Genomic DNA, 139,334 nt, shown 5'->3' on the forward strand with positions numbered 1-139,334 from the left:
CACTGAGTGCGTTCTAGAACCAGGAGTCCGACTTCCTGCCTTTACAGATGGGAAACTGGGCTCAGAGAGGTGGAGTGACCATCCCCCGAGAGTTAGCTAGGAGTCACAGCAGGGCCAGGGCTGTGACTAGGCCTGAGCTCTCGTCCACCCTTAGAACCCTAGAACGTGGGAGTCTAGGCCCCTGCTCAGCCCCTTCCTTCCGCCGCCCACGTTTTAACCCCAGGTCTGCCAGGGCTGTGATGTCCTGGGCGAGGGTGCCCAACTCCAGGGGCTGGGCTGATGAGGCAGGAATGCCGGCTATAATTATTACATGCTTGTTACCACTATCATGGCTGTTAGGGCTTAACTGGGCCAGTATTAAGACTGGCTGGGAAGGGGGTGTGAGGGAGGAGAGATGGACCAACCCCACCAATACTCACAAGGGATCCTTATGATATCTGGATCTGACCTACAGCCTCTGCATGCACCCCTCCAGCTCCCCACTTATGTCTGGATGGAGCCCACACCCTCCTTTCCCTGACCTCCTTCCCCTCACTCTCTCTGATCCTTGGCCTCCCAGTTGCAAGACTAATCGTACCTCTGGGCCTTTGCACGTGCTATGTTCTCTGCCTGGTACTCCCTTCCCCTAGTGCAAAGATGTGTCTTCAGGAAGTGCCCCACCCTCAGACTTTATTCCTTTATTGTAGCCTCTGAATCTGCCAGAATGATGGAATGGACCATAGTCCCTGAAGGTCAGGGACATTGCCTATGCTGAGCCTGCTGACAGGGCCTAGTATAGAATGGATGCTCAGTATTAAAGGTGAATGCGGGGCTGGGTGTGGTGGCTCATGCCTGTAATCCCAGCACTTTGGGAGGCCGAGGCAGGCAGATCACTTGAGGTCAGGAGTTCAAGACCAGCCTGGCCGAAATGGTGAAACCCCACCTTTACCAAAAATACAAAAAATAGCCGGGTGTGGTGGTGTGCACCTGTAATCCCAGCTACTCGGGAGGCTGAGGCAGAAGAATGGCGTGAACCTGGGAGGCAGAGCTTGCAGTGAGCCGAGATCGTGCCACTGCACTCCAGCCTGGGCAACAGAGTGAGACTCCGTCTCAAAAAAAAAAGAAAGAAAAAGAAAAAAATAATAGGCTGGGCGAAGTGGCTCACACCTGTAATCAGCACTTTGGGAGGCTGAGGCGGGCAAATATCTGAGGTCAGGAGTTCGAGACCAGCCTGGCCAATATGGCAAAACCCTGTCTCTACTAAAAATACAAAAATTAGCCAGGCATGGGGATTGCACCTGTAATCCCAGCTGCTCTGGAGAAAGTCAGGAGAATCACTTGAACCCAGGAGATGGAGGTTGCAGTGAGCTGAAATCATGCCACTGCACTCCAGCCTGGGCAACAGAGCAAGACTCCATCTTAAAAATAATAATAATAATAAAGACCTGGCCAGGTGCGGTGTGAGTGCCTATAATCCCAGCACTTTGGGAGGCCGAAGCGGGTGGATCGCGAGGTCGGGAGATCAAGACCATCCTGGCCAACATGGTGAAACCCATCTCTACTAAAAATACAAAAATTAGCTGGGCATGGTGGCGGCCACCTGGGAGGCTCAGGCAGGAGAATTGCTTGAGCCCGGGAGGCAGAGGCTGCAGTGAGCCAAGATTGCGCTACTGCACTCCAGCCTGGGCAACAGAGTAAGAATCCGTCTCAAAAATAATAATAATAATAGGCTGGGCACAGTGGCTCATGCCTGTAATCCCAGCACTTTGGGAGGCTGAGGCGGGCAGATCACCTGAGGTCAAGAGTTCCAGACCAGCTTGGCCAGCATGGTGAAACCCCGTCTCCACTAAAAATACAAAAATTAGCCGGGCATGGTGGCGCATGCCTGTAATCGCAGCTACTTGGGAAGCTGAGGCAGAAGAATCCCTTGAACCCAGGAGGCAGAGGTTGCGGTGAGCCAAGATCACGCCATTGCACTCCAGCCTGGACAACAGAACGAGACTCCGTCTCAAAAAAAAAAAAAAAAACCCATCTCTACTAAAAATACAAAATTAGCCAGGCATGGTAGCGCATGCCTGTAATCCCAGCTACTTGGGAGGCTGAGGCAGGAGAATCGGTTGAACCAAGGAATTGGAGGTTGCAGCGAGCTGACATTGCGCCATTGCACTCCAGTCTGGGCAACGAGCGAAACTCTGCCTAAAAATAATAATAATAATAAAGACCTGGCCTGGTAGGTCTGGGATCCGAATTGCCAGGGCAGGGAACTGGGGGTGTGGGTTTGTTTTGTCTCTAGATAGATTAGGAAGGTGTCTTTCTGCCTATTGGAGTGTGTGTCTGTGTGTGCACCTGTGTCTATATTTGTGTTGTATAGACAGACGCAGGTACACACACACAGATACATACTCAGATCCGTGGGTCTCTGTGCTCTCTAGCCCAGGTTCTACCCTGGACAAAGAGATCCCTAGTGGGACAAGATCCAGCCCCCAGACGTGTAGCCAGCCCTGCCCTGGGAACCCGTCTCTGGGCCCCGTGCAGTAGGGCCAGAGTGGAGGAGAGGGGGTCATGCCCCTCCCTGAGGCAGGAGGTGAGTGGGCGGCCTACAGAGGCCCTGCCCTGAACTTGGGCCTCAGCCTTCGCAGCTGGGGAGATGGTCTGGTGAACTGTAGGCTGAGAGCCTGAGCTGAGTGGAGCACTTCCCTGGAGGCAGGCAGGTGAGATACAGAGGCCTGTGACCTCTCTGAGCCTCAGTTTTTCCTTCATGAAAATTGAGCAAATAAACCTACCTACTTCGTGGAGTATCGCGAATTTTTTTTTTTTTTGAAATGAAAGCCCTCACATATTTATTACTGAACCCAGCCAACCCACGCGTTCATAACAGATTCAGAGAGTAAAACACGTGAAACTCTCCAGATAGTGGTGACACTTTCAGCTTGATATGGTAACGTGATCGTGACCTTCAGACAGCATAAATATGTGTGCCATCTCGTGCAATTCCTTATGGACCCAGCTTGGTTCTTCTCCAATGTCCTTTTGGAGTTGTACCTAATTTTATTTCCAGTTTTCATCCAAATCCACTGGGGAATGGGACGATTTTGCTTTTGTTTCTTGGCCAGGAATCGCTTAATCCTGAAAGTCTTGTGAGAAGACATGGCAAGAAGCGGAGTCAAGAACACACCACGATGGCGGAGAAAGAAAAAGCATTGTGATTTTTATTGGATTTGAAGAAATAGTAAGGGGTCAGGCTGGGTGCGGTGGCTCACGCCTGTAATCTCAGCACTTTGGGAGGCTGAGGCAGGTGGATCACAAGGTCAGGAGTTCAAGACCAGCCTGGCCAACATAGTGAATGAAACCTTGTCTCTACTAAAAATACAAAAATTAGCCGGGCGTGGTGGTGCACGCCTGTAGTCCCAGCTACTCGGGAGGCTGAGGCAGGAGAATCACTTGAACCCAGGAGGAGGAGGTTGCAGTGAGCCGAGATCGCGCCACTGCACTCCAGCCTGGACAACAGAGTGAGACTCCATCTCAAAAAAAAAAAAAAAAGAAAGAAAGAGAAAAGAAATAGTAAGGGGTCAATAAATGCTTTCTATGATTGTATTATTTGGCCAAACGTAACTGCAGTTCTTTGGTTTTGAGTTCTCTCAGCTTGGAATACCCTTACACTCTTGGCAAACTCCTACACATCCTTCAAAACCCACCACCTTCTCCAAGAAACCCTTCCTGACCACGTCCCCTAGGACTGCCATCAATCCTCTCCACCTGGCTAAGACCTGTTTGTCCCCTATCTGTGTTTTGTTCTGTCTGCTCCATAGAAGGGGAGGAGAGGTCTTCAGGGCTGGATGGGGACGGCCTTTCCTGGCCCCTAAGTGTGGGAAACTGCCTTTGCCACCCCCAAGGGCTCCTTTTTTCTTTTCTTTTCTTTTTTTTTTTTTTTTTGAGATGGAGTCTCGCTCTGTCGCCCAGGCTGGAATGCAGTGGCTTGATCTTGGCTCACTGCAACCTTCCCCTCCCGGGTTCAAGCGATTCTTCTGCCTCAGCCTCCCTAAGTAGCTGGGATTACAGGCACGTGCCAACATGCCCGGCTAATTTTTTTGTATTTTTAGTAGAGACGGGGTTTCACGATGTTGGTCAGGCTGGTCTTGAACACCTGACCTCATGATCTGCCCACCTCAGCCTCCCAAAGTGCTGGGATTACAGGCTTGAGCCACTGCGCCCGGCCTCCCGTTTTCTTTCTCTTTGCATTTTCTGTTGCTCTGCCTCAATGCCCTTTCCTAACCTCTCCTTCCTCCTCCCAGCTAGAGAGCCCTCTGCGACACCCCATTCCTGTCCTTCCATTTGTCCCAGCCCTGACCCCACAGCAGCTGTTGGTCCAGCTCTGTCCTCCCAGAATGGGGATTCCTCAGGGGCAGATCTGAAGCCACTTTGGACATATGGGCGGAGGGTGTCTCTAACGCCATCAGCTAGTCCCACGCAATGAACTAGAGAGAACTTTCATTCATTCAATCCACATACACTGATTGAGCACCTACTGTAAGCCAGGGGAAAGGGCACACATGAACAAGACCAACATCTGCACTTTGGTAGGCTCCCATACCAAGGGAGAGCCAGACCAGCACAGTTTTCAGGAGAATCAATGGTGTCCCCGCCATAGATGGTAATGGAGGGAGCTGATATTTTAGAGCTGGTTAATCTGGGAGGGGTGGCCCAGGATGTAACACCAAATGACAGATAAGCTGGACCTAATTGCCAAATATTGGGGGATCAGAGTGTTCCAGTAATAGGAACAGCCAGTTCAAAGGCCCCGGGGCAGGAACCAGTTGGACACATTTCTAGAAGGTGGGCAGGCAGGTGGGACTGGATTGGGAAGCCAGTGAGTGCCAAAGGAAGAGAAGGGGAATGCCAGTGCCTCCACCTCTGCTCAGGAGGGATTTGCCCCCAAGGCAGTGAAAGTTGCAGATGAGGTTGGGGCAACACTAGGGCTTGGTCCGGGACTCTGCATTTTCACCTTTATCCCAGCAGCTCCACGAGTGGCGAAGGACGTTATCCCACTTCTCAGGGCAGTGTCTGGAGGGGGCGCGACATGCCCAAAGTCGTACAGGCCAGGCCAGAGAGAACCCTGCCCTCCAAACAGAAGCCGAACCTGACGCCCCGCTGCCGCCAGGGTTTGAATCGCTGTGGCTGTTGCCCTTCCCCAGCGCAAAGCGATTTCTTGTTTGAAGCAAACTGCAGGCCGGGCACAGTGGCTCACGCCAGTAATCCCAGCACATTGGGAGGCCAAAGAGGGAGGGTCGCTTGAGCCCAGGAGTTTGAGACCAGCCTGAGCAGTCTAGTGAGACCTCTTCTCTACAAAAATTAAAAAGCTGGGCATGGTGGTACATGCCTGTGGTCCCAGCTACTTGGGAGGGTGAGGTGGTAGGATCGCTTGGGCCCGGGTAAGTTGAGGCTGCAGTTTAATTTTTAGTCTTTATTTGAACACCCAGAAACCGAAAATAACCTTGATAAATCGGAAAGCCCCAAAGAAAAACGAGTTAAGCAGGCAGCCCAAGGGGTGAGGTGGAGCCAGGCACTCACGACCCCACAGCGGGGAGGTGGGGCTTGTGAGGAACCTAACCCGGCGATTAGGACCCTTAGGCTGGCAGGGGCGGGGCTTGCAGGGAAAGTGCCCCGACGGCCAGACCCCCGCAGGGCGGTCGGGAGCTGGGCGCCAGACTCGGGCTGGGGGCGCTGTCTGGCCCGCACATTCCTGAGGATCAAGTTACCCAAGAAGGCTGAGGCCTCTCTGTTCCCCTCCTGCCAGGCCTCCGCCCCCTCCAGGAGCAGGAACCGCAGTCTGTCCCCAGTCCAGCGCAGGTGTCTGCCCAGCCTCTCGGAGGGGACCCAGGCCCTGCCCTCTGGACTGGCACCGGATCCATCCTGCCTCATAAAACCATTTTACAGATGAGGAAACTGAGGCACAGTCAGCCCCCCTTCAGCATTGATGGAACCAGATTGAACCTGGCTCTGCCAGCTTTATGACCATTTTTACTAACTGGGCAGGCCTAGAAGAATGGTTCAGTCAAGTGTTTGTTGACTGACCATCTAGAATCAGTCTCCAAAGCCTCTTATTATAGCACAAGGAAAAAAGAACTTCTCATACCACTTACCCTCCTACCCCACCCTAGGACAGGCAGGACCCCTGCACTTATCCAGCATGCATTTAATGTGCACTTCCTGTATGCCCAGGCCTGGGTTAGGCCGTTTCACAGGTAGATATCGGAGAACCAGAGGGTTTGGGGATCAGAGGGTAGTGAATTTGCTTTCTTTAGACCAACTCCAGAAACTGGTTTGGGCCAGGCAAAGTGGCTCACCCCTGTAATCCTAGCACTTTGGGAGGCCGAGGCAGGAGGATTGCTTGAGGCCAAGCATTCAAGACCCACCTGGCCAACATAACAATATCCGTCTCTAAAAAAAAAAAAAAAAAAAAAAAAAAAGAGGCTGGGCGCCCTAGCTCATGCCTGTAATCCCAGCACTTTGGGTGGCTGAGGCAGGCGGATCGCGAGGTCAGAAGATCGAGACCATCCTGGCTAACACGGTGAAAACCCGTCTCTACTAAAAATACAAAAAAAAATTAGCCAGGCGTGGTGGTGGGTGCCTGTAGCCCCAGCTACTGGGGAGGCTGAGGCAGGAGAATGGCGCGAACCTGGTAGGCGGAGCTTGCAGTGAGCCGAGATTGCACCACTGCACTCCAGCCTGGGCGACAGAGCGAAACTCCATCTCAAAAAAAAAAAAAGATAAATTGGTTTGTAGTCTAAGCAGGGTGGCTCATGCTTGTAATCTCAGTTCTTTTGAGAGGCAGAGACAGGAGTATCTCCTGAGCCCAGAAGTTCAAGAGCAGCCTGAGCAACATAGCAAGAACCCATCTCTACAAAAAGATAGAAAAATTAGCTGGTTGGGAGGCTGAGGCGGGCGGATCACAAGATGAGGAGATCGAGACCAGCCTGGCCAACATGGTGAAACCCCGTCTCTACTAAAAATACAAAAATTAGCTGGGCGTGGTGGTGCATGCCTGTAATCCCAGCTACTCGGGAGGCTGAGACAGGAGAATCACTTGAACCTCGGAGGCGGAGTCTGCAGTGAGCTGAGATCGTGCCACTGCACTCCAGCCTGGGCAACAGAGTGAGACCCTGTCTCAAAAAAAAAAGCTGGTTTGGTTTTTTGTTTCTTGGTTGTTTTGGGCCAAACTCACATACCATCATTCATCGATTCAACCATGCTTTTTTTTTTTTTTTTTTTTGGAGACAGAGTATCATTCTGTCTCCGAGGCTGGTGTGCAGAGGCATGTTCTCAGCTCACTGCAACCTCTGCCTCCCAGGTTCAAGCGATTCTCGTGCCTCAGCCACCAGAGTAGCTGGGATTACAGGCGCATGACACCACACCAACTGATTTTTGTATTTTTAGTACGGACGGGGTTTCTCCATGTTGGCCAGGCTGGTCTTGAATTCCTCACCTCAAGTGATCCGCCTGCCTCGACCTCCGAAACTTCTGGGCATGAGCCACTGCGCCCGGCGACCATGCTCTATTGAGTGCCCGCTGTGTGCTGGGCAGGTGGGTTCTCACCGCCCGGAGGCGATGTTCTGGGGGACTGGAACTGGAAGCAAGGTCATTTTAGAGAAGCATGCTGTAGGTTGGTCTCACGATTTTCCTTTAAGTTGTCCCCCTTTTCTGTTTTTACTTCAGTAAATATATTTCAAAAGGGAACCTTCATGTCACCACCAAGAATGGAAAACCAGTTTCTCTTGCTATAAATGGAAGGAAACCAAAAAACTATGAAATGAGAGCAAAGTCAGGAATTCTTGCCTCAGGAACACTCAGGGCTGGGGCTGGACTTCGAATGTCAGAGTCTTATCAAAGGCAGGGAAGCCCCAAGCAGAAGGGCAGGAGGGGCCACAGGGACCCACTTGGCCGATGCTCCAGTCCCGTGGGTCCCAGGACACAGTAGGCACTTGATGAATGTGTGTTGATTTGTTAACATGGAACCCATTATTGTGGGTGCCCCCCCACCATGATGTGTGGGTTTCGCCTGCATCCGACCACATACTCGTGGCTTTTCCAGGTACTGAGCCATTTCCCCGCTGACAGACTGAGGGCAGGGTGGTGCCTGAATGGGGAGGGGTGGGGGAGGTGGCAGGCAGCTGCCTTTTGGGCAGGGGACCCCACAGGGGCCTCTCTGGGGAGGCTTCGGTTTGGTTTGGTGACATGCCAGGATGCACCTCGGGGCAAACGTTTATTTGCAGCCTTGGGGCTGTCCCCACCCACGGTTCTGTGGGCCCCTGACGTCTGTCCACACTGAGATGTGGGCCCCTGTGGCCCGCCGCCCTCCCTGGCTGTCTGTGGTGTGTGAATCAATGAATGAGTGAATGAGTAAAGGAATGAATGCAATAAGTAGCATAATGGATGAGTTCGTGGAATAATGAATGAATGAGTGAAGTAATAAATGAGTGGAAGTATTCATGCTGCCAAGATGGGAAACCCATTCTCTAGGTATCTTTTATCCTTTTTTTTTTTTTTTTTTTTTTTTTTTTTTTTAAATACAGAGTCTTGCTCTGTCGCCCCGGCTGGAGTTGCAATGGCACCATCTCGGCTCACTGCAGCCTCCACCTCCTGGGTTCAAGTGATTCTCCTGCCTCAGCCTCCTGAGTAGCTGGGATTACAGGCGTGCGCCACCACGCCCGGCTAATTTTTGTATTTTTGTAGAGACGGGATTTCACCATTTTGGCCAGGCTGGTCTGGAACTCCTGACCTCAAGCAATCCGTCCGCCTCGGCCTCCTAGAGTGCTGGGATTACAGGCGTGAGCCATCTAGATATGCTTTGTTCCCTTTTTTCGGATGGACAAACTGCGGCTGTCAGCCAAGAAAGGCTTCAGTATGTGGAAGGCAGATTCGAAGCCAGTTGGCCCTGCATACCGTGGACTGGGGGTTCCTGGAGCGAGCTTAGGGGTCCGGACTGGTGCAGAGGGGGCGCTGGACCTGGCCCCCAGCCAGCGGAAGGGATCTGGGCCCCAGATGGGGAGTAGATGGAATTGGGGGCAAGGCAGGCGGCAGAGGGGTGGAGAAGAGGCCGCTGCCCCAGGCTGCGGGGATTGGGAGGCACCGGCAGGGTCCGCGTTGATTCAGAAAGGACTCCAAGGAAGGAGCAACTTTGGGGGACCCCAAAGTTGTCTGAGTGGTATCAAAGGCCGTGCCCATGGGGCCCTTAAGCGCTACAGCAGGGGTAATAGTGGGGAGACCCCCGCCTGTTGCACCCGAGGCAGAGTCCCTCAACTCCCACGCCTTCCCGCCTCCCGCTGCCCCCGCATCCCCTTCCTCCCGCCTCCCCCCTGCTCCTCGCCTCTCGCTCTCCCGGGGAGGAAGTGGCGAGAATGCAGGGGTGGGCGCCCTATTCTCACTTCCCCTGGGGAAGGGCGGGGCCTGCGGGGTCCTCTCCGCCGCCGGGAGACTGGGCACCCCCGCGTACAGGGGTGGGGGCGGGGAGCCCCAGGAGCTGGGCCGGCGCTGCTCAGTCCCTGGCCAGGTGACATCCGTAAGTTCCCTGGTCTTCGATGGTTCTCAAATGAAAAATAGGGGGAAAGACATTGAGTTGGAAACAGCGAGTTGTTAGGGAGAGAGGACCCCACCCCGGGCCGGTACTAGCAGCCAGACACAGACACGCCCTGCCCCGGAGGGGTCAGGGCCAGGCCGAAGGGAGGGAAGTCGCAGTAAACACGGGGTTGGGTTGGGGCGGGAGGCGCATTCCACGCGGAGGGACCGGCGCGGGCAGAGGCCTGGAGGCTGGTCAAGGCCTCCTACCTTGCCCAGCTGCGGGGTCCTCAGCGTGTGGCCCCTCCCCTAATGGGAGGGGGAAGCAAGGATCCGCGGGGAGGGGTCTCGGCGCTGCCCGCAGTAGTGGAAGAGTTAATTTCCCGGGGCTGCCGGACCCCGCCGCGAGCTGGCGGGTGGCGTCAGCGCCGACGTCAGGGCGAGGTGGTGCCGCGTAGACGCGGACGCTTCGGACGCCCGGCCCCCACCCCACGCGGCGCTGGAGGCCGCGGGGATGGGGGCGGGGGCGGTCGGCCCTGCAAGCAATTTACTGGGCGCTGTGCAGAGAGGGAAATTGAGGCACGGGAACGGGCGTGGCCTGGCTGGTGCTAAGCCCGCTAGCCCGCGTCCCGCACTGCCGCCCCCTCCCAGCTCCTCCAGGTCGCCGGACGACCTGGAGCTGGTTTGGGCTTGTTTTCCATTGCGCAAATACCGGCGAGTAAACGTTTGCCCCGGGCTGCGACCTGGCACATCAGCACCTCTGCATGGCCTCAGTTTCCTCAACCGGATAATGGGGAGAGTTGACATTTAGTGTGGGCGCTGGGCTCGGCCTTGAAAAGGGGGTGTGGGAGGGGACTCCACCCCAAGAAAGAGGCTGGAGCGGGGACACCTGCGAGGCGGGCTGTGAATCCCAGGCTGGTTCCCCAGCCCCCTCTCTTCCCGTCCCTCACTCCCCTCCTCTCCCTCCCCTTCCTGCTTCAGCTTCCCCTCCCCTCTTCCCCATCCCCTTCTCCCTCCCGTCTCCCCCGATCTCCTCTCCACCCCCTCTCTTCCTTTCCCCCGCCCGTCCAGGGAGGCCGCCCCACTGGACTGCTAATTAAATGCAGAGCTGGGGGGAAGGGACGGCGCGTGGTTAACCCCTTCCTCGCCGGGGCCCTGAACTGGGGATGAGGAAGGGTGTCCCCCACCGGAATTTCCTTCCCCCGCAGGGGCAGGCCTTAAGCTCTAGGACAAGCCCATTTGTTGAGTGGGTATATCGAGGCCAAGGGAACGGCCCCAACGTTCTGGGTGAGGCTATATTAAATCGGGCCTCCTGATTGGAGGGCCAGAGCTTCGAGATAGCGGAAGAGAAAAGCAATATCGTGGTTTGGAAATAAACCAAGAGAAAAAAAAAAATGAGTTGGAAGGAGAGACAGCGGGAGAGGGAGGGTGGAAAAAAATCTAGGAGCAAGACGGAGACAGAGGGACAACCAGGTAAGAGAGGTGGAGCCCCGGCTGTGGCCTGGAGGCACCCAGGCAGGCTCCCGGGAGGAGGCGGCTTCCTGGAGGAACCTATAGTGGAATAACTCCTGGCCCTGGTGTTAGCCTCCAGGCCTGGCTCACCCACTGACTGCTGACTTCTGACAGGGCCTTGTGGCCTGAAAGGAAGGTCATGCCTGCCTTTGGAGCCATCGGTCAACCCAACTCCCCGCCCTGTCCCTGAAACTTCAGAGAGGGGCCCAGCGAAGCGAAGTGTGGGCTATGTGCTGTGAGGTGACTCAGTGGCCCCTCATTCTTGGGACGGGAACAACTGAAAGAAATGAATGATAAGAAGTCAGGTGGTGAGAAAGCAAATGACAGCAGGCAGAGGGAGTGTGGGGTGGGGGGGCCAGAGGATCCATGATACCAGCAGCAGGGCCACCATCAGGATGCCCCAGGGAAGGGTGTTCCTGAAAGCTGGAGTAGCAAGAGCAAAGGCCCTGGGTAGGCATTTGAGGTATTTGTTTGTTTGTTTGTTTGTTTTTTGAGAGGAGTCTCCCTCTGTCGCCCAGGCTGGAGTACAGTGGTGCGATCTCGGCTCACTGCAACCTCCGCCTACCAGGTTCAAGCGATTCTTCTGCCTCAGCCTCCCCAGTAGCTGGGATTACAGGGGCGCGCCACGATGACCAGCTAATTTTGTATTTTTAGTAGACAGGGTTTCACCATATTGGCCAGGCTGGTCTCCACCTCTTGACCTCGTGATTCGTCCGCCTCAGCCTCCTGAAGTGCTGGGATTACAGGCGTAAGCCACTGTGCCCGGGCTGAATTTGAGGTGTGTTAAGGGAACATCCAGGAGGAGGCGTGGCGCGGGGTGAGGAGAGATGGGGATTACAGGGGCCTCCAGATCCTAAGCAGGGAGGGGGGAGGTGACTTGAGTCCTTGGCCAGCCCAGGTGGAGCCTGTGACTGCTCTCCCTGCCTCAGTTTTCCTACCATTATCCATGCTCCAGAAGCAGCAGGGGAGGCTTTGGGGATGTGGAGGTTGCCCAGGGTCACAGGGACCCCTGTTGTGCCCTCTGTCAGTGCCCCTCTGGCCCCCCCCCACACCCTCTGTGGCTCCCTGCTATGGCCAGTCTTCCCCGTCATCGCCCCGGCTCTCTTCTCTCCTGCAGTCCAGCCACTCAACCCTTGTACATGTCCCTCATCTGTTCTCACAATGCCCACCCCAGGTGACAACATTCCACCAAGCCCCCTTCAGGAGATGGTGGGGCTGACACTAACGGGGAGGGGGTGTAGGGAAGGTGAGCACCCTGGCCCCTGAGTGCTGCACACAAACTGTGTAAAAATAGCTGCTCCCCCTGCCCCTGCCCCCTGTGAGGAGGCGGCTGTGACGGTGGTGGCTGCAGTGATGGGGATGTGCCCAGAGAAGCATCCGGCAGGGCCAGTTGCCATGGTGATGCTGACTCAGCAGCAGAGGCAGGTAGCGGCATCTGGTACCCAGCCGGCACGCCCCTGCTTGGCCTACGCTCATAGCACCCTGTCCAGCCCCAACTTTGCAGCCTCCACCCTGGGGGTGTTTTCTGAGGCTGCAGAGGGGTGGGTGAGACCTCGGGAAGGACTGGACAAGTTCCTCCACCAGACACCACTCAGTCATCTGCTGGAAGGTGGGAGACGCTGCTTCTTATGGAGCGGACCTCAGTGTCAGGTCTTCCTCCATCAGCCATCCACCCATCTACCCACTCACCCATCCATCCACTCATCCACCATCCACTCATCCCCCATCCATCCACCATCCACCCATCCATCTACCATCTACCATCCATCCACCCACCCATCCACCCATGCATCCACCATCCACCCATTCACCATCCACCCATCCATTCACCTTTCCATCCATCCACCCGCCCACCCATCCATCCACCAATCCACCTATCCATCCACCCACCCGTCCACCTACCATGCACCCACCCATCCATCCACCATCCACCCATCCATCTACCATCTACCATCCATCCACCCACCCACCCATCTGTCCACCCATCCACCATCCACTCATCCCCCATCCATCCAACATCTACCCATTCATCCATCCATCCATTCCTCCACCCAGCTGCCATCCATCCATGCACCATCTACCCGTCCACCATCTGCCCATCCACCATCCACCTACCCACCATCCACCCATCCACCATCCACCCATCCATCCACCTTTCCATCCATCCACCCGCCCACCCATCCATCCACCAATCCACCTATCCATCCACCCACCCGTCCACCTACCATGCACCCACCCATCCATCCATTCCTGTGTTCATCCATTCACTCAACATTTTTGGAGCACTTACCGTGTACTGACATCCTTCTGGGCACATGGTGGTTGCCATTGTCGATGCAGTCAGGGTATCAGAGAGCAGTCTGGGGTGCAGGGACTTGGGTGAGGACAAGGTCTCCTTGGCTCCTTGGGGCCAGGCCTTGAGATGCTGAGGCCCTATCTCTTCCTTATTCTCCCAGTCTTGCTCCTTCTCTCTTCCTGCATCTCTCAATCTCTCTGTTTTCCCATCTGAGTCCATCTTAGATCCTTCCCCATAGCCCCAGGCCCCCCAGCAGCTGCCGTCTATTCCCCTCTTCCTTTCCCCACTCACTTGTTCCATGCCAGCTTTCCCTTGAGTACATCTATGTATTCCCACCTCGGGGCCTTTGCACATGCTGTTCCCACTGTCTGGGAGACTCACTCACCTGGAATTGATCATATTTAATTCTTGGCTGGCTTTCTTTCTTTCTCTCTCTCTCTCTTTTTTTTTTTTGAGATGGCATCTCACTCTGTTGCCCAGGATGGAGTGCAGTGACGCAGTCACAGCTCACTGCCCCCTCCATCTCCTGGGTTCAAGCGATTCACCTGCCTCAGCGTCCCGAATAGCTGGGATTACAGGCACACGGCACCACACCCTGCTAATTTTTGTATTTTTTTTTGAGACGGAGTCTCGCTCTGTCGCCCAGGTTGGAGTGCAGTGGCGCAATCTCGGCTCACTGCAAGCTCCGCCTCCTGGGTTCACACCATTCTCCTGCCTCAGCCCCTCCGAGTAGCTGGGACTACAGGCGCCCGCTACCACGCCCGGCTAATTTTTTGTATTTTTTAGTAGAGACGGGGTTTCACCGTGGTCTCCATCTCCTGACCTCGTGATCCGCCCGCCTCGGCCTCCCAAAGTGCTGGGATTACAAGCGTGAGCCACCGCGCCCGGCCTAATTTTTGTATTTTTAGTAGAAACTGGGTTTCGCCATGTTGGCCAGGCTGGTCTTGAACTCCTGACCTCAGGTGATCTGCCCACCTTGGCCTCCCAAAGTGCTCTGGGATTACCATATTTAATTCTTGCCTTCCTTAGTGTCTGCCTCTATCCCCATCCCCAGAGTATAAAGGCCAAAGAGCTGACCTGTGGTTCTTTCAGGGACCTGTTTGTGCCTTCATTTCTCCAACTACGAAATGGGTAAATGGGCATGGTGCTAACAGGATGACCTCATAACTGGGGCAGGGGTTGGGAGGAAGCCCTTAGACCTGTGCCCACTGCAGATTAAACACTCAGTAAACTCCTTTCCTTGGAAACAGCCCAAATGTCCATCAGCTGATGAAGGATCAACAAAATGTGGTCCACCCACACAATGGAATATGATGCAGCCACAAAAAGGCATGAAGCAGGCGGGGCACAGTGGCTCATGCCTGTAATCCCAGCACTTTGGGAGGCCAAGGCGGGCGGATCATGAGGTCAGGAGTTCAAGACCAGCCTGGCCAACATAGTGAAACCCTGTCTCTACTAAAAATACAAAAATTAGCTGGGTGTGGTGGCGCACATCTGTAGTCCCAGCTACTTGGAAGGCTGAGGCAGGAGAATTGCTTGACCCGGAAGGCAGAGGTTGCAGTGAGCCGAGATCACGCCATTGCACTCCAGCGTGGGTGACAGGATAAGACTTAAGACTCCATCTCAAAAAAAAAAAAAAAAAAAAAGGCATGAAGCACTGATCTGTGCTACCACATGCACAAAACTTGAAAACATGATGCTGAGTGAGAGAAGCCAGGCATGAAGGGCCACACAGTGTGAGATTCCATTGAGATGAAATGTCCAGGACAGGCAAATCCACAGAGACAGGAGGCAGCTTCCTGGTTGCCAGGGGCTGGGAGAAGGGAATGGGGAGTAACTGCTGATGGGGACCAGGTCTCCTTTGGAAGGGATGAACATGTTCTAGAATTAGACAGAGGCGATGGTTGCACAACAGTGTGGGTGTATTAAATGCCCCTGAATTATGCACTTTAAAGTGGTTCATTTTATGTTATGTGACTCCTGCCTCAATTTATTTTAGTTTTTTGAGACAGGGTTTCACTCTGTTGCCCAGGCTGGAGTGCAGTGGCATGATCTTGGCTCACTGCAACCTCTGCCTCCTGGGATCAAGCAATTCTCCTGCCTCAGCCTCCTAAGTAGCTGGGATTACAGGCGTGCGCCACCACATCCAGCTAATTTTTGTATTTTAGTAGAGACGTGGTTTCACCATGCTGGCCAGGCTGATCTTGAACTCCTGGCCTCAAGCCATACGCCCATATCGGCCTCCCAAAGTCATGGCTCCCATCAGCCACTGCGCCTGTCCTTCAATTTATTTTTTAGAGACAAGGTCTTCCTCTGTCATTTAGACAGAGGTCAAACCATGCAGTGGAGGCCGGGCGCGGTGGCTCACGCTTGTAATCCCAGCACTTTGGGAGGCCGAGGCGGGCGAATCACGAGGTCAGGAGATCGAGACCACGGTGAAACCCCGTCTCTACTAAAAATACAAAAAATTAGCTGGGCGTGGTGGCGGGCGCCTGTAGTCCCAGCTACTCGGAGAGGCTGAGGCAGGAGAATGGCGTGAACCCGGGAGGCGGAGTTTGCAGTGAGCCGAGATCGCGCCACTGCACTCCAGCCTGGGTGAAAGAGCGAGACTCCCTCTCAAAAAAAAAAAAAAAAAAAAAAAAAAACCGTGCAGTGGTTCGATCTTGGTTCACTGCAGCCTGGTCTCCAGGGCTCAACCAATCCTCCCACCTCAGCCTCCGGAGCAGCTGGGACTTACAGGGGCCATGCCACCATGCCAGGCCAATTTTGTTTATTTTTTGTAGAGATGAGGTTTCACTATGTTGCCCAGGCTGCTCTCGAACTCCTGGATTCAAGCGATCCTCCTGCCTCGGCCTCCCAAAGTTCTGGGATTACAGGCGTGAGCCACCACCTTTTTTTTTTTTTTTTGAGACAGATTTCTTTTTTGCCAGCCTGAGTGCAATGGTGGATTCCGTCATGCAACCTCCGCCTCCGGTTCAAGCTTTTTTTTTTGAGACAGAGTTTCACTCTTTTTGCCCAGCCTGGAGTGCAATGGTGCGATCTCTGCTCACTGCAACCTCCACCTCCCGGGTTCAAGCAATTCTTCTTCCTCGGACTCCTGCGTAGCTGAGATTACAGGTATGTGCCACCATGCCCGGCTAATTTTGTATTTTTAATAGAGACGGGGTTTCTCCATGTTGGTCAGGCTGGTCTCGAACTCCTGACTGCAGGTGATCCGCCGGCCTTGGCCTCCCAAAGTGCTGGGATTATAGGCTTGAGCCACCGCACCCAACCATCTCAATTTTTTTGTTAAGTACATTAGGTAAAAACGAAGGAAATCTGAATAAAGTAGGGAATTTAATTATTACAAACAAAACAAAACTGCTTCTTAAGTGGTTCAGGGAGGTTGGCTCTCTGAAGGTGTATCTAGGTTGACTCATCATCTCTAAGGGAGAACAGAGGGCCAGGGAGGCCTTCACATCTACAGTGTGCCAGCCCTTGCCTGGTACCCTCGCCCTTGCTTTTTGTTTTATTTTGAGATGGAGTTTCACCCTGTCACTCAGCCTAGTGTGCAGTGGCATGATCTCGGCTGACTGCAACCTCTGCTTCCTGGGTTCAAGCGATTCTACTGCCTCAGCCTCCCAAGTAGCTTGGACTACAGGCATGCAAGGCCACGCCCGGCTAATTTTTGTATTTTTAGTAGAGACGGGGTTTCGCCATGTTGTGGCCAGGGTGGTCTCGAACTCCTGACCTCAGGTGATCTGCCTGCCTCGGCCTCTCAAAGTGCTGGGATTACAGGCATGAGCCACTGTGCCTGGCTCCCTCGCCCTCACTTTGCTCACCAGCCGACTGCCTTTTCAACACACCCAGCACGTGCCTTCCCCAGTGCCTTGACACCTGCCATTCTCTCTAATTGGAAGCCTCAGGTGATCGAGAAACGCTGGATTCCACCCCGGCAGGCGGAACCGAGGTACAGTTCTGTGTGCTCTCTTTCCCCCACCTTCCTTAGGCCACCAGCAAGGTCAAGGTGCTTGGTGGTTAGGACAAAGTTGACCGCACCTTGGGGCCACAGAGGGCGTTGAGTATGACCAGGGAGGCTGAGAGCCTGAGATGACAGCAGGGTGTGAGGGTATCTTGGAGGGCACAGTGCACATCCCTCTCCCACCCTGGGAGGGAGAGGACCCTATAAGCTAAGTGGGGTCTCGAAGCCAGGGAGAGGGTGAGAAGGTGGAATTCAGTCCAGCTGGGGGCTCTGTCAAAAGGGCCTGCTTCTTTTTTTTTTTTTTTTTTTGAGACGGAGTCTCGCTCTGTCGCCCAGGCTGGAGTGCAGTGGCGCAATCTCGGCTCACTGCAAGCTTCGCCTCCCGGGTTCACGCCATTCTCCTGCCTCAGCCTCTCCGAGTAGCTGGGACTACAGGCGCCCGCCACCACGCCCGGCTAATTTTTTGTATTTTTTAGTAGAGATGGGGTTTCACCATGGTCTCGATCTCCTGACCTCGTGATCCGCCTGCCTCGGCCTCCCAAAGTGCTGGGATTACAAGCGTGAGCCACCGCGCCCGGCAAAAGGGCCTGGTTCTGGCTGCCTCAACAATGCAAACAGCAAGAACTTTTTTTTTTTGGTGAGGGGGGTCTTGCTTTGCCACCCAGGCTGGAGTGCAGTGGCACAATCATGGCTCACTGTAGCCGTGACCTCCCTACTCAAGTGATCCTCCCCCTTCAGCCTTCTCAGCAGCTGGGACTACAGGTGTGTACCGCCATGCTTGGCTAATTTCATTTGTTTTGTAGAGGTAGGGTCTCGCTGTGTTGCCCAGACTGGGATCTTGGGCTCAAGCCATCCGCCCGCCTTGGCATCCCAAAATGCTGGGATTACAGGCCTGAGCTACTGTGCCCGGCCAAGAACCATTTTTAAATTTAATTACTATTTTTTTTTTGAGATGAAGTTTTGCTCTTCTTGCCCAGGCTGGAGTGCAGTGGCGAGATCTCAGCTCACTACAACCTCTGCCTCCCGGGTTAAAGCGATTCTCGTGCCTCAGCCTCCTGAGTAGCTGGGATTACAGGCACCTGCCACCACACCCGGCTAATTTTTGTTTTGTTGTTTTGTTTTGTTTTTTTGAGACAGAGTCTCACTCTGTTGCCAGGGTGGAGTGCAGTGGCGTGATCTCGGCTCATTGCAACCTCCGCCTCCCGGGTTCAAGCAATTCTCCTGCCTCAGCCTCCCGAGTAGCTGGGACTGCAGGTGCGTGCCACCAGGCCCGGCTGATTTTTGTATTTTTAGTAGAGATGGGGTTTCACCGTGTTAGCCAGGATGGTCTCCATCTCTTGACTTCATGATCCACCCACCTCGGCCTCCCAAAGTGCTGGGATTACAGGTGTGAGCCACCACGCCCGGCCAACTTTCGTATTTTTTAGTAGAGACGGGGTTTCACCATGTTGCCCAGGCTGGTCTCAAACTTCTGACTTCAGGTGATCCACTCACCTCAGCCTCCCAAAGTGCTGGGATTACAGGCATAAGCCACTGCGCCTGGCCCATTTTTTTAATTTTTAATTTTTTTTCCCAAGACATAGTCTTGCTTTGTCACCCAGGCTGGAGTGCAGTGGCGTGTTCTCGGCTCACTGCAACCCCCACCTCCCAGGTTAAAGAAATTCTCCTGCCTCAGCCTCCCGAGTAGATGGGATTACTGGTGCTCACCACCATGCCCAGCTAATTTCTGTATTTTTAGTAGAGACGGGGTTTCACCATGTTAGCCAGGCTGGTCTTGAGCTCCTGACCTCGTGATCCACCTGCCTCGGCCTCCCAAAGTGCTGGGATTACAGGCGTGAGCCACCACCCCCAGCCATTTTTTTAATGTTTAAGGAAAACTGCTGGGCAGTGAAGGTCTCCCCAATGTCACTGAGCCCCGGCCTCCCCAACCTGGTAACTGAGATTTCAGGGGGTTTCAGAAGAGGCTGACCTTTCAGAAGGCTCTGGGGCCAGGATGTCTGAGTTACTTGATGCTGGAGGGGTGGGGCATGGAGGGTCTGGCCCTGGTGGTACAGAGGAGGGGAGATGAGGGAGGGGAAGACACTTGAGGACGTAAGGAGTATTTTTAGGTGCTGAATGCAGCCCTGAAATATTTCCACGGCCACTCCCGAGAGCGAGCTGGGTGACTATTTCGGTGCCTGGTTCCAGTGGAGGCGGGGCAGGGGTGAGTCACTGCCCGGTGGCCGCAGAGGCCAGGCCCAGGCTGGGAGGCGGCTCGAAGGGCAGGGTTGCAGGCCTGCAAGGTGAACGGTCACTGGCCTGGGGCCAGGCTTCCTAAGCCAGCCTCCAGGGCACAGAGGACAGTGGCCTTTCTATTCCCCATGGCACGGGCCAATCCAGAGAGGCCACTGCCTGGGTCCCCCAGGACAATGAGCTGCTCACACCAACCCCATAGCTGTAAAGATGGAGGGTCCCCCATGAGGTTTCGGCCACCCTACAGGTGCTAGGCGAGATGCCACTCTCAGATTATTTCAAGCACTTACTGAGCACTTGATGTATACAAGACCAGTCTTGGCCGGGCGCGGTGGCTCACGCTTGTAATCCCAGCACGGATCAGGATCAGGAGATCGAGACCACGGTGAAACTCTCTATAAAAAAAAAAAAAAATACCGGGTTGGTGGGTCCGTATTGCAGTGAGCCGAGATTGCACCACTGCACTCCAGCCTGGGCGACAGAGCGAGACTCCGTCTCAAAAAAAAAAAAAAAAAAAAAAGACCAGTCCTAAAATGATTACTGGCATCCTCCCTTCATGCAATCTGCCCAACAACCCCCATGAGGTAGAGCTGCTGTTATCCCCCCGACCAGGGAGGAAACTGAGGCACGGTAGGATTAAGCCCTCCAGGCACCTAACTTATGTGCCTCAAATCCTGTCCCTCAGCTGATGTTACAATCAGGGGAGTGAGTTTTAAAGCAGCAGCCGATCTTGCTTACCCCCCACACCCTATTCCCAACCAATTTTGGGGTCCTGACTGTGCCTGAGCTGGGAGAAGGTCAATGGATCCTTCAAGTTTAAGGAGGCAGTGGAAAGAGGAGGTCACCATTGCTGTGTGACCTGGGGCAGGTTCCTCACCCTCTCTGTGGCTGAGCAGTGAATGGCGACGCCACGCTATGGGTGAGTTCCGGAGCTGCCTGGCACACATTCATGATAGATAAACAATCGTTGGCTGAGCATAGTGGCTCAGGCCTGTAATCCCAGCACTTTGGGAGGCTAAGGTGGGAGGATCGGTTGAGCCTAGGAGTTTGAGACCAGCCTGGACAACATGGTGAGACCCCTATCTGTAAAAAAAATAAAAAACAATGATCGGCTGTTGCTTGGATCGTGTGCCTGTCCTGAGCCTTCAATTCTCCATCTGTGAGGACCCTCGAAGGTGCTGGGTTGCAAGTGGCTTTGGACACCCATGGGGCTGAGCGGCAAGGCTGAGTGGGAACTCGGGGAATCCTTGCCCTCATTCGAAGTCTCCTTGAGAAGTGGCTGATGCTTGGCTGGGTGAGGTGGCTTACGCCTGTAATCCTAGCACTTTGGGAGGCCCAAGCGGGTGGATCGCCTGAGGTCAGGAGTTCGAGACCAGCCTAGCCAACATGGCGAAATCCCGTCTCTACTAAAAAATGCAAAAATTAGCTGGGCGTGGTGGCGGACGCCTGTAATCCCAGCTATTCAGGAGGCTGAGGCAGGAGAATCACTTGAACCTGAGAGAAACAGGTTGCAGTAAGTGGAGATCGCACCACTGCCCTCCGGCCTGGGCGACAGAGTGACACTTTGTCTCAAAAAAAAAAAAAAAGTGGCTGATGCCAAGCGTCAGGAACAGATCCCTGCAAGTGCTCACCCCAGCTCCTGTAGGGGCTTCTGGCCTGAGCCCTGACCCCACCTCTGCCCCTTCCCCACAGAAGTTCAGAGGCTCCGCGCTTGCAGTTCCTCCACCTGTTCCAGGCTCTGCGTGGCCAGCAGCTTCTTGTCCACTAGAGATTTGGTTTGACTGGACCTCCTCTTAAATTTTTTTAAAAAATTTATTATTATTATCATTTTTTTGAGACAGACTCTCGTTCTGTCGCCCAGGCTGGAGTGCAGTGGCACGATCTTGGCTTACTGCAACCTCTGCCTCCTGGGTTTAAGCAATGCCTCCTGAGTAGCTGGGATTACAGGCACACGCCACCACACCTGGCTAATTTTTGTATTCTTAGTAGAGATAAGGTTTCACCTTGTTGGCCAGGCTGGTCTCATACTCCTGGCCTCAGGTGATCCACCTGCCTCAACCTCCCAAAGTGTTGGAATGACAGGCATGAGCTGCGGCACCCCGCCAGCCTCCTCTTGCTCTGTGGAAAGGAAATGCCACCTCGGGGTCCTTCCTGGGCAAGGCCAGCTGGTCAGCCTAGGCCCTGGCAGCCTCCTCCTCCCTGCCCTGAACCCCCAGCACTGCCCCCTTCCTGCCCTCCCAGCTTCCACCCCTGCTTCTGACTGTTCCAGAACCCTCTGTGGCTGCTTCTCGTGTCGCTCAGGGCCCACATCCTCCCCATTTCCTGCCCCTCTCTTTGCTCCTGTGTCCCCTGGGCACAGGGCCTTTGCACGGGACTGTCCTCCTGACCCCTGCTGGTCCTGAATGTTCTTTCCCAAGATGGCTGGCTCCCTGGTCTCTCAAGCCCTTCCTGAATCTTCAACGTCCTTCTCTCACCTTCCCTGACCACCTCTTCATTCACCTCCTCACGAGCCCGCCCTGTTTCTGGTTTTGGTCTTTTTTTTTTTTTTTTTGAGAAAGTCTCGATCTGTCGCCTGGGCTGGAGTGCAGTGGCAGGATCTCGGCTCACTGCAACGTCCGGCTAATTTTTTATTTTTAATAGAGATGGGGTTTCACCATGATGGCCAGGTTTTGAACTCCTGATCTCAGGTGATCTGCCCACTTCGGCCTCCCAAAGTGCTGGGATTACAGGCATGAGCCACTGCGCCTGGCTTGGTTTCTTCTTTTTACAGCATTTATGCATTTGACATGCATATGCTTGTGGCCGGCTCACTCCTGTGGAAGGGAAGGACTGCCAGGGCTGTGTCACCAGCACCTGGGACAAGACAAGTGGCCCTAGTGCCAGGCTTGTGCCAGGCCCTGGGCTCCAACAGAATAAGGTGGGGAGGGAGGTGACAGGGACACAGGCCATCTGGGGGTGGCTGTCAGAGTAGCTCTGGGAACAGCAGGTGAAGCCCAGAGGAGGAGGGAGAGGAGGAGGAGAGGGAGGAGGGGGATGGGGGATGGAAGAGGGGGATGAGTGGAGGGGGATGGGGGAGGATGGGGAGGAAGATGGGGAGTGAGAGGAGGGGGATGGGAGAGGAGAAGGGGGAGAAGGAGGAGGGGGAGGAGGAGAGAGGGATGGCTTCCCACAGCTGCCTCTCGGGGGGCCACTGCCCAAGGCCAGCCTCTGCCTTTTGTCCCTGAAGCGGGTGTTTGGCTCCAGGATGAGGTGGCGTCAGCGGCCGACCCAGGCCTGTCGCACTCTGGCGGGGGACTGTGGGCTGGCCCTGCAGAGCTCAGCCCCGGGCTGAGTCACAGCACAGCACCAGGCGTGGGCCTCCCTAACAGAAAGCAAACTCCAGGAGAGAAGGTCTGGGGGCGGGTGGGGACCATCTGCGATAAAGGCAGCCCCAGTTGGGTGAGGAGGGCACGGACCCTGGGCCCAACAGACCATTGGAGGGACAGAAAGACCAGGAAGCCTTGGATTTAGGAACTACACTGGTGCTTTTGGTTTCTTTTCTTGTTGACGGGGCTGAGGATGAGGCTTTGTGAAACCAACCAGGAAGAATGAAACACAGAGCTGATCCGACACCCAGCTCGAGGGAGGGGGGCCAGAAGCTTCTGGAAGTCGGCTGCCCCTAAGCAGGGGCCACTCTAGCCCAGGAGGCCAAGTTGGCAGAGGCAGGCGAGGGGACTCTGCAGCTCAAGTCACGGGCCAGGAGGGACTGGGCCTGGAGCCCGCAGCTGCCGGGCTGGAAAGGTCAGAGCCGGCTCTGCGCCAGCAAGAAGCCACAATTACATAGGCAGAAGAGCCCGGGGATTAGCTGCAGCACGTGGTACCCTGAATGGTGAGAAGGCACCTAGGGGGTGTTGGAACACATTCTGAGTTCAGAGTCTGGTCAGGGAGAAAAAAACAAACGGAGATCAGCAGGAAGGGGAAGGGGCCTTCGAGGGCTTTCCCATCCCTACTTCCCAGGACATCTGACCCCAGAGCTCCTGGATTTCATCCACGCCGCATGACACACACGACCCCTGGGAGGAAGAAGCCCAGGCCCCTCGGAGAGCCCCAGAGGCCTCTAAGGGCCAGTGAGTCTAGGACGAGGGGTAGGAGCTGCAAATGGGGCCTCCCTGCTCCCCACCCTTCCTTCCCTCCTTCTCTGAAGATTGCCCCACCCACCTCGCCCTGTGAGCCCAGCCCCCTGCACGGCCCACCCTGTAGGGGCATGGGATGTGCCAAGAGATGCTCCTGTCGACCAGGCACGGTGGCTCATACCTGTAATCCCAGCACTTTGGGAGGCCAGGGCGGGAGGATCACTTGATATCAGGAGTTCAAGACCAGCCTGGCCAACATGGTGGAACTGTGTCTGTACTAAAAATACAAAAATTGGCCGTTTGTGTTGGTGCACACCTGTAATCCCAGCTACTCGGGAGGCTAAGGCAAGAGAATCGCTTGAACCCAGGAGGCAGAGGTTGCAGTGAGCCAAGATCGTGCCACTGCACTCCAGCCTGGGCAACAGAGCAAGACTCCGTCTCAAAAAAAAAAAAAAAAATGCTCTTGTCCAACAGGCAGGTGGTTGCCGTGGGCCAGTGCATCCCAAGGCTTCCAGGCCTGGGCCCCCAACTGCTGCCCCTGCCTGTGTTGAGGGGGCAGGTTTGTAAGGTTCAGGGCAGGCCACAGCCTGGACCCCACATGCCCCATCTCTAACCATCAATCAAGTGCCGCTGTGGCGGAGAGGATTCAGGTGACAGCAGATATCCATTGTTCCCCACCCCACACACAAGGAGAGCATCCCAGGCTAGGACATTGTAAATGCAAAATCTATACGATGGCAAGTAACTCTGAAGACTCAAGAAAAAGAGTTCCCCCATGGACGGGACCTTTTATTCCAATCACCTCTCAAAATAGGTCTCCAAACGGGGACCCTGAAGAGAAGGCTACGCGGGGGAACGGGCCGCGGCCTGGCTCAGGGCTTCCCTGTGGTTGCTTCACGGTCCGCAGATGTTACCTGGAGCCTTTCCCGAAAGCACTGACTCAGTGTCTCAGGTGCGCGCCCAAGGTGTGACAAGCCCGGCCTGGCTCAGGAAGGGGGCAGGAGCCTCGTGAGAATCTTCCATGACAATCTTCCGAGGGGATTCCTGTCCTGTCCTCTGTGTGAACGCCAGTGTGGACAGATGAGGATAGATGATGGAGCCCAGGCCACCCGGGAGGGGGTGATGGGGACCATGCGTGGCCCCTGCCTGGGACTTCCCTCCCCACACACCCCTCAGCATTAACATCTCCACAGAGGGGAGGAGGTTATAGGACAACCTGGTGTGGGGGGCGCCGGGGACTCTCAAGAGCCCTCACTGTCCAGATGCTGGTCTTGCCTTTTGTAAAAGGACATCAGTGCCCCACTGTGCCGCTGATGCCTGGTGAGAACTCTCAAAAGGAAGCTTCCCTTACGGGAACGAGGATTTCCTGAGAGCCCAGCAATGGACAGAGGGCAGGAGACCCGCTAGGTGTGCCCAGAGGCTCAAAAGGAACAGTGGATGTGCAGTGTGTAGTTTTATTTGTTTTTATTTCCATAACACGAGAGGAAGCGAAGGGCCAGGGCCCGAGGCATCCCCTGCATGGGTTAGAAGGCTTTCAACCATCCCGGGTTTGTTTTGAAGGCAATTTTGGGGCCGCGCCCAAGGAAACTCTCTGCAAGCTGTCAGTTCGGCGTGAACAGCTTAAAATAAAAACTCCTGTCTGGTCGCTGCTTGGAGAGCCTCCGAGAAATGCAAAACAAACCCGCCTGGAAAATGCTGCCCTGAGAACCAGAGCGAGGGCTTAAAAGATGCCTTCAACACAGACTCTTCCAGGAATCCCGCCAGCTTTGGGACGGCCGTTTCACAAAACCAAAAACACCAAGTAACATTTCCAACCAGAGAATTGCCGGTTTTAGCAAGAAAAAGGGGCTTCACCTAAAAGGGAGGGTCGCAAAACACAAAGGGGGTTCCCCCTGGTGCCCGCCTCTTCCTTTCTGAGCAGATCCGTCCGAGACTGTGGAGCGGAATCGCCGCCCTGGCAGGAGGGGGTGCAGCGGCTGGTCTGGGTGGGCGCTCACTGTTTGCCTGCCTGTCTGCCAGGCTTCTTCTCTGGCTGGCCTCTGCCTGTGCCCGGGATCCCACCTCGGCCCCGGCCACCAAACACACCTAGAGGACAGAGAGAGGGGGCTGCAGCAGAGCCAGGTGGGTGGGACCTCTGACAGGATCCCAGCGCCCTGAAACTCTAGGCCAGGTCACCTAAGTCCCCAGCCTCAGCTTCCTCATGTGTGAGGTGGGGACTGAGGGTGCTTTGGATCTCCTCCGTGGGGCAGAGCATCTGAGGAAGGCAGGAACTCCAGGGCATCCTCATTATGGGACTAGACCCAGCCCCCAAGGATGCAAAGGGGGACTAGGTGACAGAGGACACTAAGTCACATCGGGGGTTGGGGCAGGCTTCCTAAAGGGCAAAGCCAGAAGGGCTTCCTGGAGGAGGAGGAGGTAGGAGAGGCGTGGAGCAGAGACCAGGGCAGTAGGCCAGGCTGGGGGCTGCCTGAGGTGTGGTCTCCCATGCTCCAGGACCACCCACAGCCCCTCATCTACCTGCCAGGAGGAAAACAGAAAGAGGGATTTCTGTGTATCCAGCCCCAGGGATGGGGAAGGGGAGGGGACTCCCCAGCAGGCCTGAGGCCATAGAGGTAGACCATGAGGACAAATGACATTTTCCATGAAGCCCCTGAGGTGGGAGCATGTGGCCACTGGGTAGGTGACAGGGGGCTCCAGCACCCCCACCCAGGGGGGTCCCGAGAGATGAGGGCCCCAGGGACTGAGTGGACGCTACAGCGGCGCCTACAGTAATCCTGAGCAGGCTGCACGCAGGGCACGCCTGTCCCCACACCCTCTGTGTGCCCGGCGCCCCTTCACGCCACCCCTGCCACAGGCCAGGCTTGGACGCAGCAGGCTGGGCAGGCCGGGACCCAACATTGGTCCCTCCCTCTCCATCTCCCTCGGGGACCCCAGCTCTGTTAGCCCCGTCTAGGGAGCCGTTTCAGAGAACTTTCTAGCTGGATGAATGCTTGAGGAAATCAAAGCTGGAGCTTCAAACAGCAGGAGAGCCAAGTCCAGCAAGAGGAGCTGGCCCTGAGGCCCATGTGCTGGGTGCCAGGGGCCAGAGGCCAGCGCTGCAGGCAGCATAGCTCAGGCCCTCCACAGAGCCCGCTTGGAGGCTCAGCCGTGGGCCAGGGAGGTCTGGGGACAGGAGGACTGACCCCAACAGGAACTGGAATCACCGTGTACTCTGCAGACCTCAACCCCATGAAGGTGGGGTCAGGGGTCCAGATTCAGAGGATCTAAGAGGTCAGGGCTCTCATCAGCCAGGGGCCACCAGTCCCTGTGGGGACAGAGGCCAGAGGCCAACACTGGCCTGGGCCACCAACTTCCCCTCTCACCAGGCAGGACCAGCTGTGCCAGGGTGCACGGCCTGGTGGGGGTTACTTCGAGGCTGCTATCTGCACCCCATGGCCCCGTGGCTTCCTGCAGAGTGGCCAGAGAAATTCCCCACTTCCCTAGGTAGGACCCGACCCACTCTCTCAACAACCTTGACCCCAAGTACTGGGAAGGAGCCAGGCCTGGGACCCCAGAGGCCCCACCCACCCTGAGATCCCCAAAGCTCCCTGCCTGGAGTACTATCCCTGCCCCTCCCTCGGGCTCACTCCTGACCACCTCGTGAGCCTGCACTCAGAATTGGCGCCTGGGGCCTTCCGGGGGCAGCCATGCCGTGCTGCAAGCCCCCAGGCTGGCACCTGAGCCCAGCACACAGGCAGTGCCCACGGATGGAAGAAGCAAAGCCCAGGTCCCCCCGAGAACACAGAGCTGGGGACAGAGGTGAGGAGGGGCAGGGACTACAGATGGCCCCCAGGCCTAACAAATGGAATTTTATGCCAATTCATCATCTCCGGTGGGGGCAGGAGACCTTGGCTCTGGACTGAGCCACAGCAGGGAAAGGGCCCCACGCCAGGTCCCAAGTGGAGGTGCCAGCGGCCTGGACAGATGGGTACCACCAGACCCTCTACGAGGGGAAACTGAGGCTTGGGGAGGTGACTTGATGTGCCCCGAGGACCGCCAGGAGGCGCAGTGAGAGGAGGGCTGAGTCCCAGGTCTCGGGGCTCCTCTGCCTGGGCCTCGGCTCATGGCCAAGGACCAGGAGGGGGGCCCAGGAGGGTCGGGAGGCTCCGAGGCAGTGCTGCGAGGGCACCAGCCAAGAAGGCCAACCCCAAGAAGGAGGGATGCCGCGTGTGGCTGTCTTCCCGCCCCAGGTACATCCACTAGAGAGGGGAGACCCACCTCGGCCGGCGCCACCCATGCCGCGGCCTTTCTGCTGCTTCTGCTGCTGCAGGCCCCCGCGGCCGCGGCCCTTGGCCACCACCTCCTCCTTGACCATGTCGATGATCTCGTCGGGGATGCGCAGGTACTTGATGGTGCTGCCGCGGATGTAGCACTCAGGCATCCGCCAGAACTTGTCCCCGTCCTGCGGAGAAGGGGAGCAGGTTATTAACTTATCACCGGGCCATCTGGCTCAGCCCTGGGAGCGGGGTCTCAGATCTGCGCAAGGCCCTGCAGATCCCGCCCAGCCTGCACCCCGTACCACCCCTGCAAGCTGCACAGTCTCAGTCCTGGGACATACGTGGCAAGGGGTCCACCCTGCAGGCAGGATCTCTCCTGACCCCAGGCAATCCTTCACCCAGGAGCAAGGGTGGGTGTGGTAGGCGCAGCCCCCATCGTGCACCCACAAGGAAGATTGGCTCCTATCCTCTGCCAGTGGGCCTGGCTCAGGAGTGGCTGACTGGGGCTCCCTCCAGCCTGGGATGGGGCTCTCTCTGGTTGGGGTTCTTCACCTGCAGCCCAAAGCCCAGAGCGGGTGGGGGCCTCCCTGTGCACCAGACACAGCCGAAGCCCAGCTACTCCTCCTCCTGCCCCAGCCCCACCTCACTTCTGGAAGCCTCTCTATGTGCCCTGACTCATTCATTCATCCAAGTATCTCCTGACAGGGCCTGAGCTGGGGTGCAGGGACATGTGAGCAAGCTACAGGCCTAGTGTGGTGGGTGAAGAGGGGTGGGGAATGGGGGGATTTGGGTCCTGCCAGGGTGGCTCAAGGGCGGCTCCCAGCAATGCCAGTTTTAGGAGAGCTAACCGAGACTGGAGAAATGGGGGCCTTGCAAAGTCACAGACTCATGCTGCAATGCCTCCCTGAGGCCCCCACTGGGACAGATCGAGGGACTAGCAGATCGAGGGACTAGCAGGGACCAGGGCCATTCCTACCGTATCAGTTTCCCAGCCCCGCCCCACCACCCAGGTTCCTGGACAGATCCATGCACGACGCCTGGATGGCCTTTGCCCCCAACGCCCTTTAAAGTCAGATCACAGTATCTTCCAGCTTGGAACCCACCCAGGGCCCCCTCTGTCCTGGGGGTAAGGTCTAAGAACCTCAGCAGGGCTTTCTAGGGCCGGAGATCCTGCCCCGCCCTGACGATCCTCTCCCAGCCCGACGACACTCCCTCCAGATGGAACTTACTGTTTCCAGAACACACACCATGGGCTTGCCCCCAGAACTTTGCACGTGGTTTTCCCACTTCTCATCTGGCTAACTCTGGCCCCCAAAAGGCCTTACCTACTCGAATCTCCAGGTCCTCCTGTCAGACACTCTCCTCCACACCTGGGTGGGTGTGGCCTGGCCTAGCGCTGGGCGGGGAGGAACAGCCCCTTTGGGTGCTCACTCTCCCAGGAACCCCTCGAGAGCTCGTGGGGCGGACACACTATGGTTCTGTGGGGGCTCAGGGCCTGGGCAGGCGGCTTGGCGCCCAGCTCTCCAAGGCAGGGCCCAGAGGCTTCCTCGTGCAGGAACCTGGGCAGGGCCTGAGCTCACTGCAGGGAGGCCCCTGCCTCCTGCCCACAACGCTCCAGAGGTCTCTCAGCCCAGGGTCTCTGTATCCTGTGGCCTGCCTCTGAGGGAGGGAGGGCCCCACTTAGATGGGGACAATGTGAGTTCCCATCACCTCTCCTCCCAGCCACATGCGACGGCAGCATCGCCGTCCGGCCACAGAGGCAGGCTGCTCAGGGAAAGCCACTCGTCCACTCGAAGCTGGAGGCAGAGGCCAGACCAACCCCTGGAGACCACGAAGCCTCTGAATTAACAGGCTTTTCATGTCTAGGACCTGGAGGTGTCCACAAGACCGCACATGCTCACACACGCAACACACCTGGTGATTCCAATGCTGGAAGCGGACAGAGCCCCGCTGGCCGCAGATGGGAGGCACGCGGTTCTGCACCAAGGTACCATCCGACACAGCCAGACTGGACCCACCCAGACGCCCTCCGACAGGCCATGGCACGAAACCTAGCAAGCAGCTTCTAGAGCTTCTAGCGCTGCTGCACAGCAGCCTCACCATCTGTCCCCACTGTGCTGATGAGAGGCCCAGTCCCGGGTGTGGGTGACGGTCAGGGTAAGATATGGCCACTTCAGGAAGAAGCACCTCCCCCCTCAAGCCCTGTTGTCCTGTCAAGGTGACCCCAGGCAGGCACTCCAAGCTCCCCAGCAGCTTCCTCCCTATACCATGGGAGGCTGTCACCCACAGGGAGACAAGACAGATGGGGTCAGGGAAGGTTGGTGGGAGGAGTCCAAGGGAGCCGCTGCCTTCAGCACCATCCCTGACCACCTCCTCAGTGCTCTGTGGGTCATTCCAGGGGCAGGGAAGGCCCGTGACGCCAGGGGAACCATCTTCCAGTCCCGGCCGACCCAGCAGCGCTCCCAGCCAGGCACTTCCTGGTCTTGGGCTCTGGCTGGTGGCTCCTGGCCCACCGGGCCCTGGCGCTGCTCCTGCCCACTGTGACCTGGGCATCCGGACATCCCAGAGCCACACTACCATGGCCCGCAGAGTCCAGGCAACATCCAGGCTGGACTAAAGGCAGCAGAGTCCGGGAGGCTCGGGCCTCCGCTGGAGGGGGCTGCCCCAACCTGCGCCACAGGGAGTCCCCAGGCCTAGGTCCTTCCAGGTCAGGGGTGGCACCAATGGACACACAGCAGGAAAGTCTCCCACAGGGTCCAAGTCCAGGGCACATTGGGGGACTTGGTGGCCTAGCCCACCCTGCCCTGTCCCTCCCGACTGACCCCTGGCAGGACGAGCAGTCCTAGGTGGCCTCCCCCACTGACTCCTCCCATGAGGCCCAAGGAGGGAGGGAGGATGCTGAGTGTGCACCCCCTGCATCCCACCCCTGTTGGTGGGCGCAGCACCCACCCTGGACGTGCAGATGACTTCTCGCAGGTTAATGTTCATCCAGTTGTCGCAGCTCACCAGGTGTCCATTGTACGTCTCCCCATTTTTCAGCTCCACCAACTAGAAGAGAGACAGGCCAGAGGTTGGCTGTAGCCCTGGAGTCCTGCGCCATGGGTCCCCCAGGAGGTGTAGCTCTGCCCTGAGACGGACCACCACCTCCAGGCCTCAGCCCACAGCTCCTAGACCCCTAAATGGCCTTCCTTACAGGCCCTGCCTCCGCTATACACTTCGCTGGCAGTTAGACAGTCTATCATGACACCAACCTTTGTGCAATTAAAAAATGATACTGGGCCGGGTGTGGTGGCTCATGCCTATAATCCCAGCACTTTGGGAGGCCGAGGCAGGCAGATCACGAGGTCAAAAGATTGAGACCATCCTGACCAACATGGTGAAACCCTATCTCTACTAAAAATATAAAAATTAGCTGGGCATGGTGGTGCGTGCCTGTAGTCCCAGCTACTCAGGAGCCTGAAGCAGGAGAACTGTTTGAACCCAGGAGGCGGAGGTTGCAGTGAGTTGAGATAGGTGGAGGTTGCAGTGAGCTGAGAACGCACCACTGCACTCCAGCCTGAGCAACACAGTGCCACTTGGTCTTAAAAAAAGAAAAAACTAAGAAACACAGAAATGTTTAAAGGAGTAAGTGAGACAATGGTGATGGTGGCCACTGATCCAGGGTGGCTGGGGGCCAGGTGGGCACAGCTGGGCTGGTCCTGGCAGGCACCCACACAACACCAGATACTTGGGCTTTGGTGTTCCACAAATGCTGTTTTTTACTGCAATAATTACTCATCTATTTTGGTATGTTTTGAGAACAAAGATAAGTAGCACATCATTTTAAAGATATGCTGCTGTTAGGAAAAGGCTGAGATTTTTTGGTGTCTTTTATGAGACAGGGTCTTGCTCTGTTGCCCAGCCTGGAGTGAGTGTCATGATCATGGCTCACTGCAGCCTCAACCTCCTGGGCTCAAGCCATCCTCCCACCTCAGTTTCCCTAGTAGCTGAGACTATAAGCGCACACTACCACACGTGGTTAATTTCCTTTCCTTTTATAGAAGTGGGGTCTCACTGTTGCCCAGACTGGTCCCAAACTCCTGGGCTCAAGTGATCCTCCTGTCTTGACCTCCCAGAGTGCTGGGATTATAGGCATTAGCCACCGCACTCAGTCCAAGGCTGAGTTTTTCTTTTGAGATGAAGTCTCTCTCTTGTTGCTCAGACTGGAGTGCAATGGTGTGATCTCCACTCACTGCAACTTCTGCCTCCCAGGTTCAAGCGATTCTCCTGCCTCAACCTCCCAAGTAGCTGGGATTACAGGCGCCTGCCACCACGCCCAGCTAATTTTTTAGTAGAGACAGGGGTTTCACCATGTTGGCCAGGCTGGTCTCAAACTCCTGACCTCAGGTGATCCACTCACCTTGGCCTCCCACCAAGGCTGCGATTTTTAAATGACTCAACTTAGGCATCTGCCCAAGAGAAATGAACACTGGCAACCGTACAAAAATGTGTGCGTGAACATTCACAGTGACACTATTCGCAATAGCCAAAAAGGGGAAAGAGCCCAGGTGCCTATCAGCAGACGAACACATAAACAAAATGTAGGCCGGGCGCGGTGGCTCATGCCTGTAATCCCAGCACTTTGGGAGGCTGAGGTGGGCGGATCACGAGGTCATGAGATCGAGACCATCCTGGCTAACACTGTGAAACCCTGTCTCTACTAAAAAAAATACAAAAAAAATTAGCCAGGCATGGTGGCTGGCACCTGTAGTCCCAGCTACTCAGGAGGCTGAGGCAGGAAAACGGCGTGAACCCGGGAGGCGGAGCTTGCAGTGAGCCCAGATCACTCCAGCCTGGACGACAGAGTAAGACTCCGCCTCAAAAAAAAAAAAGTGGTAAGTATCTGCTCCACGCAGTATCGTCTGGCTATAAGGAATGAGGCACTGACACAGGCCACAGGGTGGATGAACCTCAAAAACACGGTGCTGAGTGACAGCCACCAGGCTCGAAAGGCCTCATGGTCTCCGTTCACATGCATGGGAAATATCCAGAATAGGCAACCCCAAAGAGACAGCAGCTGCCTCGTGCTCATCAGGGGCTAGGGCTGGGAAGTGACTGCTGATGGAGACGGGGTTGCCTTTTGAAGAGATGGAAATGTTCTGGCCTAGGTAGAGGTGGTGGTTACACAACGCTGTGACTGCACCAAATGCCATTAAATTGTGCACTTTAACTGAAGTGTTAGTATGTAATATTATATATATATATTTTTTGAGACGGAGTCTCGCTCTGTCGCCCAGGCTGGAGTGCAGTGGCGCCATCTCAGCTCACTGCAAGCTCTGCCTCCCGGGTTCACGCCATTCTCCTGCCTCAGCCTCCCGAGTAGCTGGGACTACAGGCACCCGCCACCACGCCTGGCTAATTTTTTTGTATTTTTAATAGAGACGGGGTTTCACCATGTTAGCCAGGATGGTCTCGATCTCCTGATCTCGTGATCTGCCCACCTCGGCCTCCCAAAGTGCTGGGATTACAGGCATGAGCCACCACGCCCAGCCAATATTATCATTTTTTGGAGACAGGGTCTCACTCTTACCCAGCGACCTGCAACCTCAAACGCCCCAGGCTCAGGTGATCCTCCTGCCTTAGGCTCCCAAGTAACTGGAACTACAGGCGCACGCCACTACACCCAGCTAATTTTTATATTTTATGGAGAGATGTGGTTTCTCCATGTTGCCCAGGCTGGTCTCCAAACTCCTGGACTCAAGCCATCCTCTAGCCTCAGCCTCCCAAAGTGCTGGGATTATAGGCCTGAGCTACCACGCCCAACCTGAAGTTCTTTTTATTTTTTTAAGTGACAGGGTCTTGCTATATTGCCCAGGTTGGATTTGAACTCCTGGGCTCAAGTGTTTCTTCCACCTCATTAATTTTCTTTTTCTTTTTTTAGAGACAAGGTCTCACTCTGTCGCTCAGACTGGAGCGCAGTGGTATGATCATAGCTCACTGCAGCCTCAAACTCCTGGGATCAGTCAATCCTCTTGCCTCAGTCTCCTGAGTAGCTGTGACTATAGGCATACACCACCTCATCTGGCTAAATTTTTTCTTCTTGCCCAGGCTGATCTTGAACTCCTGAGCTCAAGCGATCCTCCTGTCTCGGCCTCCCAAAGTGCTGGGATTACAGGCGTGAGCCACTGCAACTGGCCCATTAAATTTTTAATAAGTATGTATGTATTACTCTTATAAGCAGCAGAAATGACAGGAGTGTGGACGCTCCTGGGGAGGGAGAAGGGAGCGAGCTGCCATGCTGGTGGACAGGCAGGCCAGGAAGCTGTCTGCTCAGCCACCGCCCCTGTGCTGAGGCTGCCCCCTCTCAAACAGGCTGTCCCGGAACACTGAGTACTCACCATGGGGTGATTCTGAGCCGTCTTCAGCAGTGACAAGGGAAGCTGAAAGGCAAATAAAGCCACATGATTTGTCTGTTTGACCAGCGCCTGGGAGCTCTGGTCTTGAGTTCCACCCACAACTCATAGATGGTGCGGTGTGGTTGAGGGGGCACAGGAGTGCGTGTCAATCACCCCCCACCGGAAATGCCATTTCCTTACTCTGCCCAGCCCCGGAACACACACCTGCCTCTTAGATTAGGAAGAAAAGCCTCACACACCCTCCCTACTCCCGTAGGTGGCCACCACCTGCTCTTGGTGCTAAACACTCTGGTCAATTTTTTTTTTTTTTTTTTTTTGAGACGGAGTCTCGCTCTATCACCCAGGCTGGAGTGCAGTGGCACGATCACGGCCCACTGCCACCTCCACCTCCCGTGTTCAAGCCTCCCAAGCAGCTTGCCTCAATCTCCCAAGCAGCTGGGGACAACAGGCGTGCGTCACCAAACCCAGCTAATTTTTGTATTTTTAGTAAAGGTGGGGTTTCACCATGTTGGCCAGGCTAGTCTCAAACTCCACACCTCAGGTGATCCACCCACCTTGGCTCCCCAAAGTGCTGGGATTACAGGCATGAGCCACCGCGCCTGCCCTAATGCTTGTATTTTAAGCTCAAACTGGTATCTCTGAGATGCATCCATGTTGATGAGGTTACTCTGTGTATGGAGTTGAGGACACTACAGCTTGGAAACCGAGGAACTTGCCCAGTACTACAGAGCTAGGAGGAGACAGAGCTGGCCTGGTCCTGCCTGAAGCATGCACAAGCCCATGCCTTGCAGGGCAGCCCCAAATGGCCCAAGACTGACACCACCAGGCCCCATTGCAGGGGTCCCATCAGAGAAGGCCACATCTGAGCTGGTTTTATTTTTATTTTTTTAGATGAAGTCTTGCTCTAAAAACACAAAACTTTGCTGGGCACGGTGACACGCATCTGTAGTCCCAGCTACTTGGGTGCTGAGGCAGGAGGATTGCTTGAGCCTGGGAAGCAAGCCTATCACCCAGGCTGGAGTGCAGTGGTGTGATCTTGGCTCACTGCAACTTCCAGCTCCTGGGTTCAAGTGATCCTCCCACCTCAGCCTCCCAAGTAGCTGAGATTACAGGGGTGCACCACCATGCCCGGCTAATTTTTGTATTTTTAGTAGAGATGGGGTTTCTCCATGTTGGCCAGGCTGGTCTTGAGCTCCTGACCTCAAATGATCTGCTTGCTTGGTCCTCCCAAAGGGCTGGAGTAACAGCATGAGCCATCACCCCGCCTGAACTGGGTTTTCTTTTTTTGAGACGGAGTCTTGCTCTGTTGCCCTGGCTGGAGTGCAGTGGCGTGATCTTGGTTCACTGCAAGCTCCGCCTCCCGGGTTGATGCCATTCTCCTGCCTCAGCCTATAGCTGGGACTACAGGCGCCCGCCACCACGCCCGGCTAATTTTTTTTTTTTGTATTTTTAGTAGAGACAGGGCTTCACCGTGTTAGCCAGGATGGTCTCGATCTCCTGACCTCATGATCCGCCTGCCTTGGCCTCCCAAAGTGCTGGGATTACAGGCGTGAGCCACCGTGCCCGGCCCTGAACTGGGTTTTCAAAGACAGGAAGTCACCAGGTAAGGTGAACTTTCAAGACTTTTTTTTTTTTTTTGGTGGTGACAGGGTTTTACTATATTGCCCAAGCTGGTTTTGAACTCTTGGCCTCAGGGAATCCTCCCATCTCAAGCTCCCAAGTAGCTGGAATTATAGGTATGCACCACCACGCCTGGTTTCAAGATGTTTTTTTCCATCATTACTGAATTTCTTTATTATGTCAAATATGTAGTATTTCTATTATTGGGGGGAAAATCAACACTTTCATTTTGGAAACAGAAAACTCAACCCGTACACTGGGAGCTGCCTCGGGGTGACGCAGAGCTGTGCCTGGGTGCGGGGTCCTATAACATGCCCGTTCTAGTTATGCCATGAGGAAGGCCCCAGCACCAAGGGGCCCTGACGACAAGACAGAGCCTCACGGGACAGAGGCTTCTCCTAGCCCTGTCCTGGTGACTGGAACTCCAGGTGGCCCTGACCCCAGATGCCTTTGCTGGGAGTCCTGCCCTGGCCACCACCCTGATCCACAGGGTGGCTGCTTTTCCAGGGGGTGTGAACTTGAAGGCCTCTCCCTGTGGAGGCCGGAAATGGCCTTCAACCCTGGCGGGGTGGCTCCCCGATGAAAGGAAGGGGTTGGGGAGGGACTCCTACATCCCACAGCCCCTTCCTGAGAAGAGCTGCCCAGGGGAGGTCGGTGCCAGCAGGAAGCCAGGCCCAAGCCCACTTCCTGCACCGGCTTCCTGGAAGAGCCAGATAAGGGGGAAGAAGGGGACATGTGGCCCTGGGGCAGCTGCTCGGAGAGGCAGGGGAGGAGGGCTGCGGGCGGCTGGGTGTGCGTCTGACTGGGTGCCACCAGCCACAAAGAAAACACAGGAGCCACAGACTAGCACATGGGTCCCATGCTCAGGTCGCCCTTTACTGTGAAGAAGCCATGAGTTTTTCTCAGCAAGCCTGTTTTCTTTCTCCAGTCCGTAACAGGAACGGGACCTCGGACCTCCTCCTGGATCACCAGGGAAGGGGCAGAGATCAGGCTAGCCCTTAAAGGCCCACCTCTCATTCTGCAGAGGCGGCGCCAGTGCCCACAGCAGAAGTGACCTGCCCAGGGACATCCAGCAAGATCCTGGCAAAGCTGCCCAGAGGCAGATGCCCTACTGTCAGCAGGTGGCCTGTAGACACACCTTCCATGCTGGTGACGGACCCTCTCGGGCCACCACCTGGTCTCAGCGACCAATAGCACAGCCTGGGAGGACCCACAGCCTCCTTGCCTGTCACCTGCAGTCCCATCCAAAAAGCAGCAGAAAGAACATCTGAGAAACAAAGAGAGCTGGTGGGATAGCCACGGCGGCTCTCGCCTGTAATCTCGGCACTTTGGGAGGCTGAGGCGGGCAGATCACCTGAGGTCAGGAGTTCCAGACCAGCCTGGCCAACGTGGCAAAACCCTATCTCTACTAAAATACAAAAATTAGCTGGGCGTGGTGGTGGGCGCCTGTAATCCCAGCTACTCAGGAGGCTGAGGCAGGAGAATTGCTTGAAACCAAGAGCAGAGGTTGCAGTGAGCCAAGATTGCGCCACTGCACTCCAGCCTGGGCAACAGAGCGAGACTGTCTCAAAAAAAAAAACAAAAAACAAAAGAAAGACTGGCTAGGCACCATGGCTCATGCCTGTAATCCCAGCACTCTGGGAGGCCAAGGTGGGCGGATCACGAGGTCGGGGTTTGAGACCAGCCTGGCCAATATGGTGAAACCCTATCTCTACTAAAAATACAAAAATTAGCCAAGCATGGTGGCGCACATCTGTAGTCCCAGCTACTTGGGAGGCTGAGGCAGAAGAATCACTTGAACCCAGGAGGCAGAGGCTGCAGTGAGCTGAGATCGTGCCACTGCACTCCAGCCTGGGTGACAGTGACACTTTGTCTCAAAAAAAAAAAAAAAAAAAAACCCCAAATAGGGTTGGTGCAGACCAGCTCACAATGCCCCCGAGGCCGGCTATAGAGCCAGGGCAGAGAGGCTCTGCCACACTGGCCGCCACACCCATTCCTGCCACCTGACCTTTGCTTCTGCTATTGCCTCTGCCTGGGGTGACCTTCCCCAGACCTTCCTGTGGCTGCTAAAACGTCACCTCCTTTGGCCAGGCCCTCTTAATGGCCACCCTCTGCCTCATGGGTGTTTGTTTCCATCATAGGATGCAGCCAGCCTTTAATTACCTTGTTTATTACCTGTGTCCCTCGCTAGACTGGAACACTCAAAGTGGGTGTGGACTTTGTCCAGGGCCAAACACAAGGCCAGGCACATGAGAGGGACTCGGTAAATATTTGCTGAATAAATACACGAGAAAAATGCACACACCACCCAGGGAAGCATGCAGGGAAGGCAGAACACTCGCCCCACCCCACAGGTAAGGGAAGGAGTGGCTGCGGGACAGGGAGCTGCCTGACTCCCAGGCCCTCCAAGGCTGCAATGGCCTGGGGCTGTGACCATATATCTTGATTTCTCCTACATCCTCATCTCCAAACTCTGTTGGAGAAAGAGGTCAGAGGAAGGAGTGGATCCTCAAAATCTTAAAAGAAGATGTATCAAAGGGCCAGGTGAGGCTGGGCACAGTGGCTTGCGCCTGTAATCACAGCACTTTGGGAGGCTGAGGTGGGAGGATCGCTTGAGCCCCGGAGTATGAGACCAGCTTGGGCAACACAGCAAGATTCTGTCTCTACAAAAAATGTAAAAATTAGCCAGGTTTAGTGACGCATGTCTGTGGTCGCAGCTACCTAGGAGGCTGAGGTGAAGTGCGAGGATCACTTGGGCCGGTGAGGTTGAGGCTGCAGTGATTGTGCCACTGCACTCCAGCCTAGATGACAGAGTGAGAGCTCAGCTCCGAAAAACAAAAAAAGTGCAGAGTGCAGTGGCTCACGCCTGTAATCCCAGCACTTTGAGAGGCCGAGGTGGGTGGATCACCTGAGGTCAGGGGTTCAAGGCTAGCCTGGCCAACATGGTAAAACCCGATCTCTACTGAAAATACAAAATTATCCAGGTGTGGTGGTGCGTGCCTGTAATCCCAGCTACTTGGGAGGCTGAGGTAGGAGAATCACTCCGAGAGGTGGAAGTTGCAGTGAGCTGAGATTGCGCCACTGCACTTCAGCCTGGGCGACAGAACAAGACTCTGTCTCAAAAAGATAAATAAAATGAAATAGAAAAAGAAAAAAGTGCCAAGTGTGATGGGAGAGGCCCCACCCTGGTTTAGGGAAGGTCACAAGAAAATTCAGAAAAGAGAATTCCTTTCTCTGGGCTTTCTTGGAGCATCTGGAATCTGGTTCTCAGGTCTAGATCCACAAGGATCTAAACCCAGTGCCTCCTAATTCAGGAAGCTGTCCAGAACTGCCTATCCCCGCTGCTAACCTAGGCCACTCCTTCTGGCCCTGCCCTGATGACAGGGAACTGGAAGTGTGTATCCTGTGATGCCTTGTCCATTCTCGGCCACTCCTCCAGGAAACAGCTGGACAGCCAGGACACTGGATGTTCAGAAGGTGGGAAGGGGCTGAATGAATGAGTTCATACTTTGCCCATGCACCGTTCTACACACTGGGAATCTAGTCGGAAGAAAAATGAAGATCCTGCTTCCACAAAACTTAACACAGGGATGGATCCTTCCAGCTTTGCCCAGTCTTACATGCCAACTCTGCCCTCTAAGTACACGGCAGAGAGGGACAGGCTCTCTGAATCCTTGCACTTGAAATCGCCTTTGCAAAAATTGTAACTGAGGAAATTATGACAGTGAAAAGAGATCAGACCTAACTGACTCCATCGTGCTTCTCACCTTTACGCCGTCCTTGCTTATTCCTGGGCATAGGCCCAACTAACCTTGGGAAGGGATTTAGTTTATAGTTTGACTCTAAAACAAAATTGGTAATAGCCCTTTCCCGAAAAGACCCTCTTCTTGCCTGGGGACCAGTCTGCCTTTATAGGACTAACAAATAAGCTACAAGATTAGAAATTACCATTTAGGGGTCATACGGCCTCTGGCTGCAAGAGTGTGAACCTCCCCAAATTGCTCCTTGGGATAACATCACTATTATAAAATCTAAGATCAGTGCTTGAGACATTTTGCAGACCCTGTACTTGACTGACACTACCCAGACTAGTAATCTGGCTCAACCAGTCCTGCGATCCCACCCAGGAACAGAAGACAGCAAGAAAACCTCACTTCAACCCCCGCCCCGCGCCAATGACTCCATCTCCAACCTCAGGAAGCTCCAACCAATCAGCACTCCCCACTTCCTGAGCCCCTACCCGCCAAATTATCTTTAAAAACTCGGATCCCCTAATGCTCAGGGGAGACTGATTTGAGCAATAATAAAACTCCGGTCTCCTGCATAGCTGGCTCTGTGTGAAATACTCTTTCTCCATTGCAATTCCCCTGTCTTGATAAATCGGCTCTGTCTAGGAAGCAGGCAAGGTTAACCCTTTGGGTGGTTACACACTGACCAGCCGGATTTAGGGAGAGTTCTCACTAATCCACAGTTCTGATGCAGCCACCCCTGGGGGACCCTCCTGGTTACTGAATCTCCTACTGTCTCACAGAGTCTGGAAGTCACATCCCCAACAAGGGCCTTGGTTTCTCTCATTGAAAAAAGAACGGCCAGATGCTGATGGGCCAGGAAACTCCCAGCTCTGAATTCCTTTTCCGATTTGCACACTGGCGGACACGGGAACTTTCTAGCCCAGATCCAGAACTTCCAGAATCATAAACAATGTGGCCCTGCAGAGACCTGGGCCGCAATTTTTCCTTCTTTGTACTGGGGGGATGTACTTTGTCCACCCCTGGCTCAAAACGCCCCCTTCCGCTGGAATGACATGTTATCTGACCCAAGGAGAAACACCACACTCCAGCACCAGGCCTGCTTTTCAGCCAGAAAACAAGAGGCCTAGGAGGCTGTGCTGCTAGCATCTTGCAAGCTCTGAAATTCCTAAAACTAAGTTGCACAACTCAGACTGGCCCCCTACTTCCCAGCACTCTAGTTTTCAATCAGGGAGGTCAGACTGGGCCCGAAGAGTAAGGGACCCCTTCCCTGCCCAAAAACTCTCTGCTGCATTTGGCGGATCCCCACCTTTTTTTTACTTCAGTTTCTCCACCTGCAAACTGGGAAAACTAACTAAGGCGAGGCCACTGTACTGTGGATACAAGTCCGTGCAACCCTAAATCCCAGACACGAACGTGGTAGAGCCACCTGCAGTCTCTGGCCTCAGTTTCCCAGCCTCGTGCCGGGGGGCGGGACTCGAGGCTCGGACCTTACGTTCGCCACGCGCCAACCCGGCCCACAGCGCCCGCCCGCAGGGCTCCCAACGACCGCTGTTCCCGCCTCCCGGTGAGACCCCGCCGTCGCCCTGCCCTCACCATGGTGCCGGCGGGGACCGGGCTCGCCGGCCACTTCCGCCGCCGCCGCTGCACACGCTCCCGGCGGTCGTCGCCGCGCCGCGCGCCACTAAGCTGAAAGAAAGTGGCAGAGGCGCAAGCCAGTCAGCACCGGGCTCGAAGGGCGGTCAACCAATCCACGCGGAGTAGGGCGGGGCCCGCTGGGCGAAAGGGGCGGGGCGGGCCGTGTTCCCGCCGGAGGAACGAGGAAGAGAGCCGTAAAGTGCCGCGGCTTGTAATGCAAAAGGGGGCGGAGCAACGCGCGCAGACGCGGGGTGCATTGTGGGTAAACGCGTGCGCAGGTGAAACCTTCGTCTGTCTCCTGGGCTCCACGCTGTGGGCAAAGCCAGTTAATGCCTTTCGTTTGCAGTCGAGAGAGAGAACTCGAAGCTTCGTGATGATTGGGACGTGCCTGATGTTGCCCTTCGGACTCCTAGTTTTCTGATTCTGTAATTATCCAGGGAACATCATTTAGTAGGTTGGAATCCTGACCACGACCCTCGGGGTCTCAGTTTGCTCCCTGTAAATAGTAGTGCCTGCTCCAAAACGTTGCTCACTATAAGGATGAAACGAATGAAACCATGTAAAAGCACTTAAAACAGCGTCTGGCACATATTAAGTACTTATTACCTACTCTGTGCCTGCTTCTGCTCACAGAAATGAACCAAACACAAAATTCGTGGCCCTCAGGGAGACAGACAGTAAACAAAGTAAATAGGCGAATGCTATTAGTTTCCTGGGGGCTGCTGTAACAAATTCCCACACACTGCGAGGTTTAAAACAACAGAACGTGATTTTCTCACAATTCAGGAGACCAGAATAATGAAATGAGGTTGTCAGCAGGGTTGGCTCCCTCTGGAGGCTCTGAGGACAATCTGTGTGTCCTATGTCTCTCTCCTGGGTTGGTGGCTGGCTGCTGGGAATCCTTGGAGTTCTTGGCTTGTAGATGCAGCCTTCCGCGTTCTGCCTTTGTCGTCACTTGGCCTTCTCTGTGTGTCTCTGAGTCTCAAATGTATCTCTCCTTTTTTTTTTTTTTTTTTTTGTAGTAGAGACAGGGTCTCCCTATGTTGTCCAGGCTGGTCTCGAACTCCTGGGGTCAAGCAATCCTCCCTCCTCTGCCTCCCAAAGTGCTGGGATTACAGGCGTGAGCCACCGAGCCTGACCGCTCCTTTTTCTTATAAGGACACTCCTTTCTCTTATTAAGTCCACCATAAATTTCAGGATAATGTCATCTCAAGATCCTTAATTACATCTGCGAAGACCCTATTCTTTTTTTTTTTTTTTTTTTTTTTTGAGCTGGAGTCTCATTCTATCACCCAGGCTGCAGTGCAGTGGTGCGATCTCAGCTCACTGCAACCCCTCCCTCCTGGGTTCAAGGGATTCTTCTGCCTCAGCCACCCGAGTGGCTAGGATTACAGGCACATGCCACAATGCCTAGCTAGTTTTTCTATTTTCAGTAGAGACGGGGTTTCCCCATGTTGGCCAGGAGCTGGCCTCCAACTCCTGACCTCAGGTGATTCTTCCACCTTGGCCTCCCAAAGTGCTGGGATTACAGGCATGAGTCACCACGCCCAGCCTCATTTTTTAATGACTGATGCTATTTATTGACATTATTCATAATATCAAACGACTGAAAGAAACCCAATGCGACCAAATAATGGAATAATATAGCTATAAAAAGGAATGAAGACAATCTTCATATACTGACATTAAATGGTGTCTGGATATATTAAGTGATAAAAAACCAAGGTAGAGAACCGTTTTTACAATATGTCATCTTTTGTGCGCAAAAAGAGAAATACATGCATGTGCATGTGTATATATATTTGCATGTGTGTATATATATATATTTTTTTGTTTTTACCACACCAAACACGTGAACCAAATTTGCTTATATTTTTAAATAAGAAACATAAAGCCCAGGCTCAGTGGCTCATGCCTGTAATTGCAGCACTTTGGGAGGCCGAGGTGGGCAGATCGCCTGAGGTTTGAGTTTGAGTTTGAGACCAGCCTGGCCAATATGGTGAAACCCCATCTCTACTAAAAATACAAAAAAATTATCTGGGCATGGTGGCAGGCACCTGTAATCCCAGCTGCTCCAGAGGATGAGGCAGGAGAATTGCTTGACCCCAGGAGGTAGAGGTTGCAGTGAGCCGAGATCGTGCTCAGAGCGAGACTCTGTCTCAAAAAAAAAAAAAAGAAACATAAAAAGTATGAACCAGGCCAGGCGCAGTGGCCCATGCCTGTAATCCCAGCACTTTGAGAGGCTGAGGTGGCTGGACCACTTCAGCCCAGGAGTTCAAGACCAGCTTGGGAAATACAGCAGCAAAACCCTGAATCTACAAAAAATGCAAACAAGTAGCCAAGTGTGGTGACTGCACGTGAAGTCTCAGCTACTCAGGAGGCTAAGCAGGGAGAACTGCTTGAGCCTAGGAGGCAGAGGTTTGCAGTGAGCTGTGATCCTGCCTCTGCACTCCAGCCTGGGTGACAGAGCAAGACCCTGTCTCAAAACAAACAAACAAAAGAAGTATAAACCAAAATCTAGGCCAGGCATGGTGGCTCACACCTGTAATCCCAGCATTTTGGGAGGCTGAGGCAGGTAGATCACCTGAGGTCATGAGTTCGAGACTGACCTGGCCAACATGGTGAAACCCCGTCTCTACAAAAATACAAAAATTAGCTGGGCATGGTGGCGCGTGCCTGTAGTCCCAACTACTCAGAAGGCTGAGGCAGGAGAATCACTTGAACCCGGGAGGAGGAGGTTACAGTGCATGCCACTGCACTCCAGCCTGGGTGACAGAGCGAGACTCCATCTCAAAAAAAAAAAAAAAAGTAACAAACCTGGGGGAATAAGGGAACAAGGTGAAATCATAACAATGAAAGCCGGACTTCTTTCAATGTACCTTGTTGTCTAGTTTCAACTTTGAAAGCATAATTAAAAATAAAAGTCAAAAGGAAAAATCAAAAGAAATCCCTAAAAATGGAAACAAACAAATGAACTTCACTGTATATCAAGTTGCAAAGACCCTATTTCAATTACAGTCACATTCACAGCTACCAGCAGGTTAGGATTTGGATATACGTGTGTGCGTCTGTGTGTGTGTGTGTGTGTGTGTAAATTTTTTTATGACTGGGTCCCTCTTGCCCAGATTGGAGTGTAGTGGTGCCATATGGCTTATTGCATCCTCAACTTCCTGGGGTCAAGTGATCCTCCCATCTCAGCCTCCGAGTAGCTGAGACTGCACACAGGTGTCACCACCATGCCCAGCTTATTTATTAATTTAATTTATTTATTTATTCATTTTGTAGAGATGGGGATCTTGCTTGTTGCCCTGCCCTCACCATGCTAGCCTCCAACTCCTGGGCTCAAGAGATCCTCCCACCTTGGCCTCCCAAAGTGCCAGGATTATAGGCATGAGCCACCATGCCCAGCTGGGATATATATTTTTAGGGGCTACTACTCAACCCATTACATCAAGTATCAGCTGTGGTAGCTTTAAACATAGGCATTTATTTGAATAGTTTACTTCTCCACGGTGACATGACTATAGTTTTTTTTTTTTTTTTGAGACAGAGTCTCATTCTGTCACTCAGGCTGGAGTACAGTGGCGCAATCCTGGGTTCAAGCGATTCTCCTGCCTCAGCCTCCCAAGTAGCTGGGATTATAGGTGTGCACCACCATACCCAGCTAATTTTTGTATTTTTAGTAGAGATGGGGTTTCACCATGTTGGCCAGGCTGGTTTCAAACTCCTGACCTCAGGTGATCCACTTGCCTCGGCCTCCCAAAGTGCTGGGATTACAGGCATGAGCCACTGTGCCCGGCCAATGACATGCCTATAGTTACACACACTTGCAAGCAGGACTATAGCCTGAATTCCTAGAAGAGGCTTATCTAGGTGCTGATCAAAGGTTCCATCCCCTGGCCACATGCCTTGACTTTCAGGCCTACAAATGAGCAATAGGGGACCTCGTAAAGTGACTCCTTGTATCCCAGCCTCCTGAGTCTCAGCACTGCCCTGAGAGCCTTTTCTTACCAAGTCCAGGGTGAGGAACTTCTGGCTGAAAGGACCCTATGCCTCTCAGAGCTGAACTGGGGAACTCTTGTTCAACTTCTCAAAGATTTTCCTGCTGGGCATGGCAGAGCACGCCTGTAGTCCCAGCTACTCAGGAGGCCGAGGCAGGATGATCGTTTGAGCCCAGCAGTTCGAAATCCCAATTCCCTGATCCTTCTGACCGGCACCGCATCCAGGTAGAGTGGACTCTGGAGGTCTGAGAAAGCCCGGGGAGCCTTACAAGAGGAAGCCAGGCCAGGCGCAGTGGCTCACACGTATAATCCTAGCACTTTGGGAGGCCGAGGTGGGAGGGGATCACTTGAGCCAGAAGTTCCAGACCAGACTGGGCAACATAATAAGACCTACGTCTCTACTAAAAATTTTAAAATAGGCCAGGTGCAGTGGCTCATGCCTGTAATCCCAGCACTTTGGGAGGCCGAGGAGGGTGGATCACCTGAGGTCAGGAGTTCGGGACCAGCCTGGCCAACATGGTGGAAACCCTGTCTCTACTAAAAAAAAAAAAAAATACAAAAATTAGCTGGGTGTGGTGGTGCGCCTGTAATCCCAGCTACTCGGGAGGCTGAGGTGGGAGAATTGCTTGAACTTGGGAGGCGGAGGCTGCAGTGAGCCCAGATTGCGCCACTGCACTCCAGCCTAGGCAACAGAGTGAGACCCCATCTCAAAAAAAAAAAAAGAAAGAGAAAGAAAAGAAAATATGGCAAAACCCCGTCTCTACTAAAAATACAAAAATTAGGCTGGCGTGGTGACTTACGCCTGTAATCCCAGCACTTTGGGAGGCTGAGGCGGGTGGATCACCTGAGGTCAGGAGTTCAAGACCAGCCTGGCCAACATGGTGAAACCCCATCTGTACTAAAAATACAAAAATTAGCCAGGGGTGGTGGCAGGTGCCTGTAATCCCAGCTACTCAGGAGGCTGAGGCAGGAGAATCGCTTGAACCCAGGAGGCGGAGGTTGCAATGAGCTGAAATTGCGCCACTGTACTCCAGCCTGAGTGACAGAGCAAGACTCTGTCTCCAAAAAAAAAAAAAAAAAAAAAATTAGCCGGGTGCAGTGGCCTGCGGCGTAGTCCCAGCTACTTGGGAAGCTGAGGCACGAGAATCACTTAAGACCGGAAGGCGCAGTTTGTAGTGAACCGAGATGGTGCCACTGCACTCCAGCCTGGGTGACAAAAGTGAGATTCCATCTCAAAAAAAAAAAGGGAAAGAAACAGGGTCTATGAGGTGTCCCAGCATCAACATGGCGATGAAAGTAGCAGCAAACCGCATGCTGGGTCATCCTTTCTGACTTTTCTAGACTTTTCTACGTGCAATCTTTCTTTTTTTGCACAACTTGCAACTCCTATTCATCGTTGAAATCTCTGCTTGGGTGTCCCCTTGTGGCAGTCAGTGGTTACTGCAGTTTTTTGTTTGCCCTTTCAACAGTAAGAGTGGCCAATCAGAGTTCCCCATCCCCCTGGCTACAGGGATTGGTTAAAGGAAGAGCACGGAATTTACCAAGGCCAGTGAGATTCTCCCCTGGTGAGGATACCAAGGGCTGGGAGGGAGAAGAGCGCGTTCCTCGGGAGTTAAAGGGAAAGTCCAGCACCCCTTAGGCTCTGTCCTCTGGAATAAGCTTTCTGCAGAAATAATCCAGCAGACACAAGACAACGGAGGTAGTCGGTGGAAAGGGAAGTATGGTTTGAGCCCCTGGATCCAGCTATAGTTGAAGCCACAGCTATGATGTTGCACTTAAATGAGCCCAAGAAGTTTTTTTAATCGCTTCATCCACTTGGAATTTGCAGTCTGTCCCTGGCAAAAGAGCCAGTACTAATGCATATCTGCTCTGTGAACTCTTCCCTAGCTGCCCTGCTCAAAAGCTAATCATTCCTTCTCTTATACTTTGAACTTTAGTACCCTCCACTGATTTCTATCATTGCCTGGTTTATGCCATGTTGTAATTGCTTGTTTCAGCCCTCTTAACTTTGACTTGTAGGAGCAAGGACCTAAGAGGTTTCCTGGGGCTCTATTTGGGGCTGTTCAGGACAGTTTACCCTCCCCTATCATCATGAATGCATGACCCAGGCTGGGGCAATCAGAAGGCTTCCCTGGCTGGCTGAGCATGGTGGCTCATGCCTGTAATCCCAGCACTTTGGGAGGCCGGCCGGTGGATCACCTGAGCCCAGGAGTTTGAGACCAGCCTGGGGAACATAGCGAGACCTCATCTCTCCAAAAAAAAACTTAAGAAGAATTAGCTGGGCGTGGTGGCACATGCCTGTAATTCCAACTACTTGGGAGGCTGAGATGGGAAGATGGCTTGAGCTTGGGATTTCGAGGCTGCAGTGAGCTGTGATCATGCTACTGCACTCTACCCTGGGTGACAGAGCGAGATCCTATCTAAAAAAAAAAAAAAAAAGGCTTCTTTGGAATGGTTTTGGGATTGCAGAGCTGGAATGATCACAGTCAGGTATAGCCATGGCCATTTCTTCACTGCAGAGTCATGGCCGTGTCTAAGCCTGAGCCCAACTGTATCTGATGCTTCATAAATCTTCATTCTTCCCTATTCCACTAACCAAAATCCTATTCTGGAAACAGCTTAAATTATATTTCTGACCGGGCACAGTGGCTCACGCCTGTAATCCCAGCAATTTGGGAGGCCGAGGCAGGTGGATCACCTGAGGTCAGGAGTTCGAGACCAGCCTGGCCAACATGGCAAAACCCTGTCTTTACTAAAAATACAAAAATTAGCCAGGCGTGATGGTGGGTGCCTGCAATCCCAGCTACTCCGGAGGCCGAGTCAGGAGAATCACTTTAACCCAGGAGGCGGAGGTTGCAGTGAGCCGAGATCACGCCATTGCACTCCAGCCTGGGCAACAAGAGCAAAACTCTGTCTCAAAAAAAAAAAAATTGTATTTCTTCCAGCAGAAACCTAAGAAGTCTAGACCAATGTACCTCTCCAACTAACAAAAATACCCTACCCACTACTAAAAAAAAAAGAAAAGCATAAAAGCCAGTACTGGCAAGGATGTGATGAAACTGGCAAACATATGTTTCATTTTAAATGGGAAAAAAGTTGGTATTATATCTCAAAAGCTATAAAAGTATCACACCCTTCAGATCAGCAATCCATTTCTGAACATTTCTACTAAGGAAGTCTTTCGGGTGAAGGGAACCACCATGCCAGGGCCTCACAGCAATATCACCAATTCTAAAAGAGCAATATTTTGCTGGGCACAGTGCCTCACGCCTGTAATCCCAACACTTTGGGAGGCCAAGGCGGGTGGATCACCTAAGGTCAGGAGTTCAAAACCAGCCTAGCCCAACATGGCAAGACCCTGTCTCTACTAAAGGTACAAAAATTAGCCAGCCATGGTGGCATGTGCCTGTAATCCCAGCTACTTGGGGGGCTGAGGCATGAAAATCGCTTGAACCGGGGAGGTAGAGGTTGCAGTGAGCCGAGGTCACGCCACTGCACTCCAGCCTGGGCAACAGAGTGAGACTCCATCTTAAAAGTAAATAAATAAATAGCAGTTAAAAAAAAAATTAGCTGGGCCAGGCGAGGTGGCTCACGCCTGCAATCCCAGCACTTTGGGAGGCCAAGGCAGGAGGATCACGAGATCAAGAGATCAAGACCATCCTGGTCCACATGGTGAAACCCCATCTCTACTAAAAATACAAAAATTAGCTGGGCATGGTGGTGATCGCTTGAATCCAGGAGGTGGAGGTTGTAAAGAGCTGAGATCACACCACTGCACTCCAGCCTGGGCAACAAGAGTGAAACTCTGTCTCCAAAAAAAAAAAAAAAGAAAAGAAACGCAGACACCCTCCTGGGTTGCACTTCGCTGGTCAAGGCAGTGACCTTCTTCCATCCAGGGAACCAGGAGCCTCACATGGATCAGGCCCTTCCTGATCCATGGCCACCTGAGCTGAAACAAAATATCATTTGTACCTTGCCCAGTACATTCCTGGGGTGCAGGCAACCAAAGAACAGAGGTTCATTTGCCCCTGTCCTTGGCCGCCTTCCTATCCCAGAGTCAGAAGAAGCAGAGATTCCTCAAATGGGTTTTTTTTTGTTTGTTTTGTTTTTGTTTTTGTTTTTTTGAGATGGAGTTTCGCTCTTGTTGCCCAGGCTGGAGTGCAGTGGCGCGATCTCAGCTCACTACAACTTCTGCCTCCTGGGTTCAAGCAATTCTCCTGCCTCAACCTCCCGAGTAGCTGAGATTACAGGCATGTGTCACCACGCCCGGGTAATTTTGTATTTTTAGTAGAGATGGGGTTTCTTTTTTTTTTTTTTGCTGAGGCAGGGGGGGTGTGGCTCTTTTGCAGGCTGGAGCGCAGTGGCGCAATCTCGGCCACGCCATTCTCCTGCCTCAGCCTCTCCGAGTAGCTGGGACTACAGGCGCCCGCCACCACGCCCAGCTAAATTTTTTGTATTTTTAGTAGAGACGGGGTTTCACCGTGGTCTCAATCTCCTGACCTCGTGATCCGCCCCCCTCAGCCTCCCAAAGTGCTGGGATTACAAGCGTGAGCCACCGCGCCCGGCCTGAGATGGGGTTTCTTCTTGTTGGTCAGGCTGGTCTTGACCTCCTGACCTCAGGTGATCCACCTGCCTCAGCCTCCCAAAGTGCTGGGATTACAGGCGTGAGCCACTGCACCCAGCCATGGGGGTCTTTTTTTTTTTTTTTTAAGACAGAATCTCAAAAAGACCCCCTCAAGTGGGGTCTTGAAACTTCCTCCACTGCCCACCTGCGCCCAGTGGCCTGGTAGAAGTTCCTTAGATGGGCATGGAGACTGCTGGATCCAGTCCCCCTTCATCCTGCACATATCTCTGCCCCGGCGCATTAATTGTGCACCTACTGTGTGCTGGCACAGACTAAACGGAAAGAAGACCCAGCCTCAATGTTCAAACTACTCCGGGTGAAAAGAGGGAGAGGCAGGGGTGGGGAGCGGAGCAGTAAATATACCCTCCAAGGGGCGGGCCAGGGCTGGACGTGGGAGCAGGGGCCATGGGCAGTGGCTAACCACCAAAAGCACATCTGTGGGCCTAGTCTTTTTGTTGTTGTTGTTGTTTGAGACAGGGTCTCACTCTGTTGCCCAGGCTGGAGTGCAGTGGCAAGATGGTAGCTCAGGCCAGGTGCGGTGGCTCACGCCTGTAATCCCAGCACTTTGGGAGGCCGAGGTGGGCGGATCACTTGAGGCCAAGAGTTCGAGACTAGCCTAGCCAACATGGTGAAACCCCATCTCTGCTAAAAATACAAAAATTAGCTAAGCGTGGTGGCGCATGCACGTAATCCCTGCTACTCAGGAGGCTGAGGCAGGAGAGTCGCTTGAACCTGGGAGGTGGAGGTTGTAGAGAGCCAAGATCACACGACTGCACTCCAGTGCAGAGCGAGACTCCGTCTCAAAAAATAATAATAATAAAAGGATCATAGCTCACTGCAGCATTGAACTCCTGGACTCAAGTGATCCTCCTGTTTCAGCCTCCTGAGAACCTGGGACCTGATGAGCTCACTACCACCTTCGGGCGATTTTAAAATTTTTTGTAGAGATAGAGTTGCCCAGCCTGGTCTTGAATTCCTGGACTCAACTGATCCTCCTGCCTCCACCTCCCAAGTATGAGCCTTGTCTTCTAGCCTGACTCCCCAAAGGCCTCACTATTTCCAGACACCGCCTGGAGAAAAAGGACATATTCATCCTTTAAGAATGCATGTCTGGGTGGGCCACAGTGGCTCATGCCTGTAATCCCAGCACTTTGGGAGGCCAAGGCAGGTGGATCACCTGAGGTCAGGAGTTTGAAACCAGCCTGGCCAACATGGCAAAACCCCGTCTGTACTGAAAATACAAAAAAGCAACCAGGGGTAGTGGCAGACAACTGTAATCTCAACTACTCGGAAGGCTGAGGCAGGACAATTGTTTCAACCCGGGAGGCAGAGGTTGCAATGAGCCGAGATCGCGCCATTGCACTCCAGCCTGGGTGACAAGAGCAAGACTGTGTTTAAAAAACAACAACAACAACAAAGAATGCATGTCTGCCCAGACATCTCTCTCCCTACCATGGCCATGAGGCCCCCTGCAGTCCTCAAACTGGGCTTGGTTTACTCTGACAGAGCCAAAAGGACAGAGCCCTAACGCGCAGAGCCGTGTGGTCCCCATGAGCTCCAAATCTCCCTCCCTTCCAAGGCCACTCCTATTAGCAACTGGCAAAGCCCAGAGAGGCTTGGAGCCCCCAGGGGCAGGATCTGAGCTCCGGTGCAGAGTCCATGAGTCCTGCCTTCCCCCACCTGATTCCCTAGGGCTTGGGTTCAGGGTGGCCTTAGTCCTCAGAAGCTCCCCAAACTTCCCTGGGTTGTGGACGTGGGAGGCTAGAGAAAAATGTAGCTTCTGCCTAGTGCAGCGATACACATCCGTGGTTCCAACTACTCGGGAGGCTGGGGCGGGAGGATCACATGAGCCCAGGAGTTCTGGGCTGTAGCGCACTGTGCTGATTGGGTGTCCACATTAAGTCTGGCATCAATATGGTGACCTCCCGGGAGCGGGGAACCACCAGGTTGCCCAAGGAGGGGTGAACCAGCCTAGGTTGAAAATGGAGATGGTCAAAACTCCAGTGCTGATCTGTAGCAGGATCATGCCTGTGATCCCGCTACACTGCACTCCAGCCTGGACGACAGAGTGAGACCCTGTCTCTAAAAAAGATAAATTTTAGGCTGGGCACAGTGGCTTATGCCTGTAATCCCAGCACTTTGGGAGGCCGAGGCAGGCGGATCACTTGAGGTCAGGAATTCCAGACCAGTACGGTGAAACTCTGTCTCTACAAAAATACAAAAAAAAAAAAAAAATTAGCCAGGTGGTGAAACTCTGTCTCTAAAAAAAAAAAAAAAAAAAAAAAAAATTAGCCGGGCGTGGTGACCTGCGCCTGTGGCCCCAGCTACTCCGGAGGCTGAGGCACAAGAATTGCTTGTACCTGGGAGGTGGGGTGAGCAAAGATTGCGCCACTGCACTCCAGCCTGGGTGACTGAGCAAGATTCTGTCTAGAAAAAAAGAGATACATTTAAAAAATGCAGCTTCTAGCAGGGCGCGGTGGCTCACGCCTGTAATCCCAACACTTTGGGAGGCCGAGGTGGGTGGATTACAAGGTCAGGAGATCGAGACCACGGTGAAACCCCGTCTCTACTAAAAATACAAAAAATTAGGGCGTAGTGGCGGGCGCCTGTAGTCCCAGCTACTCGGAGAGGCTGAGGCAGGAGAATGGCGTGAACCCGGGAGGCGGAGCTTGCAGTGAGCCGAGATCACGCCACTGCGCTCCAGCCTGGGCGACAGAGCGAGACTCCGTCTCAAAAAAAAAAAAAGAAAAGAAAAAATGCAGCTTCTTTTGCAAACCAACATCCAGCTCGGCAGGTTTTGCTCTATTTAGCGTTTTTTTGTTTGTTTGGTTTTTTTTAGATGAGTATTGCTATGTTGCTCTGGCTGGTCTCAAACTCCTGGCCTCAAGCAATCCTCCCACCTCACCTTCCCAAAGCGCTGGGATTACAGCAGGGGTCCCCAACCCCTGGGCTAAGGACTGGTACCAGTCTGTGGCCTGTTAGGAACCAGGCCACACAGCAGCAGGTGAGCAGCGGGCAAACGAGTGAAGCTTCATCTGTATTTACAGCCAGTACCCATTACTCCCCAATATCTCCTGAGCTCTGCCTTCTGCCAGATCAGCAGGGGCAGCATTAGATTCTCATAGGAGTGTGAACCCTATTGTGAACCGCACATGTGAGAGATCTAGATTGTGCACTCCTTATGATAATCTGATGCCTGATGATCTGAGGTGGAACAGTTTCATCCTGAAAACATCTTCATCCCCCCCAACCCCCAGTGCATGGAAAAATTGTCTTCCACAAAACCAGTCCTTGGTGCCAAAAAGATTGGGGACTGCTGGATTACAGGCATGAGCCTCTGCGTCAGGCTTCACAGCGTTGTTTTTTGTTTGTTTGTTTTTTGGGGACAGAGTCTCGCTCCGTTGCCCATGCTGGAGTTCAGTGGTGCGATCTCGGCTCACTGCAACCTCCACCTCCCAGATTCAAGCGATTCTCCTGCCTCAGCCTCCTGAGTAGCTGGGATTACAGGCATGCACCACCATGTCTGGCTGATTTTTGTATTTTTAGTAGAGATAGGGTTTCACCATGTTTGCCAGGCTGGCCTCAAACTCCTGACTTCAAATGATCCACCCGCCTTGGCCTCCCAAAGTGGTCAGATTACAGGTGTGAGCCACTGTGCCCGGCCATTTATTTTATTATTTATTTATTTTTATTATTTTTATCTTATTTTATTTATTTTATTTTATTTTTATTTTATTGAGACGGAGTCTCGCTCTGTTGCCCAGGCTGGAGTGCAGTGGCGTGATCTCGGCTCACTGCAAGCGCCGCCTCCCAGGTTCACGCCATTCTCCTGCCTCAGTCTCCTGAGTAGTCTCCTACAGGTGACCGCCACCATGCCCTGCTAATTTTTTGTATTTTTAGTAGAGACAGGGTTTCACCATGTTAGCCAGGATGGTGTTGATCTCCTGATCTCATGATCCGCCCGCCTCAGCCTCCCAAAGTGCTGGGATTACAGGCGTGAGCCACCGCGCCTGGCCTATTTATTTATTTATTGAGACAGAGTCTCGCTCTGTCGCCCAGGCTGGAGCGGAGTGGTGCGATCTTGGCTCACTGCAGTCTTTGCCGCCTGAATTCAAGCAATTCTCCTGCCTCAGCCTCCAAAATAGCTGGAATCACAGGCATGTGCCACTGATACGGGAGTGCTGGGAGGGGAAGAGCGTGGTCCCTTTAAATGATAGGGAAGGGAAGTGCGGGGTAAAGGAGGGCTTGGTCCCTGGCTAGGGCTCCACCCCCAGAGACCTAGGTGAGGACCCGCACTCCTGCCTTCGTGCCCAAATATTGCATTTTCCAGGACCACACTGGCCCGCCACGCCCCCATCCTGTGCCTATAAAAACCCGAGACCCTAGCGGGCAGACACACAGCTGCTGGACGTCTTGACGTACACATCCATGGAAGAAGATACAAGTGGCTGGACAGCGAGAGGACGTCGAGGGAGCACGCTGGCAGAAGAGCACACTGGCATGCGGACGGGTCGTCGACCAGTGGAACTAGGCAGAGTTTGGCCTGGTCAGTCAGAGGAGAGCTGGGGCCGCCTAGCGACCCAACTCCAGAGAAAGACCATCTCCCTTCTGGCTCCCCCATCTACTGAGGGCTACTTCCACTCAATAAAACTTTATACTCATTCTCCAAGCCCAGGTGTGATCTGATTCTTCTGGTACACCAAGGCAAGAAACCCCAGGATACTAAAATCCCTCTGTCTGGGCTGGGCGCAGTGGCTCATGCCTGTAATCCCAGGACTTTGGGAGGCCGAGGTGGGTGGATCACTCGAGGTCAGGAGTTTGAGACCAGCCTGGCCAACATGGTGAAACCCCATATCTACTAAAAATAAAAAAAATTAGCTGGGTGAGGGTGCAGTCACCTGTAGTCCTAGCTACCTAGGAGGCTGAGGCAGGAGAATCACTTGAACCCAGGAGGCGGAGGTTGCAGTGAACCAAGATCGCGCCACTGCACTCCAGCCTAGGGGACAGAGCGAGACCCTGTCTCAAGAAAAAAAAAAAAAAGAAAAGAAAAGAAAAAAATAAAAGAAATCCCTCTGTCCTTGTGACAAGGTAGAGGATCTAATTGAGCTGGTAAGCTGCCTATAGATGGCAAACTAAAAAGCACTCTGTAACACAGGCCCCTGGGGCTTCGGGAGCTATAAACATTCACCCTGAACACTGCTGTGGGGTCAGAGTCCCACAGCCTGCCCATCTGTATGCTCCCCTAGAGATTTGAGCAGAGGAGCACTTCAGAAGCAAGCCACACCCCCATCGCCCACCCTGGGAGGGGAACAAGGGAACCTTTCCCGTTTCACCACCATGCCTGGCTAAAATTTTTTGTATTTTTAAGAGACAGGGTTTTCCCATGTTGGCCAGGCTGGTCTCGAACTCCTGGCCTCAAGCAATCCACCTGCCTCAGCCTCCCGAAGTGCTGGGATTATAGGCATGAGCCACCACACCCAGCCAGAGTCATCCAATTCACAGAGACAGAAAGTAGAATGTTGGGTGCTAGGGGCTGAGGGAGGGGAATAGGGAGGGAGCGTTTAATAGGTATGGAGCTTGTTTGGGAAGAACAAGTTCTGGAGATGGATGGTGGTAATGGTTCCACAACAATGTGATGGTACTTAATGCTACCCAAGTGTATGCTTACAAATGCTTAAGACGGTAAATTTTATGTTATGTACATGTTACTACAAACCCCCCCACCCCCCCGGCCGAGGCAGGCAGATCACTTGAGGTCAGGAGTTTGAGACCAGCCTAGCCAACATGGCGAAACCCCATCTCTACTAAAAATACAAAAATTAGCTGAGCATGGTGGCGTGCACCTGTAGTCCCAGCTATTTGGGAGGCTGAGGCAGGAGAATGACTTGAACCTGGGAGACAGAGGCTGCAGTGAGCCAAGATCGTGCCACTGCACTCCTGCCTGGGTGACAGTCTCAAAAGAAAAGTTCCTCCAAGCTAGGCATGGTGGCACATGCCTGTAGTCCCAGTTACTTGGGAGGCTGGGGTGGGAGGATGGCTTGACCCCAGGGGGTGGAGGCTGCAGCGAGCTGTGACTGTGCCACTGTGCTCCAGTCTGTGAGACAAAGCAAGATCATATCTCAAAAAACAAAAACATGGCCCAAACATGATTGGGCTACCAGTGAACATTAGCCTTTACGCCAGTCATTGGGGCAGTGGGGCATGACTCAGTTTCTCCCCATCACTGCTGACTGTACATGTTTTTGTTCCTCCCATTGCAATTGAGGAATAAAATCCACTGTCACTTCCCTCTCGCCTTCCCTCTTCTAGCAATGCACGTACTCCACACCAGGCACGTATGACATATTCAGGTTATAAAACCTGCCTTTGGGTGAGTGGTTTTTTTGTTTTGTTTTGTTTTTTCTGAGACAGAGTCTCGCTCTGTCGCTTAGGCTGGAGTGCAGTGGCACGATCTCAGCTCACTGCAACTTCTGCTTCCTGGGTTCAAGTGATTCTCCTGGCTCAGCCTCCCGAGTAGCTGGGACTACAGGCACGTCCACTCCCCGCTAGTTTTTTGCATTTTTAGTAGAGACAGAGTTTCACCATGTTGGCCAGGCTGGTCTCGAATTCCTGACCTCAAGTGATCGCCTGCCTCGGCCTCCCAAAATGCTGGGATTACAGGTGTGAGCCACTGCGCCCGGCCAGGTTAGTGTTTTGATCTGCTCTTTTCTCCCACTTGACTTGGACCTCATTCCCTGGCCAGCTCAGACAGCTCTCTGATGTTCTGCATTCTACCTGAAGCTGCTAAAGACCAAAATAGCCACTGAGTGTGTGCCCTGGGGTGTGGGCTTCCAAACAGGGCTCAGGGGCAGTCTAGAGAACTCTGCCCTTGGTGTTGGAGGAATTCGGGGGTGGAGCCAGTAAACAACATAGTACCGGCCGGGCATGGTGGCTCACGCCTGTAATCCCAGCACTTTGGGGGGCCAAGGCAGGCAGATCACCTAAGGTCAGGAGTTCAAGACCAGCCTGGCCAACATGGTGAAACCCCATCCCTACTAAAAATGCAAAAATTAGCCGGGCACAGTGGCAGGCGCTGGTAGTCCCAGCTATTCAGGAGACTGAGGCAGGAGAATCGCTTGAACCCAGGGGCCGGAGGTTGTAGTGAGCCAAGATCGTGCCATTGCACTCCAGCCTGGGCGACAGAGTGAGACTCTGTCTCAAACAAACAAACAAAAAACCATAGTGTCTTGGCGAATGGTGGCAAAGCCCAAGTGGAATGGGCTATCAGGGAACCACACAGTCGGGAGTTCTGGCTCATGCCTGTTATCCCAGCACTTTGGGAGGCTGAGGCAGGAGGATTGCTTGAGTCCAGGATTTCGAGACCAACACAAACAGGCAACATAGCAAGACTTCGTCCCTACAAAAAATATAAAAATTAGCCAGGCATGGCGGCACGTGCCTGTAGTACCAGCTACTCGGGAGGCTGAGGTGGAAGAATTGCTTTAGCCCTGGAGATTGAGGCTGTAGTGAGCTGTGATCGCTCCAATACTCTCCAGCCTGGGCAAAAGAACAAGATCCTGTAAAAAAAAAAAAAAATCCGTGACCCAAGTCCATGGTCCAGCCCTGTTTCTGAAGATGTGGCCAGAAACTCAGGTTTCATTTTCTGCCTGTTTTTAGAGGAATTCTGGTCTCTGATGAATGTTGGCAGAATGTGCCTGGGGATGTGCTGGGTGTCCAGACGCAGCTCTAACAGAACAACACTGCCTCCTCTGGAAGTTCTCATCTGTACGTCAGAGGAAATGGGAAGCCAACCAGAGAGGCTGTGACTACACTAAATGATTTCTGCTTAATAATACCTGGCAGGGTGGCCAGAGGCGGTGGTTCATGCCTGTAATCCCAGCACTTTGGGAAGCTGAGAAGGGTGGATCACCTGAAGTCAGGAGCTCGAGACCAGCCTGGCCAACATGGTGAACCTCCCTCTCTACTAAAAATACAAAATTAGCTGGGTATGGTGGCACTCGCCTGTAATCCCAGCTACTTGAGAGACTGAGGTGGGAGAACTGCTTGAACCCGGGAGGCAGAGGTTGCAGTGAGCCAAGATCACACCACTGCACTCCAGCCTGGGCGACTAGAGTGAAACTACGCCTCAAATAAATAAATACATACATAATTTCTGCTTAATAATACCTGGGGGACTAAATAATCTGTACAACAACCCCCATGACACGAGTTTATCTATATAACAAACCTGCACATGTATCCCATAACTTAAAAGCTAAAAAAAATTAAAAATGATTTCTGGCCAGGCGTGCTGGTTTACACCTGTAATCCCAGCACCTTTGGGAGGCCAACGTGGGCGGATTGCTTGAGCTCGGGAGTTCGAGACCAGCCTGTGCAACACTGTGAAACCCCTGTCTCTACAAAAATACAAAAATTAGCTGGGTGTGGTGCCACACACCTGTAGTCCCAGCTACTCAGGAGGCTGAGGTGTGAGGATCAGTTGAGCCCTGGAGGTCAAGGTTACAATAAGCTATGATTTTGCCACTGCACTCCAGCCTGGGTAACAGAGTGAGACCCTGTCTCCAAAAAAAAAGAGAGCAAAAGGAAATTATTTCTGAGCTTTATTGCTATGAAGAGGATGGAAACAGGGAATGAGATGGAACCACTGGGGGGTAGCAGTGAGGTCATTTCAGCCAAGGAGGGCCAGAAGGAACCCTCAGAGGAGGTAATAGGATAGCAGGGAGGTGACAGCCAGAGAAGGCCCCAAGGAGAAAGTGACAGTTCACCCCTCGGAGGAGGTGACAGCCAGGGACAGGAGGAGGGCCCCCGGGAGGAGGCGACATTGGAACACTGGAGCTGAGGCCTGAAGGCGGCCAGCTTCGCAGGTACCTGCGGGGTGTGTTCCGGCAGAGGGAACAGCAGGTACAATCGCCCTCCCCCATTAGCCTCCTAGGACCATGGGGGCCTGCAGAGAAACTTCTGGCACCACACAAATGTGGTTGCCGTGTTTTTCGTTTTTTACTCCGTCCTCCCCTACCCCCGCCAACTTCCTGGCCTGAATGCCGCTCCTGTGACCCCTCGAGGCGAGTGACCTCGGGGAAGTGGCAATCTGTGCCTCAGTTTCCTTATCTGGAAAACGGGCCTTGCTCGCGGGGACTCCCCTCCCTAATTCTGGGCAGTATGCATGCATAGGGCAGGCCCTCAATGAACCTTTGTAGAATAAAGGACCGGCTCGTCCCCAGAACCTGGCTCAGTGCGTGTAAGCGGCTACACCCTACGGCGTAAGATGTTCCCATTTTGCAGACGGGGAAACGGAGGCTGGGGAGGACCGGGCCTAGCCGTCGGGGGCGGGGCGCAGGGCGCGCACGCTGCGTCTCGGGTCCGGGGGCGCGCACGCCGAGCGGCTGACCTAGGGAGTGGTCGGGGGCGTGGCAGGGGCGTGGCCTCGCGCGGCCCGGAGGCTGCGGCGGCAGCAGCTGTCGCGCCAGTCGGAACAGAAGCGGGTCCGAAGCACAGCCCTATCCCGCCATGGAGCAGCCGAGGAAGGCGGTGGTAGTGACGGGTACGCTGGCTGATGGGGGCTGCAGCGGCAGCGGCCGGGGCAGAGGCGGGGGCGGCTCCGGGACTGCGGGGCCAGGAGGGGCAGGTGCTGGAAGTCCTCCCAGATTTGGAAGGTGTCATCGCCTGCGGGAGCCCCGCGCAGCCCAGGCTTCCTGGAAGGTGGAGGAAGAGGAGCCTTGGGGGTCCCAGGGTCGGGAGTCAGGGGAGTCAGGCGCGGGGTTTGGGGGGCCGGGCAAAAGCCCGGCGCTGCGCAGGCCCCCCTGGCGTCCTTTCCTCCCAAGGTGGGGATGGTGACCCTCCTGGCACCTGCCTGCTCTGTCTGGCCTGCGGGCTGGACTGGACCCTTCCTCCCTGCCCCTTCCGAGGTCCAGCCTGTCCCCACACCGCTCCCCCAACCCCCGGCCCCAGGGGACAAAGGCCGATTTGCGGGCAGGAACTGTCCCAGTGACAAATGAACCTCCCAGTCACTGCTCGCCGCGCTTTGCGCTCCTGGGGGTCTGCTCTCCCAAGGCAGGGGCAGGTGGGGGTCTGGGGACCTCGGGCTCTCCCAGCTGTCCCAGGGACTGTCTTCAGCGGAAACCTTTTGGTGTTTTGTGCCAGGGCTGTTTGTTGGTGAGTCAGAGCCCCCGCTGTCACCGACTCCCCCCACCCCCAAACCAACTGTTTCTCCTCCCTGAGACTCCGCCTCGGGGCCACGTGGGGCGCCAACTTCCGCTGGGGCCTCAGAGTCAAGGAGTAGGGGGGGTCATTTTGACCTGCTGTCTGGAGGGGTCAGAGTGGGAAATCCAGCAAAAGTGCACACAGGTGTTTTGTGGCTGTTGAAGGGAGGTTGAGGCTGATCCAGGAGATTCAGGGAAGAAGAAACAAGGCACTTGCTTAACAGGTGTGTATAATTGGGAGGAGGGTCACCGCCCCCACCCCTTCCAGCCTTCCTTTATCTGGTTATTTATTCCAGCACTTTTTTCATGAGCTGATTACGTCTTTACTGTCTCCATTTTGCAGAAAGGGAAACTGAGGCTCATAGAGGTCATCCAGTTTGTAAGGGGCTGAGCTGACACTCAAACTTCGGCTGTACAGAAGGATAGAGTTAGGAGGTCCCCTCCTGAGCTGCAGCCCCTACCTGCTATCCCAGGCTACAGCATCTCTGCATAGCATTCATATCCGGTGGGATCACTGGCCCAGAGGGACCGTATTTTTTTTTTTTTTTTGAGACGGAGTTTTGCTCTTGTTGCCCAAGCTGGAGGACAATGGTGCGATCTTGGCTCATTGCAACTTCCGCCTCCCGGGTCCAAGCAATTCTCCTGCCTTAGTCTCCTGAGTAGCTGGAATTACGGGCATGCATCACCCCACCTGGCTAATTTTTTGTATTTTTAGTAGAAGCGGGGTTTCACCATGTTGGCCAGGCTGGTCTCAAACTTCTGACCTCAGGCGATCCGCCCACCTTGGCCTCCCAAAGTGCTGGGATTACAGGCATGAGCCACCGCACCCAGCCCCAGGTCTGGATTTGAATCCCAGCTCTTTCACCTTCTTGCTGTGTGATCTTGGGCAGCTAGCTTCACCTCTCTGTGCCTCAGCCCCTGCTCCCGGAAACTGGGCCCAGGAAACACCCTTGCCTGAAAGGGGATGTGGCCAGGCTGAATGCCAGGAAGATCATTTAGAACAGCCTTGGGCAACTGTCGTGTTTTGGAAAGGGGGCCTGGAGTTTGAGCTAGCAGGGAGGAGGGTGACTAGGTGAAATCTAGACAGCCTGGAGGGCTCATTCCTCATTTGGTGCTGATTCAGGGCATTTTGGGACAGTGACACAATAATTGTAGGTTGGGTCAAGGGGAACAGAGGAAGTGAAGACAGGATCAGGGCAACCTTTTCGGAGGCAGAAGAGACCTCTGGCCCCTGGCTGAGCATGAGGGGCGGGCGGAGGTGAAGAGGAAGGGACTCATTGACTTCAGAGCGGACAGGTGCAGGACAGCAGCTCTGATGGGTCTCCAGGTGCTCCCTAGAACTCAGGACCAGGCCCCCAATGTTGTCCCTGGCAGCTGCGCCCTGAAGCTCCTTTCTTGCTTCTCCAGGTGGGAGTAGCGGCCAGGCCAGGGGCAGACTGGGAAGGTCCACTCTTGGGTAATATATTGCTTTTCCTGTTTTTTTCAGGATTTGGCCCTTTTGGGGAACACACCGTGAACGCGAGTTGGATTGCAGTTCAGGTAACTTAGATCCGGAGGGTGGGAGTCAGGCTTGGAGCTGGGCATCCCCCAGAAAGTTATGGCATCCAAGAAAGTCCCCTTTTTAACAAAAACTTTTTTTTTTGGAGACGAAATCTTACTCTGTCACCCAGGCTGGAATGCAGTGGCACAATCTCAGCCCACTGCAACCTTCACCTCCTGGGTTTAAGCGATTCTCCCACCTCAGCCTCCAGAGTGGCAGAGATTATAGGTGACTGCCACCACGCCTGGCTAATTTTTGTATTTTCAGTAGAGACGGGGTTTCACCATGTTGGCCAGGCTGGTCTTGAACTCCTGACCTCAAGTAATCCTCCTGCCTCAGCCTCCTAAAATGCTGGAATTACAGGTGTGAGCCACTACGCCCAGCCAGCTCTTACAAAATGATGTTGGATCCACATCTCTTCCTGGATAGTAACCACCGGAGCACACATCTGTTGAGTGTTTGTAGCCCAGCGCCCTGAATCCTCCCAACAACCCATGCGTAGTACGTGCAGTTATTCTTGTGCCCACTTAACAATAGGAAACTGAGGCCCAGAGGAGAGATGAAGGGAGTTCTCTGAGGTCACACAGCCAAGAAGTGGGAGTGGCATTGCCTCAGAAGTGCCCCAGGCCCTGGCCAGCGGCTACAGATCTGGGTCTGGAGGGCCAGGTGAGGATATAAACATAGCTGGTTTCCAGGACACCGTTGTTTATGTGGTGCTGGCGTCTACTTTACTTAGGAATTATCCAACTCTAGGATCTCCCTCTTTTTTTTTTTTTTTTTTTTTTTTTTTTTAGATGAACTCTCACTCTGTTGCCCAGGCTGGAGTGCAGTGGTACGATCTTGGCTCACTGCAACCTCGCCTCCCGGGTTCAAGCGATTCTCCTGCCTCAGCCTCCAGAGTAGCTGGGATTACAGGCGCCTGCTACCACGCCTGGCTACTTTTTTGTATTTTTAGTAGAGATGGGGTTTCACCATGATGGCCAGACTGGTCTCAAACTCCTGACCTCAGGTGATCCACCCACCTCGGCCTCCCAAAGTGCTGGGATTACAGGTGTGAGCCACCACCCCCAGCCAGGATCTCCCTCCTTTTTATCAAAAATCTTTTCCATTGACTCAGACAAATCGTGACTCAGGTTGGTTTCTGAACAGCCAAAGTGAGAATTCTCTGGTATGTTTTAGGCAGGTAATTCATGGTTTAGGAAGGACCAGGCAGGAATATGTGGGGTGGGGTGGCAGGGGGACATATCTTGACCTTATAGGAGGGGGTACAGTGAGCCTCGCTGTCACCTCCTGGCTGCTGGGGGAGGAAAAGATGGCATATTAGGGGCCGAGGGGGGCTGTCGTTCCTGGTGCCCTGAACAAGATGCCAGTCTGCAAAACCTTTCTAGTTTCTTTTCCAGATGGAGTATTTTGTAGGGACAGGCTGGGGAGCAATGCACAGAGAGAAAGACGGAAGTGTTTTCTCCTTATATAAATCAGATGGGCAGAGACCAGAGCCAAACCCCCTGTTTATCCTAGCCTATGTGCTGCCTGATTTAAAGTAACCTCTGTTCCCATTCCAGAATCCTAGATTTGGAGAAAAATCTAAGTTGAAACCTCAGCGTGGCAGTCCCCAGCTGTACCCCCCATTTTTTAATCACCCCCTCACTCCTCAACTTCAGATCTCAAAGTTTTGGCTGTTTCCTTTTTTTTTTTTTTTTTTCTTTCCTGCCCACTTTGTGAACGGGACGGAGGGACGGGGTCCCGGGACCCTGCAGATGGGAGCGTGCCCGAGGCCCTGCCTGTTCACCCGCTCCCCGGAGAGCCAGACAAAAAGAAACAGCGTGTTTCTGAAGACTTGTGTGTCAGGCTTTGTGCACATTTCAGACAGGAGCCTTCACGGAGCTGAGTGGACACAAAGCCGGGTGTCTGAATTCCTGGGCCCCAGACACTGTGATCTGCATCTAAATAGAAGAAAAATCAATTAAACAATCTTTGGAAATCCCTCTGAGCTTGGGGCTTCTCAGATGGTGAAGGATGGCAGGTTTTTATCTTGTGGCCGGAGAGGAAATAGCCCTTCTCCTTGGCTCCTTGGTTCTCCTCTCTTCAGACCTGCAGTTTCCACTTTTTGCTTTCTTTTTTTTTCTGGAGACACAGTTTCGTTCTTGTTGCCCAGGCTGGAGTGCAATGTCACGGTGTCGGCTCACTTCAACTTCCGCCTCCTGGGTTCAAGCGATTCTCCTGCCTCAGCCTCCCTAGTAGCTGGGATTACAGCTGCGCACCACCAGGCCCGGCTAATTTTTGTATTTTTAGTACAGACGGGGTTTCGCCATGTTGACCAGGCTGGTCTTGAACTCCTGACCTCAGGTGATCCGCCCGCCTTGGCCTCCCAAAGTGCTGGGATTACAGGCGTGAGCCACTGCGCCCAGCCCCACTTTTTGCTTTCTTCCCGAAGTTGAGGACCCAAGATTCCCCACCATTCCCCTGCTAAAAACATGCCAACCTTCTCAGATCTGATTGTTTCACTTAAACAAAACAAAACAAAGTTTAACATATATACACCCAGAACACTCATTAGTGAAATTTTAGGCCTGGCATGATGGCTCACGCCTGTAATCCCAGCACTTTGGGAGGCTGAGGCAAGGAGTTTGAGACTAGCCTGGCTAACAGAGCAAGACCCCGTCTCTAAAAAAAAAAAATACAAAAATTAGCCGGATGTGGTGGCGCACGCCTGTAGTCCCAGCTACTCGGGAGACTGATATGGGAGGATCACCTAAGCCTGGGGAGGTAGAGGCTGCAGTGAGCCTTCATAGTGTCACTGCACTCCAGCCCAGGTGGCAGAGCTAGACCCTGTCTCAAAAAAAAAAAAAAAAATTTGGCCAGACATGGTGGCTCACACCTGTAATCTTAGTGCTTTGGGAGGCTGAGGTGGGCGGATCGCTTGAGGTCAGGAGTTCGAGACCAGCCTGACCAATATGGTGAAACCCCGTCCCTACTAAAAATACAAAAATTAGCCAGAAATCGCTTGAACCCAGGAGGCGGAGGTTGCAGTGAGCCGAGATTGTGCCACTGCACTCCAGCCTGGGTGACAAAGCGAGAGTTGGTCTCAAAAAAAAATAAATTGGTTGGGCGCGGTGGCTCTCGCTTGTAATCCCAGCACTTTGGGAGGCCGAGGCGGGCGGATCACGAGGTCAGGAGATCGAGACCACGGTGAAACCCCGTCTCTACTAAAAATACAAAAAATTAGCCGGGCGTGGTGGCGGATGCCTGTAGTCCCAGCTACTGGGAGAGGCTGAGGCAGGAGAATGACGTGAACCTGGGAGGCGGAGCTTGCACTGAGCCGAGATCGCGCCACTGCACTCCAGCCTGGGCGACAGAGCGAGACTCCGTCTCAAAAAAATAAATAAATAAATAAATAAATAAATAAATAAATTTTACATATGTGCACCCCCAAGGCCAGGTCAAGATCTCGAACATTCTCTGGTTCTTCCTCGCATTCTTCACAGAAGCCCCACATAGCCTCTTCCCAAGTACTCCCAAGCCCTCCAGATGTAAACCTCTGCAGACTTTTTTGCGCCACTCGGTGAATTTTGCCTGTTCCAGAAGTTGGCGGGAACAAGCAGCTTCCAGGTGCCACACCTCTGTGAGAACCGCCCCTGGAGTTGCTGCTTGGTTCCTTCCTGTCCTGGATTTGCCTGTTAGAAAGGTGTCACTGCTGGATGGGTTGAATCCATTCCTCCAAAAAGTGTGCCCTGGAGTGTTGTTGGTGTAATGCAGGCAACTGTTGCCAGGCGTCACCTCCACCCAAAGATGGGTGTTTTGTTCTGCACTGTGGGTGGCAATTGCTTCCTGCCGTGACCAATTTTTCAGAAGCTCCTCGTCCTTCAGGGACCCCCTAAGTACTTCTCTGTGTCTCTCCCTTCTTGCTCCCTCTGTGTCTCTCTCTGTCCCTTTCCCTTCTTCTAGCTCTGTTCATATCTGTGTCTCTCTTCATCTCTGTCTCTTCTGTCTCTCTCTCTGTCACTTTCACCTTCTCTATCTGTGTGTGTCTGTTTCTCTCTTTCTTTTTTTTTTTTTTTTTTTTTTTTTTGAGACAGAGTTTCGCTCTTGTTGCCCAGGCTGTAGTGCAATGGCACAATCTCGGCTCACCGCAACCTCCGCCTCCCGGGTTCAAGCAATTCTCCTGCCTCAGCCTCCCGAGTAGCTGGGATTACAGGCATGTACCACCACTCCCAGCTAATTTTGTATTTTTAGTAGAGACAGGGTTTCTGCATGTTGGTCAGTCTGGTCTCGAACTCCTGACCTCAGGTGATCCACCCACCTCGGCCTCCCAAAGTGCTGGGATTACAGGCGTGAGCCACCGCGCCTGGCTGTTTCTCTCTCTTGTGTCTTTCTGCCTCTCTCTCTCTCGTCTCTTTCTGCCTGTCTCTCTCTGGGTTTCTCTGTTCCTTCCCACCTCGTCCCTTCTTTCTCTCTCCATTTCTCTCTTTCTCGCTCTCTTTTTTATTTTTTTATTATTATTATTATTTTTTGAGACGGTCTCACTCTGTCGTCCAGGCTGGAGTGGAGTTCAATGGTCGACTGAACGAGTAAGGTGAGCGATCTCAGCTCACCTCATCCTTGACCTCCCGGGCTCAGGTGATCCTCCCGCCGCAGCCTCCCAATTAGCTGGGACTACAGGCATGCACCACCACACCCAGCTAATTTTTTTTTTCTTTTTTGTAGAGATGGGATTTGGCCATGTTGCCCAGGCTGGTCTCAAACTCCTGGGCTCAAGCCATCCTCCTGTCTTAGCCCCACAAAGTGCTGCAATTACAGGCATAAACCTCCATGCCCAGCCTTCTCTGTTTCTCTCTGTCTCCCTGTCTCTCTCTCTCTGGGTCTTACTATCTCTTCCCCTTTCTCTCTCTTTCTCTCTATCTTTGTTAATCTCCTTTGTGTCTCAGTTTCTCTCCCTGTGTGTGTCTCTGTCTCCTTGTCTCTTTCTCTCTGAATCTGTCTCTTTCCCCTTCTTTCCCCCCTCATTTCTGTTTCTCTCTGATTCCATCTCTCTGTCTCTGTCTCTGTCTCTCCTTTTCTTTTTTTTTTTTTTTTTGAGACAGGGTCTCTGTCACCCAGGCTGGAGTGCAGTGGTGCCATCTTGGCTCATTGCAACCTCTGCCTCCCGAGTTCAAGTGATTCTCCCGTCTCAGCCTCCCAAGTAGCTGGGACTACAGGTGCATGCCACCACGCCCAGCTAATTTTTGTATTTTTAGTAGAGATGGGGTTTCACCATATTGGTCAGGCTGGTCTCGAACTCCTGACCTCGTGATCCGCCTGCCTTGGCCTCCCAAAGTGCTGGGATTACAGGCGTGAGCCACTGCGCCCGGCCTGTCTCCGTCTCTTCTGATCCTTTCTCTTTGTTCCCTGGGTGAAGTCATGCCCACAGCATAGGTGGAACTGTTTCCCACCCACAGTGTTCAGGAGGTGGGAGTTGGGGGGGTACAGAGGGGGACCCCCCCCTTGTCTTTCCTGGGATGGCAGCTGCCCCCAGCACCCCAAGCAGGAGGCACCGTGTGTATCGTGTGTCCCGTCTCCCCTACCTCTCTCAGGGTGGACGGGGGCACTGGCTGTGTTTCTTTTCTGAGGAGGCGCAGGTGGATGTTAAGGGCTGGGGAGCTCCGGGGCTTGGGGCCATCTGGGGCGTCTCTTGCCAAAGCTGGGTGAGGAGGACCCGGGTCACAGAACTTGGTAACATCACGGAACAATTGCTGCCACAGTGAGTCTAGACAGACCTGCTAAGGATATTACCAGGGAACAAAGAAGGTCTTTGTCGTGGGGTCAGGGGAATCGGTCAGACGAGGCTGCGCGGCGGGGTCCTGTCAGGTAGATGTGGGGTGTAGACAATGGGGCATCTGCCCGAGCCCCGTCCTTTCACGGTGTATGCTCTGATGGTGCGTGAGGCCGGGTGTGCTCCCGGTAAAGTGATGTGGGACTTGGGGTGCCCTGCTCCCCTTCTCCCGGAGGAGAACCATCCAGCCCTGTTGGAACAGAGCGTGTTCAGAGGCCAAGACTTCAGCCAGATTACCAGCCACGCACTTCCTTCTAGTGCCAGATACACTGTCCGGCAGGTGGCTCCCCGCCGTTACCTAGTTTAAAATTGAGTGATAATTTACATCGGGCAATGTGAACAGACCTTAAGTTTCCCTATCACTTTGGTGAGAAACTTTTTTTTTGTTTTGAGATGGGGTCTTGCTCTGTTGCCCAGGGTGCAGTGCAGTGGCACAATCGTAGCTCACTGCAGCCTCGACCTCCTGGGCTCCAGCAATCCTCTTGCCTCAGCCTCCCCAGTAGCTGGGACTACAGGCATGCATCACCATGCCTGGCTAATTTTTTATATTTTATTTTTTGTAGAGATGGGATCTCACTATATTGCCCAGGCTGGTCTTGAACTTCCGGGCTCAAATGATCCTTCCACCTCGGCCTCCCCAAAGAAGCTGGGATTACAGGTGTGAGCCACCGAGCCCTGCCATCAGGTGGGTCTTGGCAAACACATGTGAACATCTCTCTTGTGACTGCAGGCCTTGGGGTATGTGTATATGTTGACAGTGGTTTTCTTTCTTGTTTTTTGTTTGTTTGTTTGTTGTTTTTTGTTTTTGTTTTTGAGACAGAATCTCACTCTGTCATCCAGGCTGGAGTGCAGTGGCGCAATCTCAGCTCACTGCAACCTCCACCTCCCGGGTTCAAGTGATTCTTATGCCTCAGCCTCCTTGGATAGCTGGGACTCAGCTAATTTTTGTATTTTTAGTAGAGACAGGGTTTCGCCATGTTGGCCAGGCTGATCTTGAACTCCTGGCCTCAAGCAATCCTCCTGCCTCAGCCTCCCAAATCGCTGGGATTACAGGTGTGAGCCACCCTACCCCTGACCCTATTTTTCTGAATACAGCTTTCCCTGTTGATTTTTAAAGTAACACATCCCATGAGACTCAAGATATCACCTTGTGCCCATTAGGGAAAAGACAGAAAAGAGGCAGATCTGTTGATATGGGACTATGGGTTGTTTTATTTTTTTGATTTTGTAAAACGCTGACATGGTTTAAAAGTCAAAATCATGCGATGAGTTTTTTGCAGAGAAGTCTCCCTCCCGTCCCCATCCCTGCTCCCATTCCTTCCTTGCCCAGAAGGTGGCACAGTCTCGCCACGGGTCATGCCGGGAAATCCCTCCAGGTTGGTCCAAATAGAGATTACTCATTCTTTTCAATATTTTAATTTTGTTTTTAATTTTGATGAAATCCAATTTATCGATTATTTTTCTTTTATTGTCTGTGCTTTTCATGTCATTTGGTGCATGGGGGCTTTTTTGTTTTTTTTCGAGATAGGGTCTTACTGTGTTGCCCAGGCTGACCTCAAACTCCTGGCCTCAAGTGGTCCACCCCAATAGCTGGGATTACAGGCATGAGCCACACAGGCTGATTTGTTTTTTGTTTGTTGGTTTGTTTTGAGACAGAGCGAGACTCTGGCTGGAGTGCAGTGGTGTGATCTTGGCTCACTGCAACCTCCGCCTCCCAAGTTCAAGCAATTCTCCTGCCTCAGCCTCCTGAGTAGCTGGGACTACAGGCATGCAACACCACGCCTGGCTAATTTTTTGTGTGTTTTTAGTAGAGACGGGGTTTCACCATGTTGGCCAGGCTGGTCTCAAACTCCTGATCTCAAATGATCTATCCACCTCGACCTTCCAAAGTGCTGGGATTACAGGCATGAGCCACTGCACCCGGCCTGCTGATTTGTTTTTAAGAGAGAAAAGAGCTCTGTGGGTCTCCTTTTGGAGATTAGGGGAAGATGCATTTACAAACGGTAAAGTTTTCTCCTCTGGGACGTATTGAATATGAGGTGGGAAAACCAGGCTTCAGTGTAACGATCTCTCTCAATAGCAAGTATGTATTGACTGATCTGCAGTGCAGCAATGCCCCTACTTGGCATTTATGCCCCACCCATCAGCATGAGAAGTTTGTATGAGGATGTTCACTGCAGCATGGCTTTACAGTAAGGAAAATTAGAAGCCACTTAGATGTTTCAATGTAGGGGAATGTTTAAATCCATAGTGACCAGTTTCTAAGGTGGAGTATTATGCAGCAGAGAAAATGGTGTCCTGAGATCTCCGTATAGTAATGTAGATAGATCTCTGAAATAGACTGCTGAGGGGAGCAAACAGAGTTGCAGGATAAAGTCAATGGCTGGGCACAGTGGCTCATGCCTGTCATCCCAGCACTTTTGGAGGCTGAGGTAGGAAGATCACTTGAGCCCTGGAGGTCGAGGCTGCAGCAAGCGCTGATGGCGCCACTGCACTCCAGCCTCAGTGACCAGAGCTGGACCCTGTCTCAGAATTGCTTTTTTACTGCCTATGAATGGAAAAGCAGCAGTAAATCTTTTTTAAAACTTTACTTTTGGCTAGGCTCAGTGGCTCATGTCTGTAATCCCAGCACTTTGGGAGGCCAAGGCAGGCGGATCATGAGGTCAGGAGATGGCCAACATGGTGAAACCCTGTCTCTACTAAAAATACAAAAATAAGCCGGGCATGGTGGTAGGTGCCTGTAATCCCAGCTACTCGGGAGGCTGAGGCAGGAGAATTGCTTGAACCCAGAAGGTGGAGGTTGCAGTGAGCTCAGATCGCACCACTGCACTCCAGCCTGGGCGACAGAACGAGACTCCATCTCAAAAAAACCAAACAAGACTTTACTTTTAAGTGCTGTTGGACTTTGTCTCAATACAATTTTTAAAAAAGAATAAAATCAGGCCAGGCATGGTGGCTCATGCCTATAATCCCAGCACTTTGGGAGGCTGAGGTGGGTGGATTACCTGAGGTCGGAAGTTCAAGACCAGCCTGACCAACATGGAGAAACCCTGTCTCTACTAAAAATACAAAATTAGCCAGGCGTGGTGGCGCATGCCTGTAATCCCAGCTACTTGGGAGGCTGAGGCCAGAGAATCGCTTGAACCCGGGAGGCGGAGGTTGCGATGAGCCGAGATCACGCCATTGCACTCCAGCCTGGGCAACAAGAGCAAAACTCCGTCTCAAAAAAAAAAGATAAAATCGATGTAAAAACAAGCCAGATGTGGTGGTACATGCCTGTAGTCTCAACTAAGGCTAAGGTGGGAGGATCGCTTGAGTCTAGGAGTTCAAGACCAGCCTGGGCAATGTAGCAAGACCCCATCTCTAAAAGAAAAAATACTATGGGATTTCTCAGGTGTGTGAATAAGAGATTAGATCACTTGATCTCAGGAATTGAAGACCATCCTGGCCAACATGACGAAACCCTGTCTCTACTAAAAATACAAAAATTAGTTGGGTGTTTGCCCAGTACTCGGGAGTACTGTAATCCCAGTACTCGGGAGGCTGAGGCAGAAGGAACTCTTGAGCCCGGGAAGCAGAGGTTGCAGTAAGACAAGATCATACCACTGAATAATTTTTGATAAGCCATCTCAAAAAAAAAAAAAAAAAAAAAGAAAGAAAGAAACAGGTCTACATGATGTGTGCCCTGTCACCTCTGTGGTGTGAAGATGGGAATTAGTGCAGGTTTGTTGACGGAATGGATGGTGGGGCCTTTGAAAAATATAATTGTCTTTTTTTTTGAGACAGAGTCTTGCTCTGTTGCCGAGGCTGGAGTGCAGTGGCACAATCTGGGATCACATTGCAACCTCCACCTCCCAGATTCAAGCCATTCTCGTGCCTCAGCCTCCCGAGTAGCTGGGAGTACAGGTGCGCACCATCACGCCCAGATAATTTTTGTATTTTTCTTTTTTTTTTTAAATTTTTTTAAATTAATTAATTAATTAATTTTTTTTTTTTTTTTGAGACGGAGTCTTGCTCTGTCGCCCAGGCTGGAATGCAGTGGCGCAATCTCGGCTCACTGCAAGCTCCACCTCCCGAGTTCACGCCATTCTCCTGCCTCAGCCTCTCCGAGTAGCTGGGACTACAGGCGCCCGCCACTATGCCCGGCTAATTTTTTTGTATTTTTAGTAGAGACGGGGTTTCACCGTGGTCTCGATCTCCTGACCTCATGATCCGCCCGCCTCGGCCTCCCAAAGTGCTGGGATTACAAGCGTGAGCCACCGCGCCCGGCCAATTTTTGTATTTTTCATAAAGACAGGATTTTTCCATGTTGACTCACGGCAGTCTCGAACTCCTGACCTCAGGTGATCCACCCGCCTCGGCCTCCCAAAGTGCTGAGATTACAGGCATGAGCCGCCGTACTCAGCCACCTCTCAGTATTATTGAACTTTCTTCTGGGATACTGCTGAGTTACTTGGAAACAGGTTGAATCCTTTTTTTTTTTCCTTGAGACAGAGTTTTACTCTTGTCACCCAGGCTGGAGTGCAGTGGCGCAATCTCGGCTCACTGCAATCTCTGCCTCCCAGGTTCAAGCCATACTCCTGCCTCAGCCTCCTGAGTAGCTGGGATTACAGGCACCTGCCACCATGCCTGGCTAATTTTTGTATTTTTTAGTAGAGATGGGGTTTCACCACGTTGGCCAGGTTGATCTTAAACTCCCGACCTCAGGTGATCCACCCACCTCAGCCTCCCAAAGTACTGGAATTACAGGCATGAGCCACTGGGCCTGGTTCTTTTTTTTTTTTTTGAGACAAGGCCTTGCCCTGTTGCCCAGGCCATAGCGCAGTGGTGCAATCTTGGCTCACTGCATGCAGCCTCCACCTCCCTGGCTCAAGCAATTCTCCCACCTTAGCCTTCCAATTAGCTGAGACTGCAGGCATGTGCCACCACATCCAGCTAATTTGTATTTTTGAGTTTTGCCATATTGGCCAGGCTGGTCTTCAACTCCTGGGCTAAAGCAATCCTCCTGCCTTGGCCTCCTAGAGCACTGGGATTACAGGCATGAGCCACTGTACCTGGCCAAATTAATCATTTTAAAGTATGTAATTGCATGGCATTAAGTACACTCACTGTGTTGCACAACCATCATCTCTATCTAGTTCCAGAACATTCCATCACCCAAAAAGGAGACCCCGTCCCCATCAGTAGCCATTCTCCATTCCCCTCCCCCAGCCTGTGGCAGCCACTCGTCTGTTTCCTGTCTCTATGGATTTGCCTGCTCTGGGCATTTCATATCAATGGAATCATATACCTTTTGTGTCTGGCTTCTCTCACTCAGCATCATGTTTTCAAAGTTCATCTACATTGTAGCAGGGATCAGTGCTTCCTTCCTTTTCATGGCTGAATCGTATTCCATCGGATGGATGGACCATATTTCATTTATCCATCTGTTGATGGGCATTTGTGCTATTTCTACCTTTTGGCTCTTGTGAATACTGGAGAGGCTTCTTTTTACAAATTGGACACGGTGGCTCACCCCTGTAATCCCAGCACTTTGGGACGCCAAGGCAGGTGAATCACTTGAGGTCAGGAGTTTGAGACCAGCCTGGCCAACATGGTGTAACCCCATCTCTACTAAAAATACAAAAATTAGCTGGGCGTGATCCCGCGTGCCTGCAATCCCAGCTACTGGGGAGGCTGAGGCTTGAGAATCACTTGAACCCAGGAGGCAGAGGTTGTAGTGAACCAAGATCATAGCACTGTGCTCCAGCCTGGGTGACAGAATGAGACTCTATCTCAAAAAAATAAAAGACTCTGGGAGGCAGAGGCGGGCGGATCATGAGGTCAGGAGATCGAGACCATCCTGGCTAACGTGGTGAAACCCCGTCTCCACTAAAAATATAAAAAATTAGCCAGGTGTGGTGGTGGGTGCCTGTAGTCCCAGCTACTCGGGAGGCTGAGGCAGGAGAATGGCGTGAACCCGGGAGGCGGAGCTTGCAGTGAGCCGAGGTAGCGCCATTGCACTCCAGCCTGGGTGACAGAGCGAGACTCCGTCTCAAAATAAAATAAAATAAAATAAATAAATAAAAGACTCTGTTGCAGGGCACAGGGTCTCACCCTGCTGCCCAGGCTGGAGCGCAATGGCGTGATCATAGCTCACTGCAACCTCAACCACCTGCGCTTAGGTAATCCTCCCATCTCGGCCTACTGAATAGCTGGGACCACAGGTGTGCACCACCATGCCCAGCTAATTTTTAAAGTTTTTGTAGAGGCCAGGTCTCACTATGTTGCCCAGGCTGGTCTCAAACTCCTGGGCTCAAGTGATCCTCCAGCCTCAGCCTCTCAAAGTGCTGGGATTACAGGCATGAGCCACTGCACCCAGCCCCATTTCTAAAATAATAACAGTAATAGGATAACGGCAGCCAATGTCATTTGAACACTTAAAATATGCCAGACATTGTGCTTAGAACTGTTAGCGTGAGTGAGCACATTTAATTTTGTTTAATTTTGAAAGCTATCCTGTGAGGTAAGTCGATACTCTTTTTTTTTTTTTGAGATGGAGTCTTTCTCTGTCACCCAGGCTGGAGTGCAGTAGCGCGATCTCGGCTCACTGAAAGCTCTGCCTTCCAGGTTCATGCCATTCTCCTGCCTCAGCCTCCCCAGTAGCTGGGACTACAGGCGCACGCCGCCACGCCTGGCCAATTTTTTTGTATTTTTGGTAGAGACAGGGTTTCACCGTGTTAGCCAGGATGGTCTTGATCTCCTGACCTCGTGATCTGCCTGCCTTGGCCTCCCAAAGTGCTAGGATTACAGGCATGAGCCACCATGCCTGGCCTTTTTTTTGAGATGGAGTTTCGCTCTTGTTGCCCAGGCTGGAGTGCACTTACCTGATCTCGGCTCACTACAACCTCTGCCTCCCGGGTTCAAGCGATTCTCCTGCCTCAGCCTCCCAAGTAGCTGGGATTACAGGCGTGTGCCACCACACCCAGCTAATTCTTGTATTTTTAGTAGAGATGGGGTTACACCATGTTGGCTAGACTGGTCTCGAACTCCTGACCTGAGGTGATCCGCCCACCTTGGCCTCCCAAAGTGCTGGGATTACAGGCCTGAGCCATCACGCCTGGCCTGATACTCTGTTATTCCCATTTTACAGATGAGGAAACTGAGACTCAGAGAGGTTAAGTGGATTGCCCAAGGTCACACAGGCAGGAATGAGTCCAAGGAGCCTGGGATTTAACCCCAGGGACCATAGAATCATGTCACCTTCCATAGTGATACAGAGAGACCTTGAGGCAAGAGGGTGGGGAAGGAAATGAGGGGCTTTTAACTAAATGAACACACACCCCTCCCATCCTGCAGAATGAGTCTGGAGAACGGCCTGTTTGTTTCACCCCCAGGGAGTGCATTATCCCCATAGCTGTCATCTGGGGCCATGACACTCCCACTCTCCTCTGTTCCAGGAGCTGGAAAAGCTAGGCCTTGGTGACAGTGTGGACCTGCACGTGTACGAGATTCCGGTTGAGTACCAAACAGTCCAGAGACTCATCCCCGCCCTGTGGGAGAAGCACAGTCCACAGGTGAGTGGTGCCAAGGAGCAGCACTTCCTCATCAGGACTTACAGGTTGGCACCTTTCATGTGGAGGATTTAGGTGGCTTTGTTCCTGATCGGATCACGTGACCAATGCCACAGAGCCTTGTCTTCAAAAGAGCTTTTCAGGCCGGGCATGGTGGCTCACGCTTGTAATCCCAGCATGTTGGGAGGCCGAGGCAGGTGGATAACCTGAACTCAGGAGTTCGCGACCAGCCTGGGCAACATGGCGAGTCCCTGTCTTTACTAAAAATACAAAAAATTAGCCGGGTGCGATGGTGGGCGCCTGTAATCCCAGCTACTCGGGAGGCTGAGGCGGGAGAATCGCTTGGACCCAGGAGGCGGAGGTTGCGGTGAGTCAAGATTGCGCCACTGTACTCCAGCCTGGGCAGCAGAGCAAGACTCTGTCTCAAAAAAACAAACCCAAAGGGCTATCCAAGCCAAGGGTAGTGGCTCATGCCTGTAATCCCAGCACTTTGGAAGGCTGAGGCAGGAGGATTGCTTGAGTCTAGGAGTTTGAGACCAGCCTGGGCAGCATAGTGAGATCCCATCTCTACAAAAAAATTTAAAAATTAGGCATGATGGTACATGCTTATAGTCCCAGCTACTCAGAAGGCTGAGGCAGGAGGATTGCTTGAGCCCAGGAATTTAAGACTGCGGTGAGCCAAGATTTTTATGCCACTTCACTCCAGCCTGGGCAACAGAACAAGATCCTGTCTCTTAAAAAAACAAAGAAGACCAGGCATGGTGGCTCACGCCTGTAATTCAAGCACTTTGGGATGCTGAGGCAGGCAGATCACCAGAGGTCAGGAGTTTGAGACCAGCCTGGCCAACATGGTGAAACTCTGTCTCTACTAAAAATACAAAATTAGCCAGGTGTGGTGGCGCATGCCTGTAATCCCAGCTACTTGGGAGGCGGAGGCCAGAGAATCGCTTGAACCCAGGAAGGGGAGGTTGCAGTGAGCTGAGATCATGCCACCGCACTCCAGCCTGGGCAACAGAGCAAGACTTCATCTCAACAAAGAAACAAAAACACTGCGTTGGCATTTTAACACCTGCATAGTAGCTCATTATTTATTGAACTAACTCCGCCGGATGGCTAGTTAGCTTGTTTGCAGTATTTGATTTCGATAACAAGAACAGGTGCAGTGAACAGCCTTTCATGTTTCAAATTCTTGCCTGTCTTACATGGCATACTTTTTTCCAAGAGTGACTGCAGGGTCTATTCTAGCAGCAAGAGGTCAGAAACAACACAACCCCAGGCAGAGCCCATTAAGGATGCTGCCTTTTCCCTGGCCTCAGGGGACCCCTCCGAGTCCCATGGGCAGGCCATGTTAAATCCTGCCCCTGTCTGTGTGCAGCTGGTGGTGCACGTGGGGGTGTCAGGCATGGCGACCACAGTCACACTGGAGAAATGTGGACACAACAAGGGCTACAAGGGGCTGGACAACTGCCGCTTCTGCCCCGGCTCCCAGTGCTGCGTGGAGGACGGGCCTGAAAGCATTGATTCCATCATCGACATGGATGCTGTGTGCAAGCGAGTCACCACGTTGGGCCTGGATGTGTCAGTGACCATCTCGCAGGATGCTGGCAGGTAGGGCCCTGTGGGGTGGGGGTGAGTGGGGATTTCCTTCTTCCACCCACTGAGCCTGGTGTAGAACAAGCCAAGCGTGTTGACCTTGGCCTCTTTGGACCAAGCACTCAGTGTATACTAGGCACAGAGCCAAGTATTTGTACGTAGCAGGTGCCGTTGGTTCTGCTCCTGGGACTCATGGATCTGCCCACTTCTCCCCACCATCACAGTCCCCACCAAGGCCCCCAGCATCTCCCACCTGGATGCTGCCCCAGCCTCCACCTCAGTCTTCCTCCCTGCTGCCTCCACCCCAACCCAAGCAGTCAGTTTCTGTGTTAATTTCCTGGAGCTGTTATAACAAATACCCACAAACTGGGTGGTTTCATATAACAGAAATGTATTGTCTAACAGCCTTGGAAGTCAGAAGTCCAAGGTCAAGGTGGTAGCAGGGCTGGTTCCTTCTGGAGGTGCTGAGGGTGAATCTGTCCCAGGCCTCTCTCCTGCAGCTGGTGGCTGCCGGCCATCCTTGGCTTGTAGACACATCACTCCAGTCCCCACCCCTATCCTTACATCACCTTCTTCCCTTTGTGTGTGACCGTGTGGTCTTATTAGGACACCAGTCATTATATTTAGGATTCATCCTGATCCAGTATGACTTCTTTTTTTTTTTTTTTTTTTTTTTTTTTTTTGTTGGTGTTTTTTTTTTTTTTTCCCGCGTGGGGGGGAAGGATTTGGTGTCCACTCCACCACCACCCACTGGGTGCAAACTGTTTCCCTCTTTTTTTTTTTTTTTTTTTTTTTTTTTTTTTTTTGAGATGGAGTTTTGCTCTTGTTGCCCAGCCTGGAGTGCAATGGTGTGATCTCAGCTCACTGCAACCTCCACCTCTTGGGTTCAAGCGGTTCTCCTGCCCCAACCTCCCAAGTAGCTGGGATTATAGGCATGCACCACCACGCCCGGATAATTTTATATTTTTATTAGAGACAGGGTTTCTCCACGTTGGTCAGGCTGGTCTCAAACTCCCGACCTAAGGTGATCCACCCACCTCTGCCTCCCAAAGTGCTGGGATTACAGGTGTGAGTCACTGTGCCCAGCCGACCTCATCTTAATTTAACTAATTACATCTGCAAAGATCCTCTTTCCAAATAAGGTGACATTCTTATTTTTTGAGATGGAGTTTTGCTCTTGTTGCCCAGGCTGGAGTGCAATGGCGCAATCTCGGCTCACTGCAACCTCCGCCTCCTCGGTTCAAACAATTCTTCTGCTCCAGGCTACCAAGTAGCTGGGATTACAGGCATGCATCACCAGACCTAGCTAATTTTTTGTATTTTTAGTAGAGATGGGGTTTCACCATGTTGGTCAGGCTGGTCTCGAACTCCTGATCTCAGGTGATCCACCCTCCTCAGCCTCTCAAAGTGCTGGGATTATAGGCGTGAGCCACCAAACCTGGCCCAAATAAAGTCACATTCTGAGGTCCCAGGTGAACACGAATGTTGAGGGAGATGATTCAACCTATTGCAAAAGGTCTTTTATAAATTTAAATCAGGGCTAGGTGCAGTGACTCACGCCTATAATCCTAGCACTTTGGGAGGCCAAGGCAGGAGGATTGCTCGAGCCCAGGAGTTCAAGACCAGCCTGGGCAACATAAGGAGAGCCCATCTGAACAAATAAAAAAAAATAGCAGGCTGAGACAGGATTCCTTGAGCTTGGAGTTCGAGACTGCAGTGAGCTGTGATAGTGCCACTGCACTCCAGTCTCGGCAACAGAGCAAGACCCTGTTGGCTCTAAATAAATAAATGCATGTGTTCCGTTCCTAGACCTTCCCTATGGCTCCCATTGCACATAGAATAAAATTCCAACCCTGGCCCTTGGCCCACCTCTCCATCCCGCTCCACCTCTACTCACCCAGCATCCATTGCACTCCAGACACATAAACCAGCTTCCTCCTGCTCCTCAAACACACCAAGCTCACTCCAGCCTCAGGGCCTTTGCACGCCCTATGGCCTCTGCCCAAAACACCTTCCTCTGGGAACACCTCTTTCCAGTCTTTTTTTCTTTTTTTTTTTTTTTTTTTTGAGATGGAGTCTCGCTCTGTAGCACACAGGCTGGAGTGCATTGGTGCGATCTTGGCTCACTGCAACCTCCGCCTCTGACGTTCAAGTGATTCTCCTGCCTCAGCCTCCCAAGTAGCTGGGATTACAGGCGTGTGCCATCATTCCCGGCTAACTTTTGTATTTTTAGTAGAGGCGGGGTTTCGCTATATTGGCCACACCAGGGTGGTCTCGAACTCCCAACCTCAAGTGATCCACCCGCCACAGCTTCCCAAAGTGCTGGGATTATAGGCCTGAGCCACCATGCCTGGCCCTCTTTCCAGTCTTAATTCCAACACAAGTCACCTCCTTGTGACTTGTAGGCCTCTCCAACTCCCCAGACCAAGTTATACCCTCTCAGCACCAGCTTCCTCACTTTTCCCTAATCTGTGCACTTGTCCAACTCAAAGGTGGCTATTGGTCAATGCAGTTGAGTAACTGAAAGAAGGAATGCCTGGATTTACCGTCAGGATTTTTGTTTTTGGAGACAGGGTCTCGCTCTGTTGCCTAGGCCGGAGTCCAGTGGTATAATCACAGCTCACTGCAGCCTCCATCTCCTGGGATTAAGTGATCCCCTGCCTCAGCCTCCCGAGTAGCCGGGACTACAGATGCACACCACCACGTCCAGCTAATTTTTGTATTTTTTGTAGAGACAGAATCTTGCTACATTGCCCAGGCAGGTCTTGAATTCCTGGGCTCAAGTGATCCTTGTGCCTCGGCCTCCCAAAGTGCTGGGATTACAGGCAAAAGCCACCACGCACCACTGAGTTCTTTTTAAAGCTAACTTTTTTCTCTTTTTTAATTGAAAACGAATTGTTATTTAGTTGTTTATTTTGACAGGATCTCGTTCTGTAGCCCAGGCTGGAGTGCAGTGGCAAAATCACAGCTCACTGCAGCCTTGACTTTTTGGGCTTAGGTGATCCTCCCACCTCAGCCTCTCAGGTAGCACAACCAAACCCAGCTAATTTAGTTTTTATTTTTATTTTTTTTGAGACAGAGTCTTGCTCTGTCGCCCAAGCTGGAGCCAGGCTGCAGTATTGTGGCACAATCTTGGCTTGCTGCAACCTCCACCTCCCAGGTTCAAGCAATTCTCCTGCCTCAGCTTCCTGAGTAGCTGGGATTACAGGCACCCGCCACCACACTCAGCTAATTTTTGTATTTTTAGTAGAGATAGGGTTTTATCATGTTGGCCAGGCTGGTCTCGAACTCCTGACCTCAGGTGATTCGCCTGCCTCGGCCTCCCAAAGTGCTGGGATAACAGGCATGAGCCACCGCGCCTGGCCTAATTTTATTTTATTTTAGTTTTTTTGAGACTGCATCTAGCTTTGTCACCCACCCAGGCTGGAGTACAGTGGCTTAATCTTGTTGCACTGCAACCTCTACCTCCCGGGTCAAGTGATTCCCCTGCCTCAGCCTCCGGAGTAGGTGGGATTACAGGCACCCACCCCCACACCCAGCTAATTTTTGTATTTTTAGTAGAGATGGGGTTTCACCATGTTGCCCAGGCTGATGTTGAACTCCTGAGCTCAAGCAATATGTCCACCTTGGCCTCCCAAGGTGCTAGAATTACAGGTGTGAGCCTCTGCACCCAGCTCAATTTTTTTTTCAGACAGAGTTTCACTCTTGTTGCCCAGGCTGGAGTGCAATGGCACAATCTCAGCTCATTGCAACCTCTGCCTCCCAGGTTCAAGTGATTCTCCTGCCTCAGCCTCCCGAGTAGCTGGGACTACAGGCGCCTGCCACCACGCCCAGAAAATTTTTGTATTTTTAGTTGAGACGAGGTTTCACCATGTCGGCCAGGCTGGTGTTGAACTCCTGACCTCAGGTGATCCACCCACCTTGGCCTTACAAAGTACTGGGATTACAGGCGTAAGCCACCACGCCCGGCTGCCCAGCCCAATTTTTTTGTATTTTTGGTAGAGACAGGGTGTTGCAATGTTGCCCAGGCTGGTCTCGAACTCCTGGAGTCAAGGGATCCTCCCACTTCAGCCTCCCAAAGTGCTGGAACTACAGGTGTGAGCCACCATACCCAGCTTCCATCAGTCTCTTTATAAAATTAATTTTTAATCATAGGTAACTCTAGAACGTATCCTCATGTCTAATTGGGAAAAATTCTCATTCCCTCTCTTTTTCCATAGCGGTCCCTCTGATAAGGCAGACACGGAAACCATGAAGCTCCTACTGACTGACACGTTTCCATACATACACACATCACTTGGCCTGCTGCTTTACGATTTTGCCTTGTTTTGCTTTGCTTTTATGTGGATGGAGTCACACGGCGGAAGTCACACTTTACTGAGAATTCTCTTCCTCAGTTTTCATTTGTGAGCGTTCAACATGCATCTGGAGAGTTCTCCATTTTTTTCTGGCTGTGCCACATTCCTTGTAACGGCTTCATAGGATTCCATGGTGTGGATAAACCAGAGTTTACTAAGCCACTCCCTGTCAGTGGGCTTTAGGTTGCTTTCTGTTTTCCTGCTTTTATACATAATACGGTGGGGAGCATCCCTGTCTATACTTTCTTGTACCCTTGTGCAGATGGTTCCTGAGGGTAGATCTAAAAACTGGAAATAGGCCAGGTGTGGTGGCTCACGCCTGTAATCCCAGCACTTTGGGAGGCCGAGGCAGGCGAATCACTCAAGGTCAGGAGTTCAGACCAGCCTGGCCAACATGGTGAAACCCCGTCTCTACTAAAAATATAAAAACTAGCCAGACGTGCTGGCAGGCACCTGTAATCCCAGCTACTCGGGAGGCTGAGGCAGGAGAATCGCTTGAACCCGGGAGGCGGATGTTGGAGTGAGCCAAGATCACAACACTCCACTCCAACCTGGGCGACAGAGTATGACTCCGTCTCAAAAAAATAAATTAAAAACTGGAAATAGGGCCAGGCACAGTGGCTCACACCTGTAATCCCAGCACTTTGGGAGGCTGAGGCAGGTGGATCACTACAGGTCAGGAGTTTCAGACCAGCCTGGCCAGCATGGTGAAACCCTGTCTCTACAAAAAATACAAAAATTAGCCAGACGTGGTGTGGCCCACACCTGTAATCCCAGCTACTTGGGAGGCTGAAGCAGGAGAATCACTTGAGCCGAGGAGGCAGAAGTTGCACTGAGCTGAGATTGTGCCACTGCACTCCAACCTGGGCAATAGAGCAGACAGTCTCAAAAAAAAAAAAAAAAAAAAAAAGCCGGTGGTGGTGGTGCACACCTGTAGTCCCAGCTACTCAGGAGGGTGGGGTAGGAGGATCGCTGGAGGCCAGGAGTTTGAGGCTATAGGGAGCTGTGATTGCACCACTGCACTCCCAACTGGGTGACAGAGTGAGACCCTGTCTCAATAAACAAACAAAAAATGGAAATACCAGGTTGTAAAGTCTGGGTGATTATAATTTTACTAGCCTGACAAATTGCCTTCCACACGGGGACAACCAGCGTGCATTCCCACCAGCAACAGCTCACTTTGCCCATTTCACCACATGTGCCACAGCACTGGGAGTTATCAAGTTTTTTTATTTTTTTGTTTTAAGAGACAGGATCTCACTCTCTCACCCAGGCTGAGTGCAGTGGTGCAATCATGGCTCATTGTAGCCTTGACCTCCTGGGCTCAAGCAATCCTCCCACCTCAACCTCCTGAGTAGCTGGGACTACAGGCACGTGCCACCACCCCTGGTGATTTTTTTCATCTTTGCCAACCTGGGGAGGGAGGAGACTGTTATTCCATCTTGTGGGCTGCCGGCGAGGCTGGGGTCTTCCCTCAGGTTTGGATGGGTGCTGTCACCTTGGTCTACGGATTGCCCCTCTGACCCCGTTTTGGTCTCTCTCTTACCCGCCACGCCCTGTGGCTTAGATATCTCTGCGACTTTACCTACTACACCTCTCTGTACCAGAGTCACGGTCGATCAGCCTTCGTCCACGTGCCCCCACTGGGGAAGCCGTACAACGCGGACCAGCTGGGCAGGGCACTGAGAGCCATCATTGAGGAGATGCTGGGCCTCCTGGAGCAGTCAGAGGGCAAAATCAACTATTGCCACAAACACTGAGGGACGCTCAGGTCCCCTAAGACCTCATCCTGCTGGGGACCCCACGAGGGGACATCCACCCTCTGGGGTGTGGCCAGGAAAAGACAAGCTCTTCAGCTTGGGGATCTGATCTGGAAGAGAGGTTCTGATCTGCCCACCTCCTCTTCCTCCTTCTCCACAAAAGCTCCGGTTGATTGGAGGGAAGTGGTGAAAAATTTTTTTTCTCCCATTTTCCTCCCTGCATCTGGGGACACAGCTGCCGTGACCAGGGAGGCCAGCCTGGGAGGTCCAGATGCCCAGGGAGAATCTTGGTGTGGTGGATCCATGAGCTGCGATACCATGGCTGGGGCCACGTGTTCACCTGCTTTCCTGTCCGTTGGTGAAGGAATTTCAGAATTCACTTTATATCCAAGACTGGCTTTTACCAAATTTAAAAGCCTCTCAATGAGTCCTTGACCTTGAACTATGCTCAACAGCCTGGCCCTTTCTGGGGCCACCCTGGGATATGGCATTTTTTCTTTCTTTCTTTCTTTCTTCTCTCTTTTTTTTTCTAAAAAAAAAAACAATAGTGCTAGTTTGGGCACAGAGTAATTTATATTCCTTTTGGTTAAAATGCAGGCTTTTTAGCCAACAACAAAAGTGTCTTCCCCACCCCCCCACTCGCCCCCCGGGGTGAGGCTACTTTTGCCTCCTGCCCTGAAATTTGGACTTAAGATGCCATGTCTTGGCCGGGCGCAGTGGCTCATGCCTGTAATCCCAGCACTTTAGAAGGCCAGGGTGGGTGGATGACTTGAGATCAGGAGTTCAAGATTAGCTTGGCCAACATGGTGAAACCCCGCCTCTACTAAAAATACAAAAATTAGCCGGGCATGGTGATGCATGCCTGTAGTCCGAGCTACTTGGGAGGCTGAGGCTGGAGAATTGCTTGAACCTGGGAGGCAGAGGTTGCAGTGAGCTGAGATTGCACGGCTGCACTCCAGCCTGGGTGACAGAGCGAGACTCTGTCTCAAAACAATTGGACTTAAGATGGCATGTCTTTGTTTTAGGGCCAAAAATGAGGCCCCCTTGCTTAAGGCATGGGGTCCGTGGCCAGGCGACCGGTGGGACTGCTGCCCCAGATGTGGCCATGGGGGTCGTGGTCCTTTCAACACCGAGCTATGAGCTGTCGCCATGGAGACGAGGGCCACCTGTGGAAAGGCGGATTTTGTCTGCTTTTGACTTTTCTTTTTTAATATGTAAAACTCCACAGCAGCGGAAAACCCCCCACTTCTGGCCTGGAGCTTCAAGGTTTTGGTGCTGGGACGAGTTTGTTGTTTTCCTTAGCGGGGTGGCGCGGGGGGGCTCAAAACGGGGGCGCAGGGGCTGCAGTTGGTAGAGCTTTGCATGTCCTGGCATGTCTGAGCAGGAGGAATTCCGGGCGGCCAAGGGGTTTTATGTAGATTGCTTTTGGACACTCGCCCAGGAGTCAGGAGTTGATTTTTATCTCACTTCCTGGTAACCTTGAACTTAGCAGGCAGGGATGAGATGATGTAACCTTCCTCAGATGATGTAAGTTCAGCCAGATCTTGCTGCCCATTAGGGAGAGAGGATGACCCCCACAGTGAAACTAATTGAGTGAAATGCACGTTCTGGAAATCAGTTTCTATTTTGGCCTGGGGGAATGTGGCTATACTGCTTCCCTGAGTGTGACACAGTTGGAATCTAATCTTGTTGGTTTCCCAACATCTAGGTGTTTTTTTTTGTTTGTTTGTTTTTTGTTTTTTTTTTTTTGTGATAGGGTCTTGTTCTGTTGACCAGGCTGGAGTACAGTAGTGTGATCATGGGTCACTGCAGCCTCCACCTCCTGGGCTCAAGTGATCCTCCCATCTCAGCCTCCTGAGTAGCTGGGACTACAGGCATGCACCACCACACCTGGCTAACTTTTAAATTTTTTATACAGACAGGGTTTCGCCATGTTGCCCAGGTTGGTCTCGAACTCCTGGACTCAAACCGATCCTCCTTTCTCGGCCTCCCAAAGTGCTGGGATTACAGGCATGAGCCACTGCACCCAGCCCAGTTCTTTCTTAAAGCAGCTGAGAGTTTTGTTTTCTTCAGCGTTCACCTTCCTTGTCTCCAGTTCCGATGCTGGCAGTGGTTCCTACCTCTGTTGGGTTTCTAGATCGTTTGGGAATGGGGTTGATGGGTTTCTGTGAAACACATTCTCCAAGTCTTGGGCTTTCTCTGGAGGGGAAGGTGGATGCTGGCGGGTGACTTGCAGTGGGCGCCTGGCAGTGGGTGCCTGGCAGTGGGTGTGGACTGTGACTGGCAGGTGGAAATGAGTAGGGACACTATTGTTCCCTCCACGCCAGCCTTCTTTTTGCTGGAAATGCCCCCTCCACACCCCTGGTAGCTCTTGAGAAATCCAGAGTGTGGGAGACATCACTGCATCTGTCCCCCCAGCTTCTGTGAAGGGAAGCTGTGGCCTCTTTTGAATGTGGGGAACAACTGAAGACTCAGGGATCACCCAGAGGTCTGGTGGAAAACAACTTCAGGCTTCATCTTGCTCTATTCCTCCAAGGTCTGGTCCATGGGCCTCTGAGGAGAAAACAGGTCTAGCCAAGACAGGGGCAAAATGGGGAAGGGGGTGTGCCAGGCCTGAACTGAGCTAAGCACCTGCCCCGGGCTCCACACTTCTATCTTTCTTTTGTCTTCATTTCGCCTCTGTGTTTAAAGCACTGTGTGACATCGCTCCTTAGAGATATAACCTATTGTCTGCTCATTGTTGAGTGTGTGTGTCATCTTTGTGTTCTTGCAGTGGTTTCACATTTCCTTACCGAGTCAAGCCAGTATCCCATCCTTCCTCATAATGCACAACATTTGGCTCATTTTATTTTTCTCATTGTTATTTTTTATTTTTATTTTTTGAGACGGATTCTCACACTGTGACCTGGGCTAGAGTGCAATGGCATGATCTTGGCTCACTGCAACTCCACCTCCTGGGTTTACACAATTCTTCTGCCTCAGCCTCCCGAGTAGCTGGGATTACAGGTGCCCGTCACCACACCTGGCTAATTTTTGTATTTTTAGTAGAGATGCAGCTTCACCATGTTGGCCAGGCTGGTCTTGAAGTCCTGACCTCAGGTGATCCACCTGCCTTGGCCTCCCAAAGTGCTGGGATTACAGGTGTGAGCTACTGGGCGTGGCCCAGTTTTTTACAAATATTTTTCTTTTGGTGGAACTCATCTATGCACTCTCTGGTGTGTTTTTCCACCTTTGTTGGGTCTCGGCTTAAAATATCATGTGGGCTAGGTGTGGTTACTCACACCTGTAATCCTAGCACTTTGGGAGGCTGAGGCAGGAGAATCCCTTGAGCCCAGGAGTTCAAGACCGGCCTGGGCAACATGGCAAGAGACCCCACATCTACCAAAACATACAAAACTTAGCCGGACATGGTGGTGCATGCCTGTGGTCCCAGATACTCAGGAGGGTGAGGCAGGAGGATCACCTGTGCCTGGGAGGTTGAAGCCCCAGTGAGCCATGATCACACCACTGTAGTCCAGCCTGGTCGACAGAGCAAGACTCTGTCTCAAAAAAAAAAAAAAAAAAATCCTGATGCAAGCAGATGAGGACCAAGTCCCATTCCCTCTTGCCTCATTTTCAGAGCCTGGGGTAGGGGCTACAGGTGGCATAGGAAGGGTCTGCAAAGTGGGTGGGACTTGGCAGGTGTTGGGAAGAGGAATAGGGGTGGCAAGTGTCAATGGTGGAAAGACAGGCTGAGGAGTGTGGTGGGAAGGCTGGGAGAGAAAGGTGAGAAGTGATTGGGGGGGCTTCCCTGATGAGTCCTCATGGCGGGTGCTGAGGCGGGGAACAGGGGTGCAGGGACGGTGATCAGGGCACCTGGTGCCCTGACCAACTTGATGATGGCATCTCTTTTAAGATGCCCAAGTCTGTGCACTTTTATTCCTTTATTCGGCTCCTAGCATCCCCTCCCCACCCCAAAGAAGGTCAGTGGCATGTGTGTGGGGATGTAGCTCAAAAAAGAAATAAGATGGAGTGGAAAGGAAAGAAAGGAAGAAGCAGGAATTCAAGGTGGGTGGGCTGAGCTTGGGGCCACCTAGCCCACCTGCTCCAATCAAGGACCGGAACAAGCCTGAGGCCACTTGGAGCGGCAGGGCTGGGCAGGGACAGGGGGTGGAGGCCGAAATCACAGCTTCCCCATCAGACCAGATGTGTGGAGGAAGTGTCCCAGATGGCAGTAGTTTCTCGGCCAGGAGGGGAATCTTGGAGATGGTTCATGTCTGTGATCCCAGTGCTTTGGGAGGCTGAGGTGGGAGGATTGCTTGAGCCCGGGAGTTCGAAACCAGCCCTGGGCAACATGGCGAGACCCCATCTCTACAGAAATTTTTTTAAAAAATTAGCCAGTTGTGGTGTCATGCACCTGTAGTCCCAGCTACTTGGGAGGCTGAGTTGGGAGGCTTATCTGAGCCCGGGAGGTGGAGGCTGCAATGAGCCGTGATTACACTACTGCACCCCAGCCTGGGCAACAGAGCAAGACCCTGTCTCAAAATTAAGAAAAAAAAAAAGGGCCAGGTGCACTGGCTCACGCCTGTTATCCCAGCACTTTGGGAGGCCAAGGCGGGCTGATCGCTTGAGGCCAGGAGTTTGGGACCAGCCTGGCCAACACAGCAAAACCCCATCTCTACTAAAAATACAAAAATTAGTCAAGAGTGGGTGGTGCGCGCCTGTAATCCCAGCTACCTGGGAGGCTGAGACAGGAGAATTGCTTGAACCTGGGAGGCGGAGGTTGCAGTGGTGTGAGATCGTGCCACTGCATTCCAGACTGGGCGACATAGCAAGACTCTGTCTCAAAAAAAAAAAAAAAAAAACCCTGCTCTGCTTTTCTGCTCGTTGCTGGCATAGAAACATCTAGAACAGAAAGTATCCATTCTGGGGCAGATGGGAGAGCTGGAAAAGTAGATTCAAGATGCCTTTTAGTCTTGGAAGTTTCTTCCAGGAAGCAAGACCAGCTGGTATGTTTACACCTGCACTCCAGTGCCCTGGGGAGGTGACCAGGTGGAGGGGGATGGCTCATGGAAATCTGCCCCGCACAGCCAGCCCCCTTTTGGCTGCCACTGTCTAGACCGTTGGCCTTTGACCTCTCTGCCTCTTGTGGCGTCTGAACCTAGACGTCCCTTTTGGAGAGAGCCGGACAAAGCCCTATTCTCCGCAGCCCCAGCCTCTATCCTGAGGCCTCTGGGAGCCGCGTGATCCTGCGGCCAGCGTGGGGTGCTGATGATGGTCGAGGAGGCAGGCCTTTGCCAGGTTGCCCCATGCAGGCGCCCGTCCTCAGCATCCTAACTTGAGGGGCAGGAGAGGCCTTTGTTCTTATAATCCGGATTAAATTTCCCTTCCCCGGGCCAAGTGCCTCATGAGGGCCCAGGGCTGCTGGTTGGGAGGGAAAGCGTCCCCGTTTTTGCAGTGAGGAGGCAGGCCGAGGGCTGGGGTTCCATTTAGACCCTTGGCAGAATGGCTGTTGGAGAGGCAGGCGCTGCCCAGTGCCCACGTCTGGAAAGCTAATTCCCGGGTGGACGCTGAACATACCTGCTGAGAGACTCTGTCCCCTGGTTTCCAGGACAGTTGTCACAAGCTGAGTGGTGGAGGACTCTCAGGCCTTGAGGGACCCAGTCCCACCCCAAACTGCTCCCCCTCCTCCAAATTCCCTTTCTCCTCCTGTTCTTTCTCCCCGCTATGCCTCCCCCCGGTTACCCACAGAAGTGCCTGCCTCTCCAGCGCTCACAGAACACACAAAAAGGGACAGGAATTGGTCACTGGGTGGTGGCCCTGGCTCCTGACGATCCAGACCAGGGTCTGGCCCAAGCCATTCACAGAGGTGGGGTCTGGGGCCTGGGGGTTTTTGTGTCCTGACACTGTCTCAAGGAGATCCCATATAGGGATTTGAATTAGGCTTTCTGCTTGCTAAGGCCTGTGGCATCTGAGCCTGGCTGAGGGCCGGGCAAGCCTCCCCTGAGCCTTTGGAAGCCGAGTTCACTCTCTGCCTGCCCAGGGGAGCACCGGCTTGGTTCTGGGGGCTCCTCTAACATCTCAGGTTTTTATCTTGTCTTAAATTTCTCTCTAGGAAAAAACTCTTCCCTGCCAAAGGTGACTGTGTTTTCTGCCACCAAAGGAGGGTCTGGTCCCTCCAGGCTCAGCGTGGCTTGTCCCTGACTCCCCCCTAGAACTTTTGCCAGTGCCTTTTCTGAAACTCCTGTGTCCTGGACCCCCCAGGCGGAGAAGGATATGCTGGATTCTGCCTGAGGCTGGGCTCTAGGAGACCCCAAATTTGACACCACAGAAAGCAAATAAAACACTTGAAATACACATACATTTCCTGTGTGTTCTTGTGTGGGGCTGGAGTTCACCTGGGTGCCCGGGGATAGAGGGGACCCCGTGTCACTGGGTTTCCATTCTCGGTGGTGCTGGGCCCAGGGCAGCTGGTGACCGTGTGCTGAGTGAGTGAGGGGGTGGAATTCTGCCCCGAGTGGTCTCCTTCCTCAAAATCAGAGGCCTGGCCGAGCGCAGTGGCTCACACCTGGAATCCCAGCACTTTGGGAGGCCGAGGTGGGTGAATCACCTGAGGTCAGGAGTTCCAGACCAGCCTGGCCAACATGGCGAAACCCCGTCTCTACTAAAAATATAAAAATTAGCCGGGTGTAGTGGCACGTGCCTGTAATCCCAGCTACTCAGGAGGCTGAGGCAGCAGAATTACTTGAACCCAGGAGGCGGAGGTCGCAGTGAGCCAAGATCGCACCACTGCACTCCAGCCTGGGCAACAGTGTGAGGCTCAGTCTCAAAAAACAACAACAAACCACGGACCTTTGTTCCAACACACAGGGAGGTTGAGGAACTTGCCTGTGGTAACACAGGCACTGGGATCTGAGCGATGATCTGCATCAACCTCCAGGGCATAGAAAATCCCCGTCATGGCTGGGCGCGGAGGCTCATGCCTGTAATCCGAGCACTTTGGGAGGCTGAGGCGGGTGGATCACCTGAGGTCAGGAGTTCAAGACCAGCCTGACCAACATGGTGAAACCTTGTCTCTACTACAAATACAAAAATTAGGCCGGGCGCGGTGGCTCACGCCTGTAATCCCAGCACTTTGGGAGGCCGAGGCGGGCGGATCACGAGGTCAGGAGATCCAGACCATCCTGGCTAACACAGTGAAACCCCGTCTCTACTAAAAAATACAAAAAATTAGCCAGGCGTGGTGTAGTCCACTACACCACGTGCTGTAGTCCCAGCTACTCGGGAGGCTGAGGCAGGAGAATGGTGTGAACCTAGGAGGCAGAGCTTGCAGTGAGCCGAGATCGCGCCACTGCACTCCAGCCTGGGTGAAAGAGCGAGACTCTGTCTCAAAAAACAAACAAACAAACAAAAATTAGCCGGGTGTGGTGGCGGGCACCTGTAATCCCAGCTACTTGGGAGGCTGAGGCAGCAGAATCACTTGAACCCGGGGGGTGGAGGTTTCTGTGAGCTGAGATCGTGCCACTGCACTCCAGCCTGGGCGACAGAGCAGGACTCCATCTCAAAAAAAAAAAAACAAAAAATCCCCATCGCTCTGACAGAGGATGCCATGCCATTGCCACCTTTACAGACAGGGAAACTGAGTTTCCACCAGTTGAAGCCCCTTGTCCCCTATGTCACGGCCAGGGAGAGTAGGGGTGGGAATGTGAACCCAGGCCGGCTTCTCTGGAGCGGAGGGCCTTGAAGAACACAAATGGACGTGTTCATTCCCTACGCCTGTCCTCAGCAGGAATGAAGACACCCTGGTCTCTGGCTCTCTGACAATAAACTTTTGACACCAAAGGGACTTGGAGAACAAGGAAGATGTCCTGGAGCAAGTGGACCCCATGGGTTGGGGGAACTTCCTCAGAGTCACAGAGGACTGAGGGTTCTTGCACCCCCAGTGGAGGTATTCATATCTGGGTGGTCTTTCCCATAGGGTCGACTCTTATTATTTAATGTAGAGACAGGGTCTTGCCATATTGCCCAGGCTAGTCTCGAACTCCTGGGCTTAAGCTCTCTACCTGCCTCAGCCTCCCGAAGCTCTGGGATTCCAGGCATGAGCCACCACACCCGGCCCTTTGCTGTCTTGAGCCTTAGTTTACCCATTCCTCATGGGACTTTTGTGGCAATTCAATGAGATTCTGCTTTTACAGCCCTTAACTTGGAGCCTGGTGCCCTGTCATTGCTCAGTAAATACAATGATCAGGGTGTGGGCTCTCGCTTATAATCCCAGCATTTTGGGAGACTGAGGTGGGTGGATCACTTGAGGCCAGGAGTTCGAGACCAGCCTAGGCAACATGGTGAGACCCCCCCCCCTCCCCCGCCCAGCTCTACAAAAAATACAAAAATTAGACGGGTGCAGTGGCGCACACGTGTAGTCCCAGCTACTCAGGAGGTTGAGGTGGGAGGATCACCTGAGCCTGGGGAGATCAAGGCTGCAGTGAGTGGTGATCGTGCCACTGCACTCCAGCCTGAGTGACAGAGTGAGAACCCATCTCAAAAACAAAAACCCGGTCGGGTGCGGTGGCTCATGCCTGTAATCCCAGCACTTTGGGAGGCAAAGGCAGATGGATCATTTGAGGTCAGGAGTTTGAGACCAGCCTGGCCAACACGGAGAAACCCTGTCTCTACTAAAAATCCAAAAATTAGCCAGCCATGATGGTAAACGCCTGTAATCCCAGCTACTCAGGAGGCTGAGGCAGGAGAATCGCTTGAACCAGGGAGGCTGAGGTTGCAGTGAGCTGAGATTGCGCCACTGCACTCAGTCTGGGTGATAGAATGAGACTCCGTCTAAAAAAAATAAAAAACCCCACAAAATAAATACAGTTACCATCACCTCCTCTTCCAGGAAGCCCTCCTGGCTACCTAGGCATCTCCTCTGACTCCTACAGCTGCCTAGGTGTCCCCATTGTAGCACTCTGGGTGGTAACTGACAGCCTCTGTGAGAGGGTGGATGGGTATGTGTGGGGCCCCCTCTGTGTCTCCTGTGCCCAGCACAGTGCCAGGAGCACAGTAGGGGTGCAATAAACTGCTAGGAGGAGAGGTGAATGCTGTGGGTCCACTCCTGAGGCCAGCCAGGGGCTTGGCGAGGCACCAGTGCCTCCTCCCAGGAGTGAAAGATGCTGGAATCACCAGGCTCCTCCTGCAGTCTGGGGTCCCCACCTAAGGAAGCCCCTCACCCCGTGGCTGTGCCAGTCATTCAGGAAGTGTCCACTGTGGGCTGGGCCCTGGACTGGGGACACAGCAAGGATCAGGCAGCTGGGAGTACAATATGGAGGTCCCCCTTGGGATGAGGGCTGCACAGGCAGCTAAAGGGTCCGAGGATCATCCCAGGATGTGGCTGAGAGGCTGCACAAGGCTCCATCCCCTAGAGGCCCCCTCCGCCCTCGCCTGGGTGCTCCCAGCCTTACTCAAAGGAGCAGGTCGGCCCGGTGCGTTGTCTCACACCTGCAATCCCAGTGCTTTGGGAGGCCGAGGCAGGCGGATCACTTGAGCACAGGAGTTCCAGACCAGCCTGGGCAACATAGCAAGATTCTATCTCTACAAAAGTAAAAATAAATCTTATAAAGTAGCTATGGACTGGGCACACTGGCTCACACCTGTAATCCCAGCACTTTGGGAGTCCAAAATGGGCAGATCACCTGAGGTCAGGAGTTTGAGGCCAGCCAGGCCAACATGGTGAAAGCCCATCTCTACTAAAAATACAAAAATTAGCCAGGTGTGGTGGTGCACATCTGTAATCCCAGCTATTCAGGAGGCTGAGGCAGGAGAATCGCTTGAACCTGGGAAGCAGAAGTTGCAGTGAGCTAAGATCGCGCCACTGCACTCCAGCCTGGGTGACAGAGTGAGACCCTGTCTCTAAAAAAATAAAATAAAAAGGAAAAGATGAGGATCTTGGCCTCCATTCTTGCCCTTCCACTTCATTCCAACCGCTGGGCCTCTCACACCCTCTGTGGCTCCCTTTCGCCTACAGGAAATAGGATTTCTGTACTGGGCATTTGAACCCCATTCCCTTGTTTCTGCTGACCCCCGGCTGTCTCAATATCCCCTCCTTCCTCTTCCCAGAACCACCCTCCCCAAAGCCCTTATCGATGTTTGGAGGATTCCTATGCATCCCTCAAAATCCAAGGTTTGGGAAAGATGCTGCAGTGGTCTCGAGACATCCTGAGTGTGATGACAGCCTGGGATGGGGGTGAGGGGGCAAAGTCCAGCACCAGAAATCCCAACTGAGTCCTTCCCCCACATGTCTTCCACCTTCCCACCCTGTCTTTTGGGTTCTGGCTCCCTGCCTCCAAGCAATCACCAGTTTTTATGAGGAGTGCCTCAGACCTGCCCAGACATGCCCAAGTCCCCCAGAAGCAGGGAGGGGTGGGTCAGGCTGTCACCTCTCCCTTCCCTGTACGGTGCTGATTAGGGTGTGGGGAGGCAGAGACAGACAGAGATAGACACGATGAGAGACAGGCAGAAATGGAGGGAGAGCCAGGGAGAGATAGACACAAAGAGAAAAAGTGGAAATTCTCCAGATATTTTGTTTAGGGTGAGGACACGGAGACACAGAGAGGGACTTAACCAGCTGAGGATGACGATTTGGGATGTTAGGTCACCCAGGTGCTGTGCTGTGTAACTCAGGCACAGAGCTGCCCTGTTCCGAGCCTCAGTTTACCCCTGTGACTCAGAGCAGATCTCCATACCCCCATCACAGGGCTGCGTATCCGAGCTCAGCCAGAGCTTGGCATGCAGTAGGTGCTTCATAAATACACACTGTGGACAGCAGAATTATGATGGGAGCGAGCGTGTGAACTGGGTTGCTAATGTGGAATGTGAAGGGGGAGGCCCAGGGTTACCCGGCCAATGGGTTCCAGGCAGCAAGAAGCCTCAGCTGACCCACTTCCTGGCCAGTTTATGCAGGAACTCGCACAGCCGGTCCCCAAGGACTACAGTCCCGAGGCTGAGCCCACCACTTCCGCCCCCCACGGTCCCAGCCTTGCTGACTCACACTCAGCTGCCACGGTCCGCTTTCCCTGCTGAGCACGGAGGTGGGGGGCAGGGGGGAAGAGGGGGAGGGAAGGGCACCTGACCGAGGCCAGAGGCCCAGAAAGGACAGAAGGTCATGGCTAGGGAGAAGCAGGCAGGAGAACCAAGTCTTGGCCTTAACTGGCTGGCAACGTAAAACCTGCCATCCACAAGGACAAGATGAAAACTTGGGGATTTGGAGGGGACAACAAATTAGACTCAATCACAATTTCAAACTTTTGGATGTCAATATATCCATCAAGAAATTTAAAAGAGGCCTGGCATGGTGGCCGATGCCTGTCATCCTAGCACTTTGGGAGACCATCGTGGGAGGATCGCTTGAGGTCAGGAGTTCCAGACCAGCCTGGGCAACATGGTGAGACCCGATCTCTACAAAAAAAATTTTAAAATTAGCTGGACAGGGGCTGGGCGCGGTGGCTCACGCCTGTAATCCCAGCACTTTGGGAGGCCGAGGCGGGTAGATCACTTCAGGTCAGGAGTCCGAGACCAGCCTGGCCAATATGGTGAAACCCCATCTCTACTAAAAATACAAAATTAGCCAGGTGTGATGGTGCACACCTGTAATCCCAGCTACTCGGGAGGCTGAGGCAGGAGAATCACTTGAATCTGGGAGGCAGAGGTTGCAGTGAGCCGAGATTGTGCCACTGCACTCCAGCTTAGGTGACAGAAAAACTCTGTCTAAAAAAAAAAAAAAAAAAACCCACCAGAGATAAAAATGGGCAGCAGATGACATTGTTTACATAATACTGACCACAAACTTGGTGTCCTAAAAGAACAAGACTTCTCTCAGAGTTCTGGAAGCCAGAAGTCGGAAATCAAGATGTCACAGCAGGACTGTTTCCTTCTGGAGGCTGTCGGGACTCAGAACGTGATACTCCAAAGTATGGCTCCTTGGCACAAACTTTGTGGTTTTTGTTTTTAGAGACAGGGTCTTGCTCTGTCACCCAGGCTGGGGTGCAGTGGTACAACGACAGCTCCCTGCAGCCTCCACCTCCTGGGCTCAAGCAATCCTCCCACCTTAGCCTCCCAAGTAGCTGGGACTACAGGCATGCGCCACCACACCTAGCTGATTAATTTTATTTTTGTAGAGATGAGGTCTCACTGTGTTGCCCAGGCTGGTCTCGAACTTCTTCTTCTTCTTCTTTTCTTCTTCTTCTTCTTCTTCTTCTTCTTCTTCTTCTTCTTCTTCTTTCTTCTTCTTCTTCTTCCTCCTCCTCTTCCTCTTCCTCTTCCTCTTCTTCTTCTTCTTCATCTTCTTCTTCGTCTTCTTCTTCTTCTTCATCTTCTTCTTCGTCTTCTTCTTCTTCTTCCTCTTCCTCTTCCTCCTCTTCTTCTTCTTCTTTGTCTTCTTCTTCGTCTTCTTCTTCGTCTTCTTCTTCTTCTTCTTGTTTTTGAGATGGAGTCTCGCTCTGTTGCCCAGGCTGGAGTGCAATGGTGTGATCTTGGCTCACAGCAACTTCTGCCTTCCAGCTTCAAGTGATTCTCCTGCCTCAGCCTCCCGAGTAGCTGGGATTACAGGCATGCACCACCATGCCTGGCTAATTTTGTGTTTTTAGTAGAGACAGGGTTTCTCCATGTTGGTCAGGCTGGTCTTGAGCTCCTGACCTCAGGGGATCTACCTGCCTCAGCCTCCCAAAGTGCTAGGATTACAGGCGTGAGCCACCGCACCCAGCAAAGACAGTTACTTTAAAAGTATTTGTCTAGTGAGTCTGATGTCTGGGCTTCCTTAGGGATGGTTTCTGTCTGTTAATTTTGTTCCTTAAAATGAGCTACACTTTGCTGTTTCTCTGTATGCCTTGTGATGTTTTTGTTGTTGAAAAGTGAGCATTTGAATAATCTAAATTATGGTAACTCCAGAAATCAGATTCTCCACCTTCCTGAGAGTTTTCTGATTTTTGTTTCTGTTTTTAATTATGGAAGGCAGTAGCCATCTCTTTGTTTAGATACTTTTCAAAACCCCTTTTTTTTTTTTGCAAAGACTGTATTCCAGCCGGGCCCAGTGGCTCACGCCTGTAATCCCAGCACTTTGGGAGGCCAAGGCAGGTGGATCACGAGGTCAGGAGATCGAGACCATCCTGGCTAAAACGGTGAAACCCCGTCTCTACCAAAAATACAAAAAATTAGGTGGGCGTGGTGGTGGGCGCCTGTAGTCCCAGCTACTCAGGAGGCTGAGGCAGGAGAATGGTGTGAACCCAGGAGGCGGAGCTTGCAGTGAGCTGAGATCGCGCCACTGCACTCCAGCCTGGGCGACAGAGTGAGACTCTGCCTCAAAAAAATAAATAAAAATAAATAAATAAATAAACCTGTTCCCCAAATATATATATGAAATTAAAACATGCGTGGTCATGATCAAATTCTAATTACAGACAAAGTCTTCCTTGAGATTGGGGGGAACCTGCCTTGGGCTGCGGGGACCACTTCAACTCTCTTGGGAGTGATTTTTCTTTAGGTGGGTGCTGGATAGGGGTGTTTGTGATTTTATTATTAATACTTTTGTGTGTGCCTGAAAGATTTCACAATGACAAATAAAACTGAGAGGAAAAGGTTTAGCAGTTCCCCATTAAGTTCAATACAGGGTTACTCTGTGACCCAGTAATTCCACTCCTCAGTAGACAGCCAAGTGAAATGAAAACAGGTGTTCAAACAAAAACGTGTACACCCACTTTTACAGCATCAAGGCGAAACTACAGTACAAATATTGTAAGATTCCATTTCTGTGAAATGTTCCGAATAGGTAAATCTATAAAGGCAGACACTAGGCCAGGTGCAGAGGCTCATGCCTGTAATCCCAGCACTTTGGGAAGCTGAGGTGACAGGATCACTGGAGGTTAGGAGTTGAAGACCAGCCTGGGCAACATAGTGAGATCCCATCTTTACAATATTTTTAAAAAATTAGCAAGGCACTGGCTGGGCGAAGTGGCTCACGCCTGTAATCCCAGCACTTTGGGAGGCCGAGGTGGGCGGATCACCTGACATCAGGAGTTCGAGACCAGCCTGTCCAACATCGTGATATCCCCGTCTGTACTAAAATACAAACATTAGCCGGGCATGGTAGTAGGTGCCTGTAATCCTACCTACTCGGGAGGCTGAGGCAGGAAAATTGCTTGAACCTGGGAGATGGAGGTTGCAATGGGCCGAGCTCGCGCCACTGCTCTACAGCCTAGGCAACAGAGCAAGACTCCATCACAAAAAAAAAAAAAAAAAAAGAAAAAAAGAAACTCCCACTGATGGAGTGTTCATTGATGGAGCACTTTTTGAGGGTGCGTTGACATGCTCACAGGATTTTTTAACCTCACCTCGTCTCTGAAGAGGTGCAGATAAATGTCTCCAGGTGAGGAAAATGCCTTTTTAAAAAAAAATTTTAGAGGGCCAGGCACAGTGGCTCACGACTGTAATCCTAGCACTTTGGGAGGCCGAGGTGGGCGGATCACTTGAGGTCAGGCGTTCAAAACCAGTCTGGCCAACATAGTGAAATTCCGTCTCTACTAAAAATAGAAAAATTAGTTGGGTATGGTGGCACACGCCTGTAATCCCAGCTACTCGGGAAGCTGAGGGCAGGAGAATTGCTTTAACCCAGGAGGTGGAAGTTGCAGTGAGCCAAGATTGCGCCAGTGCACTCCAGCCTGGGCAACAGAGCGAGACTCTGTCTCAAAAGAAAAAACAAAGAGATGGGGTCTTGGGGTCTCATTATGTTGCCCAGGCTGGTCTCCAACTCCTGGCCTCAAGCGATCCTCCTGCTTTGGCCTCCCAAAGTGCTGGGATTACATGCCTGAGCCACTGTGTTCAGCCAGGGTGTCCCTTTTCTGAGACTGCATTCTTCCCACCTTGCCCAGGTATTGCAGGAGAACCACAGGCCCCATGCTGTGTTGGTGAAAATCTCATCTCATGTTGGCCTGTTAGGGTGGCCATATCCTCTCATTTCAGAGGCTCTGAGGGAGATGGAACAGGCTCAGCGGCTGGCTGCTTGGGGCTCTAACCCCAGCCCTGCTGTTTTCTGGCTGTGTGGCCATGACAAGCCCACCTCTCTGGCCTCAGTTTGTCATCTGTGAAATGGACATAACCTATCCACCACATCAGGCTGTATAAAGATTAGGCCAGGCACGGTGCCTCACGCCTGTAATCCCAGTGCTTTCGGGAGGCCGAGGCAGGCAGATCACCTGAGGTCAGGAGTTTGAGACCAACCTGGCCAAAATGGTGAAACCCCGTCTCTAATAAAAATACAAAAATTAGCCAGTCATGGTGGCATGCGCCTGTAATCCCAGCTACCCAGGAGGCTGAGGCAGGAGAATCGCTGGAACCCAGGAGGCAGAGGCTGCAGTGAGCCGAGATTGCACCACTGCACTCCAGCCTGAATGACAGAGCAAGACTCCGTCTCGGAAAAAAAAAAAAAAGGTATGTCCAAGTCCTAACGCTCAGTATCTGCGACCTTATTTGGAAAAGTCTTTGCAAATGTAATTAAACTAAGGATCTTGTACTGAGGTCATTCTGAATTAAGAATGGACCCGTGGCTGGGCACAGTGGCTCACGCCTGTAATCCCAGTGCTCTGGGAGGCTGAGGTGGGTGGATCACCTGAGGTCAAGAGTTCTGGACCAGCCTGGCCAACATGGCGAAACCCTGTCTCTACTAAAAATTAAAAAAAAAAAATTAGCCGGGCATTGTGGTGCACACCTGTATTTCCAGCTACTCCGGAGGCTGAGGCAGGAGAATCACTTGAACCTGGGAGGCTGCAGTGAGCCGAGATTGCGCCACTGCATTCTAGCCTGGGCAACAAGAGTAAAACTCTGTCTCGAAAATAAAAAAATAAAAAGAGTGGACCCATGGCCGGGCACAGTGGCTCATGCCTATAATCCCAACACTTTGGGAGCCCAAGATGGAAGGATCGTTTGAACTCAGCCGTTTGAGACCAGCCTGGGCAACATAGTGAGACCCCCGTGTCTAAATACAAACACAAACAGAAAACAAAAAGAACCCGGGCTGGCTGCGGAACCCCCTAGATGGCACAGGCACATCCTGGCTTTCGAGGACAGTCACGAGCATGAGACAGCATTTCTTCTTGTCCTCGGGGCCTGCAGGAAGTTTTTAAATAATCCGCTTTTGTGCCTCTTCCAAATCTCCTCCTATGACCCTGTTTACCTTACATCACAAGAAACAATCAATAAAAGTGGTTTGTGTTCTTGTGTGCCGTGTGTTTGACAAAGGCGTTGAGAGCTGAGAGCTGGTAGTGGAGCGGGGAGATTTGGGGAGATTGGGGCCCTGCCAGGTGGAGGGATTGGCCTGACCTCCGGCCCCTGCGCTCTGTTTACTTCCATCCCAGCTCCACCTCTGGGGACCCATGGAAGCTGTCGGCGAGGAACACAGGATCCGACCTGCTGAGCTCATCTCTGGCCACCTGCCTGCATCTGCCCCATCTCTCCTCTCAGCTTGGCCATGAGGCTGGCTATGAGGTCATTGGTTAAAGATTTGGGGAAGCAGAGCCAGGCGAGTGGCCGGATGTGGTGGCTCACGCCATCACAGGATCCTAGCACTGTGAGAGGCCAAGGAAGGAGGATGCTTGAGCTCAGGAGTTCGAGACCAGCCTGTACAACATAGCAAGACCCCGTCTCCACAAAATATAAAATTAGCCAGTTGTGGTGGCATGCGCCTCTAGTCCCAGCTACTCGGGATGCTGAGGTGAGAGGATCCCTTGAGCTCAGGAGGTGGAGGCTGCAGTGAGTGGGTAACAGAGCCAAACCCTGTCTCTAAAACAAACACAGAAACAAAAAGTACACTACTTACTGTCCTGCTTCTCACCATTCCAGCCTGGTAGTCCTTTTTTTTTTTTTTTGAGACAGGGTCTCGCTCAGTTGCTCCGGCTGGAGAGCAGAGGCGTAATCACAGCTCACTGCAGCCTTGATCTCCAAAAAGACTACCAGCTTGGCTGGGTGTGGGGACTCATGCTTATAATCCCAGCACTTCCGGAGGCAGAGGCAAGAGGATTCCTTGAGCCAAGGAGTTCGAGACCAGCCTGGGCAACACAGTGAGACCCTATCTCTAAAATTTTTTTTTTTTTTTTTGGAGATGGAATTTAGCTCTTATTGCCCAGGCTGGAGTGCAATGGCACAATCTCAGCTCACCACAATCTCCACCTCCCGGGTTCAAGCAAAATTCTCCTGCCTCAGCCTCCCGAGTAGCTGGGATTACAGGCATGTGCCACCATGCCCGGCTAATTTTGTATTTTTAGAAGAGACGGGGTTTCTCCATGTTGGTCAGGCTGGTTTCAAACTCCCAACCTCAGGTGATCTGCCTGCCTTGGCCTCCCAAAGTACTGAGATTACAGGCATGAGCCACTGCGCCCGGCCTGGTGTCCTTATTTCTTGGGAAAGGACACAGAGGGTCAGAGAGGCGCCCCAGCTTCTGCAGGAATGCATTCCTGAGACCTGGCCTGGCCGTGGTCACTGGAGGGTTTACTCTGCTTGCAGGGTCTGGTATAGTGGGGGACGGCTGGGTAGGAACGTGCAGGCTATAAAGCCAGACCCCAGGTGTCAGTGCGGTTCAGAAAGCAACTAGCACAGCCATGCCCTGGCCAGGACCCATGACACAGCGATGCTCTCAGATGCTGCTGATGTTACAGATGTTGTTGGGGGCACCCTGGGTGGGGGGCGCCCTGACTCTGCACGGTGAGAACCTTCTGGGGTTCCTAGGACCCTCGGACAAGCACTCTGATCCGGATGACTCCAGGTTCCAGGAGTTGCAGAAACGCCACCAGGACCTTCAGAGCACCAGTTAGACAAGGAGAGCCAGGAGGAGCCAGGCCCCAACCTCGTTCAAAAGCACAGGTGAGCTCTGAGACCTCCACCCCCAGGACAGCCCCCACATCTATTTTCTTTTTCTTTAAAGATGTTCTTATTTGGGGGCCAGGTGTGGTGCCTCATGCCTGTAATCCCAGCACTTTGGGAGGCCGAGGCAGGCGGATCACCTGAGAACAGGAGTTCGAGACCAGACTGGCCAACATGACAGGGTGAGACCCTATCTCTACAACAAATACAAAAATTACGCGGGCATGGTGGCATGTGCCTGTAATCCCAGCTACTAGGGAGGCTGAAGCAGGAGAATTGCTTGAACCCGGGAGGCGGAGACTGTAGTGAGTTGAGATTGCACAACTGCACTCCAGCCTGGGCAACAGAGCGAGACTCCAATCCAAAAAAAAAAAAAAAATCCCCTAGGACAGGGCTGTGGCTGAGACCCTGAGGGCTGGAGGCTTGGCTGGCCTTGCACAGCAGTGGGTACATGCTGGGGTGGGGAGAGGCCTGGAGACCCTGTGACTCCAGTGGGGGCCTTGCTGTGTGACCCCCAGTGAGTCCTTGTGTCTCTTGCCCATGCATGCCTGTCACATGCAGACACCCACACACACCCACTATCTGCCAGACAGAGCAGCCCTTCCTCTCCGTAGCCAGGAAGCTGGGCATAGGCACAAGGGCTGACGCCTGGGGCCAGGAATCCTGAGCATTAGGAGAAGGTCTGGGAACCCCAGGGGGAAGGGTGCTCTTGGGGCATCCCCTGCCCCTCTACCATCTGGTGGCTGGACTCCACCCCAGCCTGCCCTGCTCTAAAACCCCAGCTCCTTAATTCTGTGCCATCTCCTCTCCTCACCAGCCCAGACAAGAGCAGATTCATCCCTGCCCCAAAGGAACGACCAGTCTTGGGTCAGCAGAGCTGGGCACAGACACTTCCAGTGCCGTGGGGCTGTAACTGTGACAGGTCTGTTGCTCCATGCACTGGGCAAGTCAACAGCTGAGAAACCAGGTTGCAACATGGAAAGAGTTTTAATCTGACCGGCGTGGTGGCTCACACCTGTAATCCCAGCACTTTGGGAGGCTGAGGCGGTGGATCATCTGAGGCCAGCAGTTCAAGATCAGCCTGGCCAACCAGGTGAAACCTCATCTCTACTAAAAATACAAAAAATTAGCCGGGCGTGATGGTGCGCACCTGTAATCCCAGCTACTTAGGAGGCTGAGGCAGGAGAATCAGTTGAACCCGGGAGGCAGAGGTCGCAGTGAGCCAAGATCATGCCACTGCACTCCAGCCTGCACGATACAGCGAGAGACTGTTTTGGAAGAAAAAAAAAAAAAAAGGCTGGGTGCAGTGGCTCATGCCTGTAATCCCCACACTTTGGAGACAGAGGCTGACGGATGACTTGAGGTCAACAGTTTGAGACCAGCCTGGCCAACATGGTGAATCACCGTCTCTACTAAAAACACAAAAATTAGCCAGGTGTGATGGCGCACGACTGTAATCCCAGCTACTCAGGAGGCTGAGGCAGGAGGTGGAGGTTGCAGTGAGCCGAGATTGTGCCACTGCACTCCAGCCTGGGGGACAGAGGGAAACTCCGTCTCAAAAAAAAAAAAAAGAGGTTTAATCCTAGGGCCACCCAATGAGGAGATAGGAGGGAACCTCAAATCTATTTCCAGGAGGAGGAGTTTGGGGCTATATATATATATATATATATACACTTTTTTTTTTTAAGATGGAGTTGGCCGGCCACGGTGACTCACGCCTGTAATCCCAACACTTTGGGAGGCCGAGGCAGGTGGATCACGAGGTCAGGAGATCGAGACCATCCTGGCTAACACAGTGAAACCCCGTCTCTACTAAAAATACAAAAAAAAAAAAATTAGCCAGGCGTGGTGACAGGTGCCTGTAGTCCCAGCTACTCAGGAGGCTGAAGCAGGAGAATGGCATGAACCCGGGAGCTGGAGCTTGCAGGTTGGAGTGCAATGGCATGATCTCAGCTCACTGCGACCTCCGCCTCCTGGGTTAAAGCGATTCTCCTGCCTCAGGCTCCTGAGCAGCTGGGATTACGGGCATGTGCCACCACGACCGGTTAATTTCCGAAACTTTTTAGTAGAGACAGGGTTTCATCGTGTTGGTCAGGCTGGTCTCGAATTCCTGACCTCAGGTGATCCACCTACCTTGGCCTCCCAAAGTACTGGGATTACAGGTGTGAGCCACTGCACCGAGCTTGGGGCTAGAGTTTTAGTTTTTAAGGATTTTGGAGTAGGCTGAAGTGTGGAGGTCATTGCTTGGTGAAAGAGTGCAGGAGGTGAAGTCACAGACAGTAAGAAACTGTATTCTCATGCAGATTCCGTTCCTCTGTGGGGTCTTCACACTGGTGGGTGTCATTGGTTAAGGATTTCAAAAACATCTTAAGAAATTCTTTAAAAAAGTCTTATGATTCTAAGATCAGAAATCACATCTATAGCAAATGGTCGGTATCAGGTGCTACAAGCAACTTGCGGTCACAAGGAAGTGGGTCAAAGTGCAGCCTGATTAATGCTTAATTATAACTAAATTTCTGTCCAGAATTCTTTTTTTTTTTGAGACAGAGTTTTGCTCTTGTTGCCCAGGCTGAAGTGCAATGGTGAAAACTCGGCTCACTACAACCCCCGCCCCCTGGGTTCAAGCAATTCTCTTGCCTCAGCCTCCCGAGTAGCTGGGATTACAGGCATGCACCACCAAGCCCGGCTAATTTTGTATATTTAGTAGAGACAGGGTTTCTCCATGTTAGTCAGGCTAGTCTAGAACTCCTGACCTCAGGTGATCCACGTGCCTCGGACTCCCAAAGTGCTGGGATTACAGGCGTGAGCCACCGTGCCTGGCGCAGAATTCTTTTTTTTAGAGATGAGATATTGCCATCTTGCCCAGACTTGTCTCGAACTCCTGGGCTCAAGCAATCCACCCACCTCGGCCTCCCAAAGTGCTGAGATGATTGACATAAGCCACCATGCCTGGCCCCCAGAATTATAAATCCTGTGAGGATGGCTTCAAGGTGAGCGCTGAGCCAGACAAAAGGATGGGGTTTGGGAGCATCCTGCTTAGCCTGGAATGATAATGTTGGAGAAGACTTCCTGGAAGAGGGGCTTTTTGCGTAGAGTTTTGAAGAATGAGTAGGAGTTCTCCAGAGGAGGATGAGTAACTGCAATAACACCCAGTTTATCAAGTGCCTCCTATGTGTCTGGCCCTGTGCTTTACCCCTCATTTGACCACCTCTCCAGTGAGAGTCTCAGTCCCTTTTTTCCCGGTGAGGAAACAGGCATGGCAGAGAGGAATGACACATCAAGGTTGCCCTTCCTGCCTCCATCTAGCCTGTTCTCCTCTGCTTCCTTTGTTTTTCACCATCTTTAGCCTTTGACCCCAACCACAAAGAGAAGAGAGGAAATCCCATGGGCATAGACAGCCACCTCTTACACTCCTGTCTGGAATTTTTCACATAGTAACAATGTCTTTTTTTCCTCCAAAAAGACTCCCAGGCTGGAATGGCGTCCTCATATCGAGGAAGTGGATACTGAGGCCCAGAAACGTGCCCTAGCTTTACTAGGAGGGCCCCCACCTAAAGATCCTCCCCCTAAATACACCCCCAGACCCGCCCAGCTGTGGTCATAGGAGTGTTTACTCTGCAGGCAGGGGAGGAGGGCGGGACTGAGCAGGCGGAGACGGACAAAGTCCGGGGACTATAAAGGCCGGTCCGGCAGCATCTGATCAGTCCCAGCTCACAGCCGCAACCGGCACAGCCATGCCCAGGCAAGAACTCAGGACGCTGAATGGCTCTCAGATGCTCCTGGTGTTGCTGGTGCTCTCGTGGCCGCCGCATGGGGGCGCCCTGTCTCTGGCCGAGGCGAGCCGCGCAAGTTTCCCCGGACCCTCAGAGTTGCACTCCGAAGACTCCAGATCCCGAGAGTTGCGGAAACGCTACGAGGACCTGCTGACCAGGCTGCGGGTCAACCAGAGCTGGGAAGATTCGAACACCGACCTCGTCCCGGCCCCTGCCGTCCGGATACTCACGCCAGAAGGTAAGTGAAATCTTAGAGATCCCCTCTCACCCCCCAAGCAGCCCCCATCTCTAACCAGGGATTCCTCTTGTCTTGAAAAGCCCAGACCTACCTTTGAGCCTCAGTTGCCCCATCTGTGCCCTGGGTAGGAACATCCTGGACCCCCTTGGGTCTGATGGGGTAGCTGATGCCTGATTTACACCCACAACGTGGGAGGTTATAACCTGTCCTCAAATTGCAAATGGGGAAACTGAGGTACAGGGATGCCAGGGACCCTCCTGAATGTGCACAGCACCTGGGAAACCCGGGGACGGGGTCGGGCGTGCGGTGTGGGCATGGTCCCTGACCTGGGCTGGGGCCAGGATCCAAGAGAAACAATGGGGGTGTGGTGCATGGTTAGAGGTTTGTGATGGGCAGAGCCAGCTGGAGCTGGTTCTGAATCTGATGACATTGCTTGTCAAGGCACTACTAAAGTCACATGCGACAAGCGACTTGTTAGGGGAGGAGGAGAGTATTTTCCCCATCTCTGTGCCCTCCATGGAGGCTCCAGAGGTGCAGGGCACCAGATGAGGTCTGGGCTGCGGTGGGACCCAGGAGGGGGCAGGCAGAGGGGCATACACTCTTAGCCCGCCCTAAACCCGTCTGTGCCGTGTGACTCCAGGTAAACCTCTCACCCTTGCTCAGCCTAGCAACTAGGTTAAGGCACCCTCAAACCCCAGTCTCCCCAGTCTCCCTAACACTTGTACCAGCCTGAGGGGCCGTGATTCCTAGAGGCTCAGTAGTTGGAATGTGATGGGTTTGATACTCTTCATTTCTCGGGATTACACCTGTAGTCCCAGCACTTTGGGAGGCCGAGGTGGGAGCATCGCTTGAGGCCAGAACATTGCAGCCTGGGCAATATAGTAAGAACCCATCTCTACCAAAAATGTTTTAAAAAAAATTAGCCAGACATGATAGTGTGTGCCTGTAGTCTCAGTTATTCAGGAGGCTGAGGCGGGAGGATCACTTAAATCCAGGAGATTGAGGCTGCACTGAGCCATGAGTGCCCCACTGCACTCCAGCCTGGGTAACAGCAAGACCATACTAAATAAATAAGTGAAGCAAGTAAGTTTTTGACTGCCAGAAGAAAAGCAGAGCCATGGCTGGAATCTCAGGCTGTCTGAATATCAGATATATATAAATTCCTTCAAGTATTTACTAAGCACCTATTGTGTGCCAGGCACAGTGTCAATCAAGCTGAGATTCTAAGTAGGGAATATGAATAATACACAAGGAAATAAAATAGGGTGCTTCCTATTTTAGGCAGGCTGGAAGGAAGAGGAGGAGCCAGCCATGCTGAGATTCAGGAGATTCAGGGGGAGAAATGCCCCCCCCTTTTTTTTTTTTGAGAAGGAGTCTTCGTCTGTTGCCCAGGCTGGAGTGCAGTGGCACGATCTTTGCTCACTGCAACCTCCACCGCCCCGACTCAAGTGATTCTTCTGCCTCAGCCTCCTGAGTAGCTGGGATCACAGGCGCCAGCCACCACACCCAGCTAATTTTTTGGTATTTTTAGTAGAAGCGGGCGTTTCACCATATTGGCCACATATTGGCCAGGCTGGTCTTGAACTCCTGACCTTAAGTGATCCGCCTGCATCAGCCTCCCAAAGTGCTGGGATTACTGGCGTGAGCCACCGCGCCCGCACGGAGAAATGCTCTTGGTAGGGGAAATAACTTGTGCAAAGATGCCGGCGCCGTGGTGAGATCCAGCTTGGCGTGTTAGGGGAAATGGGCACCCCCGTTCCTGGAAAACGGTAGGCCCGTGGGTGACCAGCTTCCCTATCTGTCCTCCCACAGTGCGGCTGGGATCTGGCGGCCACCTGCACCTGCATATCTCTCGGGCCGCCCTTCCCGAGGGGCTCCCCGAGGCCTCCCGCCTTCACCGGGCTCTGTTCCGGCTGTCCCCGACGGCGTCAAGGTCGTGGGACGTGACACGACCGCTGCGGCGTCAGCTCAGCCTTGCAAGACCCCAGGCGCCCGCGCTGCACCTGCGACTGTCGCCGCCGCGGTCGCAGTCGGACCAACTGCTGGCAGAGTCTTCGTCCGCACGGCCTCAGCTAGAGTTGCACTTGCGGCCGCAAGCCGCCAGGCGGCGCCGCAGAGCGCGTGCGCGCAACGGGGACCACTGTCCGCTCGGGCCCGGGCGCTGCTGCCGTCTGCACACGGTCCGCGCGTCGCTGGAAGACCTGGGCTGGGCCGATTGGGTGCTGTCGCCACGGGAGGTGCAAGTGACCATGTGCATCGGCGCGTGCCCGAGCCAGTTCCGGGCGGCAAACATGCACGCGCAGATCAAGACGAGCCTGCACCGCCTGAAGCCCGACACGGTGCCAGCGCCCTGCTGCGTACCCGCCAGCTACAATCCCATGGTGCTCATTCAAAAGACCGACACCGGGGTGTCGCTCCAGACCTATGACGACTTGTTAGCCAAAGACTGCCACTGCATATGAGCAGCCCTGGTACTTCTACTGTGCACCTGCTCAGGGGATGCGACCTCAGTTGTCCTGGCCTGTGGAATGGGCTCAAGGGTCCTGAGACACCCGATTCCTGCCCAAACAGCTGTATTTATATGTCTGTTATTTATTATTAATTTATTGGGGTGACCTTCTTGGGGGACTGGGGGGCTGGTCTGATGGAATTGTGTATTTATTTAAAACTTTGGTGATGAAAATAAAGCTGTCGGAACTGCTCCCTGTGGTGTCCAGGATAAGGGAAGGTGACCTTGAGAAGATCTTCCTCTCCCTGGCCTCAGTGTCTCTAGGAGACCTGGGAGGGGTTAAGTGTAAAGGCTCAAGGAACGAGTGGCAAGGTGTTCTCGGACATGCCAAGCCATTGGAAGGTGCTTACGACACCTGTGAGCTCCAAGGGCAGCCTTGGCCATTCCTGACTGTCTGTCTCTATTTCTCTATCTCCCTATTTCTGTTTCTTTTTTCTTTTTCTTTTTCTTTTCTTTTTTTTTTTTTTTTGCGACGAGGTCTCACTCTGTTGCCCAGGCTGGAGTGCAGTGGCACAATCACAGCTTACTGTAGCCTCAACCACCTGGGCTCAATTGATCCTCCCACCTCAGCCACCTGAGTAGCTGGGACTACAAGCACATGCCATCACGCCCAGCTAATTTTTGTATTTTTTGTAGAGACTGAGTTTCGCCATGTTGCCCAGGCTGGTGTTTCTGTTTTGGAAACAGCTGAGACCTCATACCCTTTTAAGTCTCAGCTTCCCTCCATCTTTCCTCATTCCTCAGAACTTCTCTCTTTGGGGGCTGAGGCAGAGGATCTGTCTCTATCTTTGTCTCTATCACCATCCTGTTGTCTCTCCCCACTTGGGAGTCATCCTTCCAGACACAGGCAGCTCAGAGCCAAGTCTATCTGCAACCAAGTGCCTTGTTTTGTGGCACTGTCCCCAACCTGAGGGGTGAGTCTCATCATCCCTCCTGTTTGTGGCACTTCCATGTTAGTGACACCTCATTCTTTCATATATAAAGAGCAGGGAGAAACAAATAAGTTGTGAAGAATATTTTCATGCACACCACGTCTCCCAGGTTATATATACTTCCTATTTAGGATCTTGGAATTCCGAGGTGTGCTGATTCCAGCCCCCTCCCCACACCAAACTGCCTGCCCACCCTGAATCTCTGAGAAGAATGGCGATGGGTGTCTTGGGGGACAGAGTACCCACTTCCAGCAGTGAGGTGTATCTGCTGGGAATGCCACCACCCACAGGCCAACCTGAATGACTTCAGGTTCCCCTTAACGTATTCAGTGAGTGCCCACTTTATGCCAGGCCCCAGACACAGCTGTAAAAAGACACACAAGAACCACCCCACTTTGCGGAGCCTGGTTGAGTGAAGGGGACAAATGAGTGAATCCTAAGAAAGTAGTTGATTGCAGTAAGATTTGTGCTGGGGATTCAACCCATCAGTTCATTAGTGAACGGAGGCAGAGGTGATCTAGATAGTTGGATGGGGAGGCCTCCCTGGGGAGGGAGGTCACATTTGAGCTGAGACCTGGAGGAAGAAAAGGAGTCGGGGAGGGGGTAGTTGAGGGTGGACATTGCAAGTAAATGCAAACAGCAAGTGCAAAGGCCCTGAGATGGGAGCAAGCTCACTTCAGTCACAGCAAAGCTGTTGAAAATGGGCACCTAGGAGACTTCAAAATTAAACTCAATACCAAAAGGCAGCAGATGGCATCAATGAGTCTTTCCCCAAACAATAGCTGTTGCCTTTGCAAGGTATAGGATGGGCCTGTGCCTTCTCTGTGCTTCTCCAGGCTCTTGCACAAGTTGGTCCACCCAGCCAGCATGCCCTTTCCTCTCCAATTCTCAAACTCCTATGCATCCTTCAAAACCCACTACAGATTCCGCTCATACAGCCTTATTCAAACTCATTCAATTGTCTCCATGTGGGGACTGTGCCCCCATTCTTCCCTTTGGCCCAGGCTTGATCTCCCAGGACTGAGGGTACTTGTCTCTAGTTCTATCTCCCCCAGATTGGAGGATTGGGCTGGGACCAGCTGATAGGAAACCCAGTTGAGGCATGAGCCTGAAAAAGCTCTTGAAATACAGATGTCTGTGAGTCATGAACTCTGCCTGAGAAGAAACCAGGGACAGCTTCTCAGAGGAGGTGGCATTGCACCAGGGTCTTGAAGGATTTTTCTCAGAATATTAGAGCTAAATCAATTATATATATATTTTTATTTTGGGGGTGTTGTGGGCTGCTCTGGAGGCCGAGCCTGGAGATCAGGGACCTGGGAAGGGGCCCTGAGAGGGGCAGAAGGGAGAAATGTGGCCAGGCGCAGTGGCCACGCCTGTAATCCCAGCACTTCGGGAGGCTGAGGCAGGCAGATCGCTTGAGGTCAGGAGTTCGAGACCAGCCTGGCCAACATGGTGAAACCCCGTCTCTATTACAAATACAAAAATTAGCTGGGCATGGTGGTGGGTGCTGTAATCCCAGCTACCCGGGAGGCTGAGGCAGGAGAATCACTTGAACCTGGGAGGCAGAGGTTGCAGTGAGCCAAGATTGCACCACTGCACTCCAGCCTGAGTGACAGAGTGAGGCTTGATTTCAAAAACAAACAAACAACAAAAAAAACCGGGATGGGAGGTGGAGAGCAATTTGGGAGTCTTAGATGGAGACTTGGTCTTAGAACTCAGAAATTCCCACCTTGAGAAACCCACTCACCCTGAACCAGCAGCCTCATCAGCCTCAAAGCATTTATTGAGCACTGCCTGTACATCCACAGGAGGGTGACGACAGGATTGACACAGTGACCCTCCTGTCCCCTTGTTGGGGGTCTCTCCTCTTCCCCCTCTAGGAGCTGAGGGGGCTGAGGAGCAGCATGGGGGACAGGGAGGGGGCGGCAGAGCTTCCTGGGGCCTCAAGGACAATCCTTTCCTGTCCCCATTCTTCAGATGGGGAAACTGAGGCCAGGGAGGAGTTAGGACGCCCTGAGTCACCCAGCAGAGACAAGGGGTTCTGGGTGAAGGCTCAGCGCCCGGGGATCACGTACTCCTCTTCTTCCATTGGGGCCTGGCCCAGTGACTGCAGGTTACAGTAGACAGGCTGGGAAGCCAGGTCGATGTCCTTGTAGTTCATGTAAAAGTCATTGTCCTCTGCAGGGTGAGCCCTGGGGGGACAGACAGACCAGGGGTAAGTGTGGGAGGGGGAGGACTCAGGGGACAGGCACATGAGCTTTGAGAAAGTTCAGAGTGGGCCAGGTGCTCTGGCTCACACCTGTAATCCAGCACTTTGGGAGGCTGAGGTGGGTGGATCACCTGAGATCAGGAGTTCAAGACCAGCCTGGACAACATGATGAAACTCCGTCTCTACCTAAAAATACAAAAATTAGCCAGGCATGGCCGGGCGCAGTGGCTCACGTCTGTAATCCCAGCACTTTGGGAGGCCGAGGTGGGCGGATCACGAGGTCAGGAGATCGAGACCACGGTGAAACCCCGTCTCTACTAAAAATACAAAAAATTAGCCGGGCGTGGTGGCGGGCGCCTGTAGTCCCAGCTACTCGGAGAGGCTGAGGCAGGAGAATGGCGTGAACCCAGGAGGCGGAGCTTGCAGTGAGCCGAGATTGAGCCACTGCACTCCAGCCTGGGTGAAAAAGCAAGACTCCGTCTCAAAAAAAAAAAAAAAAAAAAAAAAAAAAATTAGCCAGGCATGGTGGCACACGCCTGTAGTCCCAGCTACTCGGGAGCCTGAGGCAGGAGAATCACTTGAACCCAGGAGGTAGAGGTTGTACTGAGCCGAGATTGTGCCATTGCACTCCAGCCTGGGAGACAGAGTAAGACTCTATCTCAGAAGGAAAAAAAAAAAAAAGAAAGAAAGCTTCAGAGTGGCTCAGTCCACTCCGAATATTTACATATGGGGAAACTGTGGCATGGGCTAGTGTTCTGACTCCCAGCCAGCCCCACCTCTCTCTGAGGAGGCTGGGGGAGGGCAATGATTTAGGGAAGGTTCTGTGGGTGTAACGCTGCGGTCTGAGGACCCTGAACTCTTTTTCCTTCCTTAAAAATGAGATAGCGGGGCTGGGCGCGGTGGCTCACGCTTGTAATCCCAGCACTTTGGGAGGCCGAGGCAGAAGGTCTGCCTGAGGCCAGGAGTTTGAGACCATCCTGGGCAACACGGTGAGACCCCATCTCTACAAAAAATTTAAAAATTATTCAGGCGTGGTGACATGTACCTGGAGTCCCATCTACTCAGTAGGCTGAGGTGGGAGGATCGCTTGAGCCCGGGAGGTCAAGCCTACAGTGAGCCGTGATCACACCACTGCACTGCAGCCTGGATGACAGAGGGAGACCCCGTCTCCAAAAAACACAAAAATTGAGGTAGCTGTTCATTATTACATTAAAATCTAAATTTTTGTCTTCTCTTGAAAAAATCGGAAGCTCTGGCCACGTCAGTCACACGCACACAAGTGGCTGCGCCCACACTCTGTGCTCTTCCCGATGGGAAATGTTTTTACCACGGAAGCAGCTGACTTTGTGGCCCTCATATATAAAAGCAAGTCTCTGAGCCTCAGTTTCTGCATCTCTAGAATTGGTTAAGGAGTAGGGAGCTACTTAGGAATATTTGTTATGGTCAGCAGATCTCCAGAGAACTTTCCTGCCCCCTGAACATTCTAATTCCAACCCAGCTCCTCTTGTAAAAAGGACCACTGGGCCAGGTGCAGTGGCTCACGCCTATAATCCAAGCACTTTGGGAAGCCAAGGTGGGCAGATCACCTGAGGTCAGGAGTTCAAGACCAGCCTGGCCAACATGGCAAAACCCTGTCTCTACTAAAATTAGCCGGGTGTGATGGTGGGTGCCTGTAATCCCAGCTACTCGGGAGGCTGAGGCAGGAGGCAGGAGAATCGCTTGAACCCAGGAGGTGAAGGTTGCAGTGAGCCGAGATCATGCCATTGCACTCTAGCCTGGGCAACAGAGCAGGAAAAAAAAAAGGCAAAATGGCTACTTCGGGTTAACAGCGTCTATCAGTCAATTATACTCTAATACGAATTGCCCACCAACCCCTAAGTGGTTGTAGGGGGACGAACAGGACTGGGATGCAGGGTTTGTGTCCTGCCTTTTTTGACTGGCTATGTGACCTCGGACAAGTCATTTCCCTGCCTCCCAGAGCCTCCATGTCTGTAACTGTAAGAAGCAGGGTGGAAACGACACAGTCAATTCTAAACACAGTGTTTCTGGAGGCCAGTACATAAAGGACACTGATCCAGGAGCCTCGGGGACAGGGAGGCCAAGATGAACATCAGAGCACAAGCTGCTCTTGTGAGTCCAGTGTCTTCAACACCGTGCCTCAGACCGTTTCTGCTTTTGAGCCATGTTTACATCTGCTTTGCATATTTTCTCCCTTCTCACCAACAGCCTTCCGACAGCCTCCCCACCTCCTGGCACAGACTCTGCTGCCCAAACACAGCCATGGCTGTGGTCCCTGCCTGCTTGGCCCTCCCTGTTCCCCTCAAGGCTCAGCTTTCAAGTCATCCCTTCTCAAAAACCATTCACACAGCAAATTCTCTGTTCTTTCCCACCTCTGGGTCTCTGCCCCTGAGGGTCTCACCCCTTGAAATTCCCTCCATTCCCTTTTCCAACCTAGAAAAGCTTTTCTTTTCTTTTTTTCTTTCTTTCTTTCCTTCTTTTTTTTTTTTTTTTTTTTTGAGACAGAGTCTCACTCTGTCGCCCAGGCTGGAGTGCAGTGGTACGATCTGGGCTCACTGCAACCTCCACCTCCTGGGTTCAAGTGATTCTTCCTGCCTCAGCCTCCCAAATAGCTGGGATTATAGGCACCCACCACCATGCCCAGCTAATTTTGTAGTTTTAGTAGAGACAGGGTTTCACCATATTGGCCAGGCTGGTCTCGAACTCCTGACCTCGTGATCCTCCCACCTCGGCCTCCCAAAATGTTGGGATTACAGGCATGAGCCACCGTGCTTGGCCTAATTTTTGTATTTTTTAGTAGAGACAGGGTTTCACCATGTTGGTCGGGCTGGTCTTGAGGTCCTGACCACAGGTGATCTGACTGCCTTGGCCTCGAAAAGTGCTGGGATTATAGGCATGAGCCACCGCACCCCACACCAACCTAGAAAAGTTCAACTCATTTGTCTAAGCCCAGCAAAATCATCTAGAAGCCAGTGGCAGTGGCTCACACCCATAATCCCAGCACTTTGGGAGGCTAAGACATGAGGATCACTTGAGGCCAAGAGTTTGAGACCAGCCTGAGAAACACAGCAAGACCCCCATCTCTACGAAAAATACACAAATTAGTTGGGTGCGGCGGCATGTGCCTGTGGTCCCAACTACTCTGGAGGCTGAGGCAGGAGGATCACTTGAGGCCAGGAGCTTGAGGCTGCAGTGATCCGTGATGGCACCACTGTACTCCAGCCTGGGCGACAGAATGAGACTGTCTCAAAAAAAAAAAATGTCGGCTGGGCGCAGTGACTCACATCTGTAATCCCAGCACTTAAGGAGGCCAAGGTGGGCGGATCACGAGGTCAGGAGATCGAGACCATCCTGGCTAACACGGTGAAACCCCGTCTCTACTAAAAATACAAAAAATTAGCCTGGCGTGGTGGCGGGCGCCTGTAGTCCCAGCTACTTGGGAGGCTGAGGCAGGAGAATGGTGTGAACCCGGGAGGCGGAACTGGCAGTGAGCGGAGATCATGCCACTGGACTCTAGCCTGGGTGACAGAGCCAGACTCCATCTCAAAAAAAAAAAAAAAAAGTAATCTAGTGGTGATGGGACTTTGTAGGGCACCTCTTTAGCATCTCATGTGTGTCATAGGGAAATGGAGGGCTGTCCCCATTCTATGGAGACAGAAATGGAGGTTCAGAGACAGCCTTGGGTCACATGGGTCCTGGGCCTATGCTGCTGACCGCCACCGCAGAGCCCCAACTCTGCTCAAGCAGTTGCCTCCTGTCTCCCCATCCTTGGCCGCCAGAAACTGGGTTTACAGGTCATAAGGGGGAAGTTTGTTCCATATATGGAAACTCACTTAATTCTTACCCCAGTACACTATGATGGGGGCTGTAATTCACCCTCATTTTATTTTATTGATTTTATTTTTGAGATGGAGTCTCGCTCTGTCACCCAGGCTGGAGTGCAATGGCATGAACTTGGCTCACTGCAAACTCTTGACTCCCAGGTTCAAGCGATTCTCTTGCCTCAGCCTCCTGAGTAGCTGGGACCACAGGCGCCCGCCGCCACACCTGGCTAATTTTTGTATTTTTAGTACAGACTGGGTTTCACTGTGTTGGCCAGGCTGGTCTCAAACTCCTGACTTCAAGTGATCCGCCTGCCTTGGCCTCCCAAAGTGCTAGGATTACAGGTGTGAGCCACCACATCCAGTCCTCTCCCCATTTTATAGGTGAGGAGACTGAGGCTCAGAGAAGTAAAGCTAGTCACCTAAGATCCCATAGCCTTTAAGTGGCAGAGCTGGGATTTGAACCCTGGCCATGTGGGTGTGAAGCCTTACTATTCACCACTTTGGCAGGTGTCTCAGTGGGTTACTTACCCTTGTTCAGCCCACTGGTGCTCTACTGCTGGCTGGCCCACAAACATGTTCTCGTAGTCGGGAGTGGAGGGGCAGGATGGCATGGCCACTTGGGGCTTGGGGGCGCTCCGGCTGCTGTACCGTGGCTGCAAGCCTAAACTGGGCTTGGGCCCATCCTGAGCAGCCCAGGGCTTGTCCAGCTCCCGGCTTCTGGCCACTCGGCATCGCCAAAGTCTCCAGGCCAGCACGAGGCCAGCGATGGCAAGTCCAAGAAGCAGGCACCCGCTGACCACCACTGCCCCGATGGTTGCAGGGGCCAGGCCAGGGGAGCAGCTGACCTCCAGGAAGGCAGAGAGGTTGTGCTGGGAGCTGGTTGTGTCCCAGCAGAGCAGAGGCTTCTGGCCAGAGCAGTTGTCTCGGCGGACCTCGTGCCAGGACTCCAGGGCACAGCTGCAGTCAGCCTGCAGGTCAAGGTCACAGCCGGCGGCCAGCGCCCCATCCACACGGGACAGCGGGTTGCGTAACACGTTCAGGACCTCAAGCTTCTGCAGGTGGGCAAAGAAGGTCACTGGAAGCTCTCGCAGGCCGTTCCCAGACAGGTCAAGGAGAATCACGTTGCTGGCCCGCAGAGACTGGTTGTGGGGCAGGCTCAGGCCGAGGCCACTGAAATTCAGGCACGTGGCACTGAACTCCGTATTCCAGTCCACATCCGCGGAGGACACGGTGCACGACAGTTCCAGGCTGTCTGACTCCGGCAGCAGCAGCGGCAACAGCAGCGCCCATGCCAGGGTGCCCCCCATTCAAGCAACCTACGTAGAGACACCGGAATCCTAGCCCTGACCTCAGCCCTGTGGTCGCCCTCGCCTCCACCGCTAGTGTTTATTATTATAGCTCAGACCAGCTCAAGCCGCTTCTGAAATGGTAAAACGCAGCCCCAGTCTGGTCGCCTCCTTTGGCTGGTGGGCTGCCTCAGTCTCCCCTTCTGGGGAATGGGTAGGTAACCCCGGTGCCTAGCGAGCTTGGAAGGCGAGGAGGAGACCCGGCCCAGTTAACCCCTTCTTCTATGTCCTGAACATTTGGGGCGCCCTCATTGGCCAGGACGGGACCCTATGCAAATAAGCGGTTGCCTTGGAAACGGCCCCGCCCCCTGATCCCGCTCTCGGTATCTCCCAGAACCTCGGGTCGCTGGGAAGTCCTGGGATAGGGTGGAGTGGGGGCTGTAGAAAGGGTCCTCCCAGGTCTGGTTTGCAGTCCCTTCACAGGTGCAAGTTCTGGAGCCTCAATCCTACCTTTTTGGTCCCACTGCCACGCTTTTGCCTCTGCGATGCTGGAAAAGCGACGGCGCCCAGAGGCTGCGTCCTGGCCCACCGGGACACGGGGGCCGCAGCGGCCAGCACCCTCCGCAGCGCTGCTGGGGTCGCTGGCGTTCCTCTGGCTCTGCACCCAGCGACTCAGGGGGAAGAGGAACTGGTGTCTGGGTGGAGTGTAGAGGGGAAGAATGAAGACAAAGATCCGCCCCCTTGCAGGGCCTCACGGTTCTCACCAGAGGTGGATGGAGAGCAAGGGGGAGGCGTAGCCCAGGGTCCCGCTTCCCTCTTGCTAGAACCCAGTGACTTCATGTACTCTATTGGCACCCCAACCGACTGCCACCTCATCAACTCGCTTCTCAATCTCAGCTCTGTTGGCTCCCAGCTCATGCAGTCATTTATTCATTCAACGAGCATCACCCACGCTGGGCCCCCAAGAGGCCTCAGCCCTGACCAGGTCCTCAAGGAGCTATCTTAAGAGAGGACAGAGCTGGACATAGACACTCCTAGTCCCATGCAGTCAAGGAAGGTCCAGAGGGAAAGACAGGGTCCTGGAAGGCTTCCTGGAGGAGGAGGAATTACAGTTGGGGCTTCAGTGCATGAGTAGGAGTTCACCAAGATTCCCCAAACCTGTCACTGGCTCTCCAAGCTCCTCCAAGGCTCTCCCACTGAGTTCTTGCACAATGGCATCTCTATGCTGGAGGGGACAGTGAGGAGGGCTCCCAGCAGCTTGAGAAAATGTAGCTGGCTGGGATAGCATGGTTAGGAGTGGAAAGGATAGAAGGAATTGGTGGTGGGGGAAGAGGTCCATGTGGAGCCAAGGCAGGTGCGTGGGCAGAGGGGCACTGGCTCAAGAAGTCCCTCTGGAGTGAGCCTGGTGTCTGAGGTGGGCAACGTGGGGAGGAGGCTGAGGTCCCAGAAGCAGATGGGGGCCTGAGGCAGACTGGAGGAGTAGTAGTGACAAAAGTGATACTGACGAGGGGTGGGCTGGGAGAAGGTCTCACTTGAACCTGGTGTCAGGTGGACCAGGTTCCAACCTATGCCAGCCCCTGACTCACTGTGCCACCTTAACTGTGTTTGCCACCATGTCCACAGCTGTCAAATGCACAGAGGTTTCTCCGGGATCTGGGAGGCTGGGAGTCCACTCGCCCACGTTTTCCCCTCTCCTCACCCTCTGTCCTTCCCATTGCTAAACTCCGAGAAATGGTCAAAGGCTTTGAACCGAGACCTTGAAGAAAAAGCGGGAAAACAAAGGCTTTGAACCGAGACCTTGAAGAAAAAGCGGGAAACTGCTCTTCAACATGTCCAGAGATGCTCATTCTTGCCAGGTACAGTGGCTCACACCTGTAATCCCAACACTTTGGGAGGCTGAAGTAAGCAGATCGCTTGAGCCCAGGAGTTCGAGACCAGCCTGGCCATCATGGTGAAACCCCGTCTCTACTTTAAAAAATAAAAAAATTGGCCAGGCGCGGTGGCTCACGCTTGTAATCCCAGCACTTTGGGAGGCCGAGGCTGGCGGACCACGAGGTCAGGAGATCGACACCACGGTGAAACCCCGTCTCTACTAAAAATACAAAAAAAAAAATTAGCCGGGTGTGGTGGCGGGCGCCTGTAGTCCCAGCTACTCGGAGAGGCTGAGGCAGGAGAATGGCGTGAACCCGGGAGGCGGAGCTTGCAGTGAGCCGAGATCGCGCCACTGCACTCCAGCCTGGGTGACAGAGCGAGAGTCCGTCTCAAAAAATAAAAAAAATAAAAAAAAATAAAATTAGCCAGATGTGGTGGTATGTGCCTGTAGTCCCAGCTACTCGGGAGGCTGAGGCAGGAGAATTGTTTGAACCCGGGAGGCGGAGGCTGCAGTGAGCCAAGATCACTCCACTGCATTCCAGCCTGGGCAACAGAGTGAGACCTGTCTCCAAAAAAAAAAAAAAAAAAAGTTCACACTTCATAAGAAAACTGCAAATCACAAACTGTTTGTCTTCACCAATCAAACTGGCAAAAATCCAACAGTGCAATGACATTCTGTGCCAGCCAGGCTGTGGGGTGCATCCATGGTGTAGCATTGGTGGGGGGCACCCTGGCACAGGCCACCAGAATGATGAACTCATGTGCCTGCTGACACAGCAAGTCCACTTCTGGGAATCCCTGCCTGAATATTTGCATGTTTACAGTGTGAACTGACTAACGAATAAAAAAATGTGGCTCAGCCCAGGCGTGGTGGCTCATGCCTGTAATCCCAGCACTTTAGGGGACCAAGGTGGGCAGATCACGAGGTCAGGAGTACGAGACCAGCCTTGCCGACGTGGTGAAACCCCTTCTCCACTAAAAATAAAAAAATTAGCTGGGCATGGTGGCATGTGCCTGTAATCCCAGCTACTAGGGAGGCTGAGGCAGGAGAATCGCTTGAACTCAGGAGGCGGAGGTTGCAGTGAGCTGAGATCATGCCACTGCACTCCAGTTTGGGCGTTAGAGTGAGACTCCATCTCAATAATAATAATAATAATAATAATAATTTAAAAATTAGCTGGGCGTGGTGGCTTCAGCCCGTAGTCCCAGCTACTTCAGAGGCTGAGGTGGGAGGATCCCTTGAGCCCAGAAGGTCGTGACTGCAGTGAGCCGTGATTGTGCCACTCCACTCCAGCCTATGCAGCCTATGCAGCAGAGCAAGACCCTATCTCTAAAAAATAATTTAAAATAAATGAATGGGCCGGGCACGGTGGCTCATGCCTGTAATCCCAGCACTTTGGGAGGCTGAGGCGGGCGGATCACCTGAGGTCCAGAGTTTGAGACCAGCCTGACCAACGTGGAGAAACCCCGTCTCTAGTAAATACACAAAATTAGCCAAGCGTGGTGGCACATGCCTGTAATCCCAGCTACTTGGGAGGCTGAGGCAGGAGAATCGCTTGAGCCCAGGAGGTAGAGGTTGCAGTTGAGCCGAGATCGCAGCACTGCACTCCAGCCTGGGCAACAAGAGCAAAACTCCATCTCAAAATAATAATAATAGTAAATAAATAAATAAATAAATTGGCTAAAATATTCAATTTTATGTTATGTGTATGTTGCAGGTTTTTTTGTTTGTTTGTTTGTTTGTTTGTTTGTTTGTTTGTTTGAGAAGGCAAAGTTGGGCGTGGTGGCTCACAACCTGTAATCCCAGCACTTTGGGAGGTTGAGGCGGGCGGATCATAAGGTCGGGAGATTGAGACCATCCTGGCCAACACTGTGAAACCCTGTCTCTACCAAAAATACAAAAAATTAGCTGGGCGTGGTGGCATGTACCTGTAATCCCAGCTACTCGGGAGGCTGAGGCAAGAGAATCACTTGAACCAGGGAGTTGGAGGTTGCAGTAAGCCAAGATCGCACCACAGCACTCCAGCCTGGTGACAGAGTGAGACTTCGTCTAAAAAAAAAGAGAGAGAGAGAAGGCAAAAAGATGCTCCAGGCTCAAAGTGATTCATTGCAGCATTGTTTGTTACATGAAAAAATAAAATAAAATGGGCCAGGCACAGTGAGTCATGCCTGTAATCTCAGCACTTTGGGAGGCCAAGGTAGGAGGATCACTTGAGCCCAGGAGTTCAAGACTAGCCTGGGCAACATGGTGAAACCCCATGTCTACAAAAAAAAAAAAAAAATACAAAAATTAGCTGGGAGTGGTGGCACATCCTTGTACTTCCAGCTACTCGGGATGCTAAGGCACGAGGATCGCTTGAGTCTGGGAGGCAGAGGTTGAAGTGAGCCGAAATCGTGCCACTGTACTCCAGCCTGGGGTGACAGAGTGCAGAGTGATACTCTGCCTCAAGAAGAAGGAAAAAAAAAAAAAAAGGAAATAAAGGATTGGTTACATCAGTAACAGTTCAGTTCATCCATCCTAGCATGCCACAGAGTTCTGAAAATGAAATTATAAATCTCTATGAACCTATAAGGAAAGACTCATTCATTTCCTCTGCAAGCCTTTATGAAGTTCCTGTTGTATACCGGGTACTATGAACCACAGACACAGCAGTGAATAAAACAGACAAAAATCCCAGCAACCCCCCCACCGCCACCCCAGGGCTCTCACTGTAGTTGGGGAAACAGACAACAGGCAGAATCCATCAGGAAAATATATCAAGTGCAGGTGGTGGGAATGCTGCAAAGAAAAATAAGGGCAGGAAATGAGATGGGGAAACTTTTATTTATTTACTTATTTTTATTTGAGACAGAGTTTTGCTCTTGTTGCCCAGGCTGGAGTGCAGTGGCACGATCTCGGCTCACTGCAACCTCCACCTCCCGGGTTCAAGCAATTCTCCTGCCTCAGCCTCTCAAGTAGCTGGGATTACAGGCACATGGGACCACGCCCAGCTAACTTTTTGTATTTTTAGTAGAGACGGGGTTTCACCATGTTGGCCAGGCTGGTCGCAAACTCCTGACCTCAGGTGATCCACCCTCCTCGGCCTCCCAGAGTGTTGGGATTACAGGCGTGAGCCACTGAGCCTGGCCACAGAAGCAACTTTTCAATGGGATGATCAAGGAACCCCTTAGGGAGTAAGAAGGAAGGGATGTGGGGAACAGCATCCAGGAGTGGGAACAGCATGTGCAAAGGCCCCGTGGTGGGAGCAGCCCTGGGTAGAGAACAGATGTCTCCAAATGTTGGTTCAGGCTGCTATAACAAATATGCCGTAAACTGGGGTAACTTATGAACAACAGTTCCGGAAGCTGGGAAGTCCTAGATCAAGGCACCAGCAGATTCACTTCCTAGTTTGCAGATGACTGTCTTCTCACTGTGTCCTCAGTAGACAGCAGAGGGAGCAGGGGAGCTCTTGGGGCCTCTTTTGTAAGGAGCAGAGGGATGGAGGAGCCCAGCCAGCAGTGAGCCTCATGCAGCTGCACGTCCTCCACGCCCTGAGGCCTCTTAGAAAAAAAGGAAATGAAGAAATGAGGAAGTGCCAGACCCGAGGCTGCAGGTGGTGGGGGACAGGCAGGCTGGGGTCTGGGATAGTGAGTTTTGGAGGTGGGTCTGGGGGAGCTGGGGGCCTTGGAGTCTGAGGTCTGGGGGGTCCTGAGATTTGGGGACTCTGAGGTCTGAGGATCCAGGGGTCTGAGAGTCCTGGAATCTAAGGGTCCTGGGGTCTGGGTGTCCTAAAGTCTGAGGATCCAGAGGTTTGGGAGTCCTGGGATCTAGGGGTCTTGGGATATGGGGGTTTGGTGAGGGGGTCTAGGGGTCCAGGGGTCTGGGGATCCAGGGGTCTGAGAGTCTTGGGGTCTGGGGGTCCAGGGGTCTGGTGGTTCTGAAGTCTGGGGATCCAGAGGTCTGGGAGTCTTGGGATCTGGGGGTCCTGCAGTCTGGGGGCCCTGGAGTTTGGTAGTCCTGGGGTCTGGGGTGTAGGGAAAAGAAAGAGAGATCAGACTGTTACTGTGTCTATGTAGAAAAGGAAGACATAAGAAACTCCATTTTGACCCATACCCTGAACAATTGCTTTGCCCTGAGATGCTGTTAATCTGCAACTTTAGCCCCAACCTTGAGCTCACAGAAGTATGTGTTGTATGGAATCAAGGTTTAAGGGATCTAGTGCTGTGCAGGATGTGCTTTGCTAATAAAATGTTTACAGGCAGTATGCTTGATAAAAGTCATCGCCATTCTCCATTCTCGAGTAACCAGGGGCACAATGCACTGCAGAAAGCCGCAGGGACCTCTGCCCTGGAAAGTCAGGTACTGTCCAAGGTTTCTCCCCATGTGACAGTCTGAAACATGGCCTCGTGGGATGGAAAAGATCTGACCGTCCCCCGAGCCTGACACCCGTGAAGGGTCTGTGCTGAGGAGGATTAGTAAAAGAGGAAGGCCTCTTGCAGTTGAGCTAAGAGGAAGGCTTCTGTCTCCTGCCTGTCCCTGGGAACTGAATGTCTCGGTATAAAACCCGATTGTACATTTGTTCAATTCTGAGATAGGAGAAAAACCGCTCTATGGCGGGAGGCGAGACATATTGGCAGCAATGCTGCTCTGTTACTCTTTACTCCACTGAGATGTTTGGGTGGAGAGAAGTATAAATCTGGCCTACGTGCACATCCAGGCATAGTACCTCTCTTGAACTTGTGACACAGATTCCTTTGCTCACGTTTTCTTGCTGACCTCCTCCCCACTATCACCCTGCTCTCTTGATGCATTCCTCTTGCTGAAATAGTGAAAATAGTAATCAATAAATACTGAGGGAACTCAGAGACTGGTGCCGGTGCAGTCCTTGGTATGCTGAGCACTGGTCCCCCGGGCCCACTGTTCTTTCTCTATACTCTGTCTCTGTGTCTTACTTCTTTTCTCAGTCTCTCGTCCCACCTGAGGAGATATCCCACAGGTGTGGAGGGGCAGGCCACCCCTTCATGCGGGTCTTAGGATGTGAGAGTTCTGAGGTCTGTGGGTCCTGGGGTATGGGGATCCAGAGGTCTGGGAGTCTTGGGGTTTGGGGGTCCTGGGGCCTGAAGGTCCTGGGGTCTGGGGATCCTGGGGTCTGGGGATCCAGAAGTCTGGGGGTCTTGGGGTCTGGGGGTGCTGGGGTCTAGGGATCCAGAGGTCTGAGAGTCTTGGGGTCTGGGGCCCCTGGGGTCTGGGCCTTCCTGACACAGCCCCAGCTGGCTACACCCAGGCTTCTGGGAAAGGGGACAGCTCAAGGCTCCACTGGCCTCATCCCTGGCTGAAGGGAGCCTGGAACTTTCAGAGTCCACGTCCCTGTGGTCTCTCTGCTGCCCCCCGATGTACCTGAAGCCGTCCCGGGCTTGAGTCCCAGGCAGGGCCAGCCAGTCTGCACAAAAACCTCCAGGCAGCCGCCAGAGATGGCCCCAGACAGAGAGACACCAGCCCGCCCCCCAGGGATACTCAGAGATGCCAAGAGACCCTCAGAAACACTTGGAGGCCACCATAGGCATGCAGAGACACCTAGGAACACTCAGAAACGCCCAGGGATGCCAAGAAAACCTCAGAGACCCCCAAGACCCTCAGAGACATTTAGAGACCTTCAGAGACTCCCAAAGACCCTCAGAGACCCTCAGAGATCCCCAGAGACTTTCAGAGACATTCAGAGACATCCAGGGTGGGCACGGTGGCTCACGCCTGTAATCCTAGCACTTTAGGAGGCTGAGGTGGGTGGATCACCTGAGGTCAGGAGTTCACGACCAGCCTGGCCAACATGGTGAAACCCCGCCTCTACTAAAAATACAAAAATTAGCCAGGAATGATGGTGCACGCCTGTAATTCCAGCTACTAGGGAGGCTGAGGCAGGAGAATCACTTGAACCCAAGAGGCAGAGGTTGTAGTGAGCTGAGATTGTGCCACTGCACTCCAACCTGGGTGACAGAGCGAGACTCTGTCTCAAAAAAAAAAAAAAAAAAAAAAAAAAAAAAAAAAAAAAAAAAAAAAAAAAAAAAAAAAGGCCGGGCAGGGTGGCTCACACTTGTAATTCCAGCACTTAGGGAGGCCGAGGCGGGTGGATCACAAGGTCAGGAGATTAAGACCATCCTGGCTAACATGGTGAAACCCTGTCTTTACTAAAAATACAAAAAATTAGCCAGGCGTGGTGGTGGGCACCTGTAGTCCCAGCTACTGGGGAGGCTGAGGCAGGAGAATGGCATGAACCCAGGAGGCGGAGCTTGCAGTGAGCCAAGACCACACCACTGCACTACAGCCCAGGTGACAGAGCAAGGCTCTAGCTCAAAAAAAAAAAAGATAAATATTCAGAGACATCGAGACCACCCAGAGATCCTCACAGACCCTAGAGATGCCCTGGAAAGCCCAGAGCCCCCCTACCCCAAGAAACAAACATGGAGAGCCAGGCAAGAAGCTCCCTGGGGTGGCCCCGCCTCAATTCAACCCCATCACCACATTCACCCAACACCCTCTGGTCCTCAGAGCCCACCCTGAGGTGGGTGATGCCAGAGTCCCTCCAGGCCTCAGCCTGGGTACTGCCCCAAGAACCCTTAGTCTAGGGAGTGGGGCAGCCATGGATGCCTGGCCCTGTGGGGTCAGATCAGGCTGGAGCAGAGTCAAGGGCTGCCCTACCCCTTCCCCAACCACCTGCACAGACCCCAAATCTCCCATCCCAGCCTCCTCCTTCCTGTTTTGCTGCCACCTCCATCCTCTCTGTGACAGCCATGAGGCAGAGCAGGGGAGTTTAAAAACCCTCCCCCATGCCAGGCGTGATGGCTCATGCCTGCAATCCCAGCACTTTGGGAGGCCGAGTTGGGAGGATCGCTTGAGCCCAGGAGTTCAAGACCAGCCTGGGCAACATATTGAGACTCTGTCTCTACAAAAAAAAAAAAAAAAATTCTTTTTGAGACAAGGTCTCTGTCCGACACCCAGGCTGGAGTGTGATGCCAAAATCATTGCTCACTGCACTGCATCCTCAGCCTCTGGGACTCAGGTGATCCTCCCACCTCAGCCTCCGGAGTAGCTGGGTCGGCAGGCACACGTCACCATGCCCGGCTAATTATTTGTATTATTTTAAGAGATGGGGTTGGCCAAGCGCAGTGGCTCATGCCTGTAATCCCAGCACTTTGGGAGGCCGAGAGCAGGCAGATCACGAGGTCAGGAGATCGAGATCATCCTGGCTAACAAACACAGTGAAACCCTGTCTCTACTAAAAATACAAAAAATTACCTGGGCGTGGTGGCGGGCGCCTGTAGTCCCAGCTACTCCGGAGGCTGAGGCAGGAGAATGGCGTGCACCTGGGAGGCGGAGCTTGCAGTGAGCTGAGATTGCACCACTGCACTCCAGCCTGGGTGACACAGCAAGACTCCGTCTAAAAAAAAAAAAAGAGAGAGAGAGAGAGAAGAGAGATGGGGTTTTTGCCATGTTGCCCAGGCAGGTCTCAAACTCCTGGGCTCAAATGTTCCTCCTGCCTCGGCCTCCCAAAGTGTTGGGATTACAGGCGTGAGCCACTGTACCAAGCCAAAAACTTTATTTATTTATTTATTTTTATGAGACAAGATCTGGCTCTGTCGCCCAGGCTGGAGTGCAGTGGCGCAATCTCGGCTCACTGCAACCTCCCCTTCTTGGGTTCAAGGGATTCTCATGCCTCAGCCTCCCAAGAAGCTGAGATTATAGGTGTGCGCCACCATGCCCAGCTATTATTATTATTGCTATTATTATTATTATTTTGTAGAGACGGGGTTTTGCAATGTTAGCCAGGCTGGTCTCAAACTCCTGGCCTCAAATGATCTTCCCACCTCAGCCTCTCAAAGTGCTGGGATTACAGGTGTGAGCCACTGCGTGCTGCTTAAAAAGTTTTCTTTAAATTAGCCAGGCCTGGTAGTGTGTGCCTGTAGTCCCAGCTACTCGGGAGGCTGAGGTGGGAGGATCCATTGGGCCCAGGAGGTCAAGGCTGCAGTGAGCCATGATCGTGCCACTGTACTCCAGCCTGGGCCACAGAGTGAGACCCTATGTCTAAAAAATATAAATTAAAAAAAAATACAAAGTCTGCCCACAGGTCCCCTGCTGGTGGAATCCAGTCTCCCCCAGGGGGATGGGGAGGGCTGAGCCAAGCACCAGAGACCCTCAACAAGGCTTGGGAGTCTGGAGGGGTCTGAGGGGCTCTGGAGCCAGCGGTCAGGACCGGAAGTAGGTGTAATGACCACGAGTCTGGGCCAGGGAGGACTTAAGGGCACAGCTGGAATGTGGACTGACATGGATATCGTGGACCTGTATGCATTCATTCATCAAACGATGATTGAGGCTGGCTCAGACGCTTCAAAGCTGTGTGACCTACGACCTGCACCTCAACCTCTCTGTGCGTTAGCTGCCTACTCTGTATTTTTATATTTTTTATTTTTAATTTTATTATTATTATTATTTTTGAGATGGAGTCTTGCTCTGTCGCCTAGGCTGAACTGAAGTATTATTATTATTATTATTATTATTATTATTATTTTTGAGATGGAGTCTCGCTCTGTCGCCTAGGCTGAAGTGTAGTGGCATGAACTTGGCTCACTGCGATCTCTGCCTCCCCGGTTCAAGTGATTCTCGTGACTCAATTTCCCAAGTAGCTGGGATTACAGACGCACACCACCACGCCTGGCTAATTTTTGTATTTTTAATAGAGACGGGGTTTCACCTTGTTGGCCAGGCTGGTCTCGAACTCCTGACCTCAGGTGATCCTCCCACCTCGGCTTCCCAAAGTGCTGGGATTACAGGCGTAAGACACAGCACCCAGCCCAAAACATGACTTTTTAATAACATGAGAAGACCTTGTTTAAGGTCACGTGGCCTTGTTGGTGTATAGTAATGTTTTTTGTTGTTGTTTTTGTTTTTGAGACGGAGGCTCACTCTGTTGCCCAGGCTGGAGTGCAGTGGCGCCATCTGGGCTCCCTGTAAGCTCCGCCTCCCGGGTTCACGCCATTCTCCTGCCTCAACCTCCCGAGTAGCTGGGACTAGAGTAGCTGGGACTACAGGCGTCCGCCACCACGCCCGGTTAATTTTTTGTATTTTTCGTAGAGACGGGGTTTCACCGTGTTAGCCAGGATGGTCTCGATCTCCTGACCTTGTGATCCGCCCACCTCGGCCTCCCAAAGTGCTGGGATTACAGGCGTGAGCCACTGTACCCGGCTTTAGTAATGTCTTTTTTTTTTTTTTTTTTGAGACGGAGTCTCGCTCTGTCCCCCAAGCTGGAGTGCAGTGGCGCAATCTCGGCTCACTGCAAGCTCCGCCTCCTGGGTTCACGCCATTCTCCTGCCTCAGCCTCTCCGAGTAGCTGGGACTACAGGCGCCCGCCACCACGCCCTGCTAATTGTTTGTATTTTTTAGTAGAGACGGGGTTTCACTGTGGTCTCGATCTCCTGACCTCGTGATCCGCCCGCCTCGGCCTCCCAAAGTGCTGGGATTACAAGCGTGAACCACCGCGCCCGGCCTGTTTTGTTTTTTGACACAGTCTGGCTCAGTCACCCAGCCCGAGGTGCAGTGGCGCAATCATGGCTCACTGCAGCCTGCACCTCCTCGGCTCAAGTGATCCTCCTAACTCAGCCTCCCAAGTAGCTGGGATTACAGGTGCACGCCACCACACCTCCCTAATTTTTCTATTTTTCTGGTAGAGACAGGGTTTCACCACGTTGCCCAGACTGGTCTCAAACTCCTGGGCTCAAGCAACCCTCCTGCCTTGGCCTCCCAGAGTGCTGGGACTACAGGCATGAGCCACCGCACCCGCCCCGCTGGTTCTAGTAAAATTTTAAAAGCCACTGAATACCTTTGGGAGAGTCGTGGGGAAATAAAACGTAGCATGAAGGCAGCCATGGTCGGCCAAGCATGTCCCACCTGTGAGGCTTGCATTTCTTGGCTGACAGTTGCTCTGACCGTGGGAGGCCACGTCATGGCCACATGGCTCTCTTGAGAGCAGTCCTCAACCACAGACAGAAGGAGAGTTGGCTGTAAATGCCTCCGCTCCCTCCACCCTCAGGTAGGACAACAGAAGCACCTCTTCTGTGCTGTCTCCCTGAGAAAGGACCCATTCCTGGTTGCCCACGTTGAATCTGCTCGCTGGCGCCCCCTGCAGGGCTCCCCTTCCCTTCCTGCCTCTTTACCCCCCAGGAGGCTTCTGGGATCACCTCTCAGATAATTATGCCCCTGAATTGAGTCTTAGAGTCTCCTTCACCAAGCCACCAATTTTTTTTTTTTTTTTTTTTGAGACAGAGTACTGCTCTGTCTCCCAGGCTGGTGTGCAGTGGCACCATGGCTCACTGCAACTTTTCCCCCAAGTTCAAGTGATTCTCCTGCCTCAGCCTCCTGAGTAGTTGGGATTACAGGCGCCTGACATCACACCCGGCTAATTTTTGTATTTTTAGTAGAGACGGGGTTTTGCCATGTTGGCCAGGCTGGTCTCGAACCTGATCTCAGGTGATCCGCCTGCCTTGGCCTCCCGAAGTGCTGGGATTACAGTCTTGAGCCACTGCGCGTGGCCCAAGCCACCAAATTAAGACGGTTCTTTTTGTTTTGTTTTTTTGAGACAAGGTCTCACTCGGTCACCCAGGCTGGAGTGCAGTGGCGTGATCTCACTCACTGCAACCTCCACCTCCTGTGCTCAAGCGATCCTCCTGGCTCAGCCTCCCATGTAGTGGGGACCACAGGTGTGGGCCACCACACTTGGCAAATTTTTTGATTTTTTGTAGAGATGAGGGTCTTGCTATGTTGCACAGGCTGGTCTCAAACTCCTGGCCTCAAACGATCCTCCCGTCTTGCCCGCCCTCCCAAAGTGCTGGGATTACAGGAGTGAGCCATGGCGACCAGCTGTAGCCATTCTTTTATTATTTTACTTTCTCAATAAACTTGATTTCACTTAAAAAAAAATGCCATGGCCAAAAAATTAGAGTCAAGGGGTCTGGGAGAGTAGGATGGTTCAAAGTTTTTTCTTGTTTTGAAACAGAGTCTTGCTCTGTCGCCCAGGCTGGGGTGCAGTGGCACAATCATGGCTCCACCACATCCAGCTAATTTCTTATTTTTTATAGAGACAGGAGGTCTCACTATGTTGCCCAGGCTGGCCTTAAATTGCTGGCCTCACGTGATCCTCCCTCCTCGGCCTCCCAAATGCTGAGATTACAGGCATGAGCCACTGTGCCTGGCCTGGTTCAGTTTTTTTTTTTTTCTTTTTTGAGTCTGAGTCTCACTCTGTCATCCAGGCTGGAGTGCAGTGGCTCAATCTCGGCTCACTGAAATCTCTGTCTCTCAGGTTCAAGCGATTCTCCTGCCTCAGCTGCCTGAGTAGCTGGAAATACAGGCGCATGACACCACAGCTAGCTAATTTTTGTTTTTTGTTTTTTTGAGACGGAGTCTCGCTCTGTCGCCCAGGTTGGAGTGCAGTGGCACGATCTCGGCTCACTGCAAGCTCCGCCTCCCGGGTTCAAGCCATTCTCCTGCCTCAGCCTCCGGAGTAGCTGGGACTACAGGCTCCCGCAACCACGCCCAGCTAAATTTTTTTGTGTATTTTTAGTAGAGATGGGGTTTCACCATGTTAGCCAGGATGGTCTCGATCTCCTGACCTCATGATCCGTCCGCCTCGGCCTCCCAAAGTGCTGGGATTACAGGCGTGAGCCACCCCGCCCGGCCTAATTTTTGCATTTTTAGTAGAGACGGGGTTTCACCATGTTGGCCAGGCTGGTGTTGAACTCCTGACCTCAAGTGATCTGTCCACCTTGGCCTCCCAAAGTGCTGGGATTACAGGCGTGAGTCACCGCGCCCAGCCTGGTTCAGTTTTAAACGGGCTAGTCAAAGAAAGCCTCTCTAGAAAAAAATATGGACAAACAAGAAAAAAAGATGTGCAGGGAGGAGTTCAAAATGGGGACAGGATTTTTGGGGGTGTGGAGTGACTGGGTGATGTTTTCTATATTTGCCTCCTCCTTGCCATGAAATAATTCGATACAGAAATATGTAGATATACATTTGTAAGCTGACCTGAGAGCAAGGGCAAGGTCAAGAGAGGCAGACTAGATTCCACCCCAGACCCTTGGGGTCTTAGCTCAGGGAGGCTTCAAGGGGATGCTGGGGGCGGGACCTGCTAGGACTCCCAGGAGTTGCTACATTGAGTCTCTGCTGCCCTCAAGTGGTTATACTCGGAACCGCAGGCGCTGGCTGCCTTGGCGAAGGCAGGCAACTCCCTAGGCCACACAGAAGAGTTCAGCACAGAGGGGACTATTGGTAATCTTTAGTCCATTTGCTCAGCAACAAATATTTGTTGAGCACCTACTGTTTGCCAGAACGTGTTATAAGCACTAGGGGCACAGCCCTGAACAAAACATACAAATTTCGGCCGCGCGAGGTGGCTCACGCCTGTAATCCCAGCACTTTGGGAGGCCAAGGCAGGAGGATCACTTGAGGCCAGGAGTTCAAGACCAGTCTGGGTAGCGTAGTGAGACCCCTTTCTCTACAAAACAAAGCAAAACATAGAAATCTCCTGCCCGCATGGAGCTCAAGGGTTCCTGGGGCAATAAATATGCAAAAATTAACAAACAAGATATCCAGGAAGGGCCAGGCGCATGGGCTCATGCCTGTAATCTCAACACTTTGGGATGCCAAAGTGGGCGGATCACCTGAGGTCAGGAGTTTGAGACCAGCCTGGCCAACATGATGAAACCTTGTCTCTACTAAAAAAATACAAAAAGTAGCCAGGCGTGGGGGCACACACCTGTAATCCCAGCTACTCGGGAGGCTGAGGCAGGAGAATTGCTTGAACCCAGGAGAGGGAGGTTGCAGTGAGTCAAGATTGCGCCACTGCACTCCAGCCTGGGCAACAGAGTGAGACTTGGTCTCAAAGAAAAAAAAAAGTATCCAGGAAGATCCAACAAGGTAATATAATCCAAACAGAGGTTTGGGGACCTCTCCGAGGGTATGTCACTGGAGCTGAAGCCTGAAGGACAAAGAGAAGCTGGCCGTGGTATACAGTTGTAGAAAAGGTATCCCGGCCAGGAGAAAACCCTGTGCAAAGGCCCTGGGGTGGGATGACCTGGATGCATTTAACATAATCATGTCAAAACATGCTCAATATCAAGTACTTACCAAGTGTGCACTCTGTGGTGTTGTTAAGCCAAAGGACCCCCAGAAGGGAAGAAAAGACTCGTGTCCCTGTACCATCCCGAGAGGGATGGACCTTAGGGTACCACAGGAAATCTTTCTTCCACCAGTAAGAAAAGAGACTGAATCTGGGCACAGTGGCACACATCTGTAGTCCCAGCTACTTGAGAGGCTGAGGCGAGAGGACCGCTTGAGGCCAGGAGTTCGAGACCAACCTGGGAAACAAAGTCAGACCCCCCCCCACACACACACACAAAATAAAATTAGCTGGGCTTGGTGGTGCGCGTCTGTTGTCCCAGCTACTAGGGAGGCTGAGCTGCGAGGATTGCTTGAGCTCAGGAGTTTGAGGCTGCAGTGAGCTGTGATTGTGCCACTGCATTCCAGCCTCTGTGACAGAGTGAGACTGTGTCTCTAAAAAGAGGAGGAGGAGGGCCAGGGGCAGTGGCTCACGCCTGTAATCCCAGCACTTTGGGAGGCTGAGGTGGGTGGACCATTAGGTCAGGAGGTCAAGACCAGCCTGGCCAAGATGGTGAAACCCCGTCTGTACTAAAAATACAAAAATTAGCCGGGCATGGTGGCAGGCGCCTGTAATCCCAGCTACTTGGGAGGCTGAGGCAGAGAATTGCTTGAACTCAGGAGGCGGAGGTTTGCAGTGAGTCGAGATCACACCACTGCAGTCCAGCCTGGGCAACAGAATGAGATTCCATCTCAAAAAAAAAAAAAAAAAAAAGGCCGGGCGCGGTGGCTCACGCTTGTAATCCCAGCACTTTGGGAGGCCGAGGCGGGCGGATCAGAAGGTCAGGAGATCGAGACCACGGTGAAACCCCATCTCTACTAAAAATACACACAAAAAAAACTAGCCGGGCGTGGTGGCGGGCGCCTGTAGTCCCAGCTACTCAGAGAGGCTGAGGCAGGAGAATGGCGTGAACCCGGGAGGCGGAGCTTGCAGTGAGCCGAGATTGCGCCACTGCACTCCAGCCTGGGCGACAGAGCAAGACTCCGTCTCAAAAAAAAAATAGGAGGAGGAGGCGGAGGCTGGAGCTCTAGAGAGACGAGGTGAGGGATGGGCATTGTCAGGGTACCTCGAAGTCAGACCTGGTGCCTCCACTCCCTGATGTGTGTCCCCAGGTAAGTTGCTTTGCTGCTCTGAACCTTTCTCAGACATAGGTGAGTGCCACCTATGGGTCTCTCACACGACACCTTTGGTGCCGTGATGAGCCTCAGTTTACCCATCTGTAACATGGGGAGAAGAAATGACAGCCAGGAGTGGTGGTGCACACCTGTGGTCCTAGCTACTTGGGAGGCCAAGGTGGGAGGATTGCTTAAGCCCAGGAGGTGGAGGCTGCAAAGGCAGCTGGTTGAGGTTCAGCGAGAGCACTGAAGCAGAGCGCTGGGTGCACAGTGGGGCTTCCAGTAGCTGGCTCTGAGTTGAGGATTCAAGGCCAGGTGGGATCAGGTGGGGTGAGGGGATACCTGGGAGGTGACCCCAGGTAGCTCCTGGTAGGGAATGGGACATGAGACAGGAAGGGAAGGAGCCCTACAGGGGGCACCAACTGCCAACAGACATGACACACGTGGATGAGTGGCGGCCGCTCAGACCCACCTGGGACACCTGGGGGACAGTGTAGATGCTCATCTCAGAGGGGTCCCACTCAGGGGCGAGGAGTGTGGGGTGTTTTGACTTGGGTTTTTTTTTTTTTTTTTTTTTTGAGACGGAGTTTTGGTCTTGTTGCGGACATGGGGGAGGGACGGTGAACGTGAGGGTGGGAGGTTGTAGGTTCAGCAGAGGCTCCTCGGCCAGGAGTGCAATGGCGCAATCTCAGCTCACGGCAACCTCCGCCTCCTGGGTTCAAGTGATTCTCCTGCCTCAGCCTCCTGAATAGCTGGGATTACATACAGGCACGCGCCACCACGCCTGGCTAATTTTTTGTAATTTTAGTAGAAATAGGGTTTCACCATGTTGGCCAGGATGGTCTCAAACTCCTGACCTCAGGTGATCCACTCGCCTTGGCCTCCCAAAGTGCTGGGATTACAGGCGTGACCCACCACACCCGGCCCTGTGGGGTGTTTATCCACCCCCAACCTCATTTTGATTTCCCAGAAAACAGACCCAAGATGGCACATTGAGAATGTGGGGCACATGGGTATCCAGCCATGGGAGCTGGGGAAGGGCCCTGCAGGGGGTGCCCAGGAGCAGGGGAGATCGTGGGAAATGAAGCTCAGTCCTGTCGGAGACCTTAAAGAGACTGGCATGTCCTTAGACAGGGCATTCCCAGGGCAGGCACGGTGGTGGCTCACACCTGTAATTGCAGCACTTTGAGAGGCCAAGGCGGGCGGATCGCCTGAAGTCAGGAGTTCAAGACCAGCCTGGCCAGCATGGTGAAACCCCGTCTCTACTAAAAATACAAAAATTAGCCGGGTGTGGTGGCAGGCATCTGTAATCCCAGCTACTCAGGAAGCTGAGGCAGGAGAATTGCTTGAACCTGGGAGGCGGAGGTTGCAGTGAGCCGAGATTGTGCCACTGCACTCCAGCCTGGGCAACAGTGCAGGACTCCGTCTCAAAAAAAAAAAAAAAAAAGAAAGAAAGAAACAGCATTCCCTTGGCCAGAGAAAGCTACAGGTGAGGAGAAGCAGAAGCTGGCGGTGCGGAGTGCAGCCACGTGGTTAGGCCCAGGATGGCCTGCAGCCAGCGTGCACCCGGAGCTACCAGCAGCTGCTACAGACCCTCCTCCTAGACCTGGGATTTCCAAGAGACACCTCGAGTCTCCCAGACCAGACAGGGTACTGCAGGCACTCTGATGGGTGGGGTATTGCCTATGGGTCGCTCACATGACGTCCTTGGTTCCTTTACGAGCCTCAGTTTCCCCATCTGTAACATGGGGAGAAGAAATGATGGTTGGGTGGTGGCGCATGCATTTGGTCCCAGCTACTTGGGAAGCTGAGGTGGGAGGATCGCTTAAACCTGGAGGTTGAGGCTGCAGTGAGCTATGATTGTGCCACTGCACTCCAGCCTGGGCAACAGAGTGAGACCCCCACATCTAAAAATAAAAATTAGGGATGCTGCCTCCTTCTTTGGTCTGGAGGGAGGATGTTACCTGATGATGGAAGCCAGTTCCCAAGGGTTAGTATGACTCTGGAGTTCAAGTGCAGGGCAGAAGGGTGTGGCCGGTGAGAGCCACAGAAGGTGCTAGAAGCACAGAAGTGTACCGGCTTTGGTTAAGCTTTGTGGAGGACGGACGTAGGGGGTGGGAGTTGTAGGTTTGGCAGAGGCTCCTTGGCCAGGCTTTCCTGTATCCCTTCTGTCACCCGGAGTCCCTCGCAGCCCTGTGGGATTGGTGGCATGACCCAGTGGCTTGGAGGGGTCACTGAAGTTCAGCTGTCTCCCGGTCAAGGCCACACAGTGAGCCAGGGCACAGCTAGGTTCGAACCCAGGCCCAGAGCCTCTATCTGCGAATTTCCGCCTCCAGGCAACTAGTCTTGGGGTATAATCCCCATTTCAGAAACCCTAGCTGGCTGTCCGAGGAGTGAGGCTGTTTGAACACCCCTCTGCCCACGCTGGCCACCCCCCAGCCTTCCTGGGTCGAAGGCCCAGCTCCTCCCACCCCCCACCCTCGGCCTACCCTCGTGTTCACCAGCTGCTGTGGCTGCTCCCACCCTGGTGTTGTTTGGGTTTTAATTTTCGTGTTGCATTTAGAAAATTACCCATAATTACAGCTTCTGAGAGGAAACGGTCTCCTAGCGCAGACCCGGCTCCCAGCTGTGGCCGCCTCCCACGCATGCACGGCTGGGGAAGGGTTGCAGGGGCCGCCAGCCCCAGTCCTGGCCCCTCCCCAGGGCCCCCCACTTTAATGAGGAGGAGGGAGGGAGGCCGTTTCCGCCACCTATGGAGAAGAAAAACCACCAGAAGGAAAACCCAACCCGGCCTCCTCTGCAGGAATCGAGAGTACTCGTGGGCCCCCCCACTGCTGTGTCCTCAAGGAGACAGGACCCAGAGGAAGGCGGAGGCGGCCAACTGAGGACGGGATGCATTATTTCATCCGAATACTGCCAAGTCCAACTAGGGACTGTGCGGAAACAGTCTTGCGGGGGCAGTGCCCAGGGAAGGCTTGGAGGAGGAGGAGGAAGAGGAGGAGGAGAGGAAGAGGAAGAGGAGGAGGAAGAGGAGGAGTTGGCCTCCTTCACCAGGAGGACCAAGGAGGAACCCTTGGCCAAAGGAGGAGCCTCAGTAGGCCAGGCCAGAAGCCAGAGAAACAGTGTTCCAGGCGGCAGGAACCACTAGCGCAAAGGCTTGTGGGTGGGACTGTGCAGGGTGGATCCAGGGTGAGGGTAAAGTCGGCCCCTTCTCCTGGCAATCCCCCTGCCCTAAAAGCAGATTCTCCTTAGGGCTCCTCCAGGCACAGGCCCTGACCCGTATTTAGGGGACATCCATGGTGGGTGACTCACCACTGTCCACCCCAAGAAGCAGAGACTTAGCCGAGGACCTGCCCTGGGCCCCTTCCCAGGGCAGCCTCCCTGTCGCCTCTGTGCCACCTTGATCTCACTGGCAGCCCTACGGAGCTTCTTAGGTTTTTTTAGTTTTCGTTGTTGTGAGACGGAGTCTCACCCTATTGCCCAGGCTGGAGTGCAATCTTGGCTCACTGCAACCTCCGCCTCCCGGGTTCAAGCGATTCTCCTGCCTCAGCCTCCTGAGTAGCTGGGATTACAGACGCCCGCCACTACACCCAGCTAATTTTTGTATTTTTGTAGAGACGGGGTTTCACCATGTTGTTTAGGCTGGTCTCGAACTCCTGACCTGAGGTGATTCGCCCGCCTCAGCCTCCCAAAGTGCTGGGATAACAGGCATGAGCCACCACACCCGGCCGGTTTTTTTAGTTTTTAGTAAGAGTCTTGCTGTGTCGTCCAGGCTGAAGTGCAGTGGCACGATCACAGCTAACTGCAGCCTTCACCTGCTGGGTTCAAGCCATCATCCCGTCTCGGCCTCCGAAGTGCTGGGACTACAGGCACACGCCGCCACCACGTGCGGCCTCCCATGGAGCTTCTTAAAATCCTGACGTAGATCCCATCCTCTCCTCGCGGCTCCACACCCTTCCATGGCTCCCTAATGCTCTTAGAGAAAAATCTCACCCCTTCCCCGCTGGGCGTGGTCTAGCTCTCTGCCTTCCCTGCCATCATCCCTCTCTTCTCCCCCCTGCCCCGGCCACGGCCGCTTCCTGGCTCTGCCTCCAGCGCCTTCGCCGTGTGCCCACCTCAGGGCCTTAGTCCTTACCGTGACTACAGTCTGAACATTACACTTCCAGGTCTTTCAAATCCACTCCTCCCCTCCCCGTTATTAATAATTTTTCCTCCCTGCCCTGCCCGTCCTTCGTATGGGTGAGGGGGCCCTTTCTGCGGGTTCTGCCCCCGCAAGGCGTGCGCCCTGGTTGGGAGTGCGCGCGGCTCAGCCTCCCCGACGCCGCGTGGGACCCAGGTCCCGCTGCCCTCGCACTTTTCCGCCAGCGCCCAGGCTGTGTTTGGAGATCCTTCCCGGTTGCCATGAGAACGGCGCTCCTCGCTCCAGTCCTCTGCGCCTCCCCCATTGCAGCTCTCTGGGCCGCCGGCGCCGCCGCCTCCCTCCCTCCTTCCCTCCCTCCCTCCGCGTCCGCCCTCCCCCGGGAGACCGACCGACCCCGCCGTCGCCCGTCCTGTCACCAGGGGTCCCCTCCCTCTTACGCACGTGGCACTCCCTGAAATTAACCGACTGACTCGCCAGCTTTTGACTGGCCACCTCCCCCATCAGATTCTGAGCTCCAAGAGGTAGCAACGTGTCCCGGCTGGGTCTCCGGAGCCCAGCACACAGTAGGCGCTCAATACATGTTTAATGGGGTGAAGACTCACATTGACCCAAGGAACCGTGGCTCACAGGGGGCGAGGGACACAACCAGGGCACACAGGGCCCTGGGGAGCCACGGAGCTTTGGGAGATTAAATTGGAGGTGGCAGGAGGGGCATCTGCCGGGCCCGGGAGTCCCCGGTTGTCACCAAGGCTCTGTGTGACTTTGGGTGAGCCACACCCTCTCTGTGCCTCATTAGGATTAGGCGCTGGCGGGGGCAGTGGTGGGGGCGATCATTAGGATGGGAGTGACCTGGACGCCGAAGCCCACGCCCCTCCTGGTCCCCCAGGCTCCGGGGCCATCGCCAGCCCGAGGCCCTGCGGAATTGTGCGGGCCTCTCCTACCCGGCCGAGCCGGAGCCCGGAGGCCCGCGGGAGAGGAAGCTGGGGGAGGGGGCGGCCGGCTGGACAGGAAGTGGGAAGGGCTGGCGTCCCCCCTCCCGCGCCGAGGCCCCTCGGGGAGGAGGCGGGGCTGGGGCCGGTCCTGCCCTTCCCTTCCTCTCGGCGGGGCTGGAGCCCCGGCGGCTTCCCGCCGGCCATAAGGCTTGGGGTGGGGGCGGGGGGCGGGTCTCACGTGCTGGGGGGCCGGCCTTTATCGGGGAGGCATCTGGGGGGTCAGCTGGCAGCGAGAGACATCCAGACATTCACACACAAACACACACACACACACACGAAACGTGAACACAGCCACACACAGGTCCCAGGGAGCTGGCGGCCCACCCACACGCAGAGGCACACACGTGCACATTCGGCATACACTTGTGCACACAACCTCACTGGGCGACTCGGCCCGACTTGGACCCACAACTGCCACCGCGCAGCCAGGGACAGTCGCCGAGACAGCGATCATTAATTGGGTGTTTGCCAGCCCCCCCACGCACAAGGATGCACACGTGCACTCACACAGGAGCCGCGTGTTTGCACACACATACGCGGGCTTGCATAGGAAAAAAGAGGAATAGCCGTGGCAAACAGAAACATCTAGACCTAGAGTCAACCGCACCGCCTTCCCCTACCCTGCCCGTCCACACACGACCCACTGGTACCCGGGCACCCCTACCCTGCGGGGGTCCCTGCCTCAGTATCCGCCTCCACCCTCTCTGAACACCCCTAGTGGGGGGATGAAGGGCCCTAGAAGGGGAAAAGGGCACCCACTGCCTGCACCCTGACTCCCGCAGACAAAGGTGGGATACGCCCCATTTACAGCTCACAGCACCGAGGCTGAGAAGCCCAAAGAGCAGTCACCCAGCACCTAGTATTGTCACCGGGTGTTACTTGGGGGTGGTGCCGGGTGGCTCCCACAGCCTGGGTACTATAGGAGCTTTGTGTCTGTGTTCCTGGGTTGTGTCTGTGCTGTGTGACTTCGGGCGGGAGGCTGAGTGTCCGCAGGCCCTGTGACTGTGGAGCTGGGTAGGGTGTGGTTCTCAGGAGGCCGCGATAGTGCGCCCCAGGGTGACTGTGAGTTAACTCCGTGGGCTCTGTCCACGGCTGTTGGAAGCTGTGGCATGGCCTTGCATAAGCGTGCGTCTGCGTGAGGCTGGGTGCCTGTGTGCGGTGGCCTGTGTTTAGTTGTTCCAAGACGGCCACTGTGAGCTGGGTGTGTGGCAGTGTATGTGTGTCGCTGGGCGGGCTGTGTGTGCGGTGGTTCCCACCCGTGCTGTGTGGGTAGCTCTGCGGGGTGAGACACCCAGTGTCACTGCCTGAGGCTTTATGGGGCTATCCGCAGTCGTTCCAGCAGCGGGGTACACTTTTGCTGTGTAGAGCGCTATGTTGGTGTCGCTGCGAATGTGTGTGGCAGGGTGTACAACAATGTGGGTGGCTGGCTCCATTTGAGGTGAGTGAACGTGTGTGTGCGCGCACGCGTGTGCAGCCGCGATCAGCTGTGCGTCCCTGGGTGGCCGTCCCGTATCCTGACCCCCGAGTGTGTAGCCGCGCCCCTACCCCCCGCGGCGGGCACTGCGCGTGCGCGCTCCGCCCGCGGTCCCGGCGGCGGGACCCACCCGCGCGCCCGCCATCGCCCCTTTAAGAGCGGCGCCCGCGGGCGGTGGAGAGGCAGCGGGCGGGGGCGCGCGCGGCGGGAGGAGGGGAGCGCGCGTTTCCCGGAACAGCCCGCGCGGAGGAAAGGGAGGAAAAAAAGCCACCCTGCGGCCGGGGCCGGAGCTGGAGCCGCCGCTGCCGCCGCCGCCGCGGCCGTCTGGAGCTCCCCCGCGCGGACGATGCCCGCCGTGCCCGCCCGGGGCTCGGGGCGGTGAGGCCGGGGGCGCGGGGTAGCTATGGCGACGGCGAGCGCGGCCCGCGGCGCCGCCTGACAGGTGTGGGCCCCGGCGGCGGCGGCGCGGAGCAGCATGTACGCCAAGGGGGGCAAGGGTTCGGCCGTGCCCTCCGACAGCCAGGCCCGCGAGAAGTGAGTGCGGGGCCGGGGCCGGGGCCGGGGCTCGGCGTCCGCGCTCTTCCGTGGGCTCCGGCGCGGGCGGGCACCGCACGGGGCACGTGGGCGCAGGCGGCGGGGAGCGCGGAGCCCGAGCGCGCTCGAGGGGTCGCGAGATTGGCGGGGGCGCGCGACCCCCGAGGGGCACGAGATTGGCGGGGGGCGCGCGAGACCCCAAGGGGTCGCCGGAGTTGAGGGGTGGCGGGCGACCTGAGGGGCGCTAGACGGGAGTGGACGGGCGAGACCGAGCGGCTCCGGGGGTCGCGAGATTGGCGGGGGCGCGCGAAACCCGAGGGCGCGAGATTTGAGGGGGCGCGCGAGATCCCCGAGCGGGACTCCGGGGTCGCGAGGCCTCCCCGAGACGTGGGTGCGCGAGGCTGCGGAAGCACGGGGATCGAGGTCGGGGAAGTTTTCCGGGACGAGCGAGAGTGTCGGCTCGGAGACCCCAGGCGCCTGGGGAAGAGCTGGAGAGCGGCTGGAGGGGCGCGCGGCCACCTGTCTGCCCTGGCCCCAGCAGCTGTGTGGGGCCCCTGGAGAAGCCGCATGGTTCACAGTCCAGGGGCCGGTAGGGACGACGGAGCCCCTCTCTTGATACCATCGAAGAG

General features: G+C 53.3%; 5 protein-coding genes across 15 annotated transcripts in view; 3 read left to right on the plus strand and 2 right to left on the minus strand.

Annotated features, from left to right (window-relative positions):
- Window positions 1-25,091: 25,091 nt before the first annotated feature.
- On the minus strand, window positions 25,092-41,350 carry LSM4 (LSM4 homolog, U6 small nuclear RNA and mRNA degradation associated). Its single transcript, XM_032170142.2, has 5 exons — window positions 41,261-41,350; window positions 34,278-34,319; window positions 30,850-30,948; window positions 27,902-28,085; window positions 25,092-25,729 (listed from the first exon to the last, which is right to left on the minus strand). The coding sequence occupies exons 1-5, from the start codon at window positions 41,261-41,263 to the stop codon at window positions 25,638-25,640; spliced, it is 420 nt and encodes a 139-aa protein (XP_032026033.1). The 5' UTR covers window positions 41,264-41,350; the 3' UTR covers window positions 25,092-25,637.
- Window positions 41,351-59,350: 18,000 nt separating this feature from the next.
- PGPEP1 (pyroglutamyl-peptidase I) lies at window positions 59,351-89,077 on the plus strand. 7 transcript variants are annotated; one of them, XM_032170145.2, is made up of 6 exons: window positions 59,452-59,468; window positions 61,613-61,665; window positions 68,039-68,160; window positions 74,915-75,031; window positions 76,404-76,636; window positions 82,547-88,938. In XM_032170145.2, exons 5-6 carry the CDS (start codon window positions 76,431-76,433, stop codon window positions 82,737-82,739), a joined length of 399 nt encoding a protein of 132 aa, XP_032026036.1. In that variant the 5' UTR covers window positions 59,452-59,468; window positions 61,613-61,665; window positions 68,039-68,160; window positions 74,915-75,031; window positions 76,404-76,430; the 3' UTR covers window positions 82,740-88,938. The 7 variants fall into 7 exon arrangements, with proteins under 7 accessions (XP_032026035.1, XP_032026038.1, XP_032026034.1 ...); XM_058425438.1 differs by lacking the exon at window positions 59,452-59,468 and adding an exon at window positions 60,233-60,350; XM_032170144.2 differs by lacking the exon at window positions 68,039-68,160 and having other exon boundaries at window positions 59,351-59,468; window positions 88,834-89,077.
- Window positions 89,078-104,312: 15,235 nt separating this feature from the next.
- Window positions 104,313-107,321, plus strand: GDF15 (growth differentiation factor 15). Its single transcript, XM_032170149.2, has 2 exons — window positions 104,313-104,621; window positions 106,434-107,321. The coding sequence occupies exons 1-2, from the start codon at window positions 104,345-104,347 to the stop codon at window positions 107,081-107,083; spliced, it is 927 nt and encodes a 308-aa protein (XP_032026040.1). The 5' UTR covers window positions 104,313-104,344; the 3' UTR covers window positions 107,084-107,321.
- Window positions 107,322-109,292: 1,971 nt separating this feature from the next.
- LRRC25 (leucine rich repeat containing 25) lies at window positions 109,293-116,073 on the minus strand. Of its 2 annotated transcripts, XM_032170151.2 has the most exons (3): window positions 115,910-116,050; window positions 114,642-115,429; window positions 109,334-110,254 (listed from the first exon to the last, which is right to left on the minus strand). In XM_032170151.2, exons 2-3 carry the CDS (start codon window positions 115,418-115,420, stop codon window positions 110,116-110,118), a joined length of 918 nt encoding a protein of 305 aa, XP_032026042.1. In that variant the 5' UTR covers window positions 115,421-115,429; window positions 115,910-116,050; the 3' UTR covers window positions 109,334-110,115. The 2 variants fall into 2 exon arrangements, with proteins under 2 accessions (XP_032026041.1, XP_032026042.1); XM_032170150.2 differs by having other exon boundaries at window positions 109,293-110,254; window positions 114,642-116,073.
- Window positions 116,074-138,287: 22,214 nt separating this feature from the next.
- Window positions 138,288-139,334, plus strand: part of SSBP4 (single stranded DNA binding protein 4) — a 15,213-nt gene continuing 14,166 nt past the window's right edge. The window contains exon 1 of one of the 4 annotated variants that reach the window (XM_058424712.1): window positions 138,288-138,705. In XM_058424712.1, coding sequence (XP_058280695.1) covers window positions 138,647-138,705 — 59 coding nt within the window. In that variant the 5' untranslated portion in view covers window positions 138,288-138,646. The remainder of the gene's footprint in view (window positions 138,706-139,334) is intronic. The other 3 variants (XM_058424713.1, XM_032170158.2, XM_032170159.2) reach the window with 3 other exon arrangements.

Source organism: Hylobates moloch, unplaced genomic scaffold (assembly GCF_009828535.3).
Source record: "Hylobates moloch isolate HMO894 unplaced genomic scaffold, HMol_V3 SCAFFOLD_12, whole genome shotgun sequence".
NCBI classification, from domain to species: Eukaryota; Metazoa; Chordata; class Mammalia; order Primates; family Hylobatidae; genus Hylobates; species Hylobates moloch.

Coding starts and splice junctions, on each gene's coding strand:
- LSM4 (XM_032170142.2), bottom strand. Junction 30,949..34,277: donor CGGCTCAGAATCACCCCATG/GTGAGTACTCAG, acceptor TCTCTCTTCTAG/TTGGTGGAGCTGAAAAATGG. Junction 25,730..27,901: donor CATGGGTGGCGCCGGCCGAG/GTGGGTCTCCCC, acceptor TCTGTCCTCTAG/GTGTGTTTGGTGGCCGGGGC.
- GDF15 (XM_032170149.2), top strand. CDS start 104,345: ATGCCCAGGCAAGAACTCAGGACGCTGAATGGCTCTCAGATGCTCCTG. Junction 104,622..106,433: donor CCGGATACTCACGCCAGAAG/GTAAGTGAAATC, acceptor GTCCTCCCACAG/TGCGGCTGGGATCTGGCGGC.
- PGPEP1 (XM_032170143.2), top strand. CDS start 59,435: ATGGAGCAGCCGAGGAAGGCGGTGGTAGTGACGG. Junction 61,666..74,914: donor CGAGTTGGATTGCAGTTCAG/GTAACTTAGATC, acceptor CCTCTGTTCCAG/GAGCTGGAAAAGCTAGGCCT. Junction 75,032..76,403: donor GGGAGAAGCACAGTCCACAG/GTGAGTGGTGCC, acceptor GTCTGTGTGCAG/CTGGTGGTGCACGTGGGGGT.
- LRRC25 (XM_032170150.2), bottom strand. CDS start 115,420: ATGGGGGGCACCCTGGCATGGGCGCTGCTGTTGCCGCTGCTGCTGCCG. Junction 110,255..114,641: donor CACCAGTGGGCTGAACAAGG/GTAAGTAACCCA, acceptor CTGTCCCCCCAG/GGCTCACCCTGCAGAGGACA.